The sequence below is a fragment of the Prunus persica genome, chromosome G5, assembly GCF_000346465.2.
Source record: "Prunus persica cultivar Lovell chromosome G5, Prunus_persica_NCBIv2, whole genome shotgun sequence".
Lineage (NCBI taxonomy): Eukaryota > Viridiplantae > Streptophyta > Magnoliopsida > Rosales > Rosaceae > Prunus > Prunus persica.
The window spans coordinates 10774641-10913428 of NC_034013.1; the positions used below are offsets into that span (position 1 = coordinate 10774641).

The following is a 138788-nucleotide window of genomic DNA, read 5'->3' on the forward strand; positions in this document are numbered from 1 at the left end:
CAAGAACAGAATCAATCAACTCAGCTCCTTCTGTGTAATGCCCTTTAGCCCAGTTGTTTCCTGCTCCATTTTGGCCAAACACAAAGTTATCAGGCCTGAAAATTTGCCCATAAGGACCTGTTCTTAAGCTGTCCATGGTCCCTGGCTCAAGATCCATCAAGACTGCTCTAGGCACATATCTGCCACCATTTGCTTCATTGTAGTACACATTCACCCTCTCAAGCTGAAGGTGTGAATTTCCATTGTATTTTCCAGTGGGATCAATCCCATGCTCATCACACATAACCTCCCAGAATTTGCCTCCAATTTGGTTTCCACATTGCCCAGCTTGAATGTGCAAGATTTCTCTCATTTTCTAAATTGTACACGTAATTAATTCAAAAGGAAAAAAGAAAAAAAAAAGAAAAAAAAGCCTTTTTGGGGATGAAGATGAATGAAAGGTTGAGAGGTGGAAGAGAGGAAAGAACAATGGAAAAATTATGAAATGGTGATGGGTTTTTGTAGGCCTTTGTTTAAAGCCTTGTTCAAGTCTCCTCTTGATACTTTTGTGTGTCAAATTTGAGAATAATAAACTTCATTTAATAATTTCATGTGGGTTTGTTCAGGGAGGCATGTCAAACTTCCAACAAGAGTTGTGAGCTGGATAAGGAAAGCGACAACAAGATTCATGCTTGCTTTTCTGGCCACATTCAATCTCAACTATCAAAACCCATCCCCTTCCCAATATTTGATTTCACTTCTGTCATCAAGATTCCAAAAATACCCCATTTCCTTAACTTGGTGAAATTTTTTTTTTTTTTTTGCTCTATCTAATTTGGGTTAATTATTTAGCACATTATGAGGACCATTGTCATTAATGCTGCCCTATCCTCTATTATCCGAGAGAGAAATGTTATATTCAAAGCTAAAAGACGACAACACCACACATTCATATATAGAGGCAAATGCTAAGAACAGTTGTTTACGTACACGTAAATGATTGTCAATCATTGATGAATGTAAATTTTATAGTAAATTTCTCATGTCAAGCAAAGCTCTTTTTCTTTTTGTTGTCGTTACTTTATTCGAAATTTTACTTTTCTTATTTCATGATATGCCATGTACCAATAAAAAGCTTGAGTTTTCATAAACAGATAGTTTCATTTAGATATTGTGTAATGGTTTGATTTGATCTGCTACCCTGAGATTGTGAAACATGTAATGAAGAAAACAAAGTAACTTAATAGATTTATGTTAGCTTTGATCTAATACCAATTAGAACAAGACATGTTATCTTTCATTTTGTTTATTTTGTTGACCCTATGATAACAAGAATTATACAATCCCAATACTTGGATGGGGCACATCATACGCATGAGCATGCTCAACACCTTTTATTTAAGAGCTTCTATTACACTGATATTTTCTAAGATTTTTCATTATTTTGATGACATCATCAATTTTTAGACGAAAGATTAATAGAATGAGTTTTGCGAAAACAATTTGAAACTTTTAAAGGGAGTTAATATAATTTTGAAACCTGTTTGTGAAAATACGAAAACCCTCACAGAGTGTCATTGTAATTAACTCTTTATTTATTGATTTATTGTGATTTCCAGATCGAGTTAGGCAATTCATACGTATTCTATAATGTATAAATGTACATAAGAGAGAGAGAGAGAGAGAGAGAGAGAGAGAGAGAGAGAGAGAGAGAGAGAGACTGCAATTATTGGATACATATAAGCATGGGAGATTCCTGTCAGTCTGTCTCATAATATATGCAATCTCTTTCCAACACCCCACTAGGACTAGTTGGCTCTTGCCTACTTGGAATCCAATGTCGATTGTTGAGCTTTCTTACAAAAACCAACTTATATAATTTCTTAAGCAGATGTAATTATTGATCAGAAGTTGGAATCCAATGAACACACTTGATCTAATTCTTATCTTCACAGCATTTTGGAATATTATTTTTCTTCAACTATTTGGGAAAAAAGAAAAGAAAAGAAAAGAAAAGAACTGATTAGAAAAAGCAATACTTTGATATGTTCAACCTTGACGATTGAATTAGTGGTTGTCTAATATAGTATCGGAATCTCTAATTACACGAGGTCTCTTGAGTTCAAAACCGAAAATTCACATTTTTCATTTCTTTGTTGATTTGCAAAGTGAAGTGTAGTAACCGCTCTATATTTTCAGACAAAACAATTAGCTACATGGCTCTTTACATCTAGATATATATATGTGAAATGTCTCACTTGCCAGATGGGGCTTTTAGCTCATGTAACTACCTATTATTAAATAACATATAAATAATTCAATAATTCTGGAAGAAGAAAAAAAAAAAAGGTAGAAATAAGAGGGGGAGAAGATATCAGAAATATGCTTCAACAGATGTGCTAGTTGTTGGATCATATCTTTTGAAGTTCTTCGGAAAATGCCTGGAAGACTAAAGAGTTGGATGAACCATCCACATCTACGCTATCACCACCACATTATGTTGGGATGTTCCCTCCACAGCAACCACACACCCATCATTCCAGGTGTACACAGATGCATTTGACATATCCCCTCACCCTTTCTCCTTTATTTGTGGTTCTTCATTATCCATATTAACCTATTAGGAATTACAGAGCCACCTTGGATTGGACTTAAGTTAGAGACGATATCAGTGTAATCCTGAAAGAAGCGGAGCCCGACATGAAATGACTGCCTAATTGACCATCCAAGTTAACAGAGTATCACTCTTAGATTCACAATGTAGGCTGTAGAGTATATAGATATTGGTAAAGAGGTGAAGAAGCACAAACAAGCATGGACAAGAGCATGATCTGAAAATGTTGTATGGTTAATCTCCCACCACATGATGGTAAGGTATAACTATTTGGACAGGAAGCAGGAGCACATGGCACACATTAGTAGCCACATGACATGGGCATCAAGAAGTTTCCTTTATATTTCAAACATCCATGCCTAAGATTACATCACAGATTACTCCCTAGGGGAACATATAAATCCCTAATATAAAAAATTAAAGTACCTAACAACATAAACAACTAGCTCCAAAAAGATCTGATTAATACACCTAGCTCCAAAAGAAACTGCCATATTTCCTCATTCAATCTTATTTATGAATTAAAAAATAAATAATTGAGAAAATAAATATAAAAAACTGAGTGCACAGGCCAAATTCTTTTTGGTGAGGTTTGAGTCAGAAGAACTGAGATATATATATGTTGCTATTTCAGATATTTCAACTTCTACTGCAGTGAATAGTAGAGCTCTATGATCAAGGAAAGAACTTGATCAATCAGTTGGAAGATGATCTGATTACATAAACTGGAGCAGTGTTAAATTAGATGATAAGCCCCATGTCTAAAACAACATAAAAAATATATTCCTGGGGAAACACAAATCTCTAATCATAAACTAAAATATAAAAAACTAGGAGCAAATTTGCTAGGTTTACACACCAAATGGCTCCACTCAGGTGCCTCAACCTCAACTTCAGTATAGTAGCTCCTCAAAAACAGGGTCTATATTTTGTCCCCATTTCCTGTAATACAACTCCAGTAGCTTCTCAGCTGGTGTTACACCTGCAATATGATTAACTTTCAATATAAACACCAAATTCTCTCAAAAACGAAACCCGAAAACGAAACACCTATTAGAAATTTATTGCATATCAGGTATATTAACTCCCAATTACATACCAGTTCTAGCTACCTCCTCCAACTCATTCAAGAAGCCTGTTTCATTAAAGCCTCTTCTTTCCAGGCCAGCCTGCACAAGAATAGATGATGCTATGACTCAGTCACACACATACATAAACACACTGGCTCTCTCTCTCTCTCTCTCTCTCTCACACACACACACACACAGAGCAGCAGCAACTACATCTGCTGCAACTAGCAAGTAAAGAGCAATTCACCTTTGCGAACCGGACCACATCTTGAGCAACATGCTTTAGCAATCTACCACGAAACGGTGTCTTTAGGCCAGTTTTGGGGACCTACAAAATGTAATTTACGATTATTAGATTTGGAAACTTAACTATTGTAGAATAATGTAGGAGACCTGTAGAAGAATGAGCTTTGTTCTGTAGAATATACATTTCACATCACCTGATCTCTCAGCATCTGTCTTTCTTCAGCAGTCCAGTCTGCTATCATGTCTATCACATTTTGTAGGGAAACCTCATCATACAACAAACCAACCTGACATTTGAAAGAAAAACAAAATCAGTTGATGTTTCTGGGTTTTAGAAGTTAATAACGTAACCTTCAGAAGCCAGATAGCTGGCATTCAGATATGTTATATGATCACAGGTTACATATGAGCCAGCTACAAAGAACATAAACGACACGCCAGTACATACATAATGATAAATATTTACTCCATCTGTTATCAGAAGATGATGTTCAAAAGAAGTGAAATATACTCCAGAACTTCGTTTTCGGCTTGTGTATAGATCAGAATAAATGAACTAGTTCTGTATAAGGAGGCAGAGTGCGTCTTACCCAAAATGCAGGCAAGGCACGTAATCTACTCCAAGGTCCTCCATCAGCACCCCTCATCTCCAAGTATCTCTTCAGCCTGACCTGAATGGACGGTGAAATATGGCATAATTAGGCAATACCAATAGCATCAGAAATACATAAGCTGATAATTAGATTATTAAAGCTAGTATGAACCTCAGGATATATAGTTCCCAAATGCATCTCCCAATCGTTCATGGTTGGCAATTCACCCGGAATGCAACGAAGCTTTCCTGCCATGAAATCCTGCATGGATGCAACCATACTGTGTGTTTAACAAACTAGTAGCTTGAGACAAACAAAGACTGCAGCTAAAGAAGAAATCTGCAAAGTACAAGACTATAAAGGATAGATTGAAACCCGGAAGGTCATCCCAGTACAGTCGAAATGCCTCTTGTTCCGATAAACAAAGTACATGGGAATATCCAGAGCATATTCAACATACTTCTCGAACCTGTGTAAGAAAACTAATTTAAGAAAAGATTAAGAAGATAAAACCAACAAAATGCGTTTGAAGGTTTGTACACCTATGAATGCAGCATCAGGCAATTGATAAAGAAGGATCACAAAACAGTGTAGAAAAAATATTAATGTCTAGGAAACTGCTAGTTTTGGTTAAGATTCTTGAAAACAGTCTGCTACAGAACAGACAACTGAAACAAGTAAGAAGACTAGGATAAAAGGAGACCACATTGTGTTTTTCAACAGACATTGGATTACATATTATCAAATAGAAGTAAACGTTTAAAACATTTGGACTCTGACATATGAAATTACAGTCACAGGAGAAACTAAGAACTTCTTTCATGAGTACAAAAAAGATCTTACCCAAAGGTGTCATCGAAAACAAAAGGAATCATGCCAGTGCGATCCTTGTCAGTATCAGTCCAAATTTGACTGTTACAAAAAGTTGAAGAATCAATGCATATTGAATGGATAGTAGAATGCATGTGAGCAGAAAAAACAGAACCACATAAACCTTCTCATGCTAAGAAAACCATTTGGCTTTCCTTCAGTGAAAGGTGAATTTGCAAATAGAGCTGTTGCAATCTGTTTCAATTGTTGAAAGGTTAGATACTGTAAAGCAATAAATTTTACACCAAAAACGAGAGAAACTGTCCTCACAGGCTGCAAAGCAAGACTAGCACGAAGTTTCTTTATCATGTCGGCTTCGGAACTGAAGTCCAGATTAACCTAAAAATAGTGAATAAAGAAGGTGTGCATGAGTTAAAAAAATCCTCCTCCTGGGCAAATCAATGGAATATCACATTATGAAACATAGCTACCCTAGCAAATATTCACAGCAAGAACCTGCTTAGATTAGTAAAAAGCATCTCACCTGTGCAGTGCAAGTCCTGAACATCAAATCGAGTCCGAGCGAGCCAACTTTGGGCATGTAATTTCTAATAATTTCGTATCGTTCCTGAGACAAAATACTTGATCAGTATGTCAGTAATCAAAGTCCTAAAAACAAATACGTAAAGTGACCAAATTGGACATCATACAAGACGACAGCATGAAATTTGAAAAGGAACATTTGAAATTAGAGCATGAAACCATAAGAGCTAGAGTAGAAGGTGATGTGCTTTGATGTTTCAGCACGTGCCATCTAAATTCCTTATCTAACTAAAATGTATTTCCACATGTTAAACAATACCTTGGGCATCATAGGTATATCTTTAACTTCCCATTTAGGCTGACAACCAATATCAAGCAATCCGATTCCCATTTCCTTTAGAACTGCTTTAACCTAGTAAAAAAGGAACATATGAACAAGTTAACTCCAACGATAAAAACAGATATCCCATTTGTGAACCAGAATTTATTTAAAGAAAACTAACCTCACTTGCATAGTTGCATGTGAATTCAAAAGAAAAATTATTTTCACTGACCTGATAAAGATGAGAATTGACTTCAGCACAAACTTGATGCAGAGTTTCAAGAGGTGCACCACTATGCTCGAATTGACCTCCAGGCTCCAATGTTATGCTCTGCTTACCCTGGCAGACAATGTCACATTTTTTTTAAAGATCACCAAAAACAAATGGCAAGTGTTTCTTGATAATTGATTTGAATATATGGAGTCATATATTTAGCCATTTTACCTGTTTGAGTGCAATAATGTTGTTGCCTTCCATGATTTTATCCCAATCAAATCTATCAGCAATCCCATTAAGCAACTCGGCAATGTGTTCATATTTCATAGGACGTAAAGTCTTTAGATCAAAGCCAAATCTCTCCTGCTCAGTGCCAATTCTGAGGATGGAGCATGATTAAGTATACAAGTTAGGACAAGCTATTCAACTAACTCTGATCCATGTAAGATGATGATGCATATAAGTACCTCCAATTTTCTTTAGGCTTGCATCCAGAGGCAAGATACCCGATAAGATCCTCTTTCGTCAGTGGCTCTGCAGCAATAACAGCCGCTTCTGTGGGAGGGCTTGCAGCAACTATCGCACTACGTCGTCGCCTCTGTCCTACTTCAGCATTGTCTACATGCATAGCATGTGTCTTGCTGGCAGTATAAGTCAATAAGGAAGAGAAGACAATGCAGTATGATGTCTGTGAAATGAGTGCCATGGCCACCCCTCGAAAAGCACTCCACACAACCTCTCAATCAACTACCTTACCACTGCCACTGCAACACCACAGCTAGCTGCTAACCTCTTCGATATTTCTTGACACGAAAATGGTGACCCTTGAAGACTATATATATTGTCATAACATAAACTATCCACCAACTTCTGATTGATGTGCAATGCAACAATCTTTTCTTCAGATCCACTGACACTATTCTGCAGATAAAATAGACTTGGACTGAATGAATAAAAAATACAGCAAAATTATGCCCATATGTAACATGTGAGGATTACACCCCAAATATCAATAAAATTGCACTTGTGTTTCCCGCTGTCTATAAAGAATACTTTTTGAATAATAGGAAAATTGAGAGCAGGAACATGTTCTTGCATTTTTAGCTATCTCTTCCTTGTTTTTTTTCTTTATCTTGCACAAAACTAATAAAAGTAGATCATCTTGTCTCTGGAAACCTCACAAAGACTAACGGGGAAATCAAGCAGCCCTTCTTCACACACATAACTAATCCTAGAAACCCGATTGCACCTGCAGCTCTCACACATTAAACAGAGTAATAACATAGGGCCATTGCAAGTTCTGTGTTCATAACTTCAGTTCTCTTCTCTTATACATTTTCCTCGACTAATAATCCTCTTATAACCCAAACAAAGTAGCATATTGCATAGTTTTTCCATAAATTAAAAAAAAAACATTCAAGCTTTCCCATTAAAAGTTCTATGTTGATAACTTCAGTTCTCTTTTCATTTCACCTAAAAGGTTGATCTAAAAGGAGCAAACTTTAATAGTAGGGTCTGTTTTCTAATTCCCCCTAAAAAATTATGCCCACGAGTTACATTTGAGGATATCACCCCCACTTGTCAATTACATTTTCAGAAATGTGTTTCTGACTTTCTCTGAAGATTCAATAAAATATTACAGATCCATGTTGGATGTTGAAAACACAAGAATCAGTCAGAACTTTCAACAACAAAAAATAAAAATGGTCATGAATGTTGGACGTCAGACCATTGAAATTCATCTTTCTTTTTTTTTTTTTAAGTGTGGTCACTTTTTTAAATGTTTTCAATTCGTGCTATTTAAGAAAAAAATTATAAAAAATTACTAGTCATGATTGTTGGAGCCCGAAAAATTATGTTTTCAATTTTTAAATGTTTTAAATGTTTTAAAATGTTTAATGTTTTCCATGTTTTAAAATGTTTAAAATGTTTTCAATTCATGTTTTCACAAACTTTTTAAATGTTTCAATTCTTGTTATTTAAGAAAAAAATCATTAAAAAATTCAATATGTGTCACTCAAAAATCATATCTCGAAAAATTATTAAGATTCCTTTAGGATAAGACGTGCCACGTGGACACAATCTTATCAGAAATCTTGTCATATATGGAATATGTCTCTAAATAGTAGTTTAATTGGTGTACTAGTGCTAGTTGAAAAAAAATAAGCTAGTTGGTGTACTAGTTGAAAAAATCATTTGAACCGAAGATGAGCACAAGTCTATGATCTTTGTTCAAGCTTGAGCCGAGTTTGAACTAGAATAATATTATCTGAGCCAACAGCTTTGTTTTTATTTTGGTTAATCATGTAATATAATTTACGATAATTTTTCATAATCAATGTATTATAAGATAGTACGTGATCCACACAGAGGGAAAATGGTGAGGATAATTTGTTTTCTTGCTTTTTTTTATTTTTTATAACCAGGCCTAAATATGAGACAGATTAAAGCATGCATCAAGTAACCCACCACTGGACTGGAGTTTTCTGCTATTTATTCCCACCATAAGGCAATGACAACAATCTAACTCAAAGATTTGTTTACACATTGCAATCATGAATTTTAAAAATAAAAATAAAGATAAGATATTTTTAAAGCAAGAGTAACACACAACAAAGCTAAGTCATCATAATAAGGCTAGTGTTATAAAAGTCTTGATATGGAGCCCACATTACTGTTTATTACTGTTCATCACTGTTCATTTGGCGGCTTTGATACTGTTCATTACTGTTCATTTGGCGGCTTTGATAGAGTTTGTCTGTCACGGGTGAACAGTGATGAATAGTGATGAATAGTGATTATTTCAGCCTATAAATAAGAAGAGAAACGGAAAGAAGAAGAAGAGAAAAAAGAAGAGAAAGGAAGAGAAAGAAAGAAAAGAGAGAAAATTCAGTGAGCCACATATGTTGTAAACACTAAAGTTGTAGCCATATTATTTTATAGTGAAAGGTTACTGCTGCTGCTCTCCGAGGACGTAGGCATAGCCGAACCTCGTTAAAAGCTGTGTCTTATCTATTTTTCGTGCAGCTCAATATCCGCATATATTCCAAGTTATTTTATAACAGCTAGTTATAAAGAGATATTTTAACTCGTGACAAATATGTAGCTTTTCTTTTTCGTCAAATAGAGACAACTATCACTAGACCGAAGTGTAATTCGTCCATCATAAAGTTATTTTTGCTTTCTAGAATCTATGCAAACTAAGACGGAAATGAGTCTTTTTAAAAGATAATCAAGATTACAATATTTTACTTACATGTGCAATCATGCAGTTTATTAAGCTTGTCTTTTTATTGCTTTTTTCTTCTTGCATTAAGATTTCTTGCTTTTAATATGCATTTGTAATCCATGCCCAAACACAATCAACAAGAGCACCATACATTTGAAGCTTTTTAAACATCATCGAATTCATTCACTGAAGCTGCATTTTCCTTTATCTTTTGTTAATCCTACGAACAACAAATGAAATGAGAAAGAAGACACCTGAAAACAAATATGCAGTTCACAGTTTGCTATCATGGTTGTTTCATCTTCTTCTTGTTGCTCTGTTACATACCACAACCCTCATCTTTCTGGCTGATAATGGCAGGGGGCTGATTATCTGGTTTGTCCATAATTAGGCAAAAATATAGCCACTTTAAATCTGGACTTGCAAAGAGCTTACAACTTAAGAGGGTAAGAGCATGCACAGTTACACTTCAGGTTTTTTTTAAATTCCCCAATCTCGCAATATCGCTCGTATAAAAAATTATATCTGGACTTTTGGGTAAATCAGGGCCTGGATTGGATGACTATTCTCAAGTTGCGTTTGAGCTAAAAGTTTGAGTCCAAATGCACCGAATCAATTTAGGCTGACACAATAAAAGAGGGCTTCTAAATTCACCCAAAAATATCATTAAAGCACCTAGCTCCAAAATAAATCTTCATATTTTCCTTACTAATTCTTGTTTTCTGATTTCTTTAACTTAAAAAAAATAAAATATAAAAAAAGTCAATATCCAGAAAACGATGGCTGGCTTTTTCACTTTCTGGAACATTTCCACTTTTACCACATGGAATAACAGAGCTATATGAATGAGGAAATAACTTGAAGAGTCAATTGGAAGGGGAAATCAGAAAAATATACGCAGGACTGCAACAAAATGAACTTCTGTTCACTTTCTTTCCCACAACATGCCGCCAGGTTATACAAATGAATTCATCTCAAGAAGTTTCAATTATTTTCAACCTTCCAAGAATATACTGGAACAATGATCTGACTATGTCCGGTCCAAATTAGAAACGAAACTTCATGCCTAAGATTTACATCACAAATTATTCCTGCGGAAAGGTATATCTGTAATCACAAACTGAAAGCAGCTTTAAAAAAAACCTAAAGATTACACCTGAAAATTTGCAAGGTTTACATGCAAAATGACCCCGCTGAAGTGCCTCACCTCAGTAAAGTAGCTCCTCAAAAACAGGGTCTATTTGTTGTCCCCACTTCCCGTTATACAATTCCAATAGCCTCTCAGCTGGTGTTACACCTGCCATGTAATTAACTTGCAATGTGAACACTGAATACCCCCTGAGAAAAGGAAAAATAAGGGCGCATCCTGGCGGATAATTAACTTACCGGTTCTGACAACCTCGGCCACCTCATTCAAGAACCCAGATTCCTTAAAGCCTCTTCTTTCCAGGCCATCCTGCAGCAAAAAAAATTCCATAATCTAGTCACGCAGAGACACAGCCTCACACAAACACACATACGGAGCAGCAAGAGAAGCCCAATTTACCTTTGCCAACTTTACGACATCTTGGGCGACATGCTTGAGCAACCCATCCCGAAATGGTGTCTTTAGACCAGTTATGGGGACCTAATTAAAATAACTCTACAATTAGATTTGCAAACTGAATAACACAAATTTAAGAGGTCAGTATCACTACCAACAAAACTGAGTATGGAATTTATCCTGTGGTTCAATCTTCATGAATTAATATTGATTTGAAGCAAAGGTAACTTAACATATTGAATTCCAAGGTCATGCAATTAGCTATAGATTTGATTTTATGAGAAAATAAAAAGACAGAACATGGGACAACAAATAAATGAGTAAAAAGTAGATAACTATCACTCAATCTCTTTAGCTGGATTTTAACCACAATGGCTAGGCCATCTCATTGCCTGGCCGCCCAAATTATGGTTCCAGCACCAATGAGTGTCCTCCAAGGCTCCAACACCAATAGGTGTGGCATGAAAGAAGTTACAACTTACAAATGAGTGCCAAAAGTTTGCAACCTGACCACAGTATATGTTGCGAGGGCAAAATGTCAACCACTCCACAGGGTCATTTTTTCTCAACTTTGTCAAACATACTTAGTGTCCAGAATAGAGATACAAATTTGAAATCATGCATGCAAAGGAAAAATCGCATTATACTTTCTTTTCATTGAGATAAAACGTGTAGGATTTAACATACCTTATTTCTCAGCATCTGTCTTTCTTCAGGGGTCCAATCAGCTGTAATGTCTAACACATTCTGTAGGGCAACCTCATCATACAGTATACCTACCTGGTATTTGATAGAACATCATAATGAGCTGATTTTGCTGGATACTATACTAAGTAAATAACCGGAAGAAGCTAGATAACTGGCAGTCAAATAAGTTTTAGGATTTCGCATACAACATAAGAGACACAAAGGGCATAAACGAAACACTGAGATATCTTTTCTATCCTCAAAAAGTATGCCTGTGGCTTACATACAAGAACAAATGAACTAGTTATGTATAATGTGTGAAATTGCCTATTACCCAAAATGCTGGCAAAGCGCATAATCTCCTCCAAGGCCCTCCATCAGCACCCCTCATCTCCAAGTATCTCTTCAGCCTGACCTGAATGGAAAAACCAATATAAAATAAGTAGACAATAGTAAGGAAGTATGAGGTAATGGTTTCATTATTCATGCTAGTATGAACCTCAGGAAATATAGTTGTTAAATGATTCTCCCAATCGTTCAGGGTTGGCAATTCACCCGGAATGCAGCTCAGCTTTCCTGCCAAAAAGTCCTGCATGCAGACAACCATACCATTGTCTTTAATAAATCAATAGCTTCAAGCAAACAAAGACAGCAGCTACAGGAGAATGCCTAAAATTACAAGACCACAAAGGATAGATAGAAACCCGGAAGGTCATTCCAGTACAGTCGATGTACTTCTTTTTCCGATAAACAAAGTACATGGGAACATCAAGAGCATAATCAACATATTGTTCAAACCTGCAAAAGAAAAAAAAATAAACAAAAAAGCTTATAAAACTAACTAAATGATTAAAAGGTAATTGTACAACTATGAATGGAGAATCAACACTCAATAAACAATTATCCCACCAAAAAAAAAAAAAATCCACTACAATTAGAAATAGAAATCAATTCAAGCATTACAACAGTATGTGCATAACTAAATAGCATAGCTACAAAAGAAGTTAAACAAAACTATTCAAGTGAAAAATTCATTAAGAAAACCATTCACGTAAAGAATTCATTAAAAGACCATCCACGTAAAAATTCATTTAAAAACCATTCATGTGCTCCATCATAGTTCAATACTTTATACAAAAAATCCATTCTTAGCATCCAAATAGAGTAGTATAGACCAAGCTAGAATTATGAACTATCCACAATCACACGCCTACCAACTATCAAAGGAGAAAGTTCTGGCTTCAGGTTTTGATTTGTTTGGTTAAGATTCTTAAGAACAGTATGTTACTGAACAAACAAATAAGCAGATTAGGCATAACAAGGAGACCGAGGATGTGTTTGTAACACACTGAATTTCTATGCTCAAAGTGATATTACCTATCATCAAATAGATGTAAATTTTCAAAATAATTGGATTCTGATATATAAAATTCTAGTCACAGAAGAAAGCAAGAACTAATTTCATAATGACAATCAAAAGGCTTACCCAAAGGAGTCATCAAAAACAAAAGGAAGCATGCCAGTGCGATTGTTGTCAGTATCAGTCCAAATTTGACTGTTACAAAAATTACAAAAGTCAATACAGATGCCATGTCTCAACCAAATGTTATACGAATTCAAAAAAAAAAAACAAAAAAAAAAACAAAATAGAATTGAGAACAATAGAAACCTTCTCATGCTCAGAAAACCATTTGGCTTTCCTTCAGTGAAAGGTGAATTTGCGAATAGAGCTGTTGCTATCTGTTTCATTTATGGTAAGGTTAGATACCATATAAGTAACAAATTTTACATCAAAACAAAAGGCCAGTATTCCTCACAGGCTGCAAAGCAAGACCAGCACGAAATTTTCTTATCATGTCTGCTTCAGAACTGAAATCCAGATTAACCTACAAAAGTGAACAAAGAAGTTGTGCATGAGCTTCAGATATCTTACTCCTCGCCAAATCAATGGACTAACACATTATGAAACTTAACTAGCCGTAAGAAGTATTCATAGCAACTACCTGAATAGATTAGTAACAATCATCTTACCTGTACAGTGCAAGTCCTGAACATCATATCAAGTCCAAGCGTGCCAACTTTTGGCATGTAATTTCTCATAATCTCATATCTTCCCTGAGCCAAAACACTCGATCAGTGTGCAGATAATCTAAGTATTGAAAGATAATCTAAGTATTGAAAGATTATGAAAAGGGGCATTATTAAAGCTAACAAGGCTACATTGGGCATCAAGGGACTGCAGTATGAAATTTAAAAGGAGAATGTGATATTAGCATCTAATCATACGAGTTACAGCATTAGGGTGATGTGCGTTGGCATTCCTTTTCCTCTTTATAAAACTACTCAGAGGCTGTTTAAAGAGAAGTATTAAGAGTTCTTAATTAAATAAACTGCAATCTCTTCTACAACCTTCCAATAACAAAGAAAATGGAATAAAGTGCCTGATATGGCCTCGTCCACAGAAAACAACTACTTCAGTGTACAAGGCATGTTTCAGCATGTGCCATCTCAAGTCCTAACCTAAACAAATGTTGCAATTGTGCTTCACCGTATGGTTGAAAATATGATTAAACAATACCTTGGGCATTATAGGTATGTCCTTAATCCTCCATTTTGGCTGAAAACCAATTCCAAGAAATCCGATTCCCATTTCCTCTGTAACTGCTTTAACCTAAAAAAAAGTTAACAATGAACAAATTCACTTGCCAAAAAAAATTGAAAAGAAAGATACAGAAACTTCATTTATCAACTAGACTTTACTTAAAAGCAATCTATGCATGAAGTGTGACCCTAGCTTGCATGTTAATTCCAAGGTCCAATTTTTCAGTTTTCACTGACCTGATAAAGGTGTGAATTGACTTCAGCACAAGTCTGATGTAGAGTCTCAAGAGGTGCACCACTAAGCTCAAATTGGCCTCCAGGCTCCAGCGATATGCTTTGCTTACCCTGGCCCACAATGTCAAATATTTTTTACTTTAAATAACGAAAAATAAATGACAAGTGTTTCATGATAATTGATAATTAAATGGAAATACGAGGATACATAAGTCACAAAGGGAGGGATTTATAAATATTAACATCCCTATAACAGATAATTAAAGGAAGTAAAACATATCAATAACACAAAATGTCATCCATATTGGAAGAGTAGAAGAAGAATAAGAATACCTGTTTGAGTCCAATAATCTTGTCGCCTTCCATGACTTTCTCCCAATCAAATCTCTCAGAAATTCCATTAAGCAACTCAGCTATTTGTTCATATTTCATAGGACGTAAGGTTTTTAGCTCAAAACCAAACTTCTCGTGCTCTGTACCAATTCTGAGGATGGAACAAGATTAAGTTTACAAATTATGATTGGTTATCCAACAAACTGGGTACAGAGAGAGTGGTAAGATACAGAACATAAGAATCTAAATTATCATTGACTTTCAAGCCACATTGAAATAATAATGAGTTGATGTAAAATAAGGCAATAAATACCTCCAATTTTCCTTAGGCTTGCATCCAGAGGCAAGATACCCTACAAGATCCTCTTTCGTCAGAGGCTCTGTAACAATTACTGCATCTTCTGTGGGAGGACTTGCAGCAACTATCACACTATGCCCTCTTTTATGTCCTAGTACTGCATCGTCTACATGCAAAATCTGTGTCTTCCTAGAAGAGAAACATGACACGGAAGAGAAGCCAATGCAATTTTCCTTCAACTTGGCTGCCTCTATATTGTTTGCCCTACTCAAACCCACATTTTGTCCACATTTATGCCGAAATATCTCAGTACGGATGCAGTACGATGAACCCATTTGTAAAAGGAGTGCCATGGACGCACCTGGAAAATTGGTATACAGCCTCTCAATTAACTACCTTGACAAATTTATGGGCATCAGATGAAAAAAAAAAAATTGAAATCAAATATCTTTATTGGAACCATCCCAAAGATCTACTGTTTTCCTAGCTAAGGCCTATATAAAATGATATACTTTCTTACACCGAGAATCATGCAAAACCTCGGTGAGCCTTAACTGGTTATCAGTGCGAAAGAGCACGCGCACACAGCACAACTAGTTGAAGAAATCCAATTGGACTTGCATCCCTTACACATCAAATACAGTGATGGCATATGGCCATTAAAATTTGTTTGTTCATAATGTCAATTCTCTTTTCATATATACTTTTCCACTTTTTCTTTCTCTTGAAAAATCTATCTTTGTAACCCCACTGACCAATTATTATATTCAATCACAACCACTTCATCATGTCCCCCAAAATAAAAGTATAAAACTGCATTATTGAATGGCCCAACAAACGAACATTTATAAACAAATACATAAAAACAATAACATAGCTAATATCATAGGTAACAACTGTATTATCATAGCATGCTAAAACTGAAAATTAAACATTTGACGATGAAATGTTCATTGAACTAAGTCATTCAAAACCCAGAAAGCGTGAATGCAACCTTCCAATGTAATTAAAACAACCATACTAAAAAATTAGGACTCAAAAGATCAAAACTCTGGTTACTGTAGGCAGTGTAAGATGAATCCAATACGAAATTATACGACGAAGTAAATTCATTGGAGGGTTACCTGGTAAGCTGCGAATACAATCGCAATTCAAATCTACGAATTTGCAGGAAGCTGCTGACTAGGGTTTTTGGTTTGCCCTCTGATCGAGAAATTCGAGAGAGAGAGGAGAGAGAGACTTTGGCTCCTCTGCTGATGAAAAGGGAGCGCAACTGTTTTTCGATGACAATTAAATAGTGCGGCATAAAGTGTTCCTATACTGGTGGTCCATTTGTCCTCAATGCCGCCACTTCAGCACGGTATAGATTCTCAGCTGCTCATAATCCATTTTCTTTTTAGTAAATTTAGGTTTTACCCATAAAAAAACTTTCACTTTTGGAAAAAGCCAAAGCTTTTTCAAAAAAGACAGAAAAACCTCTCAACTTTCAAACAAAAGACATGCAAATGTAAAGGATTCCTTAGGAAATCAAAAAATAAATAAGGGCAATTTTGTCCATTTTGGCTTCTTTTAAAAATTTTCTCTCTCCTTTGGGCTTTTCCAAAGTCTCCCTTTCTTTTTTCTTATTTGGGCTGACAACAACCCATTTTTTCTTTTGTTAAGAAACTGTTTTGCGGACTAAGCAAGGTTATTAAGAAGGTTAATCTATGTATATAAAGCAAAATGCAGAAAATGGTGAAACATTCAAAATACCATAAAATGTCCTTGGTTAATGCAAACATTAAGAATTGAAATTATTAATTAAATGAGGATAGTATAGTAAATTCACACTTTTCATATTTAAAAAAAGAAAAATCAAATAATAAATCCAATTTTTATGGAACACAACTACCCATTATTTTTTTAATTCTAAAATAAATTTAAATTTAAAAAAAAATAAAAAAAGCCTCTTGCAGGCGCGGAAGCACGTGCGGAGAGGCTAGTGATGGATAAAGGTAAGATAATTACCATATAACGATACGCTACGAATGTATGACACTAATTAGAATTTAGGTCAGTAAATATAGTACAAATAGTAGCATTCTAATGAAAAGCAAAGCTTGACTTGATAATGGGATAATTACGGTAAAAAAGAATAAGGAAATGGCTTATGACGCTTGTATTTCAAATGGGCTAAAAAGAGTACCTTTTTTATTTTAATAAATTGTATTTTTTTTTAAATCTCTCACCACTTGGCTCTAAAACAATGAAAACGGAGATAAACAAATGGTTGTATACATGCAAATTTCAGATCTCTATTCCTATTTACTTGTACAAAAATGATAATTACATATAAAACGCATGCCAATTCCTTCTATCCTATCATTTTATAAAGAACTATGTTGAAATGAGATCACAAAATGGGGAAAAATGAGAACTACAAAACATGTGTAATTCATACATATACATGTTTGAGTGTGGATAAACAAAAAGATCCTCAGTCCGTGTACATGCTAATTTCTTCTTGGCATTACATGAGCCCCAATTTGTGCAAATTTTGGTACCACTCATACCCACAGCCACACAGGATGTGGTTGATGTCAATTTGATGTTCTCAACAAATGTTTCTCTCTCTCTCTCTCTCTCTCTCTCTCTCTCTCTCTCTCAACTTAGGTCTGGACCATCCAATGGACCCAACAAAAACAATCAATTACAAAGAAAAAAGCTTTGTGATTATGACTTTGTGAGGTATTTGATGACGGCACCAGACATATATTCTAATTATATACACTAATTAATACAAATATTGAATATAATATGACTAACCTAGTGGAATCTCAATTATGAATCACAATGGGTTTTCACATTGCCAAAGAAATTAGAGTCCCATAAGGCATTTCCTGAGCCCAAAAAAAAAGGACCAACAAGGGCTGACCTCCATGGAAGGGTAAAATTGTCATTAAAAAATTCACTCACAACAAAGCCACGCTTAAGTCTCGAACTCGCCACAAATATATATAGTCATCAACTCAAAACCTCCTCCAATCAAATAAAATCAACTACTTCTAAACACCAAAAATCAATTGGTATTAAGTCTCCCTTATTAAAATCATGGGCCACACCAGAATGATGTAGGTTTATCACTTTTGACAATGTGGATTCCAAATGGAGCTTTTTCATGCATGCTAATGTTGATTCTTTTTATTTTTAATTCCATCGGCTATCTCTAAATACAAGCATATAAGAAGCATGTGGGTGATAGATACATAATCATGTTGTCTTTGCATCACATCACATGGATTGTACACTCGATCCACTAAACAAATAATGTACTAGTAATTAACTGTTTAATTGTTTAATTGTTTGTACGACAAGAATAGTCACTTGTTTCACGGGGGAGGCAGCGGCTTTAAGGATCACTTTGGTATTCAACTTATTTGGTCAACACTCAACAACCCCTTTATAGCCTGATCTCATTATCATAATATTTACTAAACTCTCGAGCAAAATGAGACCTCATTTTCGAACGGATGGGAATCAAGAAATTTGAATCTAACAATAATCAGAGTGAAAAAAAAAAATTAATATCATTCAAAACACTCTTGAAATTTTCAATATTCATTATAATTCATGGAACTTTGAATTTTTGGAATTTTTTGGAATTTTTTAAAGAAAGTTTTATAAAGTAGTTCGAAATTTAGAACATGCCTAATAATTTGAGAGGTTAAAATCGACTCAAAATTGAAAATTCATTTTGAAAACCCAAGGAAACAATACATTTTGTTCTTCACAGAACAACTCGTTTATATCTTTTTTTCAATCATTAGATCATATTTGTGTGTCAATATGAATTTAGCGCTTATAGGTAGTTCAAACTTGAAACCTCAATATATTTTAGATTTTGGATTTTCAGAATTATAAGATGCATTCCAATTCTAAATATGATCCATAATTCTTTTGGAGTTTTAAAATTTTGGATATCAAAATTTATTTTCTTGAAAATTTTCGAATCGAAATTGGTCAAAAATTGGAATTTTTCTTGTCCAACTTACACCCCTTACTAAATCCCATTAGAAGGAAGAAAGTATATGGAGCGCTAAGAATAAGGAGAATTGAGCTGAAGCCCACTCAAACTTTGTTGGGCTTAGAAGAAGAAGAAGGATCTGTATCTATTGGAACAGAGGATGGCCCATACTTAGAAGCCCATCTCCCTTAAAAGCTTAAACGTTTGCTTCAACACTACACACCAAATAGATAGATTACTAGCTTCTAATAGCAATAGGGATCTTCTAAAAGATTAAAGAGGTGAATAACAACACCAAAATAATTGTGACAGAAGCAGCACCAAATTATATTAGATGTTCTATTCATATATATCGTACAGAAATACTTACATGATAACAAGAAGATAGTCCAATGCAGACCACCTGAAATACTTCATACTTCTTTTTTTCTTCACTTGCTACTTCCCCACTTTTTTCTTCTTTTTTTTCTTATACACAGCATTGTTGATATAAAACTATATCATCAAGAATCAAATTAAGAATAAGCGTCTGTACATTTTACAGGGTTACCGGAAATTATCATCAAATGTTACCCTGGTTGACGGAGATGGATCGTCTTCTTCTTCCATTTCCAACTCTGGTTCCCCTGACCCAAATTCAGTGGATTCAATAACAGCAAGATTCTTCAAATCAACCACAGATAGCTCGTCCAAGCGCCTAACCACCAGGTCTGCAGCTGCAAGCTCATATACAGGATGCTTGCTAGCAACAGCCACACACTTCATCCGGGCGTCATGGGCAGCCTCAACCGTTTGGTTTGAGTTCCCAAACACAATGCAGCGCTCAGGTATGAATTTTAGAAGTTGTGCCGCATACTCAAACATTTCTGGATCAGGCTTCCCCCTTTGAACATCTTCTGCAGCTACCATCACATTGAAGTATCCTTCAATACCAATATTTCCAATTGCAGCCTCTAGAGTTTTTCTTGGACGTGTAGAGACCAGCGCCATCGGTATGTTGTAATGCATCAAAAAATTCACAAACTCTCTTGATCCAGCTCGCAATCTATATATCCCACCCTGCAAAGCTTGGTAAATGTCTTCCTTTCGAGTAGCCATTCTTCTCATCTGTGCTGGGTCTCTTGACCAGCAGAGAACTTCAGAAATTGCCTGTTCATTCTTCATACCTTCTATTCTTCTAAGCATGAAAGCTGGAGGAGGAGACTTTCCTTCTTCTTGAGAAAGAGCCAGCCAGGCTTGCTTCTCAAGATCAGTATTGTCTTCAATCAGAACTCCTTCCCATTCGAATATGGCAACTAGCCAACCACTACCCATCCGTTCTTGTCGAAGCAAGGGATTGTGTAGCGAAGGGTTATCTGCTTTATTCTCTGGTGGCCACAAACCAGGTTTTCGATCTACACTGGTATCGGTAGGATAATCCCATTTCTTGGGAATCCTATCCTCCTTGAATGAATAGGTCTCTTTCGCTAGCTCCATTGCAAGGGCCTTAATTGATGAATTTTTTGAGCGATCAACTCTCAACTTTGGCAAAGGAGGAGCCATAGTAATCCTTCTACCAAGAATTTCTGCCATCGGGAACCGACAGTTATCCGAAGACCTCCTCTTGTTAGAGACATCCTTAATGAAAGCTCCTGTATAGAGCGGCCGGTGCCCAAGAAGAGATGTTGAAGTAATTGATTCAGCCATTCTTGACAAATACCTCAACCAAGCTAAACTTGTATAACTTAAGAATTCTAACTTATGCTAAAAACCCTTTTGAATTTCAGCTAAACTCAACAGTTATAAGCCAAACTTGAGCCAGATAACAATCAATTCCTTTCCAATTGAGGATTTAAAACCACAACTCAACTGTTCTTGTCAGGTCAAATAACCCCATATTTTCCTTTCCAATTGAGGATTTAAAACCACAACTCAACTGTTCTTGTCAGGTCAAATAACCCCATATTTTGTTAAAACTGAGTCCTAATTATTCTTTACCAAATCCAGCTATGCTGTCAAAGAACCATAAAAAAAGGTTCCCTTGAAGCAAAAACTAAGCATAACCCATTAGAACCATCAACCCAAATCCCCCAAATTAACACCACCCACAGCTTAAAAGCTATTAAAAATCCAACCCCAAAAAGCAAAAAGCTGAAAACAAATTGAATTGAAATATACAGAATATACCGAGCAAAGACCAAGTCTTATTAACTCTAGAATTAATCAGATTTCACTCACAAACCAGCCCAACTAGACAGAAACTAAGATATATATATATACAATTTACAAAAACGTAGACTTTTGCTATATTACAATAGGAATATAAAATTTATAAACCTTATATATAAAGGAAAACCTGGGGAAGGACCAAAGGGTTGGATGAAGAATTGGAGGTCTGAGATATCACAGAGAGAGAGAGATTGAAATTCCTCAGCAGCGGATTAGATGAATCTCTCCCCTTTTTTGCGTTTGTTGAAGAAGGTGTTTTTCTGTGGCTTATAAATTGTGGAGAAAATGCTCGGGGAGAGAGAGAGAAAGAGCGGTGATGCCGGCAAAAGAAACCAGCTTAAGGACACGTGTCGGTGATTAGGTTTGATAACTAATAGTGTACAGATAAAAAGGCATTCCTTTTCCTTTTGGACAAAACATTCGGTACTCACCAAATTTTTGGTAACCAACAGATGATGTGGTAATATTTTATTTTCTTTAAATTTATGATATTTCCATGTTTTGGATTGGAGAGCATATTCCTCTTCTTTCTTTTTTTTCCTTTTTTTTATATTTATAATCCATATATATATATATATTATCTGTTTGTTTTTCATTGCAATATTCAATGAATGTATCCTTTTACGTTTAGGTTATGAATGGACCGATTTTGATTATTCTTGTGATTATAGGATGATTCTTCCAAAATACTAATTATACCCTTATCTACATTCCTTTTGTGGAAGACATAAGGAATGTAGAAGACATAAGGAATGTAGATACCACTAGTATAGTGGTATGATGTATTTACTCTCTCCGACAAGGTTTTGGGTTCAAGTCCTAGCATCCGTGTAGTGTGTGTGAGTTTAATATGTCATCGCCCATCTCAATAGAAAATGTCCTAAAAAATAAAAATAAAAAAAATAAAAAAGGAGTGTGCACAATTACTTTTTGGCAAGAGCAATTTTGACCTTCTTTTTTTTTTTTTATCCTGAAAAATAATATTACAAAGAAAAGTCACAAGAATAAATTGATCTTAAGCGATCGAAGTTGAAAGCTTTCTCACACAACTGAGAATACCTATATTAGTAAATAAACGCATCAGTTACAAAATTACCTTCCTTCCATGAGTACATGTCGAAACAAAAAGAAGATTGAAAGAATAAAATGAAATTAGCTCAATTTTTCTATTAGATAAATGTTAAGAATAGTTTACTAGAGCCTAGACCCCTCTCTACCAAAAAAACACTCCTAGAGCCGTTTTCTCTTTGAGGAGGGAGGAAGTCATTGTTTTTCATCCCCTCTCTTAGTGCCGATTTCACTGTGAGGGGGGAGGAAGAACAATTTCTTCCTCCCTTCTCTTTTCTTCTCCTCTTCCCCTATTTTCAGAGACACAAGGTTTCCCCTACTTGTCTTTGTTTCATTATGATTTTCCTCCATCACAGGCAGCTGCGTCTCGACGTCGGATCTCTACCCTCATCCATTTTGTGGTTCCTTTATATTTGGAATAAGTTGCAGAGATTCATTAAGTTCTCTATGTAGTTTTCACATCTCTTTTTGTGAGAGTTTTCCACCTCTCTTTTTGTGAGAGTTTTCCACCTCACCTTTGTGAGAGCTTTTCACCTCTCCTTTGTGAGAGCTTTATTTGTATTGTTATGGCTTAAATTTTTCAAGCTTTATCTATTTTTGATTATTCTGAGTTTACAATCTTAGTTGGGATGCCTATGTAAGAGTTTCTTCGATCATGCGTAATCATTAGTAGAGGCACACCAGATTGTCTTAATTTTTATGTTAGATCGCTCCGTTATTGTAATGATCCCTTGTGGCTAGTAGCTTTTTTGACTGAATTATGAATGCAATCATTTTTTATTTATTTATAGAAATTCTGGAATTGCATTCATAATTTAACCAAAAAAGCCAATAGCCACAAAGAGCCATTACAATAACAGAGTAATCTAACATTAAAATTAAGAAAATATAGGGTTCCTCCATTAACGATCAAGCATGATCAAAGAAACTCTGGTACAGGCATCCTAACTAAGATTGCAAACTCAGAACAATCAAAAATATATAAAGCTTAAAAAGACCAAGCCATAATAAAACAAATCAAACTCTCACAAAGAAGAGCTGGAAAGATCTCACAAAGAAAAGGTGAAAAACTCTCACAAAAGGAAAGATGAAAACTACACATAAATTCAAAGAATCTAAGCGACTTATTCCAAACATCAAGAAGCATTTGCTTGTGCTGAATAGAGGAAAATCATTACAAAATGAAGACAAATAAGGGAAATCTTTTGTCTCTGAAAATTGAGGAGAAGGGAGGAAGGGAAAAGGGGAGAGGGAAGAATGGAGAGAACAGAGGAGATATGAGGGTTTGAAGGAGGAGATGGGCTTGCTTCAAACCTCAGGGAGTGGTTTTATCGAATTATGTTCTCTGCATATCCAAAACTAATTTAATGCTAACAAAGGTTATAAAGGTATTTTATCTTATGAATTAAATTTAAAAAATATATAATTGTTTATTTTTGGGTTTCTTTTGGGTATGTTTACGCATGGATATTTCTAATAAATAATAACCATACTTATTATTAACTTTAGTGGGTAAGCTTTCTTTGAAATGGTTAGATGTTTGCATTGTCCTATGGTCAATTAGAATCCTAGATTAGCCACCTAATTTTCTATGTAAAATAATGACTTCGCCATCTCCTCGTCACCAATTGAACACGATAAAAAGGTTGCAATTTGTGAATATGCCTTTTTAATTGAGGAAACGACATGGAAAGAATGAGAGGAAGGTGGGAGAGCTGGGAAAAACAAGGAGAGGAGTTTACTTCATGTAGTCACCATCAAGATGAAGCAGTCCATATCACAAACTCTTGCCTTTGATTAGTTAATTTGCAGGTTTAATTCCACACGCATGCGGCATGCCTTTCTCATTACTTCCTTTAATATATAATAATATAATATATATATTTTATATAAATTCCAAAAGGAACAACTGTAAATGAAGGTCATGATTTAAACTTCTACCAATCATATGCGACAATTATTTCAAAATCACCAAACTCAAAATTGTTTTGAACTCTGAAAACAAAACACGACACTATTCAACTATGGCTTGCAACGGTGCAAATTATGTATGCTCGGGAAGGTCAAAGCATTGCCAAACCATATACACATATATATATCGGATCGTTGAAATAAATTTTGTAGTGGATCTTAAAAGATATTCACCGAATAAAATTATTTTAGACATTCTTAAATATAATGAAATTATATACGCACACACAAAAATATTTATGACACAATAGTATGTAGATAAATTATCAATACAAGAAGGCATAAACTACTGTATAACTGTTTTTAATTATTTGAGTTATAAATTTGTCGGCGATATTTGCACTTAAAAGGTTTTGTTTTTTCCCTATATGATTGAATAATTCTATTATGATAGGTGGAATAAATACGTGGTCCTACTACGACTTATGGTGCAGAAAATAGCAAAGAAGAGAGAGCACCAAGGATAAGTACAAAATAGGTGCTGGGGGCCCTGATTTTGGAAGCGTGAAGATCCTTCGAAGTGTCTGTGCAAAGCGAAAGCAATACCAGATTCATCTCCGGTAATCCCAGGTTGGAGAAGAGCCAAGTCAGCCATTTCAACAGGATTCACCTTTGCCACGATATTACTCCCAAAAACAAAAACTCCCAAAAAAGAAATTGTTGGAATAGGTCGGTTCTAATGTTTGGGCCCATCTCTTCGGAGAAACTTCTCCAATGAACACTACACAACTTATCAGTTGTAGACATTTATATTAACAGTTGACAATCATTCAAGTTGAAAGTTATCGCAAGTACAATTTGTAAGTGTTAAAAAAAATGCATTCCTAATCGTTCATGTTTTATTTGGGCATTATATCGCGATATAATCGATAATATCTCGATATGAAACTGAAAAATAAATGAAAATTGTTGAGAAATGGCGGTTTTGCACACAAGGGGACTTGAACCCCTCTCTCCCTAATCCTCCTACTGAGCCTTATCCAACATGCTGCGGACGAGTTTGTTAATAAAGCTACGACGTGTAATATTTATATGGTCTTTAAAATTTCTGCAAACTAATATTATCTAGGATATATTTCCATTAAAAAAAAAATTCCTAATGATAAATTTAGGCATATGTTTAATGTTATTTATTATTTTATTATAGAGTTGTATTTTTTTGTTTTTGGTTATATATTATGGAGTTGTATTATTATTCACTATTGAGTTTTAATATTGTTCATTATATGTGATACTAAGTTTTAACAAATTCTTTCTATGTGGTACTAAGTTACTCATACATATATATATATATATATATATTCCAAGCTCATATATCTCATCATATGTAATATATTGTAGTAAATTATTATAACTAAAAAATTATGGTGTGTTTAATTTTCTTTCACTAATTACTACATATTTTCTAAAGACACAGTGTTTGTCAGGTCGCTACATAATCAACTTAAATCACTCAAACCCACCATGCCATGCATTTTATTCCAATTTTTTGTGATAAAATAATAGACAATTGACTAAATAAACATCCTCTAAAGTTACAATAAAAATTTTCAAGTTTTTCTCACAATTTCCGTGATTTTTATTCAATTTTTATCGATATCGATATTTCCATCGATATATCCGTGTTTTTGGACCATCGATATTTCCGAAACTCTCAATATTTTAGACCTTGATCGGTACTACAACTCAAAAGTGTCAAGAAACACACCATCATTCACTCTGCTACTCTTAATTTTGGAAGATATTCATCACCGTTAATATTGAAAAAGTTTATGATCCAACTTGCAAAACAAAATCACGTGAACAATCGAGATTAAAGGGAATAGAATGCATTGTTGACAAGATGAGATTACTTCAAATATTATGACAACTGAGAAGTACAATATCCGGTAATCTTTTTGGTAATTCTTTAAAAAATAAAAAGTAATTTTTTTGGTGTTAATCTTGTGTTTACATTTACGTTGTTTTGAGATTTAAGAGTTGAGTACTTTTTGTAAAAGACTCACTAATATAGTGATTTTTGAGCAATTACTTATCCAAAAAAGGCCTTGAGTTCGAGTCCTAAGATCCATATAGTATGTGTGAGGAAAGGTCATTAAAAAAAAATTGTTAAGCACTTTTGTTTGGAGTTTAATATCAAAATTTAGATTCAAAAGAGAATCAAGTCTATCAACCGACCCATATTGTAATAGTCTAAGAGCAAGTCCACCATAGTAGGCCTGCCAGGGCAACAGGCCCCCCCAGATGAAGTTTGGACCTCAGCGCAAATAATTCAGCCCAAGCAAGCCCTGGGTCCCACCAGCCCAGGCAAGCCCATGGGCAAATTTTGCCTGGACTGTTGCCCTCGGGCTGCTGACGTCAGTGCCTAATTTTCAAACTCTTTTTTTACTGTTGGCGCTTGGAATACATGTGCCAACAGTTAAAAAAATTTGAAAATCAGCCGTTGACGTCAATGCTGACCCACCAGCCCACATAGCCCAGCAGTTATAAGCCATGTGGCTTCTCCTAGAGCCTCCGATAAAAAAATCTTGCCTAATCCAACAGTTGTCCAATTTTTAGCTTAAAAAAATTGAAAAAAATATCAAAAAATTCTGGAAAAAAAAATCTGAAAAGCTTATCAGAATTAATGGTTTTTTTTTTTAAAAAAAAAGAGAAATAAAGTACAATGAATAGTATTTGCCCTTGCCCTAGTTTTTTAGGATGGAACAAAAAAAGGCCGAAAAGATTGCCTTTTGGGGTGGACATGCTCTAAAACTAAAGGCCCGTATAACAAAAGCTGGTCATTTTTCCTGAGGGCCCATAAGCTGAAAAAAACCCCTGTGGCGCTCCCACATGCCTCAGCAGCGTCGCTGACCAAGTGTTCGATAAAATTCCCGAAAGAGAAAAAACCCAAAACAAAGCAAAACATGGGCAGGAGAGGAGGAGCCAAGAGAACGGGAAATACAGCATACGGGTCTAACAACACCATATCATTGAGAGAAGAATTGACAGGCAAGAAGCAAACCAAGGGACCCGCCGTCAACGCCAAGTCTGCACTGAAGCTCGAGCACTTGCAGAGACTCGCTGTATGGGCTGGTGGGGAAGCTTCTGTTCCTTCTCTGGGTGCCTTCTTCGCGCACACGTTGGCCTCTGCTCAGGAGGCTCTGGGCGTACCTCCTGACCCATCTCTGTTTACTTGCCAGAGGTATGTGAATTTGTTTTGCTTCCTTGAATCAATTATGGAAAATATAATTACCCAAGAAAACGAATTAGCTGAACTGGTTTTATAAAATTTGTTCTTGTTAGTGTATGCATATTGAGGTGGTTGTTGTTGTTATAAGTGCAGTTAGTTGCAAAGTATATGGCTTTTTGAGCTCAGTGTTGGAGTTAAAGTTTATGGCTTGATGCAATTGTAGTAGGTTGCAGACCAAAAGGGTTAATGGGTTATATTAGGGCGGGTCATGGATGATATGTTCTTTAATTGATAATTTTGTGGTGGGCAATTTGACTTTGTTATGCGTAAGTGTTTGAGTGTTTAAATTGTTGTTGGGAAGTAACTAAGAAAACTTGTTGTTTTCCACTAATCGTTGAATATTTTGTGATCGAAAGCTGTTGGAATGGTTGGGTCGCTTGTGTTAATAGTTGTTTGCTGTAAGAGGGCTGCATTGTTGGTTGTAGTTAATCTGTCCCAAATGCGAAGTGAGCGTCTTGGGTTGTGGGTTGGTTAGAGCTATGCAAAAGCGAAAGAAACTGGCTAACCGTTTTAGTCCAATGCAAGTGGTTGGGATTAGATTGTATTAGAAATTTTAAAACCAATTGCATTAGATCTGCTGTACCAAAATTTGGAACCAAACCAATTCAATTGTGACAGGCAATATAAAATTGTATATCTTTATAAAGAGTCTTAAGTTTGGTGGCATTGCATAATTTTCTCACGAAGCTTGTCCACCCTTGATTATTATCAGAGTCCAACATCATATTTAGCTTAACCATACCCACATTGTCTTGTGATGCTTATGTAAGTTACAATCTACCTTGATTAAGCTTAGTACACTACTACACTGTACATTAGAAAGATAAAGATGGAAACTTATTGTTATGAATAGGTTTGAAATTGTTCTGCATGCTAATGGGGCAGCATTGTAGGTTGCAAAGTAACTTTGTAAACGTATTGAATTACTGAAATTCCTAATTATTTCAAAGTTCTACTTGAACAACATACATATAGGATTCATTGTCCAAAGTCAGATATATAAACTAAGAAACATCCAACATAGTTTAGGGTTGAAAGATGGAGAGAGAATAGGGTTCTGACTCTATTGACCTGAAAGCCTAGCCAGCTACATGTAAGTTTCTTACTATGAGTTTAATTTGTTTTTACTTTTCAGAAAGGTTATTATTGGTTAAACCATGAAAGATAAACAATCACTCCGAATTGCATCCGTTTCAATAAAGTCGATTGCTAACAAAGTTCTCACCAGCAGTCATTGGGGTGTTTTTTTTTTTTTGCTTAGTCATTTTGCACCATATATTAGCATGAAACATGAATCTTACAATGGCATGCCTGGTTTTGTGCTTTTCTGATGCTGGCATCTCCTTTCTGTTTTCTTAGAGCACACAACACAGATAAAAGTATTAATAAACCTAGGTTTTGTGGCTTTTATTTCACCAATGTGGGTTTCTTTGGGTCATATTTTCGTTGAAATTAAAGTGCTTTTGAGATAAGCTTAGAGTTCAAGTCATTCTAGTTTCATATTTTAAAGTTCCCATTGAATCAACTCCGAAAGCGAAATGAGTCAGCCACTATGCACATCCAAAGTTCTTGAATCGATTTGTCTTTTAGATGCGTGCGATGTAGTGTAGCCTTGTAGGCTTTAATTTTTTTCCCGTGCCTTCTTGAAATGAATGATATTTCAAAGTCTCTAGAAGGTACAAAACTCTGATCAGCATTTTACTGTTTTGCAGATGTGAAACAATTCTTCAGCCTGGCTTGAACTGCACTGTTCGAATTGAGAAAAATAGATCAAAGAAACGACGAAAAAGTAAGAAACCAACTAGTTTCTCTCAAAACAATGTAGTGTATACATGCCACTTTTGTTCACATCGGAATTTGAAGAGAGGGACTCCACATGGACATATGAAAGTGATATGCCCCACCAAGACCAAAACGACTTCAAAACTGAAACCTGCTAAATCCATTTCCCAGAAGTCTGTCAGTTCAAAGAAGAGCATTGTAGCTGAAGATGAGGTTAGGAAAGCAAATGAGATAGCTGCATCAGAAATAATTCAAGCGAATGAGATAGCTTCATCAGAAATAACAAGAGAGATTCAAGCAAATGAGATAGCTTCATCAGAAATAGCAAGAGAGATTCAAGGGAATGAGACAGCTTCAGAAATAGAGAATGAGACAGCTTCATCAGAAATAGCAAGAGAGATTCAAGTGAATGAGACAGCTTCATCAGAAATAGCAAGGGAATTTCAAGAGAATGAGACAGCTTCATTAGAAATAGCAAGAGAGAATTGTATTGTGGAAACTTGGGCAGATGAAGATGAGGTTACTATAGTGAATGAGATGGCTTCTTCAGCAATGGCCGGGGAGATTCCAATGGTGGACAGTCCTGAAACTCCAAAGGTGAGGACTGGACCTACTTTGTTACTTGGAGGGAAGAGGAGAAAGCGAAACAAATCGGTGTCCAAGAAACCAGCTGAACCTGAAAACAGTCCTAACCCGACAGATGCAGAAAACACTGGCAGCATGTCAAACAAACGGAGGAGAAAGAAGTGGACTAGTTTGAAGGAAATCGCTGAAAGCAGTGAGCACAAGAACATCCGAAACATTAGTGATTTGACAATCCCTTTCTTTGTCTAAGGTGCATAGCTCCATATGGCAAGTGGAATCAGTGGATAACACATTTTGTAGCTTGGCAGTAGATCAAATTTTGAATGATATAAAATATCCCCTTATAGTTCCCTTTTGTATTCATACGATACCTATCAGCAAACTTTTGCTTGCTTGTTTGTTTTTCTAATTATTTTACTTTAAAAGAATTTTCACCATATTTTTTCTTTTTCCTTCTCAAACATAAAATGAGTCGTTGTGTATGCATGAATGCAACCTTTTTAAGGCATGGCAATAGCACAATTTGAGTATAAGAAAGAAAGTGTGAACCGATGTTTGGGGATGCATTTTGTAGAGTTAAAATAGCTGAGCACAACTTGAAAAGTGTGTCATGCATTATAAAAACGTTTTTGGTTGAGGAAGGTGCTTTTTTTATTTTATAAACCACTAAATTTTTAATAAAAAAATTCGAAAAAAATTCTTAAAAAGCGCGTACAAGTAAAAGTGCGGTTTAAAGAAGCAGTTAAACTTATCTCAAATGCTGGGGCAGAGCTCTTATTTACTGTTGGCATTCACGTCTAACGGTTGTTGGAATTTCCCCTCAGTAGTCACCGCGGGTAATCACAGCCCACTAACTCATCATCACCGCCACGTATTCAGCAGCGTTCTCCAATCCTATACAGTTAACCACACATCATATAAAAACTATCCCTCCGGGAAGATTGTACCTTCCGGACAATACGTTGTCCTTACTTCCTCAACACGTGGCAGAAAAGGGTAATTTCGGCGTTTACGTACACCTTTGAAGCAAAAAATAGTATCTCCATTTTCTACACTTGCTTCCAGACCAAACGGACCGGCTGCCGTCATCACCTAAAACAAGATACACGTGGCCGCTAATAGTGGCAAATCCGAAATTCCAGTAAACTACAAGCCCATTTTCAAAATCCCCAAGTGCGTTTATAAACAGCGGAGCGACACACGTCATCATTCTGAGAGCTCCCTAGTCTGAGACAAAGCAGAGACCGAGAGAGAGAGAGACGACGGGCCCTTGACATCGATCACACCCACCAAACCGCACCGTTTCACCTCAGAATGGGGAACAGAAGGTTCGCGCAGGTCTCGACCAGCGACGACGAAGACGACGTCGCACCGCAAAACCAGCAGTTGGAGGAGGAGAACGGGTCGTCGAAGAAGAGGAAGCATATGAAGCTTCGAGAGGGAGAAGAAGAAGAGTCAGAAGAGGAAGAGAAGCACAAGAGTAAGAAGAGGAAGGGAAAGAAAGGGAAAAATGTTAGGGACGAATCGGCGTCGGAGAGCGAAGACAACGAGGAAGAGCCACAGCTAGAGGACGCGAAGCCGATTGGCGAGGTCGTTAGGCTTTCAGGGAAGGGGAGGGGTCGCAGGCAACACTACGAGGCGTTTGAGTATGACGGCAACCGATACGACCTGGTAAGTTTGCGTTTTGGGCTCGGGTTTTGGGAGTTTGTGTTTATTGGTTGGGTTTTAGGGCTTTGATTTATCGATTTCATGGTGGCTTATTGAACGCATTGTTTGATTAATTGGGATAAATTGAAGAACTGTTAGCAATTGTGAATTTTGGTTATTTTGTTTCTTGACACTTTCAGTTTGGGTTTTGATTGTTGAGTTTGTAGGGTTTGGCTGATTCGTTTGGTGGAAAAACGAATGGTTTTGATTCATTGCTTCACAGATACATAAATATTTACTCTCCATTGTTTGGAAAGTGTTGTTTAAGTTGGCATTACGGTAGCATTTACTTTCGGAACTTCTTTGTTCATTTATAGGGAAATTTAAGAAACTAGAATGTGATTTTTCAGTTTCGTCTATGTTTCCCTCCCTGAGAAATGTTTTTTTTCCATGGTGTGGGTATGTTACATAGACATGGGTTGAGTGTCAGATGTGGGTATTTGTCTAAGCTTCAGGTTCACCTGTTTTCCTTAGATTTTTCTATTTGGAGCAGCCGTACCATTTTCATTGTCTTGTATCATTGACATGATTAAGTTGGGGTAAAGATTGAAGTTAAGTGTCTATGTAAATAATTTGCATTGCTTATGTCTTGCTGTTGGTATAATGTATGCATTCCTTACATACGGAAGATTCTAATCAAGTGTTATATTTGTCCTGTGCAATTGCTGCACATTTGTATGCTCTGAAAATGTTTTACAAATGTTGTTGTTTCTTAAATTTCTCTATTGCTGCTTGTTTTTATGTACTGTCTTCCTATTTTTCTTCTTGATATTGTGGTAATTAGGTGTTTTTCTCCGTATATCATTTTGAAAAGGTTCAGGTTGAAAAACTTTCATTTTCTGGGAATGGTATCACTTTGTTTATTTCATTAATTTTTTGGTGCTGATCCTGTAATCATTTTGTAGGAGGATGCGGTTCTTCTAATTCCCGAGGATAGAAAACAAAAGCCTTATGTGGCAATTATTAAGGTACTCGCTTTATGAAATTATCATACGACTTTCCTTGCATGGATATTAATTGTGTTTTTTCAAGGCACATACACATACGTTATTGATGTAAGTGGTAAACAGTATCGAGGTAAAAAAAGGATGAGTCCATAGATTTACATACCCATGCAAGTTGTTTAGTTGCTTCTGTGTCATTTCAGTCTCTGGGTGAAGGAAGATTTTGTCTCATGTATTGTTCATCACTTCTTTCTCTGTGATTACTTTGTCCTCACCTTTTCCTATTAAATAAAAACCTTTTGCTTGATTATCTGCCTGGAAAGTCTTGGTATGTTGGTTTGTCTTAAATACATGTATTCTTGCCCTTTTTGTGGGCTGCTAGCCAATTTCCTAATGTAACCCAAACATGTTTTTGTGATGTTATGGGCAGCATGTTTATTTTCTGATTATTTTCATTCACTTACTTTCTCCTTTACATTTACAACGACTTTATCTTTAATTTGTGACTGCTGGAACTGGTAATTAACTAGGATATAAGTAAGACCAGAGATGGGAGCATGATGGTATTAGGACAGTGGTTTTATCGACCTGAAGAGGCAGAGAAAAAAGCTGGTGGAAACTGGCAGTCACGTGACACAAGGGAGTTGTTCTATAGTTTCCATCGTGATGAGGTTCCAGCAGAATCTGTAATGCATAGATGTGTGGTGCATTTTGTTCCTTTAAATAAGCAGCTACCAAGTCGTAAACAGCATCCTGGCTTCATTGTGCAAAAGGTGTATGACACCCAAGGGAAAAAACTTTGGAAGCTGACAGATAGGGATTATGAGGAAGATAAGCAGCATGAGATTGACTTACTAGTTCAGAAAACTATTGGAAGATTGGGAGATCTTCCTGATATAGAGACTGCAGATACCACCTTTAATCAGGATGAGCAGTTCAAGACTAAAAGAAGTTTGATAAAAAAGAACATATCACCCCTTGATGTTTCTAGGGTGGAAGAAGCAATAACTAAGCCTGGTCAAAATCAAAAAGCTGAAACTCCTGGAAGCAGGACTAATTCCTCAGAATATCATTCCATTTTAGTCAAGTTCATGGCACTAACTGGAGACACACATCGTGATAGATGGTTGGAGAAACTTCTTGAAAATATTAGGCATGCATGCAATTCTGCTGACATCACGAACGGAGATGAAAAGAGGAAATCTGGTTCTGATGATATTGCCCATGCAAGTGACTGTAAGTCCCCAGAAGTTGGAAATGGATCTCATAATCTCAAGGTATGGAGTACATTCTTTTTCCCACTCAAGGTATATATATATATATATATATATATATATATATATATATATATATACAGTCCCCTTCTATTGAGGGATCCCTCAAATAATTTTATTTGAGGGATGCCCTTTAGGATACCCTATAAATTTTTTTTCAACGATCCAAACAATCTATTTTTTAGGTCTTCATTCATAGATCATCCTTACAAAAAATTAGACAAATCGGAAACAGTTTCGATATCTAATTGTGTCCTACAAAATCAATGAACACGGTGCTTCAAGAAAGTACTAAAATTTCAAGAACTCAATTGAATGATCAAATGATATCGGATTCAAGTGATTTTTTGTAGAGATGATCTTTGAATGAGTATCTACAAAATAGATGGTTTGGATTAGTGAAATACAATCTGGAGTGGGCCCTACAAGAGGTGTCCCTCAAATAAGCTTATTTGAGGGATCCCTCAATGGAAGCTCTCTGTATATATATATATATATGTATATCTTTTTGGTTTTCGGACGAATGGGGTGCATTGAAAATCAGGAGTGGATGGGCGAGGAGATGTTATACCTTATACCTCACACGTTAACTTTACTGTCTCATACAGAGTGGCAAGTCTTTTCACTGGCCAGATGATGCTGTTCGTGCAGTTACTTCTCTGGAAAAGGCCTCTCATGAGTCTCTCTCCTCAGATTCCACGAAGTATAACCAAAAGTTGCGGCAACTGTGGTTCAATATCCAGGTCAGAAGGCTCTGTGTGCTTATATGCTCTTGTTTGGTTTGTTTGAGGTCAAGGCTTTTTTTTAATACTATTTGCTGCTGAAGTCTATGTTGAAGATGTTAATGTCTTCAAATGTCTTATGTTGTGCTTATATTTCTTCTATTTTTTGCAGAGAAATTCATTCCTAGCCCGCCGGCTGCTAAATCAAGAGTTGGAACCTTTAACAATAGTGAACATGTCACCTGATGAGCTAAAGGTATGGTCTTTATCATGCTTTGGTATATAGGTGTTCAGTTTTGAGATGATTCTCAAGGAAGATAAATTCTAATTTGATTTTGATCAGACTCAGTTTCCTTTAGCTGGATTTGTCACAATGGCCATTTTTGTAACATCTGTGCTGACTATGTCGTCCTTCTAGTCTTACTTAGTGAGGCTAAGACAGGGGGGATGGAAAGTGTTTATGCTGTCAGCTTAACTGGTCTCAAGTAGGCATTTTATTGGGTGATGGAAGCATTGATGTATTGTTACCACATGTCTCTTATGAATTTTGTGACATTCCAGTTATTCTATTCTTCACACCTCTGTTTGTTACCCCGTGTCCAATTAAACCATTAGAAGCATTACTTCGGCTATTGTATTGGTCGTATTTTATGTAAGCCTCTGGTTTGATTATTTGGGTTGGCCATGATGAACTTTTTTTTTCCTTCTTCTTTTCTGTTTCCAATCAGATTTTTTTTTGTTCTTTTCTAGCTCCTTACAAAATATGACCATGAGTACCTTTTTCCTTAAAAGATTGAAGAGTTTTAAGGTACTTTTTTTTTTCTGTAGCTCTACCAGCATGATTTTCAAAATTCATTTCTATTTGTTTCTAGAACTTTTGTGAGTTTATCTTCCTTTCCACCTCCTTCCTTTTTTGTATGGAGTAGGTCCAGTAGGCACACATGTCGTATATCCCTAGATGTTGTCTTTCTTCGGGTAGTCCATGTAAAGTTTCTAAGAGAATAACTTGGCAAGTGTGTTCAACTGGTGGAGGTATGTTGATATGTCTGTCTATAAAATCAAGGAACTTCAATTCCTTGTGTGGGAGCGGAAACTGGAATTCCGATTTAAAAATTTGTTCGTAACATCCAAATAGGTCTATTTTTGTCATGGGTGCCTCGGTTTTGACGGGTAAGGGACTATTGCCTGAGATGGTTGTTCATGTGCAACAAAGGCCTTGTGTGGGTTCAGAAACTAAAATTTGTTCGTAACATCCAAACAGGTCTAGTTTGGTCATGGGTGCCTCAGTATTAATGGATAAGGGACAATTGCCTGAGATGGTTTGTTCATGGGCAACAAAGGCCTACGTATTAGACTTATAGATTTAATGATTATGAAAATTCCAATGATATTATGATCTCAATAGCAAGGATGGCATAGAGATCCATGTAAACCATTTCATTTCTGTTGAATTAAGGCATAGTTGAGTTGATTTGTTCTTTTTATTTTGCGTCTTTTAACTAACAATCATAAGATATACTGAAGGGTTAACTCCTTGGATGTTTATGCGTGAAGTTATTCTGGTTTTAGTTGGATTGCAGGAGTAGTTGAAGAGAATGTTTACATTTAGTTTTAGCCTTATGTCAAGTTTACTTTGATCAAATTCTTTTGGTATTTATGCTTTCACTCATTTTATATGAATGTTTCCAATTGTGCAAGAATAGAATAAATGGTAGTGTGCTTCCCTCCGCCCTGGGTTGAATATGGTATCTTGACATGGCACGTTTTGAGACTCAATGGCCAACATTTAGTGTATGCAAAAGTATTTGTGATTTGTTTTATATCACTGCTCTTGCTTCAAGGTTTTCATTTGTCTTTAAATATGGCCCTTTAACAAACTTCAGGAGGGTTTAACGGCTGAGGAGAGAGCAAAGAAGGAGCCTGATGACTGGGAGCGTATGCAGGTCTTTCTATTTGTACCTGAAGTTGATTTTGGTTACCTTGCACTCTGCAGTGCATAGGTTTTGCGCACATTATTGACTTCTTGCCTATGAAACAGATGACGGATGCTCGTTGCTCAAGATGCTCTGAGTTCAGGGTGGGAGTTAGGGACATCATTCAAGCAGGACATGGTGCTCGTTATCAGGTTGGTGCATTTATAAATTCTGGATGAGTGCATGAATCATGGAAAATTCTGCTTCTTCAATAGGTCAAATTTGTTTAAAATAATTTTTATTCATCACTCTTTATAGGGCCTAATATATAATATGATATGAAATGGAGAGGTTAGTGGCAATTACTTTTGCCTCTGCATTCTGCTTTTTAAATTGGGATAATACACTGGTAGAAGCAACGCTTCATAATGGCTAATGTTTGCGGAATAAGTCTGGTGTCCAGCACTCCTGCTCCGATCAAAACACCCAAAAAAAAAAAAACAAGAAAATAAAATAAAATGTTTCTAATGTCATACCAGTTCAGGATTAGGGTTGATTTAAGTAATCTGAAAGTCATGCCCACTGTCTGTAAGGCAAGCATCAACTATGGCGGGGGATTGTAGCTTCTCCCTTTGGAATTCCAACCCCCTTTTCCTCTTTAAATTGTAATATTTGGATGTTACATGTGGATCAAAGCCGATGATCCCCCTAGTTGCACCAATGCGATCCTTACATTAGTTGTTCTGTTTGGTTTCTATTTTTGCCTCATGTTGCCCGTGGTCATAGCGTCCGCCTTTGGAGGTTGCTATTCAAAGTTTGAAATTTCCTGTGAATTCTAACACCTCTCGAGTCCCTTAAGTCTTGTTATTTTACTCGTACTCTCTGACTAAAATGGGTGGTAATGACCAGCTCATATGTGTGAGTTTAAGTAAGCAGATGCTTATAGTGGATTATGACAATATTTTTATGCTTATATGTAGAGATAATGCAAAGAATTTTTTTTTCTGCTGCTTGAAATGTTATAACTGATTATCATTCATGTTGGACGATGTTAATATTCGAACCCAGACAAGTAACATGATGGATGGAAAATGCCCTAACGATGATTTCATTAAGAAATTGTCATTGAGTATACTTGTAGATTAGATATTTGATAATTTGTTTTTATTAAGTTATGCAGTGTGTTTCAAAGGTAATTTAGATTGTGACACAGCTGTAGCATTTGTTTCATTGTTGCAACTGGCATTTTACTCACTACATTTTTGCTTTCAGCTGGAGTGTATTGCCTGTGGCCATTCGTGGTATGCCGCTCGGGATGCAGTTTCGATGCTCACAATTGATGCACCTAGTTCTAACAAGAACGTGGGTACAGCTCCATTAGCCACTGCCAAATTTGAAGATGTTGAGAAGAAGCTGGTGAGTCCTCGTGAATCTGACAAGGCAGCAGCCAAGGACACTTTGAAAAAAACAACAGAAGCATTTATGCCAGTCTTGGATGCGCAAAGATCATTTAGTAAGTCTAGAAAGGAAGAAAATTCAGAATCAACAAAGAAAGCTGAGTAGAAATGTTGGGCAGCCTTCATAGTTTTGTGTTTAGAAAGGTAGGTTTATCAATTTTCTAGGAAATTCTGAGTAGTAGTAGACTTGTACAGAACTTAGTATACCCATGCATATGCTAATCGATGGTTTTCCCCGACTCGGCGACAGTTTTAACCAAGTTAAATATGTTTCTTCACATAGGATATACCCCTCTGCCCTGAGGGTTTAGCGTAGATAGTTTTAACATGCTCAAGAGCTGAAATTCTGTATCTGCTGTAGACGCTCCAAATTAGAATAGACTGACCGGATGTCAGAATATAGATGAGAATTGATGTCACTAAGTTCCAGACAAGTAATGGAGATGGCCTTCTACCTGTTTTCTTTGTTCTGTTGATGAATTTTGTTGCTTTCGAAGTTGCTTGTTTTTGGTTTCTTACAGTGGGATATTCAAACTACTCTAATCAATGATCACTCTCCTGACTAGTTGGCCTAAACTGAGATACGCATGTTTCTGTGTATTTAGTTGTGTAACTTATGATGTGCCCATGTCTATTGATGATTGGTTTTAAGACACACATGCTGTGGCTGTGGGTCATTGCATATTTCTGATATTAAATATACGCGGTTGGTATTTGGTAAACTTGTTAAAGATGAAAATCGAAAAGTGAAGAAAATATTAAGAATAATACAAATTGTAGTTAGTATCTGACAGAGGTGGGTGGAGCTCAAATGCATCTTGGATTGGATTATTGGTGGCTACTTATTATTAATAGTAGAGCTCATTGGAGCCTAACCTTAATGAGAGTTACCAATTGTAGGAGGTTTTAGTTGAAATTGTAATGAAGTACTTTAAGGGCTTTCTTACCTCTCATGACCTGCTATTGTGAGATTTATTTCTTACATTTTACTTTTTCCTCATGAGAGTTACCACTTACCACAATCTATTGGCTAAAGGCTGACCTAGGAAATACAAGTTTTGAGAGGTTTTTGTTTTTAGAACAAAATTATTTACTTAAGTATAAAATAATTCCTCACCTGGATTCTTTCTTATTGATATGGGTATTCAAAGGTGGTGTTCAAGGAATTGATTAGCTCTTAGTCCAGTGATACTTATCTTTTCATCAGAGTTTGAAGATAGCACAAGTTCGAATCGTTAGTTATTCTTATGAATTGTGAGGTTAAAAGGAATTTTTTTTAAAAAAAATTTATAAATGCAATCTTTTGAATTTTGAATTGTTATTAAATCATGTAGAGTTTTAGAATAAAGATGTTCTAATTGGTTAAGATTATTATTTACCAACCAACATTTAATTTAGTGATTTCAATATTTGAGGTGAGGAAGTCTCAAATTTACTCATTTATAGTAAAAGAAAAAATATGTAATATTTGCTTCAACCAAGGAAAGTTCTCAACAAAAAAGAACAAAATCAAGAAAATCTCGTAATCACCTTCATTTGAGCGATCTGAAATCAAGGCTTTTTGGTCACATAAATTTTCCTTCGGATTTACTATTTACAGTTTCACTGCCACCTTGGGTATAGTAATTAGTAATTACCAAGCACCATTTTAAAATTAAAAGAGAAAAACAAGCAAAAATAGAAAATTGGGGTTACGTGACGTGAATCTAAGATTCCGTGGGTGAGATGTGACCGACCGACTGCTTCAGCTTTGTCTCCTCCTGCCTATTCCAATCACATGAACACACTTGTACCATTTTCTCCTTTGCCTTCGCTCTTCTTTCATGATTTTCCATTCCAACAGTACAAATGTACGAAACTGCCCATCCCTATCATTTTCATTTCATCAAAACACAATAAAGAAAGAAACCAGGAATTTTTATTTATTTATTTGTTTTTATTTATACAAATTCACCCTATGTAAGTTAAAGTATCATTGCAAGCAAAACAAAATCCATTACTTCTTACTATGAATTAATGAGTTGAGTTGACCTATTTATTAGTGTTAATCTGTACATGAAATCTGTGTTCCATTCTCGTATTGTCTGTTGCTATTAATTATTTTCTTATCTTTAACTTAATTGACAATATATCAACAATTAATCTTTTTAGTATTGACTTTGTGGTTATTCCGTCCTTTTTCCATCCCCTCATTTCTCTCATTTTCCTCAAATATGTAAAATCATTTCAACACAATCTCACCCTTAATATTAATGGCAAAAAAGTTATATAAATGGCTAAGATTAAAACGAGTCACACAATAGAGGGCATTCTTGTCATCGACCAGGCCTCTAATATTTTGAGAGTTATGAGGAGTTTAGAGTAATATTACTAGGGCAAGATCTGAATTTCACTACATTAATTTAATGATTTGATAATTAATTATGGGGAACCGTCAGATTAATTGTGGGATTCCAGTCCTTGATATTTGCAATTTCCCAAACCATAAGATAATAATTTGTGACAGAGCTAAAGGACACCAACCTTATCCAAATGCCAAAAATACCCTCAAATAAAACCACAGCAATGGTCCACAAAATGGCACTATCGTCTTTTTATAACATGGGTGCCCTCTTCAAGGCTGCCACATCACTGGTCTAAGTGTACATACAATTTATTTATAAAAAAAAGAAAAAGAAAAAAAAAAAACAGCATATGATGACTTGAAGGGCATGGCTTTTAGTAGACATGAACAGAGACTTAGCAGCTCTTTGTCTCTCAATGCAACTCTCTTGCTTGTTTACACTCTTCCTCTTTGCTTGTGTTGTGTGACTGAGTGAGTGAGAGACTTCTTGTGTTTGTGCAGTCTCACTCTTTCTTGTTTTCTCTCTCTTTATCATCTCAGGCATGCTTTCTCTCTCTTACATTGTCTCACCCCATCATCTTCTTTTTCTCTCTCTAGACTTCACTTTTTGTGTCTATCCTGCTTTACTGCTCTTGGCCTTGTTCTGATTAATTTCATTTTTTCCCCTTTAGCTTTTTCGGACACTAGCGGAATTTTAAGCAGGCTTTGGGGTCACAGTTTGCTGTTCCTTGACATTGAGTTTTGGGATGTTTTTGTTCTCTTCAAGACTTAGCGAGACTTTCAGTCCAAGAGATTGAAGAACATGATGGCATCTGCTGGTAGCTTGTTGGGTTTTTCTTTTGCTTCACTTATCTGAGATCTGGTGGGGTAAGGCCATTTTCTACAAGCATTCTTTTTTGGTTGGCTTGAAATGCAAGTGAAAATACAGCAAAGTACAGCAAGTTGTTTTCTTTTCTGTTTTTTTGGTTTTTTTAAAGGAGAATATGTAGCTTTTAGCTGTATTACTTTACTCATTTTGGGGTACTTTTATAGTCAATAAGATTTCCTGTGTGCTTTTGGGTTATGGTTTCGATTTTCATAGAGATCAAGGTTCTGGTGTTTTGAGGTTTATGTGATCTCAAAGTTTGGAATCATTGATGGGTTTTATGCCTTTTCAAACAATGGTTTTTGCCAAGGTGAGGATTTTAGAACTATTTTTTTTCAAGAATAGAAGACTCCAGATAATTTTGTTCTGGAATTTTTCTCCAGTTGAGCGTATGAGTTTATAGCTGCTGCAAATTAGGATATCTATTACAGCAGATAGAAATGCATTGCCATCAGTATATCTGTGTAAGCCTTTTGCTCTAAAATCTCGTTTTATGCTTATTTGTGATTTGTTCTGTTCTTATCAAGATTTGCAGAAGCATGTTCCTTTTCAATTGTCTGTTCCTGAGCATGAGAATAGATGAAAGTTGACCTTTTTCTCAAGGGGGTTAGTTTGGCATTTATTGCATTGTATTTAGACAAGTTTATTTTGGCATATGAAATGCAATACCTGCCAATGGTTTCAATTTTGCTAGCAGCTGAATGCTTTTACTTCGGTGTATTTGTACAACGTATTGCTTGCCTATTTTGGTGAAAGAATTTTAGTGCAAGAATTGTTTTGATTTCTAGCCGTATTGTCAGAGTTAATTTCTATTTTAATGTAATAGATTGCTAGTGCGTAGCCATTGCTCCTGCAGATCATGATCTCTATCTTTTTGTTTCCATGTTTGTTGCAGAGTTTCAGATCTATCAATGGGACTAGAGATGGACTTTGATCGAAATCGCAGAGTGGGTCTGAGTCCTAACACTGTTCTCCCAATTCATCGGCGTCATTCCTTTGTTGAAAAGAGGAGCACAAAAGGAAAATCGAAAAGGAAAGATTTATTGAGCATAAAGGAGGATTTTGTTGAAATCAGCTTTCATCGCTACCGTAGCTCCTCTGGTAAAAGTGTTCCATCTAGACCTGTTGAGCAGGAAGTTAACTCAGACCTTAAACGAGGTTCTATATATCAAAGCTCCAAAGAGGTGAGGAAAATTAAGAAAATGGGCAGTGTTGATGGAAGGAGAAAGAATGAAATACCTCGAAGTAGTGATACTGCTTTCTCATACCGAATTGTTGATTCGATGTGTAGTTCAGATGAGGAAAGCTCACAGAATAGGTCTTCACTAATATCTTCGAAATCAGACTTGAATACACCATCTGGTGGTCGGCCTCGTGTTGAACCGTGTTCATCAGATAGCTTGATTGATATTTGTCTGGATCCAGATAACAGGGAAAAGCACTCTGCTGAAGCTTTAGGAGAATATTCAGTGGATCTGAAACTAAGAAGTGACCCTGTTGCTGGACCTCTAAACTACGGTAATGAACTTCTTGAAAGAGACCAAGTTCACACATTGCACAAGTCATTTTCTGCTAAGGTGGAAATGCTTCATTCTCCTTCACCATTAGAGAGTGCTCGGTCATCGAGGGTCAGCTCAAAGGTCAGGTTCAGCCCTATCAGAAGGATGTTCGATCCTTTCATGAAGTCCAAGTCTTTGCGAAGTCCAAGTTATGCAGTGGAACCTGGCAGAGCTAAAACTACTGAGACAGAAAACATGACAAGAAACTTGACATATCAGAAGTCTTTGTTGCCAGTCTTTTCAAATACAGCACAGAATCCAGACTGTGATCCTCAGTTTATCAAACGAGATAACCACCAATCTCTTGTTGCATGTTCACCAGTTCACCTACATGGCCATCTCAAGTTACAAAATAAACACGGAATGCCATTTTTTGAGTTCTCATTGAAGTGCTCCGAAGATGTCTTTGTGGCCAGGACGTGGAAAGCAGATAATGCTATTAATTGGGTGTATACTTTTCACTCCATTGGAAGTAGAAAGAAGAGCAATGCCAGTGGTTGGGGATTGTATGGTAGTGACAGAGAATCTTCAATGGTGGGACAGATGCAAGTTTCCTGTTATCTATGTTCGGAACTAAAAGATGGAGTTTTCGACAATTCCATGGTGACAGAGTTCGTGTTGTATGATGTATCTCATGCAAGGCAAACTGCAAGGCAAACTTTTGCAGCACGAGAAAACTCTAAATGTACCGTTGATGATGTTAAAACTCCAAAAGGTTCTAATCCGGGCACAGTGGGGGAAACTTTGAAGTTGGATGAGTCTGGTCCTACTAAAGTCAAACTTGAACAAAAACATGCTTCTGACAAGAGTGATTTTGATTCTTCAGCCTTGGCGTCTGCCAATTTGCATCCAAACCTTGAAATTGCAGCCATTGTTATGCAAGTCCCCTTTGAAAAGAGAGAAAGCTTGAAATACAAGAGAGAGGATAAGACAAGTGATAAAGCCCATGAAAACCTACTTAATCTCTCTATGGTCGAACAGAAGAAGGATGCCCCTGATAGCCGAGGTCCAGGAAATGTGAAGGTGGTAATTCCAGCCGGAAACCATGGTATGCCGAGTGATGAAAGCAAAGGACCTTCGTCATTACTAGATCGATGGAGGCTGGGTGGAGGCTGCGACTGTGGTGGCTGGGACATGTCCTGTCCACTTATTGTCTTAAGCAATCCCCACACTCAATGTTCTGATAATCAACTGTTGGTGGAGAATCAACAGCCTTTGGAACTTTTGGTTCAGGTAATATTCTTTGATGTTGGAGAAAATTTATGACCATAGCTTGGACGGATGGAGTCCTTTTGTTAAATTTGGGATTATAAAGCCATCTGATGGTGTTAGGATTCCGGAAGACTAGATGATGTCTGCATTCAAATAGCCATCTGATATCATCCTAGTTGACTTGCTGTTACTTTCATTCTTCATTCCTTTTGTTTATGTTTGGTAACAGATATATAGGGAATCTCATAAGCTATTGCTTGATTTTGATTTGTTTGCAGGGATCAAAGGAGAAAACACCAGCATTGACCATGACAATGGTCGAAGAGGGACAGTATACAGTTGATTTTCATGCACAGTTATCCACATTACAAGCATTTTCTATTTGTGTTGCTATTCTACATGGTACAGAAACATCTGCAATGGCGGGGCAGGAGAGAAACAAACAGTTTTCACAGTGCAATTCATTGAAAGTGCTAATTGAGGAAGAAGTAAAATACTTAATTGAAGCAGTCACAGCAGGGGAGAAGAAGGAAGTAGCTAAGAGGGTAAAGAAAATCCAACCATCTTTTGTGCTCAACCCACCCTTCTCTCCAATTGCACGAGTATAGATTTCAAGCAGCATTGATGGTTTTATCCAGAGAATCCCATAATGGCCTTAGAGAAGACCCCAAACATTTACCAGAATGAATGGAAGGGCATCAGCAACAGATGACTGAAATCACATTCCACTGGTACTGAGGGTCATCGGTGGGCAGCCTGCTCAATTAGGCAAAAAAGGCTGCCTCGAACGGTCACAGACTTTGTGAAACTGCCAAGCCTTTGCCATTGCCTGAGGGTTATTGCCACAGAGGGTCTAGCTCCTTGATAATGTATCATTCAATTTGTTTTTCGACGTCCATAATCATAGTGTCAACAGAATACAACACTGTCCATATTGAAATCTGTAGGGAAGGGGAAAATAGTAACCATATGAGAATTGGGAGATAACGGTCCTCTCTTTTGCATTTTTTTTTCCCTTTCATTTGTATTTTAGTAGAAGGGTAGCTGGGGGACTACATTCTTAAAATGGTTCCATGATGCTCTCTCTCCATTACTGTATATGGAGCCAGAAGACAAGAACTTTCTTAGCAAATAATTTACCTCAAACAATTTTGAATAAATTGTTCACTTTCTTCCATTGAATTGTCATTAGCTTTTTTTTTTCTTTTATACAAAGTGATATTTAGGGAGGGAGGAATCGAATCTAGAATCTAGGATGCAATAAAAGTTGATGCTTTTAATCACTTGAGCTACAAGCTTGCTGTATTATCACTGGCTTGAAGCTAAAGAAAAAGGGAAAAGGATTGTCCACCTGATCGTTGCAATGGTTGTGCTTGTGAGTTGTTATTTTCTCTACATTAGTAGCCGTACCACAAATGGACAAATTAAACTCTCTCGCGGGAGATAGAAGAAAGGGAAACGGCGTGTCGTTTTCAAATGCAGCTAAACGTCAAAAAATGCGCCGTTGCCGGGGATCGAACCCGGGTCACCCGCGTGACAGGCGGGAATACTTACCACTATACTACAACGACCTTGTTGATAGTAAAATGCAGTTGACATTATTAATATTACTTCTTACGTGCAAAGGTGTTAAAATAAGAAAAAGACCCAACTGAGATTAAATTATCAAAAAGTTAGTTAAACAATTTCGCCTCAATGTGTTCACTTAAGAAAAAATTCAGTTCAAATAAAGGCACTGGGAGATGTGTGAAATAACTCATTTTAATACATGGCAAATTATTTTGACTCGAATTTGCAAGTCTCTACTATTTTGTATGTGAAAGGACTCCAATATCTTAAGTCAAATAAACGGTCGAACATATATGTTTATATAGAAAGGATGAAATAAAGGGTTGAAGAAAGGGTATTTGTATAAAAAAAAAATGATTAAAGAGTTGGAATAGTTTAACTTTAGATTCAGTAGCACTTATTTTACAAGGGTCATTTGATAAATAAATAAAATTATATTAGAAGAGGTCGCAAGTTCGAATCTCGTCTCCCCATTAATAATAAGAAAAGAAAAACAAGGTCATTTGATAAAATTTCCCTATAGTTATGGTAATGAAAGTCCTACCTAAAGATTACTTGGAGGGAATATTACCAATTTGACTAAGCTGACTGTCTCCTATACACAAAGGACCGATGATTCTATAACATAGTTTAGCTAATATCATACATTTAAAACGTATAGCTGCGTGGCTATACTTTTTAAAACAAATATAATTAGTTAAGAAATATACAAAAAAAATTTTTAGGAGAAATTCATTCATAAAACCACTGATATACAAAGAGCGACATGATACAGTAGCCTCGTTAAAACCTTCCTAGGACAACCTCATGAGACAAATCCTAGGGGAGGAAAGAGTACCACACATGTCATGGACTAACAGGAGAGTCCAATTCAGGTAACTTTGGACCATTACAATAAAAGAACAAGTCAAAAACAAAACCTAACACAAAGACCTCCGACAAGAACCGCAACTAGAGACCAACACAATAGACCCACATGAGAGGACCGTAGAAACCCCAAATAGTAAACCCATATGAGAGGACTGCAGAACATCCCAATTGTCAAAAGAAGTCTTCTATGAGCAAAATCATAGTCCTTTGACACCCATACAAATTGTAAGTCATACCATAGTAGAAACCAGGAGAGAACACGGAGGACGAACACAGAAACAACAGTAAAAAGACCCATGAGAAGCACTCCACTTCAACTCAGAACCTGACAAAGAAAACCTCCTATGACCAAGCATAGTTCTTCGATCAGTGCAGAGTAAAGAAGAGCACCACATCCCAACAACTACCACCAGCGTTGATGCTGCCATCGCCATTAAAACAGAAACAAAACATCAGCCACCAGGTATCACAACTCTCCCAAGAAGAGACACAATTCAGCGTCACTACTGTCGTCGCCGCCGAGACAAAGACAACATCAATCACCTGGAACACTGCAAAAACAACAAAATAAAATAAAAAGACAAACAGACCTAGATCCAAACAGATCTAGACTATCTGGGGAGGGGAAGGGGAGGAGAAGAGAGGATAAGAGGAAAGGAAAATATGGGAGAAAAAGAAAGAGAGATGAGGAGAGGAACGGGAAGATGGGCGTACGGGAGGAGGGGCAGTGGCCACCTCCCCCTCTTAGCTTCCTCGCGGTTGGTTTTCAGCAAGGAGAAAAGGGATTAGAGTGCTGTTAGGGTTTTCTTCAGCTAAGAAATATACTTGGAAACTAAATTGAATCGCATCCGGATTCCAAGCCTCAAGGGCTTTGTAGCATCTCTACTCAAACAGTCAGCATCATGGCTATACCTTGTCCATATTAAAATTTAAGATGTCAAATGCTATATTTATTAGTTTCGGATAAAAACAGATATAAAGAAGAAAGAGAGGAACAAGAGGGCGGATATGTCATCTTAAAAACATTTATGAAAACAATCTATGCCTGCCAATAATAAGAAGTGAAGATTACAATATGCAGCAGGCAGGTAGGCAGGCAGGCAATGTGTCAATTTTTGAGGAACTCTTCTTATAACACTACGCGAGCGAGCTCGCGAGCTCTTCAACACTCTCATCATCATCATCATCATCATCTTCACCATCCCTTGGGCCTTGCACAAGGGAGTAATATCACATCACTTTGCTTGACACTGGTGCATCTCTAATTCTCTATAGGCCCTGTGTCGTTACCATGTCAAGCGGCCCAATCCTCATCACTAAGATCAGTGTCCTGCACAACACATATGCTAAAAAACTCAGCCTTTTCCATACAAGTGTTGTGCCATCACCATCAATGGCTACCAAGAGCAACAATTAAGTAGATGGATTTTTACTGGGAAACAGAAACAGTAATGACCATAGTACAAAGAGAAACACATATCACACCAGACACAAACATACCCCATCTTCTTTCTTCTTTGCCAAGCTTTTGCCTCCTCCACAAACACAGACGTCAAGGTTTTTCAATTTTTTCAAAACAAATAGTATAGCCGAGCGGCTATACGTGTTTTTAAATTTTTTTTAAAAATAAATAGTACAGCCGCGCGGCTATACTCGGTTTTGTAATTTCCATAAAGAAATAGTATAGCATAGCCGCGCGGCTATAACCGGAAAGTACAGCCGCCGGCTATATTTGGTTTCTGTTTTTGCCTAATTTTTTTAAAAAAAGAGAAGTAAAATTTTAATAGCTGGTGGGTACATACAAAAGTAAAATTTTAATGTCGGAATTCACCAAATTAAGACAAATATTAGGATATTCCCTCTAGCATGCTTCCCGGATGATGAATCAAGTCCCCCAATTTTTTCATCTTCTCCTTCACTTAAGTGAAGAGGGCTTTGAGCCTCATGCTGCGTCACCTCTGGGTTTGGATCCTCTTCGTCTTTGCCATTCTTCTTCGATAACCTCGCGCCATTTTGATTCCACCGGATTTTTCTCTTTTTCTCTCTGTCTGTTCCTCCGACTCCGACTATTAATTGATATGATTGCAACATTTATATTGCTGCATTTGATATTGATTTGTAGGGTTTTGTGGCTTCGGAATGATACACTTGGAATTTTTGCTTTTGGTGAATTTTTTTTCCAAACGTATATCCGCGCGGCTATACTCTTTAAATATTCGAATATATTGAAAACGCATAGCGCGGCTATACGATTTAAATAAGGCTGTTCATCGGAGCAAGGGTAACTGCATTATATCATTGGAGCCATTACGTCAAAATTAGTTTAGACCAAGAGATGCAACTTTTGCAAAAAAGAATTGCTACTTTTTTTGGGTTAATTTTCTGTAATACTCCAATGCACATAAAGTTACATCATAAAATTATTTTGCAGAGACAACCTTCTGCTTCTAATTTTATATTTCACTAATAAAGAAGATCAATGATACACACAATTGCACCTATGCCGACTATACGTTCTTTTCTCTTCTACAATTTTAATCTCGTACAAAATTTGAATCCAATCATTATCATAACAAAGCCGAAGAATTCTGGTATCCCTCAAATGGTCATGAATGTAGACCACGCAATTCGGATGATGCAGGTGAAGACATTGCCGGGAGTGATGATGGCAATACGGGATTGCCTTCCGTCTTTTGTTGGTATTGTATTCTTGGAGCATCAGTTTGTGGCGTGTCCAAAGAGAACAAGCTCTTGAAAAATTCATATGATGCAAAGAAGAGCGCTCCTTGAGACATATACATAACCAATCTTGGAGTCAATCCCCTGACAGCCACATTAGAAAAATTGTCATGCCATCGTCATATCAAGCATACAGCTCAGTGAAACTAAAAGGTTAAAAAAGAAAAAGAAAAAAACAGAAATTTACGAGGGTCCTCCTTTACAAATTACAATGGCTGGAAAGGACAGAAATGGACCAAAACATACCTGTAGAGGCCTTTCAGACCTTCATTCTTTCCTATTTCCTGAAGGGCATGAATCACACTATTATACTGGCTCATAGACCCTGGAATCTGCATAACAGGCACTTTATAAGAAGCATTGGCAACATATATATATATATATATATATATATATAATATAATATAATTTGAGTTTTGTTCAGTTGAAACATTTTTTGTGAATTTCGGTATAATTTTACAAGGGCCAAAGCTCCAGGAAAAATATGACCTGTTGAAACTCTATAGGCACCAAAATGAATGTCATCCTGATTTCTGAGTCAAATCTACTTCAATAGGCTAGCAAGATTATTAATCATTTTGTTATTGAACTTCTAATGCTCTTAGAAAGCTATTTCAGAAATGGGAAAAGTAGCTGGAGTGAATCATGAATTAATGGATGAGACATTTTTGGCATGAAATACCCTGACGGTAATTGTTGAACATCAGAAAAAGTTAATAATGAATCAGAAACTATAAAAAATGCATAAAGATTACAAACCTGCGTCTGCAATCTCGTCTTGACAACATCAAAAGGAGTTGTTAATAAAGCAGCAGTAGATCCAGCTAATCCACCACAAACTAGCTGCAGTGGTGGAAAAATCATCTTAGCGTAACTGGGATGAGAAGAGAACGAAAATAACTTGCTAAGAGCCAATTGCAAAGAAGGTAGATTATAGTTAAAATGGAAGAGGTTTGGGGTAGAGAAGAGGTTAACAAACTGTTTGTAATGTGGTGGGATGAACACTAGCTTCATTCGGGGACAACATAAATTGCTTCAAGCTTTCATATGTATAGAACTGCAGTAGCAATACACAAAGTCTAAAAAATTAAATGCTGAAGTAGAAAGGATGAGAACGTAGTAATAAAATAACCATGGAGAGTTGCAAGCATCCAAAATACAATGCCAGAGGACATTTCTGACCCTCTCTCTCGCCTCTCTTCACACATATCTTCTTGGCACAACTCCTTTCTTTAGCACATAAACTATTTCAGAATGTAGAAATGACTGACCTTGACAATTGAGTGTGGAACATTCCTGCAGAGTACAGCTCCCCACCCAGCATACAATGAAGGCAAACCTCCGTTCCGAACGATTCCAACCAATGCATTCCTTAAAAAAAATTAGAATGGTTGAAACAGAAAACTAACAAAACAGAAGTTTTATGTGAGGACCATGCCAAAACCAGAGTTGGTAGCTATAAAAAAAATATTTCTAGAGGCTCACACAAAGGAAATAACATTGAATTTACAATATAAGTAGCAATAAAAGTTAAGTTTTCAAAACTTTACATAAAACTCTGAATGAATGGAGCAATCAAAATCAACACCTAGTGCCTACACTGGAGTAAATACTATATGAGTAGTGAAATTGGCAAAGATTATACAAGGATCTTAAATATTTACCAGCAGTTGTTATAGTGGGAACCAACTTGCATCTGCTGCTTTATACGCTCACTAGGAGTAAAAATAAAGGAAGTAGCAATGCTTGCACAACCGCCTGCCATGCAATGGGCAAAAGAGTAATACTCCTGCACAAAAGAAAAGGGTAAGACTTAGAAAGCGTATGGGCGGCTTCACAATAGGTTCCAGAAAGTGTGTGACTTGTTTTCTCCCTCCCCACCATGCTTCCACATGAGAATTAGAGTTGCAAACAAATAGATAAACAAAGTAGAATAAAAGAGGGAATGGAGAAGCACATGGACAGAGCCAGTGCCAGAGAGAACAAAAACAAGATAGTAGAGAGATTTGCAGAGCAAAAGATCAGGATGGTACCTTAGGAAAAAGAGGAAGCAAGGCTCCCTTAACTGATTCATATGTAAAAGTATAAACTGCAGAAATTGGAGCTGAAGATGCAATATTTGTAGCAATACCACGATAAAGTCCAGTTAAACCTAAAATCAACGTCACCACAATCAGTTTTCAGACATCATAAGAGAAAGTTGTCTAGAGTCATAAAGATAGATTAGTTCTCTCTTTTCAATTCCCATAAATTAACTCACCTCTATCAGACACAATTGATTTTCCAATGTAGCATAAAGACTTCTGCTCAGCTCGACAAGATTGAACAACAGTCTTAATTGTATCAACAGGATGAAGACAAACGCTAACAACTATTCCAGACAATGCACCTGCAAAGGCATGTTCTTGCTTAGCAAGAGCATAATGAGGCTTTTCACATGCTAATGCACCGATCTCTGTCTTGCACTCATCCTGGATGATAAAGATTTCAGATTGTTTCTTTTTGCTCTCAAGTTGTTCATGATCATCTATCTTATGATGAGATTCTTCAAACTGATCTTTACAGGAAGCTAACAAGTCTATATGATAATCTGTGTATAGATTAGAACATGGGGTCCTTGAAATACTACCATCTACCTCACTACCTACAGCCCTCAGGAAATAATCTGAAGTCAGAGAAGTTCTTGTATTCATCTCCAATTTTTCATTCTCATATAACGATAAGTTGTAAGCATTTGTGGTCAAGTTATCTACAGGACTACTTGAATCTCCTGAAATGGATCCCCCTGCAATGTTAACTGTATCTCCTGAAATTGACCCCCCTGCAATGTTATTTGTATCTTCCAGAATGCAGTATTGACCAGTTCTGTTCTCAATCTCAGTAACTTTGACTGGGCATTTTAATCCAGAAGAAATTGTATCACTCATCCATCCATATATACTTCCCAATTGGTATGAGACTTCTAAACTTGCAAGCCCCTTTCCCTTCCATGATTCTTGAGAAACATTCCCACCCCCGTGCAAAAACCTCCATAACGATGAATGACAATAACTTCCACTATAAGGTTCAAACACAGACATCTTTTCGCTTACCTGCAGAAAATCTAAACTCGGTTGCATTAAATCAACAGTTAAGTACTTACTCTTGGCTGAAATAGGTGCTACGTCATTTCCCTCCCTACCCAGATCAGCCAAGACAACCTCCTTCTGACAGCCACTGTCATTGTGGTTTGAGTGTGCCTTGGGTTGAAAAAATCCAAGAGGACGACTTGCACAATCCCATATCTGGCCAACTGCCGAGATGAGCATAGCATTGCTCAATATCGCAGGAGACTTGGGCTCCGGTTTTCTACTGCGTTGCTTATTAATTTTATCAGAAACGAAGGGGGGATATTTTTCGTGAACAAAATCAGCAAGCCCAGAGGATGCCTGACCAACTGGGTACCACCTGTATTTGATCGAAGGCTGATCATTCTTATGCCGTTTATTGCACCCAGCCATTTTCTCAAATCTTTTAAGGGTCTCCTTGAAAAAGAAGAGTGCAATATCTTGATAGAAAAGTAACTGCATAAGGGAATTAACAGATTGCATCATTGAATGTGACTAATAACATGGAAACAACCTATCTTAATCTCACTTGTTGCCCTTAGATCTCTCCCCCCTCAGAATTACACAACATTGGTTTAATTTCCCCCCTCTAATCAGTAGCATTCAGCTAAATAATTTCAAATTTTCGGTAATAACAACAATAGAAAATATGTTAAATGGAAAATATAAAATTAATACCAGTCAATTTGTTCCCATTTCTTATTATCTGCAGATTATACGAAAAGAGCTCAGCTCCAGCTTCTCCGATAAACAGGAATCCAATGAGCCAATTAACAATACATGAATCCTGAATGGGCAATAAATTTCACAAGTAAGACATTATTCCATCCCAATTAAAACCCTCAAACAGTTCGTCAAATCAAACCCATAAGATAACTAACACTTTTCACACCATCCACACCCAGAAAGAACAGAGTTGTACGATTAATGTAACACATTTTAACATTCATATGCAATGCATAAGAGTATTTAAAAAATCTTATAAATGAAACCCAACAATCTTCAAAAAGGAATACTAAAGATCAAATTCAACTATACAGCTCAGTTTGGATTTCAATGAAACTAAGCAACATTACACACAATAAGATTTCAATTATCAAATTCTTTTCTCTTCCCCAGCTTTCTCAGCAGCCAAACAAGAAAAAAAATCATGAATAATGCATCGAATTTCAACAGGGAAAGAATTGAATCAGTAATTTAGAATTGCGAGTATAGAAACCTTGACGAAAGTGGCAGCTCTCGAGCTGAAATCAGAATCTCTGTCTTTCTGTGGCTCATTTCCCGAGAAAATTTGATGGAAAATTTAGGGTTTAAGGGGGGTGGTGTGGGTTTTATACAGAGATTTGTAGCATAAATTCAAATTATGCTTCTATATATCACTTGTGCGCACGTTACCGAATGATTCGAAGTCTCAGTGGCACTACGCTAACGTGAACCTGGTGGAAATTGCATTGAAGGGTTCCTGTGCACCGCTGTACCTGAATACGTGGTGACTAATCATTGGCCAAAATTAAAAAAGTTCAAAGAAAAAAGTACCGCATTTTTTTCTTCATAAGGTACCATATTCAATTTAAAAATATTAAGCAATTAAAAAAAGATGAAATTCAAAATAAAGAAAATTATGTTCTAGAATTTGTAGAGCGACTTATTAGCCTAAAGATAGAATATAATTTAAACACAATTTAACGTTTATGTGTTGTGTTTAGACAACATCAGTTTTTAAAATGGTGGTTTTAACGTTTTCATGCTCTGTCGACTCGGCCCATTTAATTTATTGAGCTGTGTCGTACCGAGCCATTTAGTAAAATTATTGATTCCGGCCCAGCCTAAAGCTCATGTCCACATTGAAACGGGCCGGGCCGGGCTCGTGTCGTGTCCGTGTTCATGCTCGTGCCATACTCATGCCTAAGAATCAACCCATTTAATTTGAAATTTTTTCACTTGATTTTTTTTTTCCATTAGATAATTCAAATTATAAACATTAAAAATATAATTAGAGGCAAGAAATGATGAACTATTTGAAAATATTAATCAATCAAACATCCAAACAATATGAAAGGGTGGAGGGCAAAAAGTGTACAACTTCACAAAGTCCACTTCAACTTTTCATCTTTAAACAACTTATTATTTTATAAGAGAAGCGTACATGTCATATGTACTTATTAGATATCAAATCCAATGTTGTTTAATTAATTTTGTAGTTTATATGTTTAAATAATTAAGGACCCAAGTAATTTCTCTAAAATGAAAGACATCGAATATATGTTTATGATTATTTTTAATATAAAAAAACCATAAAAACAATGACATTAGATGTCAAATTATTGCATTTTAACTTTTGAGAAAGAAAAAAAATGATAAGTGGGCCGGGCTTGGGCCTTGCTTGAAGCGGGCTTGGGCTCGTGCCGTGCTTGAAGCGGGCTCGGGCCAAGCCGGGCTCATGTCGGGCCATGGGCCGGCCCGGTCCATTGGAGCTCATTTTTTTTATCCTGGCCCGGCCCAAGTTTTCGTGCCGTGCCGAGCACTACCCATTAATATTCGTGATCGTGCTGTGCCGTGCCTCATTTAAATAGGCTGGGCTCATGCCGTGTTGGGTCGCCCTGTCCCGTTTGACACCTCTAGTTGTGATACCGTCATATGTGTGATTTTTGTAGTCGGGTTGATAGTGGTAAGGTAGCAGTGGCGGAGCTTGGATTTGAGTTTCTTGAAAAATATATAATAAAAAATTCAAACTCACAATACATTCCAAAGTAACCAAAATGACTAAAACATCATACATAATACATATATAAAGAAATCTTTACCATTTTTTTCTTTTGGTATTCAACACATAAATTGAAATACACATTAAACTCAATACAGAATAAATCTAACACATTAAACTCAATACAGAATAAATCTAACTTTCACAAATCCTAACAAGGGAGCTTTAGTTTTAAAACACAATATAGTTTACTAATTTGGAAGATAGGAATACAATTTCATCTAATTAGCACAAGGGCAAAGACCAAAATTTAGTACCTAATTTTACAAAAATATAATTAAAAAAAATCAAAATTACACACAATGCCATTCATTTTAAGGCAAGCATACTATGCCACATGTCTATATCTAGCCAATCGCCATTGCCAGCCAGCCACCACCGTCAGACTCCCGCCGCCGGCCACCTGCCACCATCTGCAGGGGACCAACTCCGTTGCCCTTTATTCACCTTTTTTAAAAAAAAAATTTGTGTCATTAAAGGGACTTGAACCTTGACCCTTAAAGGAAGAAGGCTCATTCACAAACCACTACATCAAACTTGATTTTGTAATATTTATTCAGTTATACAATATTTATATCAACAATCAACGGTTTTTAAAAAAAAAATAAAAAATTCATTTCAACACATATTCACACAAAAACTGCAAATAAAAACAGAAACTGCAACAAAAATACAATGTAGATATCAATTATGTTAAAAATACAAAAACAAAAATTAATTTTATTGAAGCAAAATGGAGGAACCAAGATGAAAGTACTAAAATGGAAACTGAAATGTAGAAGCAGAAACTACAATGCATAAAAACAGAAACTGCAATACAAAAATAGAAACTGCAATGCATAAACGGAAACTGCAATACAAAAATGAAAATGACATTGCTAAGTTTGAGCAAAAATGCGAGTTAAACAAAACAAAATAATATATTTTTTTATTCAATACATGTTGGTAAAATACTCTGTTTCTGGCAATGCAGTTTCCAAAACTGAAATGCAGTTTCCAAAACTGCAATGTAGTTTCCAAAAGTCTAATTTTGAGTTCTCTTGCTCTTGGGTAGTTCTACTCTTCTCTTGCCCATCTCATTCCTCATCTGGGTAGCCTCTACTCTTCAAATTGGTGAGGTTGAAGGCCAAGGAAAGAGCAAAAATCCAATTGTAATTAAATGAAAATTGCAATGCAGTTTCTAAAAGTCCAATTTTGAGTTCCCTTGCTCTTAGATAGTTCTACTAAAGGGAAACTAATGAATCTTTTAAACAAAAAGGGTATAATTGTCTTTTCGGTGATTAATATAAGGTGTGCCAACGAATCTGAGCCTCCTCTTTGGCCAAATCCTAAATAAAATTTCATTCATAGGTATTAAAACCCAAACAGAAATATTGTTTGTCTCAAACTAATTAGTGAAGATAGTTATGTCTAATACCTAATTTTTCTAAAGAAATGGAATATGGGTAGTTGTCTTCCACTCAAGTTCTGATTTTATTTTTATTTTTATTAATATAAAAATTAGAATTATAAATTTACCATATTATCCTTCATTAATTAATACTTTCAATTTTTAATAAATTTGCCCTATATTCCCTTGTGCCTCAATTCAACATTTTAATGAAAAATAGCCTTGATTTGCATATCAAAAGTCTCATGTTTGAACCCCCATAACATAAAAGTTGTGTGTGAGAAATCCTTCTAATTTATATAGGCGTAACTTGTGGTATAAGTTGACTTTTCTTGCAGACCAATGATTCCTATATTAAATATAATTGATTTACTTTAATTCTCGATTTCCTACTATAAGAATTAGGAATTACGTTGACCTGAGAGTTCTTAACCATTTTTCAATTCCCAATTTCCTTGACCTACAAGGTTTTAAACAAAAATCTTGAGCCTTTACATTTATAACATTTAATAAAATCTTAACCATTGAACTAATCTAATGGAGTTTAATGATCCCACGTCCCAAAAAAAGGATGTTGGATTCAAAAAGATCACTACTGCTACAGGATTACTTAGCCAGTATCGTCTTTAGTAATAAGCTCAATTTATTTTTATTTCAGTTTTACCAAAAAACAAAACGCCTTTCATCTTCCCCACCGTCACAAACGAGACGATGTGGCTGCCGTTCAATAGACTCAGACTGAATTGGCTCCGGTTGAATGGGAAAGACATTATTCCATCCCAATTAACACCCTCGAAGAACAGTTCCTCAAATCAAATAATTACACCCAGAAATAACAGAATCATACAATTAATGTAACACATTTGAGCAATGTATATGAAATTGTATACAATAATCTTCAAAAAGGACCACTGAAGACCAAATTTAACTATAACAGCTCAGTTTGGCATACAATAAGCATTCCATAATCAGATTCTTCTCTCTTCCTCAGCTTTCTCAGCAGCCAAACAAGAAAAAATCATGAATAATACAAAACCTTGATGAAACTGGGGAGAGAGAGAGCAGGGTATTTTTTTTATGAATTTTAATCTCTTAAACATTTTTCAAAACATAAATTTTTTATTCAAATGCAAGTAGCATGTTGTTATTGGACATGTGGGCTCCACATAAATGCCATATCATCTATCTAATATAAGTTTTGATGGAATCTCACGGCATGACAATTTTGATGTGTCAGGTGGAACATAAAGAACCAATAATGTTATAAATAAAATAAAAAATGATCAAATTTGATAATTTCATAAACATCAGAGACTATTTATGATAAAAACTCATGTAACAATTGATTAAAGAAAGAAAATAAGTACCTAAATATCTGCTCTTGCTACAACTAATGTTTTAATGTTCTCGTTATAATGCAATTAGGGGTGGGCATCAATCCGGCCGATCCGACCAAACCGGCCGAACCAAACCGTATTTTCCAGTTTGGTTTGGTTTTGACTTTAAAAAAGTCAACAGTTTTAAAATCCGAACCAAACCGGAGTAATTTGGTTCAGTTGCAGTTTTAAGTTTTAAAAAACTGTGTTAATCCGAACCGAACCGTTTAAATATTAATTAATTATATATATATATATATATATTAATTTACATGTGTCAATGGTTGAGTGGCTACTTAGAAGTGTTAGTGTACACCCAGCCGCACTGAATTGGACTCCAACCCATCTATTTTCAGACTCAACACATTCCAGAGTTGTTTTCCTTACGTAGCCTCCCTCACTCAACCACTTCAACCCTAGAAAAGCCACCATTGATTTGAACCACCACAACCTCCACTGCTTCAATCAAACCATTCTCACATAGCAAAAATCTCTTTGGCGACGCACCTCCATCGTCATCGGTGCACAGCCATCGTCATCGTCGCACGGCCAGAGTCATCGTCGCACATCCATCGTCATCCCCGCACAGCAGCGTCATCGTCGAACACCAGCGTCATCGTCGCACACCAGCATCATCGTCGCACAGTTGATTGATGTTCGAGAAGCCCAAGAAGTGTATGTTCTAATATTTAATTTCTGATTATCTACATATTTAATTTCTGACTTTTGATTATCTATATATATATATTAATTTACATGTGTCAATGGTTGAGTGGCTACTTAGAAGTGTTAGTGTACACCCAGCCGCACTGAATTGGACTCCAACCCATCTATTTTCAGACTCAACACATTCCAGAGTTGTTTTCCTTACGTAGCCTCCCTCACTCAACCACTTCAACCCTAGAAAAGCCACCATTGATTTGAACCACCACAACCTCCACTGCTTCAATCAAACCATTCTCACATAGCAAAAATCTCTTTGGCGTCGCACCTCCATCGTCATCGGTGCACAGCCATCGTCATCGTCGCACGGCCAGAGTCATCGTCGCACAGCCATCGTCATCCCCGCACAGCAGCGTCATCGTCGAACACCAGCGTCATCGTCGCACACCAGCATCATCGTCGCACAGTTGATTGATGTTCGAGAAGTCCAAGAAGTGTATGTTCTAATATTTAATTTCTGATTATCTACATATTTTTCTTTTGATGGATGTTCTGATTTCAATTTCTTGGAATGAACTTTTAGTTGTGGGTTTATCTATATATATGATCATATTATATTGAGAAGTTCAAATTTGAAAGTTAGCAATTAACTTCTGAGTCTCAATTCCAAATAACACAGCAGCAGAGGATTTAATTAATTACCTTCCACCATAGCCTCTTTCCAGAACAACCACGCCTCTATTGCCAAAGTTATTCAGCCTCTCAAATTGCTCCACTGTCCATTTGTTCCATCTCATGAGAAACACTCTCAGTGTTAGGCCATGTGAAAACCAATTGAAAATTTAGAAGCGACCGTAAAGCATTCGAATGGCTTTCTCTACTCTCATCTTCTCCCTGTCCTGAAAATTCCCTTTTTATGGAAAAAATTGGAACAAAGTCTTGTTAAAAGTAGTGTTCCAATTGTTTTTAGTAAATTGACACTTACCGAAGTCTTGCTCTCTTAGCCGAGGCTCTTCTGTCTAGGAGGGGGTGCTTTAGTACTAGTAGCTGACTTCCTATGCAAGTGCTTTTCAGGAAAACTAGCCAACCTCACTTTGTATTTTGGACAGCTGTTCCTAATTGATTCTCATATATTTTGGCATTTGAAAATCCTCATTTCTGTTGTTGTGATATCTCACACAACCTTGCAATTATGGTAATTTTCTTATTCAATTCTTATTTTGATCATCTTGTATCCTAAAATTTGTGTTGATTAAACTGCTTTTATGTGCAGTATGGGGACATGCTGGAAAACTGGGCAGCCTTTAATTAAATGGAAATTATGAACTTGTATTTTGGATAGCCTTTCATTTCTTAGTTTTATCATCTTGTATTCATTTCTTATGAACTTTAGAATGTTTGTTTTGATGGAAATTGTGAACTTATATGCATGCTGGAAACTGGACAGCTTTTGATTAAATGAAAATTATAAACTTGTATTTTGGGCAGCCTTTCTTTTCTTAGTTTTATCATCTTGTATTAATTTCTTATGAACTTTACTACTTTAGAATGTTTGTTTTGATGGAAATTGTGAACTTAGATGCATGCTAGACATTGAACAACTTTTGAATAAATGGAATGATGTTGTATTAGCCTTTGGTGGAATGGAATGATTTAATGGCAAAATGTTAGCATTATAATGTAAGAGCAGGTTGAAAAATGCATGGTTCTGTGTTAGGCACAAACCGGCCGAACCAATCCAAACCAAACCGATTATAAGTGGTTTGGATTGGTTCGGTTTCCATTATGATTTTAGCCTAATCCGAATCAAACCGGACCGTTATTTTCTTATTGGTTCAGCTGTGGTTTGAGAGTAAAACCGAACCAATCCGGACCGTGCCCACCCCTAAATGCAATTGCTTGCCCTGAAGAAAATCAACACCAAATTATGCGATCATATTTGTCCAAAAAAATAAATAAAACGACATATCCCAGACTCACTTGAAAACCCACGTTTCATCAATCGTGACCGTTGGTAAAATTACTTGGGCACCAATTAATCTGCAGACCCGAAACCCAACGAAAACAAAAGTTTTTCCTTATGACAAACCTAAAGCTATTTCATGTTCATTTACAGAAGTCAGTGAAGTCACATCAACTCCCTACCCATATCACCATGAATATCACCAGAAATCCTAAGCCTCATCAGCTTTTGGATTCTCTCCAAGGAGAAAGATTTTCATGAAACGGGAAGCAAAAGCTTTTCCTTATGATAAACCCAAAGCTGTACTCTTCCACAAGTCAGTGAAGTCACCTCAACGTCCTACCCATATCACCATGAATATCACCAGAAACACTATGCCTCATAAGCTTTTGGATTCTCTCCAAGGCCAAGATCCAAAAACCTACTGCATTTTCCACTCTCTCTTTCAAGTTTCCAGAATGGAAGAAGAGAAACCCTCAACAGAGCTAACCCTAGCCGCTACTTCCAGTGCACCTCAGTCTCAGTGCCCACCGGAAGATATAGTTTGGACAACTTTGACTTTGGGGCTTCCATCTTCAACCTCCGAGAAGAGAGAAGCAGTGGATCAAAACCCTGCTCCTTCCATGAAAAAGGGCCCTTGGGAGATCAAGAAGAGGTTGACCACAAGCGACCTTGGAAACCGGTGCAAGCTTTTGGCCAGAAGTTTGGAGAAACATGTTATGCCCTGCTTGGATGAGGAGTTTGGACAAAGGGTTTCGAGCAGAGAGGGTGCAAGGGTTATAGTTTACGATTGCGATACAAATTCCAACCATCAACTGATTCTCAAGTATTACAAGAGCTCCGACAGTTATGTTTTCGGTAGAAAGTGGGGGAAGTTTGTGAGGAGAAGAGACTTGAACATGGGTGACGAAATTGGGCTCAGCTGGGATGTTCTCAACTCCAGGTTCTTGTTTTCGGTTCTTCAACGGGCAAACCAACAACCTGCTAGCTCTTCATCGAATTCAAGAACGAAGCATAAATGAAATTTTAACTAATTAATCCTCTTGTTTTCAAGTTTAGTGAACTTACTAATGAATATTTTTCTTTCCCTGACTACCTTCCAACTCTTTTCTCAACTCTCTCCACACGTCGGTTAGGTCAATGACGACTTTCTTACTTCGTTTATGATGAAGATGTTGTAACCCTTCTTTTAAAATCAGAGTGCTGAATTTTTTTTTCTACCTTCTCCAATCGATTTTTTATTTTTCAACTGCTCAAGCCGTATAAGTTGTTTTTTTAAGAACAATAATGGTAGAAAAGAAAAATACAACTAAACCAAAAGTTGGTTTTGAGCCCGTCTAACTCTAATGAAAAATGTGGGGTTATTAAGAATATTTTGTCTAACTCGGTCCTCGGACTATGTATTCAATCTCCCAACTTGTAAAGTTAAAAAAGATGGAGAGATGTCAAAAATCGAAGTTATGCTATGATCCTTTAAGTACATATATTACAAGGTCAAAGTCTGAAGTCTCCAGTTGCCACTTTCAATATAAAGACAAATGGAAACTACTAAAACACTAGAAGGAGCAGAGTTAGAACTTCATAGTACAGTGAGTTTTTGAGACTATGGCTGTCGAAATTGCATTTTTAATGCCAGCGTTTGCCAGGCTTCACTGATGAGCTGCTGCCATCGGTAGATTTCCAAGGACCTAACAAGAATTTGGGTAGGGGAATGAGTAAAGAAAAAGGGGCGGCGTCGAGATGAGGAAAGAAGGGGAGAGTGAACGGGGGTTCGGAGAAATACAGTGGCAATAATGAATTTGACAGAACTGTTAAAATACAGACAGAAGGATTAGGTGCATACTTGACAAAACCTTCGAGGAACTTTTGATCAATGATGTCCGAGTAGCTTTTGTTTCCACCAACCTAGGTGATGGCTTTGGAAGTTTAGATGGCGCAAACCTTGAAATGAGATAAGAAACAACCGAATCATTAGATTCATAGGAATAAAATGAGTTTAATGACAGGCAAATTCGAATGAAAATCCAACCTTCCAAATGAAGCACTCTCAATTCCAATTAAATTTATGAAACTGTGACCCAGTAACAATTATAATAAACAATGGTGCATCAAAAAATTGTGAATTTAATACGGAAAAAGGTAGCAAAGTTTAGACAACAACCAGGCAATTTAAAAGATGTAAAACATGACAAGTGCAGCCAGCAACTTTTAAATATTGACAAAAAAAAATTTCCAGCAAGTAATTATTGATCTCACTAACAAAAGGACACCTTAGCAATTACATGAGGAGACAAGGAAATGAGAAACTCACCTTACTGTGCGCTGGGAAGGTGTCTTCTCGCCTCGTGTATTCTCAGCTTGAGTTTTCTGGACTTTTGTATTTCCAGCTTTTGTACTTTCTGTTGGTTTTGTAACTTCAGGGAAAAGAGTGAACTCCACAAGACTGGCCATTGAACCCTCGGTTTCTGTTCCCATTGAAAGATCACCATCAGATATGTCGCTTAATCTCTCCCCAGAATCTTCCTCGCCAAAGCCCAAGAGCTCAAAGTCTTCAGTAAAGTTTTGACTTGCCTCACCTCCATGCTTTGGTTGAGCCGAATGTTCATTATGATGTCTAAAGTCATCGATTGACTGCTCAGAACTAGCTTCATAATGCTTCGGTTGAGCCGAACGGTCCTTATGATGTCTAAAGTCATCTATTGACTGCTCAGAACTAGCTTCAGAATGCTTTGCCTCCCCTCCATGCTTTGACCGGGGTGAATGTTCCTTATTATCTCTAAAGTTATCTATTGACTGCTGAGAACTAGCTTCAGAATGCTTTGTCTCACCTCCATGCTTTGACTGAGGTGAGTCTTCCCTATGATGTCTAGAGTCATCTGTTGACTGCTGAGAACTGGATTCAGAATGCTTATCGCTATGCTCCAAGCCTGAGCCTTTTCCACCTGGCATTCTTTGGCTCTGTCGAGGCGTCCCAATTGAATGTCTTCTTGGAGAGGAAGACCCATATCTTAGTGAGTTCATGCCACGGTGTACCCCATTACTATTGGCTTTGAGCAATCGCTCAATCTCCTCATCTTTCTTAGCAATTGTGTCCCTGAAGGATGCCACCTGCAAGATTTAACAAATAATTACACACACATAAAAAGAAACTAGACCTGGGGCTCAGTAAATTTTTTTTTGTGTTTCTTTATTTTTTCCAGAACAGAGAACAAGTTCATTACCAGTAAGAGCTTTAACCTATTCCTTTCTGAGGAAATGAAAATAAAGAACCTATTCAATTTTCTATAATCTCGACTTATTTTACAAGATTGTGAACTAGTTTTAAAAAGGAATGGAAATTCCATCACAATTTAATTCAAAAGGCAGGAAGGAACTATATCTAGGTAGACATGTTTAAAAAAAAGACTTGTACCTGTTCCATAAGTTCTCTTACATATCTTCCCTCTCTGTTGCTCCGTGCAGCACCCAGTTCGACGCCAGAAACCCTCTCTGCAAACTTCAGTGTACTTATAGTTTCAGAAAATGATTGAACTTCGGGATTCAGCTGTACAAACATGAGAGTTTTTGCTTGACCACCTGCAGTTAGAGAAGAAAGCAATAAATAAGCCATCCATCAATTGAAGATATTGAGAGTTACAGAATATAACTTGCAACGCATACTAATTGAACCTTGTTATCAAGAATGAAACCAAATTAATTGGACAAGTACCTAAAGAACTCTGAAGCACTTGAGTTAATTTGCTATTTCTATATGGTACATGCGAATTCTTTTGTGCAAGAGCAAAAATTACATCCCCAAGAGCAGACAGTGATTTGTTTATATGCTGTGCCTCCCTAAGCCTATCCCCAGTAGCTTCAGAGCGATCCACTCGTTCACTGCCAGCAAGATCCACAAGATGTAGACTACCACGCAGTGCAGTGTCAGTCTTCAAGTCCACACCGCGAACATGAACAGTCAGAACACTGCACCACATAATTGATTAAAAACCAAGTCTCATGGAAGAAACAAATATATAATGTCGGAGAAAAAACTTTGTACTCAGAATATAACCTATGAGATCTGCTGCTTCTTTCATTTAGGGCAGTGGCACCGACTGCCCGATTCATCAACCCAATATTCATTAACTTTAGGACATCTGCAGTTGAGTTAACAGGATGCATGCTTGCATCAGGGACAGCTAACCCATTTGGAAGGGTAGTATTCCAAATCCCAAGTGTGTGCAAGTTAAAGAAAACAAATCTACTCTGATACCAAAATGTGGAAGAAAGGATCAATATCATCAACAAGGAATTATACAAAATAACTAAGAACAAACTACTAGTCAATGCAAGCAGTCTACTTGAGTCTCAAGTCTCAACCATGAGTCACATTTTAAGAGGTAATAAAAATTGACGGAATAAAGGATATCTTTTTTGAGGACTCTCACTTGAGAGTAGATCGCGAACTTGTTCATTGTATATCTCAACCATTTGAACGCCAACTTCATACGCTATGGAGCTTTCCCTGCTCTGAGATATTTGGAAAAGATCATTCAGTGCTCGATAGTTGACACCCCAGTCATCTGTTGATGATACACTAGGCCCACTCTAGAAGTAACACCAAAAATATGTTAGAACATGGGTAAGAATAATGTACACAGTATATTGAAGAAAACATACACAAATTCATTCATACCATTGTATACGTCTTTCCTGAACCAGTTTGACCGTAGGCAAATATACAAACATTGTACCCGTCTAGCACAGAACGAATCAATGGTTGGGTGTCCAAAAATACCTCCTCTGTTGACATAGGTCAATATAAGTATACCAATTATTACGAAAATAATCTATGCCAACATCATTTGTTACACAATATTAGAAACTAAATACCTTGTGTAGCTGCAGGACCAAATACTTTGTTAAATTTAAATAGCCTGCGGCTGTCTTTTCCTTGTTTAGAGGGATTTGCAACAACTATATCACCATTTTCACCAACATACTCTACAGTGGTTTGCTTCTGACTTTGCCCCGGAAGGAATGGTCTTATTCGACAGTACACTCTAATATTACCTTGACCAAAACAAGCATTATAATCAACTAACAAGCAATCAATTCAAAATATGACAATAACACAGTTATATTTGACAATGTACCTTTCAAATCCTGAACCTCATTATACAATTTCCGATTTTCATCAAGAACAACATGATACTTTTCAGCAGCATCTGTTAGTCCTTTCAGCTTCACGCCTATTGAAGGTAAAAAGCATAGATTGTGAAGAGATGCCCAGCCCATGAAAACATTACAAGTAAACAGAAAAATTAAGCTGTTACGTATCAGTCTTACCCAAGTAATTAAATTCTGCAGAGTAACTTGTTTTTGTCATCAAGATTTCATGTCTTGTGGACTCCAAAGCAGCATTTAATTCCTACAGCATCAGCATATCATGTTATAGAATCAATGTCAACGCACTGGCTCTATGAGACTAAGTAAAGGCAGTAAGGCAAACCTTCAAAGCTTCAAATTGGTTAGTTAAAAAACTTTGGTAAGTGTGTTCTTTCTCTTTCCATCTCCATGATTCAGATTCCAAAGATGCCTCTAGTTCTTTCTGGTTCTTATTTGAATCTGTTAGTACGCACTCGAGTTCTTTTAACCTCCTTTCCAATTGAAGTTTAGCTTCTTTTGCATTTGCCTCTAACTTCAGGGAATGACTTTCATGCCTGCTTTTGGCCATTTCTAGTTCTTGTTTCAGTGTTGAAATCTCTTTATCCCTGCGATCCTTCTCTTCCTTTAATCGCACTGCATCCTGCTCCTCAAGTTTTTTCTTCTCCTCTATATCAAACTTCTCAATCTGAAAAAATGACCGTGTTATAGCAAACAGTATAAAAGACAAGCAATGTAACTAGTAAAAAGGAAAAGTTGCATTAAAAGGTATCTGGCTCTTTCTTCTCTTTTTTTTTTCTTTTTTTTTTTGTGGTAATTTTATTATTCTAATCCAAATTTCAAAGATTAAATGTGAATTTTAAAATAATAACCATCTTTCATTCCCAAAAAAAATAATAAAAAATTCACACTTTGTCCAATCAGTTATACACATAACAAATACAAATGTGGTGTGTAGAGATTAAATGCATGGAGACAAGAGCAATAAAGATAAATGATGCATGCTTCCCCAAAATGTGATATTTGATGAACTGTCAACCAAGAAACCATATGACGTTGGCATACATGCTATCATATTACACTGCTGCCTACGGTAAGTCATAGACTCGGGGTCAGTTTGGATCGCAGAACCAGGTTTTCAGAATCCATTACCTAGTCCTTGAAATGGCATTCTTAGGAACAAGTAGAACCTAGCAATTTTCATTCCAAAGTTAAAAAAAAGTTGGAACAAAAGCATTTTTATCGGGACACCAATGAAATTTTACTGGAAGCACAGATAGAAGAGCATGTTCGCCATTATTATTTCTCATAAAGTCAAATTAAGATAATGGGTTTAGAAAACCTACTACTTTTCCTAGCTTTTGAAAAATCTTCATCTTTTTGGGTTTTTGATACACATGGAAAGAAAAATCCAAACTAATTGTACTAAACAAACCTGGAAATGAAACACTAATCCCATTCCTTAACCATAATTCCGTAAAACGAACACATACATAGTTGATATATCATGTTAACTTAAAAACTACGGATTTGAAGGGGATGAGATATCAATAAGATGAGTAAAAGAGAAGGCACGCATGAAAGCCATGTGTTTCTCAGAGTGTAAGACACAAAAAAGTCATTAAAATCAAAGAATCAACAATACGAAATGCTTCGTCAGTAATAAATTCAAGATAGGAATAAAAGTTTAAAATAGTACCTTCATACTCTGAAGCAGTTTCAGAACAACCTAAAGGAAGGGAAGTAACAACAACAATTGAAGATCCATTAGATTGATACCAAAAATCTAAATTTGGATTTGAAAACGAAAAAAATAACCAAAAGCTTTACTCAGTGTACCTCATTTTCTTCGGTAGTCCCTGATGCGAGGGTTTCAAGTACTTTTATTTTCAATAGAAACTTCTCCTCGCGGGCCTTATATATATTGTTTTGCTACAAGCATCCAAAATAAAAACAATTAATACTAATGAGTAGAATAAGAAAACGATATTCTCTGATGAAACAAAGCTGAAGACTTTACAATTCTCAGGTTCACTGCTTGATTTGCAAATCGTTGCTCAATCACTTGCATGACTTTTCTCAGAATATACGCTACACGCTGAGCAAATTATTATAAAGATAGGTTAGACATACAAAATAAATATACAACATAGACCAAGGAATCAAATTATAACTGTGCATGGATTCATGAATGCTTTTAACAGTATGGCATCCATGGATCCTCTTACTGCCATACATTAGGTACATCACCATTGTTTCTGTCAATGCTGTCATCCAAAATCCTATTCCCAACATTGAAAAGTGATCTAGTAGATGCATTCTGCAACAAAGAATTGCAACATCAAACAAAAGTTTGACTAATATAAAGCAAGAACGTATCAATGTACATAAAACAGGATGTACAATACGAAACAAAACAAAAAATCAAGAGATTACATCTAAACTGGTCGATTTGATTGACTCCAAAATCTTAGCACTAGAGAGATCAACAAGAGTCCCCTGCTTCAATTGCTGTCCAATATGATGTACTAGCGCAGCTGATGGATCTAAAAACAAGGGAGGGAAACATAGATAAAAGTAATGTCTTTACAACACCAACAACTTATATGCTAGAATAACATCTATAAGTCCAAATAAAAAATAAGGTTCAGCATTTACTTAATTCCGGGCTTCAATTATTATTGCATGCTGAATGAAACTAAGTATTCCAACCCACCACCCATTCCTCCCAACATCCAATCTAACTTTAAAAGTTTACTGCACTTAAAGTATCAGCAAAAGTACTCCAAAGAAAAAGGGCTTACAATTCTAGCTAGTAACTAACTTTCACAGCCTACTCCTGTAACTCCTAGGTTACTCCAAATTGGGCACTACACCGCATGGCACACAGTGTACATACATGATCACATATACGCAGTATAGGAATTGGCATATACTTTGAAAAGACTAATGCATGTAAAACTAAATATCCAAATCAGATTTTTAAAATTTGTCACTACATGCAGGGTCATACAAGTCTATGAAGTTTATGATTTCTACCTGTCACTTGAGATGTTGAATCAATAATATTTCCTCCAGTATCTTCTCTATTTTGAGTAGATTGTTGTCCACATGTCGAGACATCCCCTCGGGAACGATCAATCCCCTTTAAAGATTCTACCTCTAATAAATAATTTTCTGTCTTTGTCTGATTTTTAGTGTTCTCTCCCCAGAAACCAAAATCAAAAGAAGCTTTAAGTGCACTAAGGCAATGCAAAACTGGCACCATAGAACCCTGCAAATGATCTCAGACCATAAAATGATATGAAGAAGTTACGAGGTAGAGAAATAGTAAAGACTCAAAGGTTGACTTTTCAACCAAATACAGGTACAGGTTAATCCATCCAGTATGCTTATCCATAAATCTAAGACTTAACAGTGGGCTGGCCACATAGACCAGGATAATATGGTTTTATAATTATCCAGAACATTATCAAAGCATCCTCTCTCAGTTAGTAAATAAATACACCTCAAGAATGCACCCAGAACTCTACAAACGGCGGAGCTAAGACCAAGTTGGCCATAGGATGCTCAAATTCAATGTTATATACAGTCACCAGATGGACTGGGTTCCTCAGATTCATGATTGCACCGGGATTATACTTAGCTTCTATGAGATCAGACAGAAAGAACCAGTGACTTGTTTGACTGATAAAAACAGGTTAAAAACCAAAATAGTGAAAGAAATATCAATTTAACTACCTGCTCTAGGTCTAACAGTTCAAAGCGGGGGAATCCTAATTCATCCACAGCTGCCAGAAACCTTGTGATATTTGCAAAACCAGGGTCCGAACTCCCTCCCTAAAGCAGGGAAAAAACATTCAGATCAAAAACACAATATGTAAAACCATGTACCAATGGTCCAATACCAAGCTAATACAATTTAAAAGAAAGAGAAGAAAACAGTCTTAACAATCTAATGCACAACAAAGTTAAATAACGAGACATTTACAAGCAAAGAAAACGGAACAATAAATCCTACCAATTCAACCGAACCAGGACACAGCTTATTTAAAATTCTGCATAAAACAGTGCCATCGATTAAGCAGGCCCTGAGTTCCTCCTCGGAAGCATCCAACGGCAATCTTAAATAAGGAACGATAAAATTTAACCATTCCACCAGAGATAATATCTGGTTACCTAAACAAATCAGAGTTCAAAGGTAAGGATGGGACCGATTACGTGCACATAACTACAGAGAGAGTGAGAGAGTGAGTGAGATAACTACCTTCAATTGTGCTGCCAAAACTTTCCACTAGTTCAGCATTTTCACCACGAGTCCCATTTATAATTTCAAATCCCCCCTTATCATCTTTGTGTGACTTTGACCCCCCATTCTCATCTTTGTGTGACTTCGACCCCCCATTCTCATCTTTGTGTGACTCTGACTGGGTGTTCATGATAAAACTTCCGCAAATGCCCGGTCCTTGTTATCAATTGCAGACACAGAGCTACAAGGAAACAATAATACAATGCAAGGAATATATATCAGTCTATATACTGGTAACAAAAGTCTTAAGGGTGGACAAAAGACCCAATATGGAAATTTCCCTGAAGAAACTATCAATACAAGGCCGTGCATGTGTGCCACATGCAGATATCACATAATCATCAAAAGCACTATGCCTCACTTGAAAATCCAATATTTCATAACTTCTTGCCCTCATGATTCACGATGCATTGGCATTCCAACTAAGTAATCAAATCACTTGAGAAAAATAACAATTTTGCACATACCAAATTCAGCCATTAATTAATTCCCACCGTGTGCAGCCAATATAGTAGCATTCTTGTCCGTTGCAACATTACTTAAAGTGCAATTTATAAATAAAACATTTAAATCATATTGCAAATCGTTCATCCAAGCCTCAAAATGAACTCTTTTATGCTTCCTGAGTTTAATAAAATCAGCAAAAATAAAAATAAAGGTAAAACTCCTAAAGTACATTCCTTTCTTCACATACACTTTATCTAATAAGAAACTCACACTCAACTGGACGCCACACACACACACATGTGTGTATATATATATATATATATATATATGATAAATATGTTGACTGACATAAGTAGACCTTGCTCTTCTCATATAAATTAAATAAATTACAAATAAACCTTTATCTTTACCTCATCGCAGCCTTTTTTTTTTCTCAGCCACCAAACAGACCCTAAATCATATCGACCCAAAAAATAAACCAAAAACGCAATAGAAATGAAAATAAAATCCCTAACAGGCTAGCAGCTCAAATCTGACCGCTCAAATTAGACAATTTCAAGCTGCATTGTCATTTCACTCACACAATTCACAAACTCCGCAATCAGATCGGAAACAAAAAAAAAAACCCTAACTTTCAACAAACAAATGCATGATAATGTAAGGACGGAATGTGGCCAAAGATTTACGAACCTGACGGGGCATACCAGACAGATCACACCACAGAGAGAGCTTCGGGGCCTGCCGGAGGAATTCAAATTCCTCCGAGAGATTGCGAATGCCGGAGAGGAAAAACCAAATGCTGGAATTCTGAGGACCGATCCGCTTATGAAAATTGAGTTTTTTTTTTTTTTTTTTTGGTTGCTATTTTTAAATTTTATTTGATTTCGTTTTTATGGTCCGAGAAGAGAGAGGAAGAAAACTTTTTTGGAAAATAGAGGGAGTGAAATGAAAGATATGGGGGGTCGGTTGGGAATTGGGATTTTGAGTTTCTTCTAACTTTTGGGTTTAGAATTAAGAGGCTGTACTTTTTGTTAATTTGCAGTTTGGTCCCTCCTCTACTTTCGGAGTGGGGTTCCCGCCTTGTTATTTTTGTCTTTGTTGTTGTTTTCCGGATTTTGAATTCCAATTTAGCCTCCGGCCAACGAAAAAAAAACTATTATAATTTAAAAATAGATGGCGCGTGGATGTGGACGTGCGCGCGGCGCTGCTTATAGTATAGCAGAAGACCGCACAAATGCTTATCCTTTCAATTTCCTTTTTTTGGTAGTTTTCTTATAACAAAATCAAAATCAATGTGAAGAACAAATATGAAATTTTTGTTTTTAAAGGATAATCACAACTTCACACCTTTCAATTTTAAGGAGAAATGTTACCTATAGAGGTTATACCTACCAAAACTGAAAAATGTTACCTTACAAGCACGAATTTATTCATCAATTAGTTATCGAGTTATTGACTTATCGATATTCCTTAATGAAAGATATTCGAATTCGAAATAATTTTATTAAAATCAGTAGTTTGTGAAGTTTTTGTTTGAAACAACTGGTTTTCACCTTCAGTTTTTATCCTTAGTGAGAGTATGAGAGCATTCCGGCTTATATTCCAATATACACCTTGCGACTAGAAATGTATGTACTGTAGGTGATGCTTTAGGCAATGAAAACCATTTAACAAACAAAAATTAGAAAAAAGAAAGTTTATTGATTTGTCAATTTCAATAAGAGGACCCCCAATATTTATTTGTCAATTTCACTTTTATTTATTTATTTATTTATTTTAATGCGGAACTTTTATTTCATTTGAAAATGTTGTTTGTCAATTGAATAGAAAAATAATAATATGAAAAATAATCTAATCAGAATAGTAGAACCTAAGACAAGCTTGGGCCTGTGTTTTTTCTACTTGGGCTGGGCTTATTACACTTACCTTTTTTTGGCGTCAAATGTACGAGGGTTTTGAGGGTTTTGTAAACCCAAGCAGAAATCGAAGACGCGTCGCCTCCGCCTCCGCCTCCGCCTTTTCCTTCGTCTTTGCTTACATCTTTGCTCTTTGTGGCTTTCTGACGGTAGATTTACTCTCTGCATCTCTTCTCTTCTTCTGATGTTTGGTGGTTTTGGGTATGGGTTAGTTGTGTTGGAAAACTTTGTTCATTTCCAATACGATAATACTATGTTGTTGAAATTTGGTTTGAAAACTCAATGGCTGTTTTGAATATTGAGTAATTGGTTTTGCTACATCTAATGTATTTAAGCAGCCCATCTTATGCTCATAGTCTTGGAGTTTCTATTTGATGTATCCCACTGAAAGTTATGGCTTGGGTTAGCTTATACTTTGGTGGCTGTTCCTGTTCATCATGTACGAGTGAGTATTTGATCGAATCCACAAGTTTTACAACATGGGTTTTGTTTTGTATTTGCTTTTCTGTTTTGGGAGTTTCTATTTTGTTTTGTGATGCTAAAAAAAATTATCTAACTTCAAGCTTTGACAGTTTAACTTCACAACTGATTTGTGCTATCTAGTTTAGACTTGAGGAAAATATTAACCACTAAATTTATTTGAGGCTTCATCTGAATTTATTTGTTAATTTTGTTCATTGTCTTCATGTCTGAATTCAGTCTCCTCCAGCCGAACAGGTTATGCTAATTTTTTTTAATTTTTCTTTAGATTTTTTATCAAGTCATCCCACACTTTGTTTTCTATTTTTTTGTTCTGTCTTCTTTCTCTGGATGAACCTATAACTTATCACCAGTTTTCTAATTTTGTTTAGTTTATGCAATGGAAATTTGGGTGTACCATGTGAAGGAAATGAGAGACAGGCACTTCTATCATGATTTCTTTGGACAGATTGTTGCTTTCTCAATTAGAATTTCAGTATTAGACTTCTACTTTCAGTGCTCTAGGTTTCTGCAGATTTTGATTAGGATGCATGATGCCCTTGCATCATTTGGCTAACATGGGTTTTTTTCCCCTTCATTGTCCCAGCTTTCTACGTGGATAGTCGGCGGGGAACAACTGCTACAACAAGTATTCTCATTCCTGCAGCAATTACTGATTGTTGGTGGACCTTTCAAATTGCTACCATTCCTCTGATTCTTGGTGCATTGATAAGGTAATTAACTTTACTGATTGTTGGGTGAAAACTTTTGTCTCACTTAGGAAAAATTATAATTGGCTGCCTCATATGTTTGTAAGTTTCAAGGGCTTCTGTTTATCTTAGTTATCAGATAGGTGGTTATTTACACTAACTGACAGGTTAATGACTGCAAGGGGTCTATACTGCGCTCAAATTCTTATGGTTTGTGTTTTTAATGTTTTCTTTGTAGATATACTCTATAAAGCTTTTGGGAAAGCTTCACACTTAACCTCTCCAATGGCGACTGAAGCACCAGAGCAAGCCCCCCAAGCTGATGGAGTCCAATCTCTTTCAATTTCCGAGGCTCCACCATCCAGCTCCTCAAATCCAACCATCCAGTAAGCTTCTCTCGCTTTTCTTATCATTTTCTTATCGTTTCTAATTTTTTCCGTTGATCTGAACTTACTTCAAACTTGTGGGTGTGATTTGGTGAAGAATGAGTTTGGAGGAGAAGTACCAGATTTTGAGGAGCGTGGCAGAGGAATGTATTCAGGAGGATGAGCTTCGGAATTTGCTGGCTCATAAGTCCGAACCCATCGCCTATGATGGGTTTGAACCCTCCGGTCGAATGCATATTGCTCAGGTGTTTTTTCAAATTTTCATTAGCAATCATAAATTTCATAACACATAATTGATGTTGATTAATATATCTGTAAATTTCAATAGTTGATTTTGAACAAGATTTGATACTTTTTGTGGAGAGAAGGTACTCAAATTGAGACTCTGCAGTGTGTTATTCTCGTGTATTGATTATTTGGATTGCAACGGACTTTCTTGTGTTTTGAAAGAATAATTGTAGTAAGAAACTAAAGGGCATGTTTTCATTATATCATTGTTAATTTTGTGAGGTTCAAATGTGCTGTTGTGTAGGGAGTTATGAAGACGATAAATGTGAACAAGATGACCTCTGCTGGCTGCAGAGTGAAAATATGGATTGCAGATTGGTTTGCAATGCTAAACAATAAGATGGGGGGTGATTTGAAAAAGATAGAGACTGTTGGGCGCTACTTGATAGAGATATGGAGGGCTGCTGGGATGAATTTGGACAATGGAAAAGTTGAGTTTTTGTGGTCTTCAAAGGAGATTAATTCGAAAGCAGATGAGTACTGGCCTCGTGTGATGGACATAGCTCAAAAGAATAGTCTTAAAAGGATAATTAGGTAGCTAGCCTATTACGATGCTTATTGTGCCTATTATATCTGTTGAATTTGGACTTAATGTATTTTTTTCTTCTATATATCCAGATGTAGTCAGATAATGGGTCGAAATGAGCAAGAGGATTTAACTGCAGCCCAAATTCTCTACCCATGTATGCAATGTGCAGATATATTCTTCCTTAAGGTGCTTGTTGTTTTACTTTTGGATACTTTATTAATATGTTTTGTTTCCCATGTTGCCTTATGTTGTGACATACTGTAGACTTGGCTTCATCATTTGCTATATTGCACTGATTAGCGAGGGAATTGTGCTAGTTTTTATGTATGAATGAAGTATATGTTAGGTCCACTCAGAACACGATGCATTTAATTTGTGATGCTTCAGTTCTTATACCTATTATATAAAATTACTTGAATATGAACATCTTAATAGTGAAAAGTGCAAGGAGGAACATAAAGACCCATTTACTGGAGAGCCCTACAAAAGGCTTTCCTAACACTTATCTATTTATTTAGCTCTTGTTTTTCTGATGTGTCTCCTGATCATAATGCTTATAACAGAGAAACTACCGGAATTTTGCAATATGGAGAAGAATGAAGAACATCATATAACTTTTAGGTGTTTTGAACACATAAGTTGTCTTATTGTGCACAATAGTCAAATTACATTGTGACGTGTGAAATGTTTTTCCTTTGATAGGCTGACATCTGCCAGTTGGGAATGGATCAACGCAAAGTGAATGTTCTTGCAAGAGAATATTGTGATGACATCAAGAAGAAGAACAAACCTATTATCCTGTCACACCGTAACATTCTAATTCCTATTTCTGATGTTGCAATGTTATGTTTTATGCTTTAACGTGAAAGTACTTACACAGTATTTGTTTGTTTTTCTTAATGATGATTTGCAGACATGTTACCTGGTTTGCAACAAGGGCAGGAGAAGATGTCTAAAAGTGATGTATCATCCTCCATATTCATGGAAGATGAAGAGGTAAGTTGCTTGCTACTAAAGGTCAACTAAACTTGCAAGTGTTAAATCACCTGTATAAGCTGCAGATTAATTGGAAGACAAATGTACTCAAGTTTTAAGCTATGGGTTTAGCTTTCAATGTATGCCACAAAATATTTATTCTATTTTTTGATATATATCATTGAATCTCAGGCTGAAGTGAATTTGAAGATAAAGAAAGCTTACTGCCCTCCAAATGTTGTTGAAGGGAATCCATGCATGGAGTATGTGAAGTATCTCATCCTACCTTGGTTCAATGAGTTTATTGTAGAGCGCTCTGAAAAAAATGGCGGAAATAAGTAAGTGATAGACTTTAGATTTATACTGGAAAAAAATAATTTATGTGAAAAGCTTTTGCTTGTTTGCCTAATTGAACTTCATATTGGTTGTAATTGCTTTTCTTTTTCCCCCCCCCCCCCCCCCCCCCCCCCCCCCCACCCCCAATACAGGACCTTCAAAAGCTTTGAAGAATTGGCTGCTGATTATGAAAGTGGTGAGCTACATCCAGCTGACCTAAAATCAGCTTTATCAAAAGCATTGAACAAAATACTGGAGGTAGGCTTAATTCTTTATATGCCATGTTCTTTTCATTTTGAACAAAATACTGGTGGTAGGCTTAACTTTGTTCTTCCTGAATGCAGCCAGTACGGTCACACTTCAAGAATGACAAAACTGCCAAACAGCTATTGCAAAGTGTCAAGGTATTTTCTGGATTTTCTTTCAAATAAAAATTTGTTTTACATATCACAACATTATTAACATTATTAATTCGAAGTTGCCCTAAGGTATAAATTTATTAGTTAGAGGAAAACTCAACCAAGTTTTTCTCTGATGTAGAACTATAGAGTCAGCAGGTGATGAATGCAATGGAGCTCGGACTTCTCATCTTTTCCCTTCTGCTAATAATTGGTGGATGAGAAGACCTGTTCGGAGTTTCTAATGGTGTACTGAAATTGTAGGGGAAACTTATTTTTTTGGCAGAAACATTTGATATCCTTAGTTGTTTTTCAATTCGATCTTTCTTACATACTGAACGATGCCCTCAAGGTATTTTTATATACGTGTCATGAAATTGTTTTGGTTCCCATCTTGTTTTCCTATGTGCGCTGTTTCATATGTTTTCTAAAATTCAGAGGAAGCATTTTTCATTAACCATTCCGTTTTTCTTTGGTCGAGAACAATGATGAAAATCCATTATGTTTGTTTATCAGCAGGGTCAAAATGATTTGAACGAGAGTCTGAAGTAGAATATTGTATTGTGTCAAGATGGCATTTAAAATCGTATATTACTATGGACTAAATAACCCCAAGATGTTAGCTAAACAAGACAGATAAATTGCATTCAAATTCAAATTCTATCAACCTAGCCTTGCAGACATTCCTCCATTTATTTTGGGGAGTTTTTAGCAATATGTCCCATGCAACAACTTTTTCTAATAATCAAAGAGGGCAAAAATTGAGATGGTAAAATCTAAATCTAACCCCATTTATAAATCTTATTCAAAATTATAAACTTATGTCACGTATGTGTCTGGAATCGTTGTTTAGCTACTATATTACCCTTAAATTTTGAATTTATTATTCAGCTTATTTAATGTTAAATTGGAGAAAATTGGCATTTCATATCCTTGCGAGGAGTGTGTCGATTTTCATTTCTAATCAAATAGTATAGCAGAGCGGCTTTACTGAGGTCCTTTTTTAATAAATATGTTTAAAAATAGTATCGCCGCGCGGCTATACTCGGGGTTTTCTTAATAAAAATAGTATAGCCGATCGGCTATACTAGGGGTTTTTTAAAAATGAAAATAGTATAGCCGCGCGGTTTTCTTTTTTTTTTTTAATAAATCGTATAGCCGCGCGGCGATACTAAGGTTTAATTATAAAAAATTATATAGCCGTGCGGCTATACCGTTTTGCACTTGGCGAAGCGGGCGCGAGCGGTCAGCCGGATCCCTTTTTTTAAAACAATAAAAAAGTATAGCCGCCGGCTATACTCGGTGTTTTTTTTTAAGAGTATAACCGGTCGGCTGTACTGCACGTGGCGAACCAGGCGGGTCCTCTTTGGGCCGGACGGAAGGCACTTCTTGTTGCGCCCGAGAGTAAAAGGCCAAAAGGCCCTTCGATAACTTTTTTTTTTTTTTTTTTTTTGGCGGGGTCAGATAACAGTTGACACTTCACAGTTACAGACGAAGGAAAAATGGAGGAAGACGGAGGAGAACGAGCTCAACGGCGCCATCCGACGAGCTCCGAAACCCTAATCTCAGAGCCACACCTGGATCCACCGTCCACGTGTTCTGAAACTACACTCCATCCCGGTGAGGAGGACCGCACGGAATCGAAACCCGAGCTGAACCAGACCGAAATATTCCGAACTCTCGAAGTGGTCGAGAGAGACTCTCTCTCCATCGCCGACAGCTTCACCACTCTCTTCGCCTCCCTTCGCCTGGCTCTTTCTGAGGTCTCTCCCGCCTTTTATTTCAGTTTATTTTCTTCGAATTTGTGTTTGGTTGCCGAGAAAGTGAAGGAAACACAAGGAAAATTAAAATTACTGCAATCCTTTAATTTTTTTCTTTCGAGTTCTCTTGATATAAGATAATAATTGAATGACTTGAAAATTTATCTAATTATGGACGATATTGTATGAAGGTCACTAGCAACTCGGTTGATCACATGCATTGCTTTAGCGAGGCTGCTGGCCGCCTTCAAGAATCCGGTATCTGTTTGTGTAGAAGTGAACTTTCTGATCATTGATTTGAATTGTGCAATACTGGAAGGTAATAATGTTCTTGAATTTTCAATTTCAGTGCTTGATTGTGCTACCAAGGGAAATCGGTATATAAATTCAAGTCTCAGGTAATTATTGAATGCTCTAAACACCTTCTCTTACTACTTAATAGATAGCGGAAAATGGAAATGGCTTTGAATATGGTAGGATAACTCATAATTTTTTATGCATAATATGATATGAACATGTCTGCAATAATCGTGATTCGTGAATTGTGGTTTCTGCAAGGACCATTTCTTGTTCTTCATATAATAGATATCTGACTATCTAACATGCCGCTATTACCATGTGGCGCACATCTTGCGATGACTGGCCACAGGAATACTTTCTCATGGAAGTTCTTAACTTTGTTTTCTTGTTAGCAAATCTGCTAATGCAATGCACTGATAGACAACTATCTCAGTAACTTTTGAGTCTCAGTATCTGTTGGGTGCTTTCTTAGTTTTAGGATGGAGAGGAATTAAACTTTTAGGAAACTTTTTCTCTTTTACGGGGGGAGTTTGCTTTTGCAGCATAACAAAACGTTGATTTTCCTATTTTGGGCAGATTGAATGAAGAAATGAAGGGCATAGACAGTCTAGCATTGCAGCTGTATCCTTGAACATTTGTTTCTTTGTATACCCTATGTGTGTGTCTTACATGCGTTATGCTTTGGCCTTCCATTTGTACCAATTACTTATGCTGACAGGTGATAAAAATTGTTAAATACAGTTAATAATTTAGAATTCCCTTGAACTGCTATTCCTGAAGAGTGCTTTGCTTTTGTGATGTTGATATTGTTTTGGAGTCCTTAATGTATGTGCAGAAAAGTCTTGAGGAGAAATGTTGATGCTCTAGACTCAGGTGTTAACAAGCTCCTCCGACTTCCATGACGTAGACCTGTCGACCTGCCAGACATATGATTGCATCAGTTATCAATGTGGGAACTTCTCTTCCAATTTCATTGTTTATTTATGATTATTTTGCTTGGAATTTATTGTCATTATCGGTGTCAGGTCAAGGGACAGCTTCATCGGAACCTTTGTTACGTACTTAATGGGCGAAATAGTTGTCCGATTGGCTGCAAAATAATTAGATGTGCTGCTTTGTTAGCTAGCCAATAGGTGCAGAACGTTGAGAGCATTTCTAGACTGTTACATTGTAAGCAAATATTTGTGTGCAGTAACTCGAGAGATTAGTGTACAGATTTTATCTTCTTCATTCGTTTTAGGCCTTAAGCGCTGAAATTAGAGTAATGTATGAAAAGTTGCTTTACATTTTTAAGTGTTGTCCATCTCAAAAACTGTAAGCAGATTTCTCCCTTAACTCGATATTTAATTGAATTATGTAGCCAATCTTGGTAATTCACTGAATCTACTTTTAAGTTAATCTGCACAATCTATTTTCAAACACACTATTTTTTGCCTTTGCCTGTAATTGGAACCCACTGGAAATCCCTTGGCAATAAAATTCTCACGGGCAGCAAAACTTTTCTATGCCTGGGGTAGATCTCACCTGGGTATTTCGGAAGTGAAAATTATGGATACATTAGCTGACATGGGTTCTGAAAACTTGTCAAAACTATTTTAGGAGGTCTAAATCTACCCTTTTGCAGCTTGTAGCCCAGCCCACCCCCTATTTGATTTGATGGTTCTCTAACCCAACTTTTCTAATGGGTTTGGAATTCTGGTCCAAATACTATTTCAAAAACAATCCCGTATTTCATAGTGACTATGCAATGAACCAGACTAAAATTCGAAGTATGACAAAATTTTCAACTAGTGTTCTATTGTAGCCAAAAAGTAATTATCATGTGGTCCAGTCAACGGAAAAAAAAGGGATTTCATCAATTGGGTTTTATTTATTTATTTCATTTCACCTATCTTTCAAATTGCCAAATCATTTTATTTAACTAAATAAAAACTTAGTTAAATATTGCTATTAATGTCAACTTATATTGATTAATATGAGACAAAATTTAATAACAAAGAAAGAGTTTGGTCAATGGCCTCGACTCCAAGGGAGAAGAAACTCTAATGTAATAGTTATAGCACTTTTTGCTATCTCCAGTCAATAACGCAACAACATATAGGTTAATTTTTCTGCGTGTCATTGTGTTAATGGCCGAAAATAGCAAAATAATATTATACCCAAAAGAGTGACAACTTGGGTTATATAAATATCCTTCTTTGCCACTACACTATATATTTGCTTACACATTATATATTTTAATCTTTTTGGTAAATCCCATATCATATATCTTTGCTTACACATTATAGTTTATTCACGAATCGCAATGATTTGCTGTTCATCACTGTGAATAATAGACAAAAATAAATACATAAGAAAATAATTAAATGGGATGATATTGGTAAGTTTCAGATTTAAAAAAATTGGGTTGGTGAATGGTGTGCCAATGGCTAATTAAAGCGTTGTCTCGACTCACATAAAAGTATATATATATCATAACATTACATCAACCACAGTGCAAACGAGATCTCAGTTGAAAAACTTCAAAGATACTCCAGACATTGGAAGCCCTAAATGGTCCCCACATTATTCAAACTTCCTATAGTTTCTAAACATAAATTCAAAACCCTACTAATCAATATACTAGTTTTTCTTCTTCCTTTTTCGGCGAAAGATTCGAACTTATTACCTCTTACAATATTAAAAAAACGATATATGTACTTATTAAACAAATAGTTAATCAATAACTTCTCAACATTACTGATTATATTGATTTTATATATATACTTATTAAACAAATAGTTAATCAATAACTTCTCAACATTACTGATTATATTGATTTCACCGATAAACGAAAAATCACAGCGTATAATCCATACATCGTCTACTAATCACCCTTTATTTTGCAATGAAAATAAAGGGAACCTTCTGCACAGTGATGCTTGTTTTCTAGCACTGCAGAACTCGAGCTGTTTAGCTACCATATGCATATATAGAGCTGTTTTCTAGCACTACAAGTAAAAACAAAAACATTCAGAGTCTTTCGGTGGGGAACAAAAGATTTGATAACAGTAGAAGAAAGCTACCAAAAGAATCGAACACACGCATTGGTAGCTAGCAAAACAACTTATAATGCAGTTGCAGAATAATATATATATTTTGCTACACACAAAAAAAAGAGCCGTAATAATTCACAGGGTAATTGAGAAAAGACATGAATTTCAGGAATGTGGTCCATGCCATGATTTAAACTATTGCCTGTAGGTGGCATTGCATGTTTGGTATGTTGTTTTTGTCCTTTGTATTTGTTTCGCATTTTGTTTGTTTACACACATCAATCAAACGTTCCAGAAGAATTAGACCTTGCAATCAGCTTCAAAGCTAGGGATACTCAAGATACTATTCTCCTATCTAAAAAGGATCAAGATTCAGGTTCAATTTAATTCAGGAATTTTTCTTTCGGGGGCTAAATGAAACATGCCTGCCACTTTACCTAGTTTGCCCTTAGCTCATGCCGTGCCTCGACCTCTTTAATTCATAATTTTGTCGAACATCTTATCCTTATGACAGCCACGCTCAAATAGAAAATTAAATAAATATCGAAAATTTTTATGTGTAGGAACGTTAATGGCAGTCACTAGCTAGCTCTACCATAGATCCTCCAGCGATAATTACTTTACAATATGCTTTAATTAAAGGTACTTTTTTTTAGTATTATACAACTCAATATAATATCCCCTAAAATCAACTGCTCTCTAATTGTGTGCCGTTTGCCACTTGAGCCAAGTTCTTTGGGTTAGAAATTTGAATAATAAAAAAATCCCACGTTTGCAGTTCATGATGGGAGAGTGCATGCTAACGTCCATTACATGATAACAACAGTTCTGGAATTGCAGAAATATATGTACAAAAGAGTGATAGAGATCCATTACACGTTTTTTGTGTGTGTAAAAGGTGAAGGAAACGTAGTGGATTCTAGAGTGTCATATGATTCACACACATATATCGCATTTTTTACTATATCTACAAAAATATTATTTTATCAAACTGTGAATTTGAATTATTAATTAAATTAAATTAAATTTTAATGTATAATTTAAATTCACAATCAAACAAATTATCTCTAAATGAATGGGGAAAAAATGAGTTCATGTTTTGAACAATTGATGAAGTACATAATGGTAGGTTGGTCACATTATAGTTCATGTCTCCAATTCCGTACTCACATAAATCACATATTCAATTTTTTTTATACGAAATTGAGAAGAAGAGAATTAAAAAAAAAAAAAAAGACTACATCAAATACGGAGATGAATGTCCTTAACCACTTAAATTATATTCTCTTTGTTAATATAATTTTATTGCACTCGGGATATAAAACGGGTGAAGCTTTAATACCACTCTCTTTAGTGGGAAAGGAACACCACACCACTTATTTTAGATAGTTGCTAATAGCATCATCTCCGACATGCTATCAAACGGATACTTGTGTCCAAAATATATTATTCTGTCGACATAAGAAAGAGCTTGGAAGAAAAGGTGCCTGTAAATTAGTTGAGGCCATTCAAGAAAAGGCAGACAAGCTGCAGAATGCTCTTTACCAAAGAAGAAAAATAAGGCAATCTGCAAAATTTGCGGAGAGATATCCATCACTGTAATTTGCAGCCTACACTTTCATTCCTTCCTCTCCTTTCATTTCGAGGCCACATATTTTCTGTGTGGATATGATATTTAATTTGTGTTCTAGAACTGCGTCCTTTGGTTACCAAGAAAGAACAAACTCTAGGTCGTCTTGAATTTTTCATTTAATTATTATTTCAATTGTGAAGTTAAACATGAAATCCAAAACGATATCATGCTAAGGATATCATTAGTTTTCTCACGTGAGCTCTACTGCCAGTTGTAAGGTTTTACCTAACCACTTACATTATTCTAGCTCTTTTTTCTTTTTCTTTTTTTGGGTCGAATGTCTTATTCTAGCTCTTATCATTAGATGCCGGGTGTTTTTGTTTTGGGATGCCCTAACTTATCAAAAGAGTAAGCAGTCAAGACTTTCACTTTGGATTGTCGAGAGCATATTTTGGGAATGTTCTGCCATTTTTTCTCCGTGAGAGTGTTCATGGTTTATGAAATGAGATTTCAAATTTTTGAAATATGTGCTTCAGTTAAAATAAATTATGCGTTGAGTATTTTTTAGAGTTTATTCTTGCTACAATTTCAAAATGTGTGAGGTCAAGGTTTCGATTTTCAAATTGTTTTTTATTTACTTTGTTCTTCAAAATCTGCATTTAATATTTCAAACACTTCATTCATTTAGATCTAGATCATATTCTTGATTGGTTTCTTAAAGAATATAATTTCTTGAAGGAATTGATTCTTTTCATCTTTGAATCTAGATTTCATGCTGGTTTGATTCTGAGATGAGCATCAGGTGTCATGGAGTGAAGAAGCTGAAAATAAAGTTGTTATGTCCATAAAAAATTAGTTGCTAACTTTGCTAAGTTGGAGAAGGAAGTTGCACAAAGAAATAGAGCTTTTACCTAAAGGTACATGCAACTATATATATATATATGTGTAATATATCCCTGCATAATTGCTTGGAATATAATGCAAATGTTTAGATTATCCCACGTATTAATTGCATGACAATATGCACGCAAAGGAAATAGACTGACGAGTGTGTGGAGAGTTTGGAATGGTTGCCGATGCAACAGGCAAAAGCCAAAGTGACCACTAATAACCCTTCCAAAGGTTACATTTAATGTATTTCTTGCTCAATTGAGAGAGTCAAAAGGATTCAACTACTCCCATTGACAACAAAACAATTCCTCACAACACAACCATGCATATGTATATATATAAAACAAGGATATGATATTTCAATTATATAGGCGTCAATGATTGTCAGTTTTTTGGGTCCCAATTCACTTTATGAATTTCAAAATGGTCCATCAGCTTCTTATCTCAATAGTTTCTGATAATTTCTCAACCACGGTTGGCTCAATTAGTAAGGTCTTTGTATTGCATGTAGTTCTATTAGTATTTGAATATCGCTGTCAACACTCTTTGTTAGTGCACGATTTGTAATTTTTTATATAAATTCATATTAATGGTAACTGGTAGTTGGATATCACGTGTAAGTGCTTTCGGCTTGAAATTGTGGATTTGCTCTGGCCTCCTAAAATTAAGGTAAAGAATTGTGTATTGTTGTTGTTTGAATTTTAGTACAGGACTCCTAAAATCTCAAGACCATCCAGTGATCTCAGGTTTAAAATCCCATATATCTTGATAGTGTGTGTGTGAGAAAATTTTCTCCCGTTATAATTTAGACCATCGTTTCTATTCAGAACAACGTACCGGATCAACTTTATTTTCTTATCAAACATTACTTATGCGTGAATCTCACTATAAAGGTTTAAAAACATGCAACAAACTCATGTGTGGAACATATGAATATTATGGTGTGGAAGAACGAAATTTAGTACAGTGACATCATATGAAACTCAACAAAAACTTAGTATTGGTGATATGGCACGAGTCATGTTGAGTGTTTCTAGAATACTTTGATAATAATTCTTTTCTTCTTCTTTTTTTAATTTAAGTAAAACGATATGGTCATTGTACATTACTTACCCTAATACTTTTAGTTGATTACTTCCGACTAGTTTTGTTTTTCTAGTCAAATCTGTCGTTTACATCTTTATTTTCAATTCTCACCAAACTTACACCAAATTGCAATAGAAACTAAAAATACAAGTAGTTTTCAAATTAAAATAATAATAATTTGAGAATTTTTTTATAAAGAATCGACAAAGAACAAATAGAATCTGTTTACTTGAGTAATTAACAAACGGGACATTCTCCAATAAGTATTTAAGTTAATGATTGGTTATTTACTTTTAATCCCAGCCGTTGGATTACATCTAAGAAACTACCAACATATTTAATGAATGCAATCCAACAGTCAAGAATTAAAAATATATAACTAATCCTTACATAGAATACTTATTAGAGAATCTCCCTTAGCAAACATCTCCTCAAAAAACCAAAACACAAGGCAAAACAAAATACAGAAGATGAAAAAGAAATTAAAGAGAAAAAAAAAAAAAAAAAACAAACAAACATGCATCTTTATAAATGGTTAATCCCTAACAAAGCCAATATAGGACCGGGGTCAATGGATCCGACGGCTGCCATTAGTACACGTGCACATTCCATGTCTCACAGGTTCCACCAACGCCCTCCAACTGAAAATGACGTGGCAGCCGCCGTCGGGGAATGGCTTGACTGTTAGGTACACAACTACCCTCCCTACCCAATCCCAAAGATCTTCATTTTTCTATGGATCATCAGTTTAAACTATGGCCCACAAGTTTTTCCTTTTTTCTTTTCTTTTCTTTTTTTTTTGTGTCCTTTTTTATTTTATATTATTTTGTTTTTGGAATTTACTCGTGGCGAGTAGTGTGAACAATGCCTGGCCCAAAAATCGGCTGCATTTTGCTCGTCAGCCGCTGAGCCGCTGAGCCTCTCTAATTTTTGCAATCATAATTTTTTTTTTCTTGAATAAAGGAAACAAATATTTGTTTCTTCGCCAACTTGTTTTTGTTTTGTATGCTTAATTAGTATTTGTTTTGTTCGTGTGAACAGGTTTTAATTCAACCAGGGTGAAGGAAAACAGGTTTTCATTCAACCAGGGTGAAGGAAAACAGAGTAGGGGAAAACTGGTTTTTATTCATCCACATAAGATTTTCGTACACTAATATTTCTTCACATATATTCAAAGTAATGATGGATTTTTAATGTCGAGATCAAGAATAAAAGGTACCATCTCAATCACTGTTAGATGTGGAATTAGACTAGTTGATTTAGATAGTGCGTCTATTCCCTTGCACCCGAACTCGACCTATCTTGCCCTATGTTACAGTAGTTTTACACTTTGTCAAAAGAAAACAAAAATTACACTAAAAACAAAGTAAATTTAAGTTTTACCTATAAAAAAACTTTCACTTTTGAAAAAAACTTTCACTTTTGGAAAAAGCCAAAGTTTTTTGAAAAAAGACAGAATAACCTCTCAACTTTCAAACCAAAGACATGCAAATGTAAAGGATTTCTTAGGAAATCAAAAAATAAATAAGGGCAATTTTGTCCATTTTTGCTTGTTTTAAAAATTTTATCTCTCCTTTGGGCTTTTCCAACAATAGCAATGAAAATATACATACCCATCACACTGAAAAGACATTTCATTGATTTTCGAAAACATGTGGCTGAATCTGATCATGCAGCTGCCCACAACCCTAGGAGGAGGAGGAGGAAAGGGGAACATAGCAGAATTTAGAAAAATGATGGGCACATGGGGGCTGGACCTGGAAGCCTTGAAATCATTTCAATTATCCTAGTACACCATGGCTCAGCAAATTTTGGGTCCATTTCTTATCTTTCTTTTCTTCTTGCATTAATTTTTCTGTCATCAAAATTAACTATATATATATATATATGTATAAAATGTGAAATGGTCAGCGATTAATAAAATGTGACACAAATAGCAGCACTCTATGAGACACTGGTCAATCAATGATGGTATGTAGTGGCGAACCTATTAAAGTGCAATGAGGTGCAGCTACACCTTTCCTCCTTGGAAAAGTCATTATAGGTGTTGTATATTATACCTCTGCTCAACATGGGAGGTACACTCTAGGTATTCAATGAAAAGTCTAAACGAAGTTAATCTGCTACTGCACTGCATCACTTGATTTTTTTTAATAAATCCTGACCAAAATTGCACATTTGTTAAAAAAATTTATAGATCCGCAAGTGGTGGTATGCTTTATGAAATTTTCATGTGTGCAAGTAGAATTTTTTATGTTGGTGGAGATGAGACTTTCATGCATATATATATACAAGGTGTGTTAAGTTAGCTTTACATGTATATTCCCACTAGCTAGTTGCTTACTTAATTAAGGGTTTGTTTGCTAGTCCTTTAATATGAAAGCAACTCTTTCATCGACTTGTTAATAAACACCCAATTAGTCCACTCAACATGTATATCGTTTCTAATTTATATGAGTATGATGGATTAGTACACGCACTTGATTAATTTTTGTTCATTATATATATGATATTTTTAATTATTTTTTAAAGTGTGACTACAAGCGTCAAGCAGACTACGGTATATACATTTATAAAAATCTAGAAAATTATCATATAAAGGAAGACGGACGTATAACATATGACCAAAATAGGGAACATACTATACATAAAAAAAAAATAAGCAGTTGATTTGATTGAATAAAGTAATTTTAAGAACTTTAAGCTCAATCAAAACAAAAGTTTGTTCTAGTTTGGGTGGTTGAGAGCATCGAGTACCTTTACTTTTGAGGTCTTAAATTTGAATTTTGTAAATTTTTATATTTATATATTTTTAAAAGTGAGAAGTTTAACCTTTGAATGTAATTAAAAAGACTAAAATGTCAATATATTTAAATACCTCAATAGAATTGGAGTTTCAACTATCTAACCTTTAAATCGTCTCTCAAAGTCAAGTCTAATCTTTTTTTTTAAGGGAAAAAATTATTTTATTAATTCTTCAACCAATTACAAAAAATTCGCCATGCAAAACGGTAGCCTCGTTAAATCCTAAAGTCACGCATAGTATTAATATTATTATGTTGATTCATATAAAATAAATGTAGGCAGTGATGAAATTGGGCAAAAGAATGACGTGGGGCTACCAACAAAAATGACTTCATCTAAACCAAACCCCTTGCGGGGCCAGACAGAATAAACTAATCCACATGCTTAGAAGATTAATGATTATATATTATGGACCATTTGCGGTAAGCCCTGTTGTTCTTGCAAAAGGTCAAAAAAGTGGTTTGAATAGATTGGATTAAATACTTTTTTGGGGGCAAAATCTATGACAATATTACTTTGGGAGAATGACCATTGACTATAACATGTTTGGCAATGCGTTAAACTATGAGGTGAAGGTTGGTCCTCACATCACATGTAGATCTCAGTACTCCCTTCATTATTTGTTATATAATTATACTTTTTATGATTTAATTATGCATCTTGACACCTTATCACCAGTAAACGCCCAGGAGGACATTTGGATTTTGGGAGCATTCCAAAGTGAAATAAACAAACAAACTGCTGTTGTTGCGAATAAATTAAAATCAATGGAAATTTGTGGTTAACCAAAACTATATTTCAGTTGCAATAAATTAAAACACGTAATAGGATTCATTTTTGGAATTAGGTTAGGTTAATTGTTCGATTTTTTTTAATAGAAATGGAACTTACTGCATCACAAGATGTGGTGCGATTGGTAAATTGTCACCTTCAATTGGTGAGTTATGACAAGGGTTCAAAACTCGTTTGAAGTACTTTATGGCCAAAAACAAGCCGAATTCCAATATTCAATTCAAATAAAAAAATCTTAAATATTTAATTCACAAAGAATATTTAACATTTGAAAATTGTACATCCGTTATAAAATTCATGAATATGCCAGTATAGATGAATGAACAGCATATTTACCTAATACCTGCAAAAGCTGTCGCAAAGGAAAAATGATATTAATGCATATTCAGGGCATCACCTAACTCTGCTGTCTGCACATTAATGTCGAAAATATGCACGTGAAAATTAAGATAAGAGAGAAAACAAAGCTGAAAGCTAGGCATCCGGGCTTGCACATTAATTTTTTTTCTTGTATTTTATTACATTTTTCATTTGTTTTCTGCTTTGAGTTCTGACATGATTAGACAAGAGGATATATCCGGTGCTTCGTGTGGTGGGGGGTTTTTTTTTTCTTCTTCTTTTTGTAAAGTGAGCTTGATGGTGTTTTTATAATCATTAGGGAAAGGAAACTAGATCTGCAGCATGTAGGATCGTAATGAATCTAATGATGGTAGATATCTCTTCTCATCAAAACTTGTTCCTTCTCCATGATGTGAAGCATGATGTGTTGTGACAACTTGTGAAACCCCATCTCCAGAATTTGGTCTAACAATTTAAATGATTTTGAAATCTTTTCCGTGCATTATTAAGTGGTTTTAGGGTTGGACGTTCAGGTTGTAATCTTCCCGTCCACCGACAGTTTCAGAAACTCATTGCATCTCAAAGCACAACAACAACAGGTATCATTCAAGAAAAAATAGTCATTTTGGGATATAGAAAGGTGTACCATTTCAGCAGTAAAACTCAGAGAGCAGATGATTAAAGAGAGGGTATTGGGATTCGCCAATGTCAATAATGCATGCAAGTTGTGAAGTGAAGCTACAAACCAAGCAGCACATGAAAACTGATTGACATAAAAAAGGTAAAACATGTAGACGTAATATACCAAGGAATCAAATCAAGAACACAGATTTGGTGTCACAAGTACATCACTAGTAATTTATTGTATAATTGGCTGCGTCTTCTTGCTAGGCAAAATATTCCAGGGGAATGATCTTGAATACCGCTATTACTGTATCGAAGTTTTGAAACAGATCAAACAAAATCGACATAATATTGATACTTTATTTATATCGTACTATTTGTCTTTGAAATAATGAGACAATCGTGACTATTTGAGAATTTTGCTATCATAATAAAGATATTTGAGACACCAAATTGTTCATATTTGAAAATGTTATTCTATTGACTTTGAGTCATTATTTGAATCGTTCATTTTCTAAACGTGGATGTGTTGATATGCATAAGTCAAATTTCGATTAAAGCTTTTAAAAAAAGAATGCTATTATTCAAAACTCTATATTCTGGAGGGTCATTTTGAAAAGATTAATTTAATTTAATTTATTCTCATTTTAGCCAAGCATCGTTTAAGGGAGCCAGCCAAGCCAAGCCGAGAAGTTGACTTGTTGTGAAATAAAGATTTGAAGCCGTCGTGTTCATCACATGTTTGAAAACAAAGGGCAAATTTGGAAACAAACTCCACCCGAACTTAATTTATGTTTATTTATTTATTTTATAAATGTATTTATTTATTAAATTATGTTTTTCAATACACCAACATTTGCTTCATACACACCCCCTCTATAAAGCCTAATTATGAAAACCATAGTGTTTATTAAATATTCACAAGAACAATAATTTGGATCTCTCCACCATCCTTACAATATGTATTTTTTTCTAGACACTCTACAAAATAAGACACAAGTAAATTATTTTTTAATCCATAATGTCTTCCATATTTCTCTATTTAAGAAGTATTAATATTATAAATAAATTTAATTTATGTAATTTATCTGGATAGTGGTATTTTATTAATTTTTAATTATTTTAGACTCTAGCATTGGTCCATTTTAAGTGGTGTGGATGTAGCATGAACAATATTTTATTTATCTTAAAATGGATAAAGATTAACAATTAAAAATAAAGAGTTTGGGAGACATTAATTAGTCTTGATTTCTTTTTATATAAATGATATTCTACTTGAATTTAATCTAAATTACAAAATAGAAATTTAAACTCAAATACAGAATGAAGAATACATATGTTCTAGCCAACTTGGTAGTCTTCCATTAAAGCACACGCGCCAACTGCTAGCAGCGACTGTTTGAACTTGTTTGGGTGACAAGTGTTGGTGTACCACGTCTCTTTTCTCTCTGCATTTCCATAGTATTTGGGTCAAAAAATTTATTTTGTCCAAGAGATTCTTTATTTCGCCACTCTACCATTAATTTGTATAAAGCTTTTTTTGGTTCCTCACAAATAAATGGAACTACTGCAGTGAAATTGGGAGACTTTTTCCAGAAATATGTGGAAGTGAAATCCACACACCACTACATTAAGGCTTCTTTCCTGTTTAAAGTAACTTTACTGCTCCTAGCTGTTTCCCATTTTTACAAGTTTGGTGATTTTGAGCTGGTTTTTGGGTTTTTCTTGTGGTGAAAATTTGAGAACCTACTGTGGGAAGGTTGGTTTTGGTTCTTGTTTGTAGGCCCAAAGTGTTTCAGTTTTTGGGGGGTTGATCAGAAAAACCCAGATCATTAATTGGTGATGGTGCTTTTAATTTGTATTTTATGTTTGTGTCAAAAGCTCCAAAGTGCTGGTGTTGCCCCCACCTCTTGCCACCATTAAAAGAGCTCTGTTCTTCTTGGTTTTCTATAACAGGGAGCTTGTAGCTCTTTTTAGAGCAAAAACTGAAGCAACTTATTGTTAGATTGCAAATAACATAACATATTATTTCATTCCTTCTTCTTTTTTTCTTTTTTCTTTTTTCTTTTTTATGTTATTCTTTCTTTCATGAAAGTGAGTGTTGTGATTCTGTACAAAACTGGAAAGTCTTTTACTATTGGTCCAGTGAAGGCCCTTACTCTCTCTATTAACCAGGCTTTGTATTTTGATAATAATACTTCCCAGCTTGAGCTTCTCTCTCTTTCAGCAAGACCATGCTGCTGGTTTTGAGTCCCAGTTCCTTGTTGTTCAGAAACCAGTAGCAGTTGTGAGTCAAACCCATCTGGGTTTTCAGTGTTAAGCAGCACCTCCATGAATTTGAGCTAAAACACCAGCACTTTTAGCTTTTCTGAGGGAATATTTTAATAAAAAAACAGAAACCAAGATTTGGTTCTGGTGCTGGGAAGTGAATAATCAAGACTATATCTGCATCTGGGTTGATTGAGTGGCGCTTGCTTTTTGGCTTGAATATGGCTACTAGGCTTCAGAACCAGGACCGGGTGCCAGAGAACCTGAGAAAACAGCTTGCTCTTGCTGTGAGAAGCATCGAATGGAGCTATGCAATCTTCTGGTCGATTTCAGCAAGACAACCAGGGTACTGATATTTTCATCTTTTCTCAACTTGGGTTAGTTGAATTTTAACTATGCATTTTCTCATAATAAAAAAAAAAAAAAAAAAAGTCGAAACTTTTATTCAAAATTTCCCAGAAAAACCTTTTGTTGTTGTTGTGTGCTTTCAATTTCTAATATTCTGCAACTTGGAGCGCTTAAGATTCCCATTTCTATATTGGGTGGCTGTCTGGATTCTGCACGTGTTGGGTTCAAAGGGAAAGTTTCACCTTAGCATGGTTGTTTGTCCCCCATCCTTCCTCTCTTGGGTTCAAAAAACTCTTATGAGCTCCTGCATTATCAGCAACATTTGGAAATTCTGCCAATGAGAGTGATGATGATTCACTAATTGGACTACTCTTCACATTAAGATGACAAAAATTGAAGTGTTTCACGCTTTCTATGACATTCTATTAGTATTAGATGAGGGAAAAGTAGTCATTTTTCATTGTTTGAAATATAAATCTCCTAAGATCTTATGGCATTGTCATTGTCTACATTATCGATTGTATCGTTTACTTTACAGGGTGTTGGAGTGGGGTGATGGATACTACAATGGAGATATCAAGACAAGAAAAACAGTTCAAGCCATAGAACTTAATGCTGACCAAATGGGATTGCAAAGGAGTGAACAATTGAGAGAACTTTACGAGTCCCTCTCGGCTGGTGAAGCAAGTCCACAAGCTAGAAGGCCTTCGGCATCATTATCACCTGAAGATCTAGCTGATACGGAGTGGTATTACCTAGTTTGCATGTCATTCGTCTTCAACGTTGGACAAGGGTAATTCTTTCCTCACAATTCTTCTTACTCAAATAGCAGCTTAAGGCCTTTCTGATATTATGATCAACAATTTGCGATGTAACTTACATGAATTCTACTTTAGAAGTTAAAGCTTGAAAGGAGGAGATTTCTCTTTTGTTAGATGTGATGCACTTTACTTTTCTTGGAATGTAAAAGACACAACATGATAACCCCAAAGTTCATTCTGTGCACTTGTCTTCATATAACTTACATGAATTCTCCCCCAAACTCTTTTCAGGTTGCCAGGACGAACATTAGCAAATGGTCAACCTATCTGGCTATGCAATGCTCACTATGCTGATAGTAAAGTGTTTACTCGCTCTCTCCTGGCAAAGGTAGCTTGCTGTTTCTTGGTTTACATAAGAAGTATCACTGACTGAATTCGTGTTCATGTTAATTGGGTAGTTTGCTCAAAAGATACTAAAACATCTGTTATCTGTTTGGTTTTCTTTTGATGCCTGGATTTGTAACAACTGACACCCTCAGAGCGCCTCCATTCAGGTACGAATACTTGTTCATCCACCTATATTTAAAAGTATAAGTTCCCGAGTCTCAGCAATGTACGAAATTTTGTGCTGAGGTTTTAACACAATCAATAAAAACAATGTTTTGTCACGAACTGGCTTAACCCTGCATCATTAGGGTCAAGAGAAAAACAGTTCCAATCAAAGCAAAGAATAATTCTTGCTGGTACATGTTGTCACAGTTTCAGACACAACAGACTTTGAACTGTCAATACAAGTTTTCCTTTAGAAAATACAATTCTATTTTGTAATTATGGGCATAAGCAATGTACAAAAATCTCTCTTTCAAAACTAAATATGTTTCTCTTGTTTTGCCTTCCAGACTGTGGTATGCTTTCCATTTTTGGGAGGTGTGATTGAGCTGGGTGTGACTGAGTTGGTAGGTTTTTAGAACGCTGCTTCAGTATTTTCAATCAGAAGTTCATATTTCTTCGAATTCTGATCCACTATGTACTTTTCACATTATTTTTGAAGGTTATGGAGGACCCTGATCTCATTCAGCATGTTAAAACATCTTTCTTGGAGGTTCCATATCCCATAGCTTCCAAGAAAACCAATCCTAGTGTAGGAAGCACAAGAAATGACAATGATCTTGCCTGCACTGTGCTTGATCATGATGTTATGGACGCCAAGTTAATTCCTGTTGTAGGATGTGAAGAAATGAATGCGACTTCACCTAATAACAGTTCAAATGGTTTGGGGCTCAATCAACCAGCTGACGATTCATTCATGGTTGAAGGGATGAATGGCGGAGCTTCTCAAGTGCAAAGCTGGCAATTTATGGATGATGAGTTCAGTAATTTTGTACATCATTCTATGGATTCCAGTGACTGTATATCTCAAACTTTGGTATATCCTGAAAAGGTTCCCTTGGGTCCTAAGGCTGAAAAGGCAAGTGACCATTGCCTGCATGATCTTAAAGAGCGCAATAGCACAAAACTGACCTCTTTAGGTCCCCAAGGCACTGACTTGCAGTATCAGAGTGTTCTTTCTGCCCTTTTAAAGGGCTCACACCAATTGATTTTGGGCCCAAACTTCCAAAATTGTCATCAGGAATCTAACTTTGTCAGTTGGAAGAGAGGAGGATTTGTAAAATGCCGGAAACAAAGAGGTGGAAGCCCGCAAAAATTATTGAAGCAGATTTTGTTTGAAGTTCCTCGGATGCATGTTGATTGTGTGCTCGAGTCCCCAGAAGATAACAGTAATAGAAATGGAGTTTGGAGACCAGAGGCTGATGAAATTGGTATGAATCATGCATTATCTGAGAGAAGGCGAAGGGAAAAACTAAATGAAAGATTTTGCGTTTTAAAATCGATGGTCCCCTCGATTAGCAAGGTAGGTAAACTCCATTTCCTGATATTTGGTTATTGACCTTAACTGCAAAGTAAAATGTTTTTCCACTTTGTTTGCACAGGATGACAAAGTATCCATATTAGATGATGCAATAGAATATTTGAAAGATCTTGAGAAAAGAGTTGAAGAGTTGGAATCCTGCCGGGAGCCGTCAGATTTAGAAGCCAAAATAAAGAGGAAAATCCAAGATACTATTGAGAGAACATCTGACAACTGTTGCAACACCAAAATTAGTAATGGGAAGAAGCCATTAGTTTACAAGAGAAAGGCCAGTGACATTGATGAAACGGAGCCAGAAATCAGTTATGTTGTATCAAAGCACGGTTCAAGTGATAATATAACAGTGAATATGAACAAGAAGGATGTTCTAATTGAGATGAAATTTCCTTGGAGGGAAGGAGTGTTGCTAGAGATCATGGATGCCACAAGCCGTCTCCAATTAGATACTCACTCAGTTCAATCATCCACAGCAGATGGGATTCTTTCCGTCACTATTAAATCCAGGGTAGGAAATTATAGTTACGTGATGAATATGATCTATCATTTCTTGCTTTAAGAGAAATGGCATTAGGGATGAGCCCCTTCCCTATCATGTGACACATTTGAGTTCCCGGATGCCTATTACAAGTAACTGATCATTGGTATTTTCTTAATTTGCAGTTCAAGGGGTCGACTGTCGCATCAGCAGGGACAATCCAGCAAGCACTTCAGCGAATCGCCAGAAGCTGTTGATGCTTGTTCTCTTAGTGATGCTTAGAGGGTTATTTGCTCTCTCAAAGTCTGTCATTGTACAATCGTGTAACGTTGAAAGGTTCTGTAGATTTTCGCTGTAAGAAAAATGAGTCTGTTGAGGATTTTTCCTGCAGGTAAGTAGTCTAGCAACAGGAATTAAACTTTTGTTAAATGCACAATTTTCTTCAAATATTTTGATATGTGTTTCTGTACCTAACAAAACCTGACCTATAGGCCGTAACTTTGAGTTCATGATACAGTATTACTTACATTCAGTAAGATGTACTTTGAAAACAACTCAAGGAGGCCTCTAAAATCTTAGTTCAATAAGAAATCAAACAGATTATTACAGAAACAAGTAGTTGCCAACATAACATTGCTTAAGGTCATAATCCAATTGGGTTGGAATTTGGCAACTGTGCAACACGAAGACTTGGGAGAAATTACAGTTGGCAGAAAAGTAAATGTAAATGTAATGTGCTCAAGGGTTTCTGTTATTTATTAACACTACTCCTACCAAAAATTGAGATATGAGGCCATGTGCACTAAACGAGAAAGATTTAGTTGCAACGAGAATAGCACGTTTTATGGAAGTCTTTCTCTCAAGATGTCTGTTTTCTCGGTCATAATTGGATTCTGCAACAAGTCTTTAAATTGAGGAAAATTATAAGAGCTGTGACTTTTATGCATGTCTGCAACTTGATTTTGTTCACACAATGGCATTGGATACGTGTCATCAGACTGAGCAAATGTAGGAGACCAGGCTACTAGTTTCACTTAGTCATCAGGAGTGGGTTTTCTCACAGCTTGGCATCATTTGGATGTTCAAAAAGGAAGGGAGATAGGTAAAACTTTGATATTGTAGACAATAAATAAAGTAGAAAAGGCTGACAATTGACAAACAAAGTTACCAACATAAAAATTCTGCAGCTACTCAATTTTTTACATAAGATAACAAAGTATTTGTCATTTTGTAACAAGGACCTTTTTTTATCACATGGCAGAGAGCATCTAATCTTAAATAAAATGACAACCGCTTAGCTGCCGTAAGAGGTGCACTTACTAATACTTGGCTTCTTCTCTATAAGGAATCATTGTTCAGACAAATCACAATTTCATAAGTGAGTAAAAAAAATTCCCATTATGGTTAGAACTCATCTTTCAAAATTTTTTATAAAGTTAGTAAATACTTGACACTCACAATGTATCAAATCTATGGTTAGAACTCATCATTGAAAACCGGTTTATAAAAATGGGAGTTTATAATTTTAAATACTGATTTTTCACCCTCAAGACCAGAGTTCGAATCCCGTCTTCTCATTTCATCTTTCTTTTAAAAAGAAAAAGAAATCGAATTATTAAGAAAGATAATCATAAATAATCATAGGGGTTAAAATTCACAATTCAAGACATGGTAGATTTGACCCTTGGGACCCTTCATAAGCTGCAGCCTAAATGACGAGGTTAATCATAGCTCTTCTTGTGATTAAACGTATTAAGAGGTTTTTGTTTTTACTTGGTGGATTTAAAAGCCAAAGTCCAAAGTGGCCTGTCTGATCTTCTTTTCAAAGTTGGGCAACAACTGTTCTCTGTGCATATAATTTTCAATGGTCACCCTCAAAGAAATGATGATAGATTATCATGTAGATCATGGACTAGTTACACCATTTGCTCAAATCTTTCATCTTAGGATCTCTTTTTAACCAAAGACAATTTCTCAGAGTTTCTATTGCTAAGGTTGGTGCACCCATTTCTGCATTGGACTGTCATAATTTCCGAAGGCACAACCACCCCACCACCCCCCCACTATGAACACAATAAAGTAGACAAGAAATGAGAGCAACACCCACTAAACATTGTGCACAAAGTTTAAATTTAACCGTACTAAATTAATTTTTTGGGACAAACCCATTCATAGTGGATTGAATTCTAGACTCATTAAGTGATCTCAGCATGACCTAATTCCATCAACTCTACCTGGCTCAATTTTTACATAAAAAAAGGCTATCTATTATTACCCCCTAAAGTCAAAATTCATTGAACAAGAAGACTTCCAAAACCATCACCAAAAAGAAATATGATTTATAATCATGATGTTTACATATAAATGCTTATGGAATTACCGTTCAAATCTCCATTCAAAACAATCAAAACTTTCTGAAGACTACTTAACTTCACAACAAGTGCAGCTAGAAACATCGAATGAACAAGACATCATTCCCACTCAATTGTGGAGGGAGGCTTCGACGTAATGTCTTGAACTACTCGGTTTACACCCCGTACGCTATTGCAGATCTTTCGTGATACATCATCAAGGAACTTATGTTCGAAATAGTACCTGAAATTTTCAAAGTGGCGCCACATTATCAAGGAGCTTATGGCATCAACAAGTGATGTTAACATGCCTAACTACTTGGCATATACCCAACAACCAACATAAAGGTAATAGAAAATAAATAACAGAATATGCAGCACAGATGAAGGCATACCAATCAGCTGTCATCCCATCTTGACTTGTAACAGCTCTGAGAGCAACAACATGAGAATGTGTTCTTTGATCACCCTGAACCCCAACTGATCTTACAGGCAAAAACACCGCAAAAGCTTGCCAGATTTCATCATACAACCCAGCATCTTTGATTGATTGTATGAATATCTCATCAACCTGAAAAGAAATAATAAATAAAAACGTGACATATAAATATTAGAAAACCAAGACGGTCAAGACTTCAACTCATGGATAAAAACAAATTTACCTGGCGGAGGACATCCAAGGCATTGCCTGTAGTCACATCACCCAAGACTCGTACTGCAAGGCCGGGCCCAGGAAATGGATGGCGCTTTAGAAATCCCTGGGGGACATCCAAGATCCTCCCTAATTGCCGAACCTTTATGTGTCGGGGAAAAAATGGACAAGTCAATAATCAGCACACTACCAAAGGAAGATTAATGCATACTATATGCAACATAGTAGGAAGGTAGAAGATGAAACCTCATCCTTGAATAGAAGCTTAAGAGGCTCAATGAGCTTCAATTTCATGTCCTTGGGAAGCCCACCAACATTATGATGGCTCTTGATTGTGTGGGAGTGTGTCCTTCCACTTCCAGGTGGTGGGCAAGATTCAATCACATCTGGATACAGTGTCCCTTGGACCAAGTAAGAAGGTTTCCTCCCTAATTTTTTCTCCAAATCATGTGCAAAAGCATCAAAAATGCTAATGAACTCCTTTCCAATGATTTTCCTTTTCTTCTCAGGATCAACAACACCTTTAAGCTCACTAAGAAATTGATCAGTGGCATCCACACAAGTAACAGGCAAATGAAGATCTCTTTCAAAGGTTTCCATTACACGTTCTCTCTCCTTATATCTGCATGAAGAAGAAATTTCTATTAGGTAAACACGAAATATACAATTGAAGTCTACAACATACACAAAATGTTAACCTCTCCATTTTGCTCGCTCTCTCACCTCAATAAACCATTGTCAACAAAGATACAATGAAGCCTATCACCAATTGCCTTATGAACAAGAGTTGCTGCAACTGTGGAATCGACACCTCCTGATAACGCGCATATGACATGATCTTCAGTCCCTACTGTGCTTTTAATCACTTTTATTTCTTCATCCAATACGTTTTCCATACTCCACCCTGCACTGACTTTACAAATATCAAATAAAAAGTATCGAAGTGTCTCCATCCCTTCCGGCGAATGTGTCACCTACACAGGATTTTCAAATTTCATTGACTGAAGCAAATTTTAAATGCCAATAACATTTCAAATTTTGATCGACTAACAACATTTTCAAACGCAAGTACAAACAAGAAAGGAAATAGACATTTCATGCATAGAGCAATTCCTCTAACATTTATTTTTCAATCACATTCTAACCCAGAAGGTGGCAAAGTTTCAAACAGAACCAACAACAATGTATGTTGTAAATGAAAGTCAAGTCATTTGAAGCAACTTAAAAAACATTGCATCAGAAATCAGAACAGATGAACAAAAAATAAAAGCAAAGATAATTAATGAGGTAAGTTATTTTTATGCTACGCCATGACAAACATAGCCATTCCCATCAAGAACCAAATCACTACAACCCACTTCAAAAACATACCTAAACTGAACCATTTGCTTATACAAAATTGAGTACAACCTGTATAACTAATTTCAAAATCTAAAAGAGAAAAAACTCTAAATTTAATTTACCACTAATAAGAAACATCAGACACCAAATTTAATAAAACCCACATCCAGTTATCCAAAAATCAACTAAACCACAACAAAATCCAAAAATCCAAACCAAACCCAATTACCTCCGGGTGGTATTGCAACCCATAGAACCTCCTAATCGGACTTTCAATTGCAGCCACCGATCCCTGCTGGCTCCGCCCCACGACCTCGAAAGCATCAGGCAGTTTCGCCACCTCATCGCCATGGCTCATCCAAACCACCTGCTTATCCCCAACTTTCTTGGACCCAAAAAGTCCAGAATTTATCTCCACCTCAATCTCCATCCTCCCATACTCCTGCTTCTCCCCAACCCTAACTTCCCCGCCAAGCCTCTGCACTATCAGCTGAAGCCCATAGCACACACCGAGGACAAAGACTCCATTGGCCTCGGCCCACTCGACGAATCCGGCAGGGAAGCTCGGCGAGTCTGGGGTGTGGACCGAGTGGGGCCCGCCGGAGAGGATGACGACCTTAGGGTTAAGGTCGGTGATGGATTTGAGAGAGCTAGTGCCGGAGATGCAGAGGGAGAAGACGGAGAGGGATCGAATTCGGCGGGTGATGAGGTGGGTGTATTGGGAGCCATAATCGAGAATCAGGACGAGCTCCGATTTCACGGCTTTTGGGTCCATGGGGTTTTGGTGGTGGTGGCAGCGGTGGTGAGAGGTGGCTAGGGTTTACGGGGAGGTGAGGGTTTTTGGGGATTGAGTGTGAGTGGCTGTGCTTTACATTGGAGGGTAGGGTTTAAGGAACGCGACAAAAAATGGAAAATTAGGGTTTTTGCAAGGTTTGGTGGGAAGTGGGTCTTTGACAACCTTTTTCGTCTATCAAATTGCATTTTATTATTATTTAACATTGGGGTCTAAAAGCCCAGCACAACAAAACCTAAACAGCAACAAAACGATGCCTGGACACACTCATGGCATCAGCATACAAAATATCCTTCAGGAAGTCAGGAGCCGTCTCACAAAGATGAATTCCAGTACCAAAATCGATGCTCCTAGCAGACAAAGCATCGGCAGCAACATCTGCTCACCGTAGATATGATCTCTGGTAAATACATTTTTTGGAATGTACTGAATTTGCGTTTTATATGCGTAAGTATAGCCGCGCGGCTATACTTTTAAAATATATTAAGATTTAAATAGTATAGCCGCGCGGCTATACGGCACAAATTGGTTTTCTTTTTTGTAATTAAGTAATATTTTACTCTCTTTTTTTATAATTACTTTAATTAGTAATTATGTTTTAATTATTATTTCTTCAGTGGATAATTAGTATTTAAATATTTTACTAATTTCATAAATTACTTAATAAATAGTAATTAACTATTTTTAAATTCTTTTGTGGACTTTGTTTTTTATTTTTTATTTAAAATTAGTTCGTTTAGTTTAATATTTTTGATTAAGTAATATCTTAGCCCTTATTTAATTATATTAATTATTATTTATTTAATGAATAATTAGTATTGAAGTATTGTAATTAATTTTATAAATTACTTAATAAATACTAATTAATTACAAATACATAAAATACATAAATGAATTTTTTTATATAATAGCTGAATTTTTCACCATGTATTTTTAGGAAAATTTTCTAATAATAAACATACATATTTTATTCGTGTTATACCCATCTGGTATTTTTATGTATATATGCTTGAAATCCCTTGGGTATTCTTTTCCCATTACTTTGGGAATAAAAATTCCTCTTTGTTATTTTGTTGTCTTTTTATCCTTGTTTTTTTTTTCTTCCTTCGTTTTTGGTTTGTAAAGCCAGTTTCTGTTTTATTTTGGGCTTTTTCTTTCCCCTATGGGTTGGGTATTTTGGGCTTCCATTTTGTTCATCTGCAATTTACCATAAGTTGCCCAAACACCACAGTTTCGTCTTCACCACTCAAACTATTGAGCAGAAAATGTTACACTTACAATAGAAAAACCATTCAAATTATTCTCAAGGGTGCCTTCCCTACGTGCTGTATGACATTATAGCAATAGGGTTTAGCAGCAGAGATTTTTAGACGGCAAGGATCTACTGGAGGATCACCATAACCTGCAGATTCATTGATGACTACTATGATCTGAGTGATATAGGCAGACTTCTCATAACCCTCTTGTGGAAAATGGCCACTTCCCATGGCAGGGCTTAGGTCTGTTGGTTGGATGTAAACCTCTCCTCCCCATGAAAAACAAGACGCCCCTTGTTTTAAGCTGATGAATATTTGGTTTTGGCCAGTAGCCAATGTATTTGTCTTCAAACATGAACCACCAATTCCTTGTTGCACGATCCTGTATCGAAAGGTAATTATATACACGTTAAGAAAAAGGAAAACATAAAAAGAGAACATCTTTTACAATTAAACTAGTACTTAACACAAACAATGGGTTTTCTAGGCTAAGGGAAATGGATTAAGATTAGAATATGTTACGGTTTGATTAACCTCATCTCAATGTATTAAAAGACAAATTAAAAGACTTACATGATATGATCTGTTCTTTTTACTATTTCTCATTCAGCAATCATTGTTCATGAGATTTGAACTCATGACCTCCTTTAATAAAATAAAACTGAGATTTGAACTCATATTATTCAACCGTGTAAGCGAAAATGGGTAGATCGAAGCCAAAAGGCACACCGGAGCTAACTTGTATAAATCCGGGACACAGAAGATTGAAGCAACCAGTCTTTTGGTAACCATATGCCTGCATGTATGGTAAAAGGACATTAAATTTGACAAAGAAAAGGTTAAAAGTAAAAAGTTGATATTTGAGAATTACAGACTTACAGTCTAGTAGGAATAAAGTCGGCTGCCACTGGGATTATAAACTTAGATTAACCTGAAAGGTTTGTAAAAACAAGCAACGAACACAGGTGAGAAATGACAAATAGTCAATTATCAACTTTGTTAGGTTGTTAAGAAATGATACTACCTAAAACTAATTTGTGTTTTGTCACTTGTCATAACTTACTAGTTTTTACTAGTCTCTTGTTTCATTAGTTCCAAATTTATTCACCAAATGATGTGTATCATCGTTTCGAAATTCGGAAGTGGGGGGGACACTAGGGTTCCATATATTGACGCGTCCTCTTTCTCCGTGATTATGGTTTCTAAATTCGAGCACTGCTGACTAATTTCATCAAGGAAAAAAAATATAAAAATTAGAAAAAAAGAAAAAGTTATGGTAGCGTCATTCGTGTGTAGGAGCATGACTTTGTCACAACCATTGATTTTTGTGGAGCCATCTACAATGATTTTATTTAAAAAATTTACTCTACATCATGACCTTCTATTTGAAGCATAATGGAGCTGCGCCAGTATTTTTTGTTGGGTCGTTTGGTCCTACAGATTCTGTAATTTTTTCCATTACTATTAGATCTTCCTTTGTCGTCCTCCTCATTGCCACATATCCTTGTGGACACCGTATGTTCCTAGGCACATATTGTGGCATGCTTGTAAGTTGTAGGTATCAATGTGACCTGAATTGTATGATTCTTGAAGAGAGAGGATGATCAAAAGCTAGTTGTTTGTAGATATCAATGCAATCTACAATATCGCCATTTTCAGTCTGTTGGTGACAAAAGAGAAAAACAAAGATATGATTAATTACAAAAGCATGCAAAAGAGAAAGAAAAAAAATAATAATAATAAGGTAAACAAAAATCAATGTCCATCCCATTTGTTCAACGCTTGGATTTCTTCTTTGAGATCAATCTTTTACTTTTGAGCAGAAAAAAACTATATTCAACTTATTCTCATGACAAAGAAGCTTAAGAGGATCAACATGGTAACCTGTCTACCATTATAGCAATAAGGTTTATCAATGTACATTTTGAGATCATCATCTTCAGGATCAACATAATCTTGTGATCGATCAGTAACGACTTTAATCTGACGGATATAAGGAGACTTCCGATAGCCTTCTTCTGGAAAATGACCACTTCCCATTTGGTGGGCTTAGTTCTGTTACTTTGCTGTAAATCTCTCCTTCCCATGACATAAGAGAAGCTCCATGTGCCAAACTAGTGAATATTTCTCTTGGCCAGTAACCAACGTATGCATCTTCAAATATGAGCCACCAATTCTTTGTATGACGATCCTATATTGTCATGAAAGAGTAACACACATTAGGTTGAGGGGAAGTGATTCATTGATATAACATCGATGTTTGGAAGTCGTCTTTCGAGAAAAGTTAAGGACTGTCATCTAGTTACCCACGCCTGCAAGCGACTGTTTCTAGTAAAACTCTTTTATCTTTTTAATCAAAGTACTAGTTGCTTGTTCTAAGACTTTGATATAAAGTAATAAAACTGATCGCATTTTTTATCACACCTCGCACATAATCAGTAATCTATTTCTACCACATTGACTAACGATAATGATCATTATGTCTTTTATACAAATGAGACACACATTATATTGGCAGTAAAATTAGTAGAGGGATGGGCACCTGATGTAAACTGAGCAGCATATCATATTGTTTACCCCTGTAAATAGAAGTTGGTAGCTTGAGGCCAAGGGGTATATCAGAGCTAACTTGCACAAATCCTGGACATAAAATATTGGAACAACCAGTCTTTTGGTAACCATCTGCCTGCAATATACATGGTATTTCAAAATTTATAAATAAATGAAAAGAAAATGCAAAGTTGAGACTTGAAATTAAAGACTTACAGTCCAAAAAGTATAAAGTCGGCTGCCATAGGGATATAGATTTAGATTAACCTGAAAGGTTAAAAATAATTAATTTGCAATTTTATCATAAGGAGGGGTTTACAGCAGATGCTCCAACCAGCTTGTATAGTGTAATGCGGCTCCCTAGACCAATTTGCAAGAGCCATACTTGAAAGGCTAAATTGAGTTTGTGGAACACTGGGGTTCCAAATATTAGTGCGTCCTCTGCCTCCATAAATTGAGTTTCTATACTCTAGCACTGCAGCCTGATGATTTAAGGAAAGAAGTAAAAAAAAAACCAAACCAATTATTTTATGAATCAATCAATTCAATTGTAAAAAGAAAGACTAATTCATTCCAAATATGATATCAACTAGGTATTACTTTAATTGGGATGCTATTTTTTTTCTTCTTCTAATACAAGCGATATTAGGGAAAGGGGGAACCGAACCTAGGACCTATGCAGGATAAATACTCTTAACCACTTGAGCTACTTGGCGCCCCTTGCTAATTGTTATGCTAATTAAGATGATGGTCTTCTTATTTATGAGAAAGTTGTACTTACATGATGGCCCTTTATGTCAATTTTATTGGAGATGCTCCTGTGAGTTTTTGTAATTGGGTAGTTTAGTCCCAAAGACTTCATATTTTTTGCCATTATTAGATCTTCCCTTGTTGCCTTCTCATGGGCACTGATCCTTGTGGGCAATGTAGGTTCCTAGGCACATATTGTGAGTATTTAAACGTTTCAATTCTTCATTTGCATTCCCTCTTGGCACCTTTGTGGGTTTTATCTGCATTGAACAATTTGAACCAAGATATATAAATGTGAACATACATTACTAAGCTGTATTGTATGAAGAGCTTTGATAGCGTGAGTCGCCTACAAACACGTGAGTGATTTTAACTATTAATTGGTCTGAAGTACACACCAATCAACAATTGTCAATCACTCGCGCGCTTGATACTGAAACAAACATTTAACCTGGATTGTATGATTCTTGAGCAGAGGATGATCGAAAGCAAGTTGTTTGTAGATATCAATGCAATCTGCAATATTACCATATCCAGTCTGTTGGTGAGAAAAGTGAAGAAAGCCAAAGACGAGTTCAACAAACTAAAACTGTCTCAACTAGTACTGTTTTGAGCATTTAAAAGAGAGTTTAATTACCCTGAAACTCTTGATTGGAAGTTTATTGATAAGGTTAAGCAGTGTGTCCAGCTCCAAGTCTTCATCCTTTGATAACCTTCCCCATCCTTGAACTGCAATATCTCCATTAAAAAGTAAAGCAAATGTTGCCAGCAACATAAATGTCACTGTTGGAGTTTCTAGCAGCCATTCTCATAGAACCAGCTACCTTATGTACTTCGAATTTTTTTTGCATGATATGACGGTTACTAAGCTCTACCAACCTTAAGTAAAATAAAAGAAACTATAGTTGACATTGGCTTGGATTAATTAATGGAAAATCTTAAGGATAGGTGCTACGAGTCTCTTTGGTTTGCTGGAGAGGAAGTGGTGCGGTGTCCTTGTTTCTATGTTTATTTTAGTATAATAATTCTCAAAAACTCAATACGAGTTTGCTATTGTTTGTATTTAGTGTTCGACTTTTCGATGCTGATTTGTCGTTACTGTCGTTGCGCGGTGAATCTATGTTGTAGGTCTGAGTACATGTGCTTCTTGTCTGCCGAATTGGAGTTTTTAGGTTTTTCTGGCGTGCGTAATTCTCTCCAGATCAAACCAATTTATTTTTGTGTTTGGTCACTGGAGATGTTGTACTCATATTTGGCATTGCGATTATTCTGTACTTTTTTCTGTGTTCTCAATAAAATTACTATTGCTTTTAATAAAATTAAAAAAAATTTGAAAAAAAGGTTGAGATTTTTTTGTAGAAAACTGAACAATGTAAAGAAGACAGTTGAAATTGACTTGCATTAATTAAAGAAAATACTAAAGATATATGGTTCGCAATAACAAGCAAACACAGGATCTCAGATGCATGGATAACTTCTCTTCACCACTATAGCTACAAGCCCCTTTGCAATTAAGGAGCATCTTAAAGGCTGAATCTTTGAGTTAAGAAGAAAATTTGTCCACACTAGAAAATTTGAATGAAAAATGAAAGAAACTAGTTGAAATTGACCTGCATTAATTTAGGAAAATCCAAGAAATTCACAATAACTAGCAAATTCAGCAGCACTTGAGATTTTATGAGTTACCAAATCTGATGCGCGCCAATGTGGCCTATAAAGGTATTCTTGGGTCATCAGATTGGCCAAGGTGTATTTCAGAAGTGGAGAGTTCCTTGGACACCAAGTAAGACTTTGATGATGGAGTTGAAGGGTGCCTCAGTGGTGGTGATGGTGGTCATTCTATTAATCACTGGAAATGCAATTGCAGATGAACACTGTTTCCAGCAGTGCCTCAACAATTGTGATCAGTTACCAGTTTTATGTGTCAGACTATGTCTGGGGAAGTGTCCTCCTGATCCTAATCTACCTCAGAACCCTGTGGATCTCTCCCATTACTACTGCAAAATTGGTTGCTCACTTCACCAGTTTCACAAATTTAGCCATGGTACCCTCTGCCTCTTTATCTATATAGTTCTTAATTTAACTCTCTCTCTCTCTCTCTCTCTCTCTCTCTCTCTCTCTCTCTCTCTCTCATAAAAATGATTCTGTTTTTTCTTGACAGTTAAAGAGAAAATGGGAAGTTGCATGCAAGACTGTTCCTACACAAACTCATCTGCACCCTATTGTCAGATTTTTTCAATCCAAGAAACCTACCACACTCTCATCTTCTCTTCACAAACCCTAAATTGGGATTGTGAGAGTAATATAGCTGGATATGGAGGGAGTGGATTTACAAATTCCCCCGGCTTTGCGTTCCTTCCTCACCTCTCTCCCTCTCTTTCTTTTATTAACAGATTTCTTCCACGCCCCCGGCCCAACACTTCTGCTTGCTGTTTCTATTTATCTCCTAAATTGACATAATGCCCTCAATAATATAAACGTAGTGTTTATTGCATCCATGTACAACATATATATATATATATATAATAAGAAAACGTACATAAAAATACCATGTGTCAAATCCGTTTTCAGAGCAGAACAAAATTCTTGATGAAGAACGACTACACTTGTAAGCTATTACTTGTAAAATATTTATCACACTATGTTACATTGAAAAATTACAGAACATGTTCTACAAAAAAGAAAATATTCGGGTGCAAAAGAATAACGATGCAGTAATGCCTGCAAAATGCTGGTATGAAACTACAAGATGGACTTGAAGATCTTAGGATTCGGGTGCGGGGTGTGAGGTTGATGAGTTTATTTATTTATTTTTTCTGCTGGGTGTGTATTTAGGTGTAGTTTGGAAAGATGTTCTTGGGGGTGAACTTAGAATATGGGGTGAACAAAGAGAAGTGCGGGGTTTAAATAGAAAAACTCGAAATAAATGCATCGACGACTCAACCTTTCATAGTATTTGTTTTCTTCCTCTTTTTTTTTCTAAGCTAGCTTGAAATACATTGTTGGCGCATTTTGTAGACACATCACAAGACTTATAATCTAGCTTGATAAAACATTGAGCTCCTCTATTTAACAGGAAAAAGATGGAGAGAGTCAAAAGATCCGGGGTGGGGGGGGAGGGCTGTGCACTTTGTATAGGATCATGAGCCAATAATTAGTAGCTATCAGAAGTTTAATATAAACTGTACAGAGTATACGCAAAATTTGAGCCTTACAATTGATCCAAGGGTACCCCATGACGATCTTATGCACATCTGCAAGAAGCTCCCTGAAACCAGCTCCCCATGTAGTAACCTTGTGTTTGCATGATTTGTTCAAATTGTCCAAATACATTTCTCAAGTGACTTGAAACCAGTTGGTCTAACCTACCCAAGCTTGCCCTGATTTCCTTGGTCCAATGCAGACCAAAGCACAGCTATATAGCAATATACAGTTTTTCAGAAGAGCCGCTAAAATATGGTTTCCATGATCAGCCCTTCTAAAACATCTTCTACCATCTCAAAAACAGTCTCCTCAACATCATTTCGGATATCCAGCCACATTCCAGACTCTGCTATGTCCTTTTCAACAATTTGCTGCATTGTATGAGGTGATGGATGCACAGACTTCATCACTTCATGAATCACAGTTTTCTCAATGCAAAGTTTTCTTCTGGCATTTGGCTTGATAAATGACACCCAAGGAGAGCATGGAAGATGAGTATGATATACCTCGACAAGGACTTCATTTATACAGTCAAAGAGGAGCATACAATCACCATGGAATTGGTTAGGCTGCAACTTTACTGCATCAAACAAGAATGGATCAAGCAGTCGATCGGATGATTGACACATCATCGAGAGCTCTTCCCAATTCAAGCCAGAAGCTTGCAGCACGGCCATCACGTACTCAGAGATATATTCATGTTCATTCAAAGAAGAGGTTTCAGGTTCCAAAGGGGACTTCACAAGAAGAGCAGAGTGGTGCTCTTCAGCTGCATGGCATGGTTGAACTCAGTTACATGAAGTGAATTGGGAAGAAGAAGAAGAAAAAAAAGAAGGAAAAATTGGTAGATCCTGATGAAGGTGTACCAGGTTCAGATATGGTGCTTGCATAACAGGTGGCATCTACAAAAAACTGCTCAAGTACAGAAACTGGACTTGGCTGTTCTCCTTTATCTTCGATGCCATCAGAATCTTCCACTCTCTGAATACTTGAAGGGCTTGATTGAAAAACATCCGGTGAAGATGTTAATGGCTGATCCTCAAAAGGTGAATCCAGAAAAATCTCAAGATCAGTAACAAGACAACGTAATAAAGCACAATAATTGGCAAAGAAAAGAACAGGTGGTAGAGAGAATAATTCCAATATAATTTGAGAGAAAATCAATTCGGGCACTTTACCTGTCTGGATCTCTTAAAATACTCCTCTTCCTCGTACATGTTGGTTGTTTCTGAGCTCTGATCAAGAGCCTTGTCTGTGCTGTCTAGTTCAGTCAGTATTTCCGAATGCTGAGTTTCTCCTTGGTATGAAGTATCATTAGTCTCTGTGGTATTGGTCTTCTCCGTGCAATCTGGTTTGGATAGAACTTCCAAATAATTAGTTTCTCCTGGGCGGATAGTATAGTTAGCTTTTATGGTATCAAATTTGTATGCGCTTTCAGATTCGGAAGGCACTTCTAAAGAACTAGTTTCTCCATGGTGCATGGTGTTATCGTTCTCTAAAATTTGGACACAGCCTGCAGGAGATGGATTATTAGCTAAACAGAAGAGAACCTTAGAGATCAATGAAAAATCTATATTTAGTAACTCCAAACCTTTAGGGCTTGAAATATCTCCCAGCACATTGATGTCAGTAAAAGGATAATCTGAGTTATTTTGCCGTGTATCAAAAACTTGCAATTGATCATCGAGTTTCTTATTGTCAGGCAGGGCCTCTACGTCCTGCCTCAATGGACTTGAGTAGCTGGCTTTCTTTTCTTTATTAAGCCTCCACTTGTTCTCATATACCATTTGACAATTGCTGTAGGGTGAAAATGTCATTTGCTCATTAAGGAACCTATTTTCCCAGTCCCTTACCGGATTACATGTAGGCAAGAAGTCATACTCAGGAAATGACATCACACTTCCCCATGTTTTTTGTGCCTGCCTTTCAAAGTAGCTCTTCTCCTTGTTCCCATTGTTTAACAATTCTGAGAGATGTTTCCCAGCCTCCACAGAAGTTTCAGATTCCTCTCGCTCGGGTTGGCTAACAAGCGAAAAGTTTGAGCTTCCAAGACCACTTCCACTGGTTGATGCAGCTTCGCGTCCAATACTTGATTCACATTGTTTCACCTTGCCTATGTTTTCTCTTTTCTTGATATCAAGAGAAGACTTGGTCACTCCTCCACCATCAACAATAGGTGAATTGCTTCTAATGATCTTCATACCCTTTCCTTTACAATCATCTCCTGTGCTTTGGCAGGGAGATGTATTTAGTGTACCATCGATTGACTTGGAGTGCTGCTCTTTTCTGCTTTCCGATATAGCATGTCTCAGTTTCCTCTTTATACGGCTAAAGGAAGAATCTGCAGGTGTGTCTCTCTGCCCATTATTTCTCAAGCTTTGCATAGAGGTATTGATACTCTCTGAAGAAATTTCCATGCTTGCTGGGCCAGGTTTTAAAACTATTATTCTCTCTGGAAACTCGGACTCACCATTTTCCTGAGACGGGTAAATATCACAGGATTTCAACGTGTGAATACTGGAAGGACCTTCAGATTGCCTTGCTTTGCTTGTCCGATATTCTGAAATGTTGGCTTCACCGGGAGATTTACTCTGATGTGTTCTTACCTGAGAGTCTCGGAGGTCTTCGATGTGTTTGACTAGCAGAGAATTTGGGTCTTGTAGGAGTTTTCGAAATAACTCTTTATTCGAATTCAAAATTTCTAATGCATCTAATAATTGTTTAGACTGGTGGTTCACCCCATCAACGAATTTCTGATTTATGATGGCCTCAGCTGCATTCAGCTGTACTGGCACAAGATTAATCTCATTATGCTGGTCATGCTTCACGGTATCAATACTTTTACAACCGCATCCTCGTCGGTTTTTGCTATGTACCTCTTTGCTAGATACTTCTGGCAGTGCTGCTGAGTTGAGCTTATTCAAAGGTTCTTCCACCAAAACTGAATTAGAATGTTTTTGATGCTTAGCTTCATGGGATCTCTGACGAGTTTTGCTAGTCTTTCTATTGTTTTTTGGTAAATGACCAACAAATTTGGAATTAGATGGTATATCTTCCCCTTCATCAGTAGCAAACTTCTTGTTCATCTGCGGCTCAGTGGACAAGTCTTCTCCCTTAAGCTTTCTTTTACTTGCCATATCAGAATCGACTGTCTGATTTTTGTTCTTCATTCTGTCCTGGAACAATTAAAGTTGCTAATCAGTTAATTCTTCTAATGCTTTAATTGATCAAGTAACCAGCCAGCGCGGTCAATACTGTGAGAGAATATTAAATAAAAAAGAGACCAAAATGAAGAAAAAGTACAGAAGAAACGAGCCTAATGGAACTTACATCCATGCTTTGGCCCTTCTCGTCCATTTTGTTAAGCAAATCAAGCTTGGTCTTAAAATTTCCATCATCTACATACAAAGAAAAATAAATAGATAAACTTTTCAATCTTATTGAATATAATAATTAGAAGAATATAAAACAAATGCATAAATATTATAGAAAATCATAACAGAGTACAATGATGTTTTCAATACTGCAAAAGAATTTCAAGGTATATCTTATTCAGTACTTTTAATTACTCTTTGATAAGTCTATCAGCACTTCGTGAAATGATGAAAACAAACGCTATCATCTTGCTTCAGCATTGTTTAGTTCACAATTATGCATGTAATAGTTTATCGAATACAGCAGCTGGCTGAGTACAAGCAGTTCATAAAGACTTGCATCTGTCTTGCATTTGTCATTGTACAGCATAACGAAAAATTCTTACCCAGTCTGTTTGTATGCCTCTTATGTGAAAGCCTCTTCTTATTGGAATGACCTTGACGGAAGTTGAAGAGGCCATATAAATGCCACATACAGCCTGTCTCGTACTTCTCACATACCATAGGGCTTTTTGGCATAGGACTTTTTGGCATAGGACTTTTCGGCATAGGGCTTTTTACTGGTGTCATCTTTGCCATGATGATTGAACTGGGAGAGCTTGGCTATAGCAGATAACACCAAATTAACATCAAAATAGAGAATAACGAAAAAGAAAAAGAAACTGTGGGGATGAACAGCTTAGTACACAGCATACAACATAATATTGTGTTAATTTCAAACCTGATGATCCCAATAATAATGCAATTATTTGTCTCTCGGATAGCATAATATTGGTACTTTGAAATAATTTCACGCAAAATAAATGAATAAAAGACGTGAATAAATTAAAAGATGACTTGTCATGTAAGAATAGAAAAACAATTTTTTCGCATAAGTTTCACCCTGTGAAGGACAGTTTTCTATAATCCAAACGCATATACAATGTCATGCACCTAACCAAGAAGAAACAACATATAAGCATAAAAATGTTTATATCCAAGTGCACACTCAAGTCAAGAGAAACACCAGTTGAAAATATAATCTTCTGTACTATAGATGATTGTATTAGATGCAATCTGCAATATTGTCTTTGGCTTGTGTCCTTGTTTTATGTGTGTTTTGTACTTAGGTGTTTGTAGTGCGCAAATTATTTTAAACGTGTTGTCCCACCATGTGTTTTCTTCAACAATCACACCTAATATGATTTGTTTATTTGGAGGAAAAATCGTAGATTCCTTCTGAAGATGGAACTTTAGCCTCAAGTATTGCTAGTCATGGCTTGAGTGACAGACAGGCCATGGCCATCAATTCATTTCCCAATAAATCTTTTACCTTCAAAGTTGAAACACCTAACTAACTTTTCAGCAATTCATTGAAAATTATAGAACAAGAAAAAGAAAAAAGGAGGAAATTCAAGCCAAAGTATCTTCTACTCTGCGCTACCTCAATTTTAGCAGCTCTGTGGCTGCCTCTGTAAGTGTGATTAGCTCCTAATTTGCTAAAGCACTAATCAAATAAAGAGACATTTTCTGTTTGTTTCTAATATGGAAAGTGTTTCCAACGAAAATTCTTGTCTAACAACCAAACCAAATACATAAACTGTATAAACTTGCAAGCACAAGATTTTAAATGTTACAAACATCAACTGAGATGAAGAAATTTCTACACGGAAATAAGAAACAGAGAGATAGAGAGAGAGGTACCTGAAAAAGCTTTCAGTCCTCTGCAGTGCTTGAGAAAGAAAAAGGGAAGCTTTTTGCTTTTTGACTGAAAAGAGAGAACGTATGCAGAGGAGGCTATGGACTTCTTGCTTTAAATATAGCAAGTTTCAATCTTTAACATCAAACTAAATTTATATCCAGAAACCCAGAATGCTTAGTCCCAAATGGGAGCTGGAGAGCCATGAATAAGGAGAAGAAGAATGGAAAATCACTATGAAAAAATAAATAATAAAAAAAGTGAAAGAAAGAGATATAAAGGGGAGCGAGATTTATGGCGACAGCGACTGGTAAATTGCAATTTGCAGAGACACCAAGGATGAGGATTGAGGAGGAAAGCTTTCAACTGAAGGAAAAATTAAGTTTAGTAGCTTTCCCACTTCCCTCTCTCTCTCTCTCTCTCTCTCTCTCTATCTCTCTCTTTTTCTCTCTCTGCATTTCCATCTTCAACCGTCGTCAGAGTCTCATCACCTCCCTTTGTTTTCAACACTTTCTCTCTCTCTTCACGTTAAGCTAAAGATAAAAAGATGTCTGTTTACGTGTTTGAATTTTATAATAAGATTTTTATGCTATACTATGACATGAGTGTTACAATAACAATGATATTGTAAATGGACGGCCTTTGGATTTTTTTTGTCTTTTCTTATCAAAGATTTCCGACATATTATATCTTGTGAAATTGATTATGTATTTTAAAATATATTGGTTAATCCATATGTGGGTTAGGGCAGTTACAAGGCAGTGTACTCGGTTGTTTGCACTCAATTACGAATTCTCCAACGAGGTATAGTCCAGTAAAAAAGAACTTTAAATTGCAGACCAGTTGCTTTAGGTTTGAATCTCCATATGTGTTAGCAGTGTGTGTTGAAAACTCCCTCTCTCTTGTAGTTAGATATTTAAAAAAACAAAAGGTATGAATTATTCATAATAAGAGCACTTTCACTCCATTGTGCCATGGCGACTCCCGTAGTAATTTTTTGATGCATTTCCACCCATTGTCATAGTAACCCAAGAGCAATCACTATTTACAGAAAAAGAGGGATGAGTGGAAATGATCTAAGAGATTATCTCTTATCAAACAGTCGTAAGATAAACATTTTTGCACCCATCTTTTAGTTGTCTATATTTTATTAAGTACTAATAATTATTATTATATAAAGTTAAGTTGTCAAAATGGTTTAGTATTTCATTAAATCCAGAACATTAATCATCAAGATTCTTATTTGAGACATTGATAACATAACCTTATCTTTCTTTTTCTATTTTTCTTTTCTTTTTGTCAAAGTTAAAAAATAAAAGGGGAATTTTTTTATACACACACTTTTAAAATATCATGCAAATTTAAACTTAAGACTATCTAATAAAATAACGTTATCTCACGAACAATACAACACAATGTGAATTTTATTTGAATATGAATTAACATTTGATAACATAACATAGGTTCTCGATCTAACACAACACATTCTTGGTAACAAATAATTATTTGTTATAATTAATTAAAAAAAGACAATGAAAAGCTGCATTTTCATGATCACGATGTAGACTTGTTTTGTTTTGGGGTTCATGAAATAGGGTGCGTTTTCGGATTATGTGGAGGCGTTGTCGTCGTAGGTGACAAAACACTGATCTTTCTCAATCTGAATGTGAAGCAGCCATAGCCAGCCAGCCAGACAGCCAGTCCCTAAGCTTGCTGGCTCAGACAAATTTTAAAATTTTCATGTCTTTTACTACAAAAGTTTGAAATACTTGGCTTATATTTTTCAAAATTTGACCTCCATAAATACATCTTATAATTACCATGGATTTCTGGATGGGTGCCTGGCTCAGCTGGATAGTCAGGGCCTTGTACTTTTCTGTCCAAAAAAATAGTAACAGAGAAGTCATATTGGTCCAGTCAAATTAGGTGTCAGAAATATAATTTCTATGGTTATTAAAAAAGAAAAAAGAAAAAGGAAAATAGTCTTAATTGAATGACATTGTCGAGTTCTTAATTCAGATTGAGTCCTTGATGGCTGCCACAAAATGTGACGATGGTCCCCAAATTTAATATGTATTAATTTTGCCTTCAGTTCTAAGATAGCTAATTCATGAACAAACAACAATGAAATGTTGAAATTAAGGACAACAAACATGCTTTTTGGCTCAATCAAAATCAAAACTAATGGTCAGGGTGCGCGGAAACGTGTGTGTGAGTCTTCCTGGCCCTCGAAAGAGTGGATTGTCATGGTTCGTCACTAACTAGTCCTTTTTTTTTTAAATTATAAAATTTAAAAAATAAAAAAAAAACTAATGGCCCCAATAAGTCCTACGTAGATCTATAATTCCACCTACAATTTAGTCATGGAAGATATGGGACTAAAATCAACACACTCAATTGAAAATAGCTATCTGCAACCTCTATTTTACGTACCATGTTGACTATGGAAAATGAAAATGTTGAATTTAGATTTCATAGTGTTCATCTTGGAATTGTGTACATGAGCTATCTCCAGCATGTTTATCTTAAAAGTCGATTTTGTAGGGGCAAATTCTAGTCACCGCGGGATCTTATAATTTCGCATCAAGTGGTTAAACTTCCCTTTGACTTCCCAATAATACTTTTCACAACAAACTTTGGATTATGCTTGAGAATTTAGAATATTAGGCAACACCAATTATAATTATAAATAAATAAATGAAAAGTTGAGTTGTCGAAATGTTGGGAAAACAAAGTTTGAAAACAATGGAAAGAAGGAACCTTATTATATGAAAGTATGTGTAAATTATTATGATTCCTAGAGGCTATGCGTATGCATGCTTATGTGTGTGCAACTACTACTCTTGGCCTCGCATGGGTTGCGTTAGCCTTAAGATTCCACTTGGGACCGCAAGCCCCAACAACCACATGAACATTGCAACAGAAAAAAAGGCTTATTCAAAATTGTGAGCAATGTTCCTACAACTTCAAAAGAACGTAAACTTATCCATACGAGATGCTATTGTGACGATATTTTAAGTTAATTACATATTCTCATTGCATGAAAGTTATTCTCGTACAAGAGCCAGGGCTTGCTTATATGACAAATCTTAGATAATAATAAGTGCATATGTCACATATACTATTAATATCAAGTTGATATACAATATTCATAATAATTGATAATCATATTTTTATACAAGCGATATTAAGAGACGATAATATGATAACGAACCCATTGATTACTTGGATGTTATTATTGTGGGTCTACTTGGTGCGACTGAATATGGTTGTCTTATCCAATTGGACCATGCCCTCCTCTCTTATGACATGCAACAAAAGTCAATGGAGAAAATTTAACACAATACCAATCCCCATTTAATGTTGATTTGTACATATCAAACCAAGACATGTTCTACGAGTGGAACCAATAATTTATACAGAGGTGTTGGACTGGAATATTTTGACGCTTTATTTTAGGGTTAATTGTTTTATTAGTCTTTAAATTTAGACTCGATTTGTATTTGAGTACCTTAATTTTCAAAATAGTTCTCGTAGTCCTTAAACTTTAGTTTCGTTAAGACAAATGGTCATGCCGTCAATTTTGTTAACTTTTATGTTAAATGCAGGGGTCAAAATGGTATTTTTGTATCAAAATTGATTAAAATATGAATAAAAAATTTAAAAAGCTAACAAATTAAAATTAAACTCTCTCTCCCCCTCTATCCCGATTTCTACTCCCAAACTTGAATTATTTTATTTTATTGTTATTTTAAAGATATAATTAATTATTTATTTTTTTAATTTTAATATAAAAATACCATTTTGCCTTTGCATTTAACAGAAAAAGTTAACAAACTTGCCGGCATGACCATTTGTCCAAACGAAACTAAAGCTAAAGGACCATGGGAACCATTTTGAAAATTGAGATACTCAAATGCAAATCGAATTTAAATTCAGAAATTAATAAAACGATTAACCCTTTATTTTAATACTCCTTGTAAGTAGGTGGAAATTTTTGGTGAATGAAACTTTAAGCTCAGGAGAAAGATCATCACAAGCATGATGCTTATTTGTAATTCTAATTGTCTTTGTGTTTTTGTTTAAAACATCAATATTGAATCTAGGTGACTCTGTTATTGTAATGGCCCTTTGTGGCTAGTTTTGTATTGACTATTTGTGACTTCTTTGACTGAATTATGAATGCAATCCTAGAATTTCTTAAAAATAATAATAAAAAAAATATCAATATTGAATCTGGGAGATACCTTTTTATCCATCCATTTTCCCTTCAAAGCTATTTGAGCTAAAAAAACTCATGGGCATTATGATTGTCAAAATCAAGGCAAGTCGTTCTAACGAGTATGAGGATAATTGCATCATGTTTTTAACCTCTTTATTATATTGTGTTATAAGAAGGTGAAGTCGTTCTAATGAGTGCGAAGATAAATGTTCTACCCTTTGAGTATTGAGTCTCCACTATTTTAACCAAGCATTTTCGTTTTACGTCTATTACTATAAAGCTAAAACAAAATTATGATTTATCTATATACCAAAAACTATTGTTTTTCTAATGTAATTAAGATAAATATAGTAATAATAATAAAAATTTAAATAAATAACTTATTTGGGTTCATTTCACGTTTAGAAGCCCCAACCAATTTACTAAGACTGAGCCCAAACCTAGCCTATGAGATAGGCCAAGACCCATTTTCATTTTACCCCAAAATATTCACAAAGCCTTCATCAAGCCCAAAAAAAAATCTCGGGAAAAAAAAAAAAAAATCCAAAAGAAAACAAAAAGCGCGAAAACCCGCCACTCGCCACGTCAGCAATAAACCCCCTATCTCCTCCCATCTCCAAAACCTCTCTCTCTCTCTCTCTCTCTCTCTCTCAGTCTGTGTCTCTGCAACCTCACTCCCATGGCCTTCACTTTCCTCTCAATCCCCCACTTTCTCTCTCCTCAACCCAACTTTCTCTCTCTAAAACCAAACTTCACGTCCCTCAGACCTTCAATTCCCTCTCTTTCAGCTCGGCTCATTAGGCCCACCCACGCAATCGGGCCGGACGGCAAGTACTACCCGGACCCGGCAGACGACGACCCGCCCGAAGCCCCGGAAGACTCTGGTCACGGGGTGTCCAAGTTCCAGCAAATCCAGCGCCAAGCCTCGCGCCACCGGAAGCTCCAAGAAGAAGACTTCAAAAAGCACCAGGACACCTTCCTCAACGCCATTGCTGACGTGGAAGACCCGCCAGAAAATTCCAGTTCCGTAACTAACGAGAACTCCGGGGACGATTTGTTTGGAGATATTGACCACGCTATTGCCTTGAAACGCAAGGAGTTTGTGAAGCAAGGGCTTCTGAAGCCAAACCCTAAGAAGGAGATTGTTGCGGTTGACGAGTTGGACCCTGAGGAGGTCGTGGACTTGGAGGAGATTGACGAGCTTCAAGGGCTTAGGGTTGTTAGTGAGGACTTGGACGAAGATGGGCCAGAGAAATTTGATTCAAAGGTTAGTGATTTGGATGGTAAAGATGGAAATTTGCGTTTGAATTCCGAGTTTGATTTGGATTTTGATAGTTATGGTAAAACTAGGGCTAGGATTGTGGAACCTAAGTTTAAAATGAGCTTGGCTGAGCTTTTGGATGAGAGTAAAGTGGTCCCTGTATCGGTTTATGGTGATTTAGAGGTTGAAATCACCGGAATTCAACATGATTCGAGGGTGGTTAATTCTGGTGATTTGTTTGTGTGCTGTGTTGGGAGCAAAACTGATGGGCATTTGTACTTGAGTGAGGCTATTAAGAGAGGAGCAGTGGCTGTTGTAGCCAGTAAAGAGATATACATGGAGGAAAATTTGGGGTGTAAAGCATTAGTCATTGTGGAAGATACCAATGCGGATTTGCCTGCATTGGCTGCGTCCTTTTATAGGTACCCATCAAAGAATATGGCAGTAATTGGGATAACGGGAACAAATGGGAAGACTACGACTGCATATTTGATAAAGGGGTTGTATGAAGCAATGGGATTGAGGACAGGTATGTTGAGTACAGTTGCTTATTATGTGCATGGGGATAATAAGTTGGAGTCACCTAACACGACCCCGGATGCTGTTTTGGTTCAGAATTTGATGGCTAAGATGCTCCATAATGGGGCTGAAGCAGTTGTCATGGAAGCTTCTTCTCATGGGCTAGCTCTAGCGAGATGCGATGAAGTTGATTTTGACATAGCAGTTTTCACAAATTTGACGAGAGACCATTTGGATTTTCACAAGACTGAGGAGGAGTATAGGGATGCAAAGGCTAAGTTGTTTTCGAGGATGGTGGATCCAGAACGGCACAGGAAAGTTGTCAATATTGATGACCCGAATGCAACCTTCTTCATTGCACAAGGGAACCCAGATATTCCGGTTGTGACCTTTGCCATGGAGAATAAGAATGCAGATGTTCATCCCCTGAAGTTTGAACTTTCCTTGTTTGAGACGCAGGTTTTAGTCAGTACTCCCCAGGGTATATTGGAGATATCATCGGGTTTGCTTGGAAGGCATAATATTTACAATATACTGGCTGCTGTGGCAGTTGGGATTGCAGTTGGAGCACCGTTGGAGGACATTGTTAGAGGAATTGAAGAGGTTGATGCAGTTCCAGGGAGGTGTGAGTTAATAGACGAGGAACAGGCGTTTGGAGTGATTGTGGACTATGCTCATACTCCTGATGCCTTGTCTAGACTATTGGACTCTGTTAGGGAGCTTGGTGCAAGGAGGATTATTAGTGGTATGCTTCTTATGTTCCATTTTTTTATATTATCATTTCTAAAGCTAGAATTGCTGTTTAATTGCAGACTTTTAACATGTGTCCAAATTCTCTGCCCATTTTAGTGTACAAGAGGTTTTTTTAATCATAATTTTTTCCATTCTTTGGCATTACTCCTGATACTCATCAGAAATGCTATACTACTTTTTTTAGCACAAATAATTGAAGTTTGTAAACAATATTGTTGTTTTTTCTTTGCTGACCAACTTTTTTTTGTGCTTTATGTGAAGTAATCGGATGTCCTGGGGAGAGTGACAGAGGGAAAAGACCTATGATGACGAAGATTGCAACAGATAAAAGTGATGTAACAATACTGACGTCTGACAATCCAAAGAATGAAGATCCATGTATGTATATCATACCTCCAAACTGAAAGAAAAGGCATTATTTTTATTTTCTTAGCTATATGCTATCATTGATGTGGGAAAAAAATCTTTATTCTTATATAATAAAAAAAAAGAAGACAAATTTGATTGATGGTGTAAGTTCTATCATTTTTATGTGTCTATAAATTTAGGTGTGGTCCATATGTCTCTGAAAATGCTAGTCTATAATGTGTAGTATTCTCTCCAAATGCTTGGTCTAATGCTTACACTTGTCATTTGTATCAGTGGACATCTTGGATGATATGTTGGCTGGTGTAGGATGGACAATGCAGGATTACTTGAAACATGGCGAGAATGATTACTACCCACCTCTTCCAAACGGTCATAGGCTTTTCCTGCATGATATTAGACGAGTAGCTGTCCGCTGTGCAGTTGCCATGGGCGAGGAAGGTGATATGGTTGTAAGTTTTCTAAGCCTCAATCTACTTCCATGTGCAAGATTGATGTATAAACAAGGAAGAAGTCACACAAAATGGAATATCCACTCTCTCTCTCTCTCTCGCTCAAAACCTTTTTTTTTTCCCTTCTACATTATCATTTATACATAGATTTCAATTGTACACTGCATCTAGTCATTTCAAATCTCAAAATTTGCTTTATCGTTTAAACCTCTGCATCCAAGTGTAACCCAAAAGAATTGGCATTTATTTAGTTGTGCAAGATGCATAAGTGGTATTCTTCATGAGATTCTGAGAGGACTCCGGTGAAGATAACAAAGAAACTTAAAGGTTTTGAAAACGAAATAAGCTTGTTTGGTATGCAAACAAAGTATGTTTACTCTAGCCACTATAATATAGATGAAAAAGCAAAATCTGAATTCTTTTTCTTTTCGTGTGTGATGAATGAGTCACATAATTAGTACGCTCCCTGGCATTGTTCTCCAATTCTCATAACTTTCCTTGTTACTCGTTTTAAGATTATGTTGCATTGCTGCAGGTGGTTGCTGGCAAAGGCCATGAAGCGTATCAGATAGAAGGTGACAAAAAAGAGTTCTTTGATGACCGGGAAGAGTGCCGAGAGGCATTGCAGTATGTTGATGAGCTTCACCAAGCTGGAATAGACACAAGTGAATTTCCGTGGAGGTAGGTTAATTGAGTGTAATTTGCATTTACTTAAACATGAGGTATCTCTAATTTTAAGCGTCTCCAGAAGACCTATCTATTCCTATGAGAAAAAAATGGCTTCACTAATTGGCGCAGTCTTGTAATTATTCTTTTATTGTTTGGTGCAGTACATCATACATAAAGATATTTCATTATTGTTGGAGTGCTATAATTTATTTGGTTTTCTGACGCTTGATTCATTCACTAATATATACATATCTTAGTCATCTGACAAACAGCACTACTAGCTTCTATCTATGATTTGTATTATTTATTTTTTTTAATCAGTATTTAGGATTTGATATGTGCAATTAGAGATACTCTGTTTAAAGAAAAACTATGTGCAATGGTTGTAGATCTTGCAAGCGAGGAATTGTTGATATAATGTGGAGATTAATCATTGTTTTTCCTTGGCTTGACACAGGTTACCTGAGAGTCATTGATCTCTTCCGTAAGGATTAGTCAATTATGGCGAGTCCAAGGCAGCTCCGGCACATTGTGTTGATTTACACTAGGAAATATTTCTAATACCTGGATACCATCTAGAGGGCATGTGACCAAGAGTATTAACCTTGGTTTGGTCGAGTGAATGATATGCCATATCTGTGAAGGCAGTCGAGACTCGAGAACGGCTTCTTGGTTATTAAAGACTGGTGTGAATTCTACTCCATAATTTATTTGTCAACGTTTATTTCTAGAGACAAATGTTCATCCGAACTTTATGTATGCATGCAGGTTGTTGAGGCTTTGCTCTTTGAAGCGGGGTAGTTTTGCAGAAAGCAGAAAATTTTCACCTAGACGGTTATAGGCACAATTTTTGTAGGCAATGTATGTAGAATGTACTGCTATGTAAACTAAAATCCTGGGTTGCCAATATGTCATAGTTTAAATTAATCCAATTGGTTGGACCAGTAAGTATGAATATTAGTTCTTGTAAGTTCCTGTATAAATCAAGATGGATGGGGCAATGCATGATCTCTCTCTCTCTCTAGCATTTATGCATACATTTTTATGTGCAAGTGCACAACTTTTTGTATAGACAGAGACTAAAAAATTAATTGATGGATTTACACCCAAAACAAATCAGGTTCTGTAATGAAGAATTGCATGTGTTTTCTGCCCACCTGTAAATTATAATGTAATAGCTTTATGAAACAAGATATAACCAACTTTTTTCTTGAATATTTCTATACAATTCCATCTAATAATTAACAAATTTGTACATGGCCGACTCCGGTCAGATTTTTCTTTAATTCCTTTTCTATATGAGGATATTTTCTACTAAAAATGAAAAAAAAAATTTCCTATTTTGCAATTCAAATAATTTTCCTTGCCATTGAATTTAAGAAAATGGACAAATATGTTCAACACAAGGGTCTTATTTTTCCTTTTCAAATCAAAAGGTCTTAGATTAATTACATAACCCACAAATTATTTTATATTATAATAATTATATGAGAAAACGCAAAAGGTCAAAAAATAAAATAAATAAAAAGAGAGAGGCCTGAAGGGAAAGGCCAGATAAATTCTTGGTAAGGCAAACTTTCCTTGCCATCATGAAAAGGAAGGGGTTTGGTGGAAAACAGATATGAAGCGTTAGTGTTGTGAATTTGAGTGCAGAAAATCATTAACTTTTTTACCAAATAAACAATCTTTTTTTACTTATCAAGACCAGTGAGCGTGTTTGCAAAATTGGAATTGTCCACCTCCAGTCCTCCTAGACCAACTTATTGGAAAGAGGGGAACAAAAACAACCCCATAACTTTCCCTGCCACCCCCCACCCAACTCACTGACTCTCCAAATGCAGCACACTGCTCACAGTCGTGACGCAAATTAATACTTACAGCCAAAAGCATATTGTTTTGCTTTCCTTTTGGAGAGAGCCAGAGCGAGAGAGACATATGCTCTGAGGCAAAAAGCTACAGTTTTTAACATGGAGTTTTGGAGTTTGAGCAGAGGAATTTCATGGTTTCAACAGAGTTTCATCCACTGATGTATGGTATGAAAAATATTCATCTCATAAATGAATAACAAAAGAAAACCATGGCTTGGTGTTTTTTCTTTTGCTATTTACATTATTCTTGATAATTTTCTCCATTGTTTGATACCGAATCTTCAAGCTTTTATGATTGTGTTTCTGGGTTTTTGAATAAATACAGGGAAGTAATGTATAAGTTAGAACCTGCAACAACAAAAAAAATTTCTTTTGGCTAAAAACTTGAATTTTTGTATGGTATATGATTGTTCTCCTAATGGTTTGTTGTTGCCTTTCTCTGGAGCTCTGTGATCATTATTGGAGAGATTGATTCACCTTTCATACTTGCATGTTAGTTTTGTTGGTAAATCACTAATATGATTGTTCATGTTGGTCGTTACTATCCCCCTGGTGTTTTTTCTTTTCTTACTTCTTGTACTATTCTTTCATGATTTTCTCCATTCTTTGATGTCAAATGTTCAATTTTTTATAATCATGTTTCTGGGTTTCTGAAATAATATAAGTAATGTAATTTAGAACCCGCAAAGTTTTTTTTTTTTTTTTTTTTTTTTGCGGCTAATAACTTGAATTTTTGTTTTGCATATATGATTGTTCTCTTAATGACGCGTGGCTTTCTTTGGAGCTTTGTGATCATTGTTGGAGATTGATTTACCTTCGAAGTCACTACTTGCATGTTAGTTATGTACTATGATTGCTGATGCTGATAGTTAATATCCCCTGGTAGAGTTTTTGAGCTGGTGAGGCACATATATTGTTCAATAAGGTAGCTTTTCATTCATGTCTTTCTGGGCTGTTATAGCTTTTGGGATTAGAAGATTTACATGGCTCTTAATTGAAGTTTTGTTATTGTTATTGATTATTTGCTTAAATTTGGGCCTCCATGGAAATTGGATTTAGGGTTAGTAGGATTAGCAATTCAATTTTCCCTGGTGCTCTTATTGTCACACTGGTGTTTCGCTCGTATGCTGTCCAAAGGTTTCCGCTAGTTTTTATACTTGGAGTCTAGGAAATTCGTGAGTACATTTGTTTTCAACGATGTGGTTGTTTTGTTAGTGTTTAATTGTGACTTCGTATAATTTTTCTAATGAATACTCTATTTCTATCCCATTTATTCATTCAACTTGACCCATGCTTCTTATTTTCCTTGCAGGACTCAGAAAAAGGAACTCAGTAGAAGATAACAGACCGATTTGGGTTCTTGCTAGTGGTTTTTCTAAAACCACTCATTCGATCAAATAAGTAAGCCCCAGCAGGTGGTAATACTGTTAACCAACGGCCACTCTCCTTCAAGAAACCAGTTGGAGTATTGATACGCGGGCCTCATAATCTCTGTTCAAACTTTTAGGGCGTTGGATTCTTTGTAAAGCAGTGCAACATTCAAAGTTCTTTTCTGATACAAGTCAGTAAAGCTCTGATGTCACCCAGCTCCAAAATGGGTGATGGGTTGAAGCAGCAGAGGTGGGAGTTTAGGAGGAGGGACAGTGACATGGATTCTTCAAGTGATGAGTCTAAATCAAGTAGTGAGGCGGCTCACAAGAAGCATAACCTGGTTTGCAGTTTGATTCCACTTGAAAATGATGAAGCAATTGGTAACTGCAGAGTCCAGCAGACTGGCATGTTCAATCCTATGGATGATCAGATCATGTTTCAGAAAGGCAAAAGGGTGCATCTTAGGAGGAGGAAAAAGGATAATTGGATTAATAATGACATGGAGAGGGATTCCCGTAAAGAAGTTAGTAGAAAAAAGAGTAGAACTAGTGTTTACGATCCTGCTGCTTTGGATGAACTTAAAATCTTCATGGAGTCCTTATTGGAGGATCTTAAAGTGACAAGAGAAAATTTGTTTTCATGGATGAGGAAGGAAATGCAAGAATTGATGGCTGATGATGATGCTGCTCCACGTCTTGAGCGAAGAAAAGGAAGTTCTGGAGGGAAAAATGTCCGAGTACGGAATGGTGACAACTTTGTGGAAAACACCATCTCTAAGGAGCACATACAGGTTCTTAATAAAAGAAAACTTGAGGAAAACATTATAATTCAGCATCAAAACAACTTTGACGAAAATGTCCTGGTGCAACGTGAAAGCAACTATGAGCAGAATGCATGTCCGGATCATCATAACAAATTTAAGGAGACCTTCCAAGTGCAGCATCAGGGCAACTTTGAAAAAGTAAATGTTCAAGTGAACTATCGAAATAACTCAGACCTTGGCATGGAAGCTCAAAAATGTGATATGGGATCAATAGAGAGGAGTGTTAAAAGCAATACAGCAGCGGGTCATGATAATTGCTATCCTCTTAAGCCAAATTTTCAATCTGCAGACAAGAATGTGTGGATGCAGCATGAAAAGAACTATCTATTAGGCACAAGAGCTCAAGCTTACAGTGGTAGATCTTTAGAGAGCCCTTTAATAGGCAGAAAGATGGCTCAATCTAATTATTTCTATCCAGTAATTGAACATCGAGTTGATCGTGTTCAAGAAATTGGAGCCGAAACATCATCTGAAAAGGATAGAGGTGAGAGGTTGGGATTACCTATTGAGTCCACTTTTTCTTCCAATCTTTCCAGTCAGGTAGCTTCTTCAATGTATTTGTCATTACCCACTGTGTTAACTGAGCCCTGTGGTGAGAACCATATGCTTAGTGCTTCTTCAAGCAATTATATTCGAACACCATGTGATAGAAACAAACTAGATGTGAACTATGGGAAGGAAAATCCAATGCTCAAAGTAAATGGTCATCATGGAAAATCATCAGGCATGCAGCAAGAAGAAAGAAATGGAAGCTTTGCTCAACTGGGGTCCCGAAATATGAGTTGTTTCGATAAACACTGCATCCCAAGTTCAAGCATTGGAACAGGATTCCCAGTTCCACTTCATCAGCGTACGGACATTGGTGTTAGCATTCCAAGCCAAGTAGGTTTGCAATACCTACCCCAGGAAGAAACGAACATAATGGGTTTAAGGATGGACGATGGAGCCTCAACGTTCTCTGGTGGAAGCTATGCTGCTATATCAGAAGGCTATCTTGCAAACACTTTTTACAGAAATTCCATTAGTAAAGCTCATGACAGACTCAAGGCATTTCAAAATCAAGACCTTGAAGAGGGCCTTTTATTCCCAAAATAGCATAAGTTATAACAGGGTTGAACTTGAACAATGGACAAGATTCAAAACTTCTGTTATGGTATATGCTTTTGCAGAAAAGAAACCAATTGTGCTTTGCTTTCTATGTTTTGTTGTTCCAGATAACAGGCAACAATCAAATTAAATTTATGCTGCCTTCTTGGTTTATGTCATTTTGAAACTGGGATTCCAACTTTCTTGTTTTGTCATGTTTTGATGCTTAACCACCATTAATTTCTTGGTTCTGAGGACATATTGAAGGAGCTAGCTTTGTGACCAAGTCAACTGGCTGCAGAATTTGAAACTTCGCTGACAAGAAAATGTTGAGCTGTGTTACAACTTACTGAGATTCTGAGATGATTTAGTGGCGTGGTAAATTTTGCTCTTTTTTTTTTCTTCCCTTGATTTGGATATGATTTGTTGGTCATAATATTCTGGTGCCGATACTTCTTCTTCATACTATTATTACACATGAATGGATTGGGGGTCAATGAATCTTGAAATTCTCTAAAACACCATATCCCATTCTCATTTGCCTACCGAAATCTTATTTGTCTGCCACTAATGAAGATATGAACAGAACCAAAAAAAAATTTGCTTAAATCTCATGACCAGCTAAAATGCTGCTCAACCACCTTCCATATTCACTTTATGGTTTGTTTATACCGTAAATAAACGGCCTATGACCACCGAATACGTGGACAGGATCGACATTGATCACAGAGTCCCTTCGGCATGGTCCTCACCGAAGCCATCTATCTTGGCCCTTATACCATTAGACACGTGTCACGCTCACAATCCATGTCCTGAGTCCCACATCGGAAATATGAGCACAGTGCACACCTCCCAAGGCCTATATAAGAAGACCCCTATCCCCAAAAGGAGGGGATCAGAACAAACGGTACGCTATCGATTGATCTGTCAGTTATCTTTACTAAAATCGTACTTACTAAAGCATCGGAGAGCCTTCGGCCAGTACCACACCGGTACCCCAAGGACTTACTGAACGGGACCTTTTGTAGGTACTCTCCCTTCTGCAGTAGAACATCTACCGAGGACAGTCACCTACCGAAGGCCTAAAATCACTAAGTTGACGAAATACGTGCAGAACCATTTTTTCGCATCAACAGTTTGGCGCCGTCTGTGGAAAATCGAAAAAATTATCAACCCACCATCTCCAAAACACATGGGGACCACTTCAGTACCCACGTTCTTGTCGGAAGAAGGCATACCGTTCGGAAGGCAGAGCGGAGCTAGCCCAGCGCTACCCCCATGCACTCCCTTCGGGAATGCCCCCGCAACCCAAACAACCGCCGAAGCCGAGCTGGCAGTCCAAATCGCGTCCCTACGGAAGGACATGGCGAGGCTTCAGGAGCACAACAACTTTCTTTCGTCCAAAGTGGACGAAACCCAGCAGCTGCTCCACCAGCAGCACACGCAGAACATCCAGACAACCCGCTCTTCCGAGAGCTTGCAGACCCCCCATAGGAAGAAGAAATGCGAGAAGGTAGCGAAGGCAACGCCCGCACCTTCCAAACAGTTGGTAGTTCCGGCACCCAGGGACCAGCCGCACATCCCCAAGAAGGTCTACTCCGATTGCCGACATCGGATTAACGACCGGGAACATCGGACTAACGATCGGGAGGAAGAGAGACAGAGGTCTCCGATCAGGATGAGCGCTCGACTAAGAGACTCACGGATGAAAGTCCTAGGGGACAAGTTACCTATTCGGAAAGTCAGAGGGCTGGGCCCCGCAGAGGAGTCGGAATCCGAGTATATCCCGTCCGGGACGCAAACTTCCACCTACCGTTCGGCAACACATTTGCGGAACTCGGAGGTTAATGCACCAGACCTACAAAGGCGATCGGAAGACTACGGTTCCGAGGAAATCCCTAGCCGAGACCCCGTTGTCCGACTCCTTTTTCAAAAAATCCAGAAAATAGAAAACGACAACGCCCGCTCCCAAGGACCGGAGTGGGGAAAGCTTCGGCCAGGACCGTTTACCAGGCGCATCCGAGACTCTCGACAGGATCGGGAAGGGCAACAACTGCGTATACCGTTCTATACAGGAACGGAAGACCCCTTAACACACCTCCACTCGTTTCAGTCCGCCATTGGATGTAAGGGCCTGAGCGATGAAGGGCAGTGCCTGCTATTCCCGTCCTCCCTTACTGGGGCAGCCCTGAACTGGTTCTACCGGTTGGAGCCAGGAACGGTAGACTCCTTCGACGAACTGAAGCAGATTTTCCTCAACCACTTCATGATCCAAACGGACCGTCTTTACTCTGCCAATGACCTGTACACGATTCGGCAAAGAGAAGACGAACCATTGAGAGAATACGTGGCACGCTTCAGTCACGAGTACTCAAGGTGTCCGGAAACAGACGATAGGGCAGCCTACGACGCCTTCAAGAGTGGCCTTCGGTCTTCGCATTTCCGATACCTAGTACACAGTAGCAACTGGCGCACGTACGACGAACTGATGAAGCAGGCGGCAATCCACGCCAAGGCCGAATATTTCAACTCGAAACCCGCGGCTTCGGCACCGCGAGGAGACGCCGAACCAAGTGCTTACTCGGCAAAAGCGACACCCTACGGGAGAGTCGACACGTACTCGGCAGGCCATAAGAGAAAAGACGACCGCGCCGATCGAAGAGAACCCTCGAAGAAAGGGAAAGGGCGGTATGGTCGCAACGACAACCGAGCGCCCCTGCCGAATCGTGACCAAGTCAATGAAGTCTTCACCCTGTTGAACACTACCTACGAGGCCGTCCTGATGAACGAACATGAAATAATACCGAAGCCGAATGCCCGAAGATCCAATCGGCAAGACAACCGGGATACCGGTAAATTCTGCCGATACCATCAGCACAACAGCCATAATACGGAAGACTGTATAAGCCTGAGAAAAATTGTCGAGCGATTGATCAGAGAGGGGAAGCTAGATCAGTACATCGCCCGGCAGCCAACGGCGCCGGTGCCGAATCCGGTTCGGCAGATAAACATGATAAGCACTATTAGCGGTGGCCCCACCATCGCAGGAATGAGCAACCGGTCAATGAAGCAATATGTGCGTACCGCACAATTTCCTCAGGTATTCGGCATAGAGGTGAATCGGCACAAGGAAATCCCGAAAGTTCGTTGGGAACCAATCACATTCTGCGAAGAGGAGGAAGAAGGCATCCTCTATCCCCATGACGACCCAATGATCATCCGAGCAGAAATTGCCAACTATGACGTAGGAAGAGTGCTGATCGATACCGGGAGCTCGGTGAATGTGATTTTTTCCGAAGCTTTCCGAGAAATGGGAATAAAGGACTGCCAGGTAAACCGGCAGTTGACACCTTTGTTAAGTTTCTCCGGAGACCTGGTCCAACCGATCGGTAGTGTAAAGCTACCCATTACCTTTGGCACCGCGCCAAGGAAAACGACGGTATACGATCAATTCCTCATCGTTGATTGCCCGACGGCGTACAACGTCATAGTTGGACGTACGGCACTCACCATGGTCAAGGCGCATCTTTCCCCCCACATGCTACTGATGAAGTTCCCAACCCTCTACGGCACAGGGGCTGTCCGAGGAAATCAGTTAAGCGCGCGGACTTGCTACGCCACGGCACTCAAGTCAACCTCTGTCCAAGTCCCCGACGAGACCATGTCTGTGCAGGGGATACCGAACGGTACGGGACCCGTTGACGACCCTAGGGATGAGTCCCCGACTCCACACACACAACCTACCGAAGAACTGGAAACGATAACCCTGAGCGACGAGCAGCCCGATCGTCCGGTTAAAATCGGCACCAGACTCACCCCTAACCTCCGAGCGCAGTTCATAGACTTCTTACGGCACCATTCGGAGGTGTTTGCGTGGTCTTACGAAGATATGCCCGACATAGATCCTGAGATCATCAGCCATAAACTCAGCATTTCCCCCGCATATAAGCCTGTAAGACAGAAGCGCCATTCGTATGATACCGAACGATACGAAGCGATGCGCACAGAAGTTGACAAACTTCAAACCATCGGCTTCATCAGGGAGACTACGTATCCAGTATGGCTGGCAAACTCGATGATGGTCCGGAAGGGTACAGGCGGGTGGCGAATGTGCCAAGACTATACCGATCTGAATAAGGCCTGCCCGAAGGACAGCTTCCTGTTGCCACGGATAGACCAACTCGTGGACGCCACCGCCGGACACGAACTGCTGAGCTTCATGGATGCCTATTCGGGATACAATCAGATATTCATGCACCCCCCCGACAGCGAACACATCGCCTTCATAACGGACAGGGGTTTGTACTGTTACAATGTCATGCCGTTCGGCCTGAAGAACGCGGGGGCAACATATCAAAGGCTCGTCAACAGAATTTTCGCCAAATACATCGGCAGCATCATGGAAGTTTACATTGACGACATGCTAGTAAAAAGCAGAACTGTCGCAAAACACCTGCACAATTTATCAATCATGTTCGGCATACTGAAAGAGTACCGGATGAGGTTGAACCCGATGAAATGCGCCTTCGGTGTATCTTCTGGGAAATTCCTCGGGTTCATGATTAGTCACAGGGGTATCGAAGCGAATCCCGAAAAAATAAAGGCAATCATCGACATGGAAAGACCGAAGACGACGAAGGACATTCAAAGCCTTACCGGACGTGTCGCGGCCTTGACTCGTTTCATCTCAAAGGCTACCGACAAATGTGTGCCGTTCTTTAAAGCCTTGAAAGGGGGCAAACAGAATATCATATGGACTGCCGAGTGTGATAAAGCGTTTCAAGACTTAAAGGACTACATGGGCAGAGCACCCCTCCTATCAAAACCACTACCTGGGGAGATTCTCTATCTATACCTTTCGGTATCTAGCACTGCTGTCAGTTCGGTATTGATCCGAAAGCCAGAGAGAGCAGAGCTATCGATTTTTTATGTCAGCAAGGCACTCCAGAGTGCTGAACTTCGGTATCCCCCATTAGAGCAACTTGCACTAGCCCTGGTAGTCTCGACACGAAGACTTCGGCCATATTTCCAAGCACACGGGATCAAAGTTCTGACTAACCAACCGCTTCGGCAGGTGCTCCAAAAACCAGAGACTTCTGGCCGATTGATCAAGTGGGCGATCGAACTCGGAGAGTTCGATATACAATTCATGCCAAGACCCGCCGAAAAGGGTCAAGCCATTGCCGATTTCATCTCCGAGCTCACCCCATCAACAGCACAGCTGACACCCGAGCCGGTTATCGAAACCGGAACGCCAATGGAAGTAGACGCCGAACGGTTCGACACCTCAAATCCCGTATGGGTTCTGCACGTCGACGGCTCGGCAAACCAACAAGGATGCGGAGCAGGCTTGGTACTGACAACACCAGAGGGACTGAAGATCGAGTACGCCCTCCGATTCAACTTCCGAACCTCCAACAATGAAGCAGAATATGAGGCTCTCTTGGCCGGCCTTCGGTTAGCCAAGAGCATGAATGCAAAACAAATCAGGATTCACAGCGACTCCCAGCTCATTGTGAACAAGGTAACGGCAGACTTCGTGGCCAAAGACGCCTCCATGAACGCCTACCTTTCGTCCACCCACCAGCTGCTCCAAAGCTTCCGAGCCTACGAGATCAAGCAGATCCCCAGAAGCGAAAACAGCCACGCCGATGCATTGGCTCGGCTGGCTTCGGCAATCAATGATAAGGTCGAAAGAACGGTGCCGGTGGAGATTCTTGCTCGACCGAGCACGGTAACCTCTGAAACATGTACCGTACGGTACGAAGATACATGGATGTCTCCTATCTACTCGTACCTGACCAACGGCACCCTTCCAGAAGACAAAGCCCAGGCCCGAAAGCTTAGGTACCGATCGGCAAGGTACACCGTCATCAACGACGTCCTTTACAAACGTGGCTACACAACTCCATATCTCAAATGCCTTACGGCAGAACAGGGGGACTACGTCCTTCGGGAGATCCATAATGGTGTGTGCGGCGACCATTCCGGGTCCCGATCACTCGCCCACAAAACCTTTCGGCAGGGGTACTTTTGGCCGACCATGCACCAGGACGCTATCTCGCTAGTGAAAAAGTGTGATAAATGCCAGCGTTTCGGCAGCATACCGCACATCCTTGCCGAACCTCTGACACCGATTGTGAGTCCTTGGCCTTTCGCACAGTGGGGACTGGACCTGATCGGTCCAATGCCGCAGGGCAAAGGCCAGGTGAAATACGCGGTGGTTACCGTTGACTACTTCACCAAATGGGTAGAGGCCGAGCCTCTGGCAATCATAACGGCAGCAAGAGTGGAAGACTTCGTCTGGACTCACATTTGTTACCGGTTCGGTATCCCGTATGCAATCATTACCGACAACGGCAGACAGTTCGATTCGGAACTCTTCAGGCAATTTTGCACCTGCCTGAAGATCAACTTGTTTTTCGCGTCACCGGCCCATCCCCAGTCGAACGGTCAGGTGGAAGCAATAAACAAAATCATCAAGAAACTACTGAAACGGCAGCTGGACAAAGCCAAAGGAGCCTGGCCAGAAAAGCTTCCCGAAGCACTCTGGGCCATTCGAACATCCTACCGAACGTCCACAGGAGAGACCCCTTTCTCTTTGGCTTTCGGTTCGGAGGCCGTGGTGCCCGTGAAAATCGGTGAACCTTCCTACCGAAAGGAAACCTTCGCACCAAAGCCGAACGAAGAAGCACTTTCTCTGAGCCTCGATCTTCTTGAAGAGCACCGGGCACATGCCAACCTTCGGAATGAAGCCTACAAGCAACGTGTCTCTCGGTATTACGACTCCAGAGTCAGACACCGCTCATTCCGAATCAGAGACTGGGTCATGCGGGAGGTATGCCTAGCAACTAAGGATGCCACGGAAGGAACCCTCGGACCTTCCTGGGAAGGACCCTATGAGATCATCGGTATCCTTCGATCGGGAACTTACCGCCTAAGAGACTCCAACGGCAAGACCCTCGGTCATCCTTGGAACGTGGAACATCTCAAATACTATTTCAAGTAACCTAGCCTACGGTAGGACAAAGTTGTAACCTAGCCTACGGCAGGACAAAGTTGTAACCGATTGAAATGTATATGCCCTTCGGCAGAAATTAATAGAAAGCCTTCGGCACTATTACTTCAGAATATCTTTTTAAATAACTTAAATAGCCCACGGCAGCCAATAGTGGCGACTTAACGTTCTACGGCATCTTATTAGCCTACGGCAATAAATGTTTTTCGAAATTGTTACCCTACAGATTCCATCGGAACTTGTCAATTTCGAAATCCCTTTAACGTTATACATCCTATAAGGGGCCTTTCGGCAATAGAACGATCGGCAATTGAAAGAAAATCAGATTGTTCAAACAGTGGAGAAAAACATGCATTTAAATTAGAGATGCCCTCGGCATCAATGTGTTCGGTACGTACAAAAACAAAAAACTAATACAATTATTACAAATAACAAGGCACTCAGGCTTCATCCGCGGCAGCGGCCTCAGCAGATCCGGAGCCTTCGGCGGCGTCCTCCCCCTCGTACTCTTCAATCATCTCCTCAGTTATCCCTTCCGGTAGAGGAGGAGGATCGGCGATAAAATTCAGGTTCAGGTTCTGCCCAGGGTTGTACCGTTTGAATCGGTACAACAGGTCCGCCATCTCCGAGCCCACCTCCTTATCCAGAAGGACAGTGAACTCTTCAGACGCACGGTACCCCTGGATCGCCGACCGAACGGCAGCCTCGATCTCCGCAGCTTTGGCCCGTTTCGATTCCACCAAGGCTACCTGCACCGCAGCCTTCGCCCGTTCCGACTCCTCTAAAGCCGCCTGCACCGCGTCTTTAGAAGCCTCGGCATCCTTCGTTGCCTCCAGCGCCGCCTCCAGGAGACCCTTCATCTCCTCCACCTGCCGTACGGCAGATTCTTTCTCCTTCACCAGGAAGGCGTGCTCCTGAAGCGCTTTGCCGGCCTCGGCAACCTTGGCCCTGCCGTCTTCGTACGCCTTCTTGGCGCGCTCGGCAGCAGCGATGGCCCGCTTGACGCAGAGCCACATGTCCATGGACGCCTGCAAAAAAAAAGAAAAAGAGGGAGGGGGGTTCAGAAGCATACTCCACTTACAAAAATAAAAGACGAGGGAAGAGGAAAAAATCTTACCGAGGCCTGAAGCCGGAAGGCGCGTCCGGCCTCCTCCCGAAGAAACTTCTTCGGCAGCTCGTCGATCTCCGGCAGCTCCATCTGAGAGTCGAGGATCATGTGGTTGACGAACTGCACCGTCTTCGCGGGGCAGGCGATCGTGACGGCTTCGGATGGACCGTCCTCGTCCTCCACCGCAAGGACGGCCCTGGATACCTCCGATTGTCAGGGGCGTTTGGGGACCGGCTCAGCCTCCAGGTCGACCGTCTCCGGCAGCTTACCGGCCGCCTTGGAGGTGGCGGCTTCGGCGTCCCGATGCCTCGGAGCGCCGACTTCCTCAGCAGGGCGCCTCGGAAGAGGCTCGGCGTCAAGCTGCCGAAGACGCTCAGCGAGGGTCTAATCCTCCGGATCCGCCACCGCCTGCCGAAAGGAAGCTGCCTCAGGCTGTTTCTTCTTTTTCTTGCCCTCCAGGCCCATCATCAGGCGCCTCCTGGAGGACTCATTCATTTTCTTCGCCTCGGCAGCCTTCCTTGCATCCGTCACTGGTCAAAAGAATTTGGTCAGTCGGCAAGCCAAAGGCCATTAAAAAAAAAAAAGGAGAAGGAACGGTATACTTACTCTCGGCAGGGTTAACAAGGCCGGCTCTGATGAGGTTGCCGGTGAAGAGGAAGCGTGGATAAACTCGCTCGGCGGCGGGTACTCTCAACCTCACTCTGTCGAGCTGCCGGATCTCACTCGGCTTGGGGTTCGGCTGCTTGAGTTTGCCTGTCAAACGAAGAAAAATTAATAAAATACAACAAGGGAGAATAGAAGCCAGCATACCGTTCGGTAGTTCGAAAACCTACCGGCAATCTGGAATGTCGTGGGGACTGGGAAGCTAGGGGGTGTTCCCGATGGCGATTCCCAATCACCGGAGAGCAGCACTCGCCGATTCCTCCACGACTTCTGAGAAGTTGGCACCGAGCTGATGAAATGCCCCCGCTCGGAAGCCTTCAGGCAGTTCGCCTGAACCCAGCCGCTGTGATCGGCACTCTTGGACTTGGTGACGCTGTACAAATACGAGAACTGCTCGTAGGAAGGCTCCCCCTCCTTGGCAATCCCGAACGCAGTGATCACCCCCATCAAGGCCACCCAGAAGTTGGGGTTGTACTGGCCGGGAGCGTACTCGATCTGGGCAAGGATCTTCTGCACTGCAGGTTACAACGGCAACCGAACCCCTTGCAGAAGAACGTCGGTGAAGAAGGTCACTTCACCGTTCGCCGGGTCGCTGAGGGATTCGACGGGGCTCGATATCCTCATCCTCACCGAGTCCGGAATGAGGTACTCGGCCCTGATCTTCTCCAACTCCCGTTCGGTGATCTTATTGGGCTCAAGGTAGTCGACCCCGAACAGAGTCTTCTGGGGCACACCCACCGGTACCCTAGGCGGCCCTCGGTGGATGATGGTTACCCTCGGCCGGGAGGGACCGGCAGTGCCCTCACTACGACTGGAGGTGGAGGCCTCAGGCTGGTGCTCGAACGGCCCGACGCGGGTACCGTCCTTGAACACCGCGGCCAAGGGTAGCGGTTGCCCCGTCATAAGCCCTTTGCCGATGCCATGGGTGGGAACGGAGTTCACCTCCTCACCAAATAACTCGGTATCGATGTCTTCTCCACCCTCGGCGCCGAGGCTCACGGCCCCGCTGGACGTATCCCAGCCCGAGGACAACTCCCCATCGAAAGCGTTGGGCTCACTACCGAACAGTGACTCGCTATCGAACATCTACAAAACAGAGAAAGGGAAGCTAAGGCCCGTGCCACAAACTACCCTACTGATACCTACATCGCTACCTATGGCTACTAGACTACCGAAGGAAATCCTACTTAACGATCGGCTAGCCTACGCCATGGAAAGACATGATTACATAAAGAGAGAATATTCAGGGGGTGCCGAACGGTATCTTACCTTGAGTAGTGTGGGATGATTGGGTTGCCGTTCACTCTCTTCGGAAATCGCCTCGTATGCCGAAAACCGCACTAAAGAATCGCCTGGATTGCCGTTCACCCACTTCGAAAATCGCCTACTCAGAGCTCTCGCGCTAACTCACAATTGCAAAGTGAGCCTTACGCCCGGAGCCATCTCTATTTATAGGGAGCGAGGTGTAACGGTACGCCTCGAAAGACTAAACGGCTCATCAATGCGCCGTCAGAAGTGATTTCACTGGCCACGCATCATCTGATGAATGGCGCCGCAGACTGCACGCCAGGCACGGAAGACGAAGCGCCTCACTGCCCTAAAACCCTCTCAGCCTCAACGACCCTTCGAGTCCCAGGCCAATCTCCCCAAAACGAACCTACCGAACGGCAGGTTATCCTCCGAACCGCCATGGAAAACTAAATTCCCTCCCGAAGGACCTTCAGAAGAGAACTTGGGGGACTACTGTTTATACCGTAAATAAACAGCCTATGACCACCGAACACGTGGACAGGATCGACATTGATCACAGAGTCCCTTCGGCATGGTCCTCACCGAAGCCATCTATCTTGGCCCTTATACCATTAGACACGTGTCACGCTCACAATCCATGTCCTGAGTCCCACATCAGAAATATGAGCACAGTGCACACCTCCCAAGGCCTATATAAGAAGACCCCTATCCCCAAAAGGAGGGGATCAGAACAAACAGTACGCTATCGATTGATCTGTCAGTTATCTTTACTAAAACCGTACTTACTAAAGCATCGGAGAGCCTTCGGCCGGTACCACACCGGTACCCCAAGGACTTACCGAACGGGACCTTTTGTAGGTACTCTCCCTTCTGCAGTAGAACATCTACCGAGGACAGTCACCTACCGAAGGCCTAAAATCACTAAGTTGACGAAATACGTGCAGAACCATTTTTTCGCATCAACATGGTTCAGTAGAAATATAGCCACTATCCCCCTCTGGTTCCCTATACGTGCAAACTTTAGATAATAAATTGAGAATGTGAACTAAGCAGCCTCATTGGTTTATCTCCTCTTAATGCTGGTACCGTAGTAAAAAATCTGTTTACTACTGAGATTGAAATGACAAGATGGAGATAGGAACTTTACCTGCTTGCTTCGACTTGTATGTCCAACAATTTTCCTAGCATCAGTACTCCACACGTGTATATACGAAAGACGAAATCTGAACGTCAATACATATTAATTCTCTATACATGTATATACGAAAAATGAAATCTGACCCTTAATACATGTAGGAATGGCAATTTGACTGTACTCATGTGTGCTCAACATGGACTCATTAGAGCCATTAGCTTCTGGACAGATTCTGAAGTGGGTTGCTTTACACATATCATAATCATTGGTTTATAATGTATGATGTACGCAAATGGTAAAGTTTCCTTGATTTAGGCCAACAAATTGTAAATTATTGAGAAAGACAAGATTACATACGTTAACAAGACAAAAGATCAGGAAGAAAAAAAAGGTGATGTACCCGGCAGACAAATTTTCCTGTCAGTCTGTGTCAGATATGGACCATTGGAGGATGGGGCATGGAAACGTAAGCCTCAATTTCTTTCAACATTTCTATTTCTGTTGAATTTTGGTTCATAATTTATGTGGAAATTTTTTTTTCTTATTACTTGTGTCAAATTCTTACCAACGGATGATGGCTGGTTGGTTCTTATGGACATTGCCACATGCAACTCAGAACACCAAAAAACACAATGCCCTGTTCGGACGCGTTTATGTCGAGGACTTCTTGGCAAAAACAAGAAATCCGTCAACACCTTTTTGTTTTAGTGTGATAATTCAGTGCCAAAACACTAAGGGCTCGTTTGGTACACAAGACTGTCTTGGCATGGACTATGCTTAGGG

The 138788-nt window shown here is 37.5% G+C and overlaps 17 protein-coding genes and 1 non-coding gene across 34 annotated transcripts in view; 9 read left to right on the plus strand and 9 right to left on the minus strand.

Annotated features, from left to right (window-relative positions):
• Window positions 1-919, minus strand: part of LOC18776927 (tubulin beta chain) — a 2798-nt gene extending 1879 nt beyond the window's left edge. The window contains exon 1 of the mRNA XM_007211124.2: window positions 1-919. This exon is cut by the window's left edge and continues 42 nt beyond it. Coding sequence (XP_007211186.1) covers window positions 1-352 — 352 coding nt within the window. The 5' untranslated portion in view covers window positions 353-919.
• Window positions 2237-7276, minus strand: LOC18777994 (glutamate--cysteine ligase, chloroplastic). Of its 2 annotated transcripts, XM_020563894.1 has the most exons (16): window positions 6862-7276; window positions 6623-6773; window positions 6410-6517; window positions 6175-6267; window positions 5857-5940; window positions 5643-5711; window positions 5497-5567; window positions 5346-5414; window positions 4878-4971; window positions 4674-4763; window positions 4500-4580; window positions 4104-4196; window positions 3911-3991; window positions 3693-3762; window positions 3453-3575; window positions 2237-2658 (listed from the first exon to the last, which is right to left on the minus strand). In XM_020563894.1, the coding sequence occupies exons 1-15, from the start codon at window positions 7098-7100 to the stop codon at window positions 3487-3489; spliced, it is 1482 nt and encodes a 493-aa protein (XP_020419483.1). In that variant the 5' UTR covers window positions 7101-7276; the 3' UTR covers window positions 2237-2658; window positions 3453-3486. The 2 variants fall into 2 exon arrangements, with proteins under 2 accessions (XP_020419483.1, XP_007210716.2); XM_007210654.2 differs by lacking the exon at window positions 2237-2658 and having other exon boundaries at window positions 3180-3575.
• LOC18777525 (glutamate--cysteine ligase, chloroplastic) lies at window positions 10528-16603 on the minus strand. Of its 4 annotated transcripts, none has more exons than XM_020563898.1 (17): window positions 16444-16603; window positions 15335-15680; window positions 15022-15172; window positions 14692-14799; window positions 14432-14524; window positions 13885-13968; window positions 13671-13739; window positions 13523-13593; window positions 13340-13408; window positions 12558-12651; window positions 12353-12442; window positions 12188-12268; window positions 11854-11946; window positions 11170-11250; window positions 11010-11079; window positions 10831-10920; window positions 10528-10714 (listed from the first exon to the last, which is right to left on the minus strand). In XM_020563898.1, the coding sequence occupies exons 2-16, from the start codon at window positions 15670-15672 to the stop codon at window positions 10832-10834; spliced, it is 1581 nt and encodes a 526-aa protein (XP_020419487.1). In that variant the 5' UTR covers window positions 15673-15680; window positions 16444-16603; the 3' UTR covers window positions 10528-10714; window position 10831. The 4 variants fall into 4 exon arrangements, with proteins under 4 accessions (XP_020419487.1, XP_020419486.1, XP_007209899.1 ...); XM_020563897.1 differs by having other exon boundaries at window positions 10528-10730; XM_007209837.2 differs by having other exon boundaries at window positions 10528-10920; window positions 16444-16602.
• On the minus strand, window positions 19626-21819 carry LOC18776726 (sugar phosphatase YfbT). The gene has a single exon (XM_007209182.2). The coding sequence runs from the start codon at window positions 21006-21008 to the stop codon at window positions 19869-19871; it is 1140 nt and encodes a 379-aa protein (XP_007209244.1). The 5' UTR covers window positions 21009-21819; the 3' UTR covers window positions 19626-19868.
• Window positions 27268-30614, plus strand: LOC18776114. Its single transcript, XM_007210731.2, has 2 exons — window positions 27268-27753; window positions 29514-30614. The coding sequence occupies exons 1-2, from the start codon at window positions 27476-27478 to the stop codon at window positions 30415-30417; spliced, it is 1182 nt and encodes a 393-aa protein (XP_007210793.1). The 5' UTR covers window positions 27268-27475; the 3' UTR covers window positions 30418-30614.
• Window positions 31377-38659, plus strand: LOC18777602. The gene is made up of 8 exons (XM_007210814.2): window positions 31377-31839; window positions 32781-32843; window positions 33350-34096; window positions 34702-34836; window positions 34988-35071; window positions 36699-36758; window positions 36854-36940; window positions 38001-38659. Exons 1-8 carry the CDS (start codon window positions 31483-31485, stop codon window positions 38289-38291), a joined length of 1824 nt encoding a protein of 607 aa, XP_007210876.1. The 5' UTR covers window positions 31377-31482; the 3' UTR covers window positions 38292-38659.
• On the plus strand, window positions 40655-45342 carry LOC18777685. 3 transcript variants are annotated; one of them, XM_020564683.1, is made up of 3 exons: window positions 40655-41704; window positions 42290-44186; window positions 44444-45342. In XM_020564683.1, exons 2-3 carry the CDS (start codon window positions 42306-42308, stop codon window positions 44771-44773), a joined length of 2211 nt encoding a protein of 736 aa, XP_020420272.1. In that variant the 5' UTR covers window positions 40655-41704; window positions 42290-42305; the 3' UTR covers window positions 44774-45342. The 3 variants fall into 3 exon arrangements, with proteins under 3 accessions (XP_020420272.1, XP_007210173.2, XP_020420273.1); XM_007210111.2 differs by having other exon boundaries at window positions 40656-41396; XM_020564684.1 differs by lacking the exon at window positions 40655-41704 and adding an exon at window positions 41727-41858.
• Window positions 45665-45736, minus strand: TRNAD-GUC. The gene has a single exon. It is a non-coding gene; the product is annotated as a tRNA-Asp (tRNA).
• Window positions 49016-53889, minus strand: LOC18776996 (S-adenosylmethionine mitochondrial carrier protein). 3 transcript variants are annotated; one of them, XM_020563368.1, is made up of 11 exons: window positions 53670-53883; window positions 53129-53237; window positions 52486-52906; window positions 51604-51732; window positions 51377-51495; window positions 51008-51132; window positions 50615-50714; window positions 50323-50400; window positions 50103-50186; window positions 49590-49675; window positions 49016-49427 (listed from the first exon to the last, which is right to left on the minus strand). In XM_020563368.1, the coding sequence occupies exons 3-11, from the start codon at window positions 52841-52843 to the stop codon at window positions 49211-49213; spliced, it is 1296 nt and encodes a 431-aa protein (XP_020418957.1). In that variant the 5' UTR covers window positions 52844-52906; window positions 53129-53237; window positions 53670-53883; the 3' UTR covers window positions 49016-49210. The 3 variants fall into 3 exon arrangements, 2 of the variants coding, with proteins under 2 accessions (XP_020418957.1, XP_007208818.1); XM_007208756.2 differs by having other exon boundaries at window positions 51604-52906; window positions 53670-53886; XR_002271556.1 differs by lacking the exon at window positions 49016-49427 and having other exon boundaries at window positions 49654-49675; window positions 50103-50217; window positions 51604-52906; window positions 53670-53889.
• On the plus strand, window positions 60783-61722 carry LOC18775694 (B3 domain-containing protein At4g02870). The gene has a single exon (XM_007209953.2). It carries the CDS (start codon window positions 60864-60866, stop codon window positions 61626-61628), a length of 765 nt encoding a protein of 254 aa, XP_007210015.2. The 5' UTR covers window positions 60783-60863; the 3' UTR covers window positions 61629-61722.
• LOC18776838 (kinesin-like protein KIN-14J) lies at window positions 61951-71703 on the minus strand. 3 transcript variants are annotated; one of them, XM_020564294.1, is made up of 22 exons: window positions 71212-71703; window positions 70019-70241; window positions 69773-69930; window positions 69493-69591; window positions 68791-69025; window positions 68188-68297; window positions 67988-68071; window positions 67772-67849; window positions 67591-67683; window positions 67451-67480; window positions 66098-66439; window positions 65935-66016; window positions 65742-65837; window positions 65479-65658; window positions 65282-65388; window positions 65015-65193; window positions 64658-64822; window positions 64316-64569; window positions 64019-64182; window positions 62918-63714; window positions 62450-62547; window positions 61951-62294 (listed from the first exon to the last, which is right to left on the minus strand). In XM_020564294.1, the coding sequence occupies exons 2-22, from the start codon at window positions 70188-70190 to the stop codon at window positions 62233-62235; spliced, it is 3585 nt and encodes a 1194-aa protein (XP_020419883.1). In that variant the 5' UTR covers window positions 70191-70241; window positions 71212-71703; the 3' UTR covers window positions 61951-62232. The 3 variants fall into 3 exon arrangements, with proteins under 3 accessions (XP_020419883.1, XP_020419882.1, XP_020419884.1); XM_020564293.1 differs by having other exon boundaries at window positions 71198-71703; XM_020564295.1 differs by lacking the exon at window positions 71212-71703 and adding an exon at window positions 70528-70548.
• Window positions 72449-76961, plus strand: LOC18777715 (tyrosine--tRNA ligase 1, cytoplasmic). 3 transcript variants are annotated; one of them, XM_007209175.2, is made up of 12 exons: window positions 72449-72572; window positions 73490-73616; window positions 73831-73978; window positions 74076-74223; window positions 74511-74800; window positions 74885-74981; window positions 75498-75603; window positions 75709-75791; window positions 75963-76108; window positions 76259-76364; window positions 76451-76510; window positions 76647-76961. In XM_007209175.2, exons 3-12 carry the CDS (start codon window positions 73878-73880, stop codon window positions 76665-76667), a joined length of 1158 nt encoding a protein of 385 aa, XP_007209237.1. In that variant the 5' UTR covers window positions 72449-72572; window positions 73490-73616; window positions 73831-73877; the 3' UTR covers window positions 76668-76961. The 3 variants fall into 3 exon arrangements, with proteins under 3 accessions (XP_007209237.1, XP_007209238.1, XP_020419901.1); XM_007209176.2 differs by lacking the exon at window positions 72449-72572 and adding an exon at window positions 72579-72868; XM_020564312.1 differs by lacking the exon at window positions 72449-72572 and adding an exon at window positions 72605-72624.
• On the plus strand, window positions 77746-79934 carry LOC18776108. Of its 3 annotated transcripts, XM_007209660.2 has the most exons (6): window positions 77760-78267; window positions 78456-78522; window positions 78614-78662; window positions 79141-79185; window positions 79400-79513; window positions 79590-79934. In XM_007209660.2, exons 1-5 carry the CDS (start codon window positions 78007-78009, stop codon window positions 79464-79466), a joined length of 489 nt encoding a protein of 162 aa, XP_007209722.1. In that variant the 5' UTR covers window positions 77760-78006; the 3' UTR covers window positions 79467-79513; window positions 79590-79934. The 3 variants fall into 3 exon arrangements, with proteins under 3 accessions (XP_020420491.1, XP_007209722.1, XP_020420489.1); XM_020564900.1 differs by having other exon boundaries at window positions 77761-78267; window positions 79400-79934; XM_020564902.1 differs by lacking the exon at window positions 79141-79185 and having other exon boundaries at window positions 77746-78267; window positions 79400-79934.
• LOC18776558 (transcription factor EGL1) lies at window positions 91156-96000 on the plus strand. Its single transcript, XM_020564682.1, has 8 exons — window positions 91156-92323; window positions 92864-93118; window positions 93378-93474; window positions 93626-93640; window positions 93986-94042; window positions 94138-94998; window positions 95078-95521; window positions 95677-96000. The coding sequence occupies exons 1-8, from the start codon at window positions 92199-92201 to the stop codon at window positions 95746-95748; spliced, it is 1926 nt and encodes a 641-aa protein (XP_020420271.1). The 5' UTR covers window positions 91156-92198; the 3' UTR covers window positions 95749-96000.
• On the minus strand, window positions 97800-100832 carry LOC18775916 (GMP synthase [glutamine-hydrolyzing]). The gene is made up of 6 exons (XM_007209829.2): window positions 100065-100832; window positions 99218-99468; window positions 98741-99116; window positions 98505-98636; window positions 98238-98413; window positions 97800-98086 (listed from the first exon to the last, which is right to left on the minus strand). The coding sequence occupies exons 1-6, from the start codon at window positions 100608-100610 to the stop codon at window positions 97963-97965; spliced, it is 1605 nt and encodes a 534-aa protein (XP_007209891.1). The 5' UTR covers window positions 100611-100832; the 3' UTR covers window positions 97800-97962.
• On the minus strand, window positions 107771-113976 carry LOC18776843. The gene is made up of 7 exons (XM_020563778.1): window positions 113446-113976; window positions 112149-112365; window positions 111719-111786; window positions 109980-111564; window positions 109567-109901; window positions 109255-109420; window positions 107771-109157 (listed from the first exon to the last, which is right to left on the minus strand). Exons 2-7 carry the CDS (start codon window positions 112339-112341, stop codon window positions 108634-108636), a joined length of 2871 nt encoding a protein of 956 aa, XP_020419367.1. The 5' UTR covers window positions 112342-112365; window positions 113446-113976; the 3' UTR covers window positions 107771-108633.
• Window positions 117940-122811, plus strand: LOC18778111 (UDP-N-acetylmuramoyl-L-alanyl-D-glutamate--2,6-diaminopimelate ligase). Its single transcript, XM_007211239.2, has 6 exons — window positions 117940-120187; window positions 120457-120573; window positions 120838-121013; window positions 121549-121694; window positions 122140-122368; window positions 122451-122811. The coding sequence occupies exons 1-5, from the start codon at window positions 118342-118344 to the stop codon at window positions 122156-122158; spliced, it is 2304 nt and encodes a 767-aa protein (XP_007211301.1). The 5' UTR covers window positions 117940-118341; the 3' UTR covers window positions 122159-122368; window positions 122451-122811.
• On the plus strand, window positions 123343-127349 carry LOC18778105. Of its 3 annotated transcripts, none has more exons than XM_007209029.2 (2): window positions 123343-123715; window positions 124863-127349. In XM_007209029.2, exon 2 carries the CDS (start codon window positions 125127-125129, stop codon window positions 126837-126839), a length of 1713 nt encoding a protein of 570 aa, XP_007209091.2. In that variant the 5' UTR covers window positions 123343-123715; window positions 124863-125126; the 3' UTR covers window positions 126840-127349. The 3 variants fall into 3 exon arrangements, with proteins under 3 accessions (XP_007209091.2, XP_020420520.1, XP_020420521.1); XM_020564931.1 differs by lacking the exon at window positions 123343-123715 and adding an exon at window positions 123732-124475; XM_020564932.1 differs by lacking the exon at window positions 123343-123715 and adding an exon at window positions 123732-124449.

What these genes read in the sequence shown, in the direction of transcription:
- LOC18777525 (XM_020563898.1), bottom strand. Translation starts at nt 15,672, where the DNA reads ATGGCACTCCTTTTACAAATGGGTTCATCGTACTGCATCCGTACTGAG. An exon ending in TCAATTCACACCTTTATCAG is followed by an intron (nt 14,525 to 14,691) that starts GTCAGTGAAAAC and finishes ACTTTTTTTTAG; the next exon opens with GTTAAAGCAGTTACAGAGGA. An exon ending in ACATACCTATAATGCCCAAG is followed by an intron (nt 13,969 to 14,431) that starts GTATTGTTTAAT and finishes GTTTTGGCTCAG; the next exon opens with GGAAGATATGAGATTATGAG.
- LOC18776114 (XM_007210731.2), top strand. Translation starts at nt 27,476, where the DNA reads ATGGGCAGGAGAGGAGGAGCCAAGAGAACGGGAAATACAGCATACGGG. An exon ending in TCTCTGTTTACTTGCCAGAG is followed by an intron (nt 27,754 to 29,513) that starts GTATGTGAATTT and finishes ACTGTTTTGCAG; the next exon opens with ATGTGAAACAATTCTTCAGC.
- LOC18777602 (XM_007210814.2), top strand. Translation starts at nt 31,483, where the DNA reads ATGGGGAACAGAAGGTTCGCGCAGGTCTCGACCAGCGACGACGAAGAC. An exon ending in CTTATGTGGCAATTATTAAG is followed by an intron (nt 32,844 to 33,349) that starts GTACTCGCTTTA and finishes GTAATTAACTAG; the next exon opens with GATATAAGTAAGACCAGAGA. An exon ending in ATGGATCTCATAATCTCAAG is followed by an intron (nt 34,097 to 34,701) that starts GTATGGAGTACA and finishes TGTCTCATACAG; the next exon opens with AGTGGCAAGTCTTTTCACTG.
- LOC18776108 (XM_007209660.2), top strand. Translation starts at nt 78,007, where the DNA reads ATGGAGGAAGACGGAGGAGAACGAGCTCAACGGCGCCATCCGACGAGC. An exon ending in TATATAAATTCAAGTCTCAG is followed by an intron (nt 78,663 to 79,140) that starts GTAATTATTGAA and finishes TATTTTGGGCAG; the next exon opens with ATTGAATGAAGAAATGAAGG. An exon ending in GACAGTCTAGCATTGCAGCT is followed by an intron (nt 79,186 to 79,399) that starts GTATCCTTGAAC and finishes ATGTATGTGCAG; the next exon opens with AAAAGTCTTGAGGAGAAATG.
- LOC18776838 (XM_020564294.1), bottom strand. Translation starts at nt 70,190, where the DNA reads ATGAACACCCAGTCAGAGTCACACAAAGATGAGAATGGGGGGTCGAAG. An exon ending in AACTGTTAGACCTAGAGCAG is followed by an intron (nt 69,026 to 69,492) that starts GTAGTTAAATTG and finishes GATCATTTGCAG; the next exon opens with GGTTCTATGGTGCCAGTTTT. An exon ending in AGTGAGAGTCCTCAAAAAAG is followed by an intron (nt 64,823 to 65,014) that starts ATATCCTTTATT and finishes TAACTTGCACAC; the next exon opens with ACTTGGGATTTGGAATACTA.
- LOC18775694 (XM_007209953.2), top strand. Translation starts at nt 60,864, where the DNA reads ATGAAACGGGAAGCAAAAGCTTTTCCTTATGATAAACCCAAAGCTGTA.
- LOC18778111 (XM_007211239.2), top strand. Translation starts at nt 118,342, where the DNA reads ATGGCCTTCACTTTCCTCTCAATCCCCCACTTTCTCTCTCCTCAACCC. An exon ending in TGCAAGGAGGATTATTAGTG is followed by an intron (nt 120,188 to 120,456) that starts GTATGCTTCTTA and finishes CTTTATGTGAAG; the next exon opens with TAATCGGATGTCCTGGGGAG. An exon ending in TCCAAAGAATGAAGATCCAT is followed by an intron (nt 120,574 to 120,837) that starts GTATGTATATCA and finishes CATTTGTATCAG; the next exon opens with TGGACATCTTGGATGATATG.
- LOC18776558 (XM_020564682.1), top strand. Translation starts at nt 92,199, where the DNA reads ATGGCTACTAGGCTTCAGAACCAGGACCGGGTGCCAGAGAACCTGAGA. An exon ending in ATTTCAGCAAGACAACCAGG is followed by an intron (nt 92,324 to 92,863) that starts GTACTGATATTT and finishes TTTACTTTACAG; the next exon opens with GGTGTTGGAGTGGGGTGATG. An exon ending in CCGTCACTATTAAATCCAGG is followed by an intron (nt 95,522 to 95,676) that starts GTAGGAAATTAT and finishes CTTAATTTGCAG; the next exon opens with TTCAAGGGGTCGACTGTCGC.
- LOC18776726 (XM_007209182.2), bottom strand. Translation starts at nt 21,008, where the DNA reads ATGGCTGAATCAATTACTTCAACATCTCTTCTTGGGCACCGGCCGCTC.
- LOC18777685 (XM_020564683.1), top strand. Translation starts at nt 42,306, where the DNA reads ATGGGACTAGAGATGGACTTTGATCGAAATCGCAGAGTGGGTCTGAGT. An exon ending in CTTTGGAACTTTTGGTTCAG is followed by an intron (nt 44,187 to 44,443) that starts GTAATATTCTTT and finishes ATTTGTTTGCAG; the next exon opens with GGATCAAAGGAGAAAACACC.
- LOC18777715 (XM_007209175.2), top strand. Translation starts at nt 73,878, where the DNA reads ATGGCGACTGAAGCACCAGAGCAAGCCCCCCAAGCTGATGGAGTCCAA. An exon ending in AGTCTTAAAAGGATAATTAG is followed by an intron (nt 74,801 to 74,884) that starts GTAGCTAGCCTA and finishes CTATATATCCAG; the next exon opens with ATGTAGTCAGATAATGGGTC. An exon ending in AGCTATTGCAAAGTGTCAAG is followed by an intron (nt 76,511 to 76,646) that starts GTATTTTCTGGA and finishes TCTCTGATGTAG; the next exon opens with AACTATAGAGTCAGCAGGTG.
- LOC18775916 (XM_007209829.2), bottom strand. Translation starts at nt 100,610, where the DNA reads ATGGACCCAAAAGCCGTGAAATCGGAGCTCGTCCTGATTCTCGATTAT. An exon ending in AGCTTCTATTCAAGGATGAG is followed by an intron (nt 98,637 to 98,740) that starts GTTTCATCTTCT and finishes CGACACATAAAG; the next exon opens with GTTCGGCAATTAGGGAGGAT. An exon ending in GATGGGATGACAGCTGATTG is followed by an intron (nt 98,087 to 98,237) that starts GTATGCCTTCAT and finishes TGAAAATTTCAG; the next exon opens with GTACTATTTCGAACATAAGT.
- LOC18776996 (XM_007208756.2), bottom strand. Translation starts at nt 52,843, where the DNA reads ATGGCTGGGTGCAATAAACGGCATAAGAATGATCAGCCTTCGATCAAA. An exon ending in TTCCACACTCAATTGTCAAG is followed by an intron (nt 50,401 to 50,614) that starts GTCAGTCATTTC and finishes TTGCTACTGCAG; the next exon opens with TTCTATACATATGAAAGCTT. An exon ending in ATCCCACCACATTACAAACA is followed by an intron (nt 50,187 to 50,322) that starts GTTTGTTAACCT and finishes CCACCACTGCAG; the next exon opens with CTAGTTTGTGGTGGATTAGC.
- LOC18778105 (XM_007209029.2), top strand. Translation starts at nt 125,127, where the DNA reads ATGTCACCCAGCTCCAAAATGGGTGATGGGTTGAAGCAGCAGAGGTGG.
- LOC18777994 (XM_020563894.1), bottom strand. Translation starts at nt 7,100, where the DNA reads ATGGCACTCATTTCACAGACATCATACTGCATTGTCTTCTCTTCCTTA. An exon ending in GTTTTCGATGACACCTTTGG is followed by an intron (nt 4,972 to 5,345) that starts GTAAGATCTTTT and finishes TTTCTTACACAG; the next exon opens with GTTCGAGAAGTATGTTGAAT. An exon ending in GGAGGAGGTAGCTAGAACTG is followed by an intron (nt 3,576 to 3,692) that starts GTATGTAATTGG and finishes ATCATATTGCAG; the next exon opens with GTGTAACACCAGCTGAGAAG.
- LOC18776843 (XM_020563778.1), bottom strand. Translation starts at nt 112,341, where the DNA reads ATGGCAAAGATGACACCAGTAAAAAGCCCTATGCCGAAAAGTCCTATG. An exon ending in GAGGCATACAAACAGACTGG is followed by an intron (nt 111,787 to 112,148) that starts GTAAGAATTTTT and finishes CTTTGTATGTAG; the next exon opens with ATGATGGAAATTTTAAGACC. An exon ending in AGATATTTCAAGCCCTAAAG is followed by an intron (nt 109,902 to 109,979) that starts GTTTGGAGTTAC and finishes CATCTCCTGCAG; the next exon opens with GCTGTGTCCAAATTTTAGAG.